Source organism: Scleropages formosus, chromosome 9 (assembly GCF_900964775.1).
Source record: "Scleropages formosus chromosome 9, fSclFor1.1, whole genome shotgun sequence".
Classification (NCBI taxonomy): Eukaryota; Metazoa; Chordata; class Actinopteri; order Osteoglossiformes; family Osteoglossidae; genus Scleropages; species Scleropages formosus.
In genome coordinates, this window is record NC_041814.1 from 30,144,457 (window position 1) to 30,288,635 (window position 144,179).

Consider the following 144,179-nt stretch of genomic DNA (forward strand, 5'->3'; position numbering starts at 1 on the left):
GTACATTTGTTGACTTGATTATAAGATATAGGGAAGTTTTTTTTTTTTTTTTTGAAAAAAGATTTAACCTATTAAATACTGTACTTTATGGATTCTTCATGAAGCATCTTTTCAGAGCAACTATTAGACTTAATATTAGTCAGGAAAAGTAAGTATAAAGCTGACAACATTGGTCCACTTAATGCAAAAATAACTGTTTGCTGTAATATAACACCAGGGTGTGCGGTGGCACGGTGGGCTTAGCTGGGTCCCGCTCTCTGGTTCTCTGGTGGGTATGGAGTTTGAGTCTTGCTTGGGGTGCCCTACGACGGACTGGCATCTTGTCCTGGGTGTTTCCCCTTCCCCTATGTTGCTGGGTTAGGCTCCAGTTTGCCAGGACCCCGCTCAGGACAAAGACTTTTAGACAGTGTGTGTAATCACTCTACATAAAGTTCATTGGAATTTGTTTTGGAGAAAAGTGCCTGCTAAATAAATAAATGTAATGTGAATGTAATATAGTAACTTCCAGCAAGTACACTTACACACAGAAGCACATGATTGAACTCATCCATCCATCCTTTCTCATTAAACACTTGCCTTAGTCAGGGAGGTTCACAGAATATCTAGATGCAAGTCTGAGGGGGTAAAGCCTGAACGGGATGCCAGACCATCCCAGAGTAGCCACACGCTCACCAATTCACACACTATGGGCATCTTAGCATCACCAACCCAAATGAATTGCATTTCCTTGCACTGTGGGAGGAAACTGGAACACCTGGATGAAACATGGGGAGAACATACAACTCCACAAAGACTGACCCATATTTGAAACTACATCCAAGCAGACCAGGATCTGAGAAGTAGCAGTGTGACTAGTTGTGCTAGTGTGCTGCCCTCAGTTCAGTTCACTTTTATACAGCACTCCTCACTAGAGTGACACAGAGAATAAAGTTCCAGAAGATATAACACAAAGACCCAAAAGATGTGGGTATTATGATAAAAGATAGTTTGTTATTAGATGCGCCAACTGGCAACAGGTGAAAGAAAAAAAAATCCACAAGATTCAAATCTGCTGCTTGGGATTTTTGTTCACATGAGCAAGATCTCCAACAGAAGAGATACTTGACACCCATCCTGCCCGTAATGTGATCACAGAAATGTGACATGTTTGCTAGTATGCATTTCTGAAGGCTTGATGGACAAGTAGAACTGTGTATCATCAGTATAAGAGCAGAAATTAATATTGTTCATTGGACAGTATTACCTCATGGTAGCTTGTGTAAGTTGTAAAAATTTGTTTTGGCACAGAACCCCAAGGTATTTTGTACCCAAAGACGGAGAGGAGGTTTCATTCAGATATGGACATTGAATTCAGTGTAAGACTTGAATTACTTCTGCACAGTGCGAGGAAAGATGAGACACATCTCTAATCTGTGCAACAAGTTGCCTGCTATGATCGAGTTAATGATGCAATGATGAATAAAGTCACATTTCTTTCCACCTCACTCACCATTACTCCACCTCATAGAGGAATTTGTCACCTCATAAAGGTGAAAAGCTTGTGACCATCATCCACATGTCCAAATGTCCCTGTCGGATGTAATGAACGGTAGATGCCTGGACATAGTATTTGCGGTAGATTTCCAGGGATGGAGCAGGTGTGCCTGTGCGATTTTTTTTTCCCAGGCGTATTTCAAAAGAAGACATAAGGTGTGATCAAGATGAGAATTTGTAGCCAGCTGTACCAGTGGGGTTCACTGGCATTGCTAGATATCTGTATGTTTATCTTTCATTTGATATGCTATTGGTCCTATATGAGTGTATGCTTGCGTAGTTGTAGCCCCCTGCTACATGTGTTCACATGTTGCCTTATTGCTGTGTTTTTGTTTAAATTATTATTGGTGTGGAATAGTTTTATATTAATATGACAAGAGCTGCAGTTTGGTCAACTGTTGGTTTTTTTTTCTTTCATGTTTGAGTACACACACATTGTCTGAAGCTGCTTATCCCAAGTAGGGTCGCTGTGAGCCGGAGCCTAACCCCTCAACACAGGGCTGGAGGGGGAGGGAACACACCCAGGATGGGACACCCGTCTGTCACAAAGCACCCCAAGCAGGACTCAAACCCCAGACCCACCAGAGAGCAGGACCTGGCCAAATCAGAATCAGCTTTATTAGCCAAGTATACCTGAGTATACAAGGAATTTGTTTCCAGTTTAGAGCAAACTTACATTGCACATTCACACATACAGACTACATAAGCAGATACTGAACTAGACATACACTAATACAAACATGATTACCAATAATGCAGCAGACAAGAACATAGTATAATGCAGACACAACATAAAACCACACAGGCATAACACAACTAAATGACCAAGCATAGGAAAAGTACGCATTGACCTGTATCATAAAGTGACATTATAATGCAGTGATTGCCAGTTATTCAGAGAACATATTGCACATGGGTATGATGTTACTCAAAGATATAAGAAACATATTGCACATGGATATGATATTGCACAAAGATATAAGGAAACATATTGCACAAAAGATGTAAGAGCATACTGCACATGGGTGTAATGAACAGGTAGGGTACGGTACTAGTAAAAAGTCCAATGATGACTGAGGTTATAGGAGGGTATTTAGAATCTTTATGGCTGCTGGGAAAAAGCTGTTTTGGTGTCCGGTAGTTCTTGTTTTAATTAATCTGTATCACCTGGCCGAGGGAAGTAGGGTAAACAGACACTGAACAGGGTGTGAGGGATCCCTTACAATTTTCTCAGCCCGTTTCCTGACACGGGACATGTATAGGTCCTGGAGGGAAGGCAGGTTGGTCCCAATGATGCACTCTGCTGACTTAACCAGTCTGTGAAGGCGGCGCTTGTCCAATTGGGTGGCAGAGCCGAACCAGATAGTGATTGATGAACACAGTACGGATTCAGTGGTGGTCTTGTAAGATCGACACAGCAGTTCCTTGGGCAGGTTGTGCTTTCTTAGTTGGCAGAGAAAGTACATCCTCTGCTGGGCTTTCTCGGTTATGGTCGTGGTGTTCTTCTCCCACTTCAAGTCTTTACAGATGGTAGTGCCAAAGAACTTGAAGGAATCAGTGCTGTACACAGTACAATCTTGGATAGTGAGTGGTGGCAGGGGAGAAGGTACTTTCTTAAAGTCGATTGTCATCTCTACTGTCTTACTGGTATTAAGTTCCAGGTTGTTGTGTCTGCACCACAAGGAAAGCCGGTCCACCTCCCGTCTGCATGCAGACTCATCGCAGTCCTGGACGAGTCCTGTGACTGTAGTGTCATCAGCGAATTTCAGGATCTTAACTGATGAGTCCGCGGAGGTGCAGCCATTTGTGTATATTGAAATGAGCAGAGGGGAGAGCACACATCCCTGGGGGGCACCGGTGCTGAGTGTGCAAATGCTAGATGTGAATATCCCCAGCTCACCTGCTGCTCTCTGTTGGTGAGGAAGCTTGTGATCCAGTTGCAGATGGATGTTGGCACAGAGAGCTGACTGAGTTTGTAGTGAAGGATGCCTGGAATGATGGTATTAAAGGCCGAAATGAAGTCCACAAAGAGGATTCGTGCGTATGTCTTTGTTGAGTCAAGGTGCTCCAGGATGTAGTGCAGCTCCATGTTCATAGCATCTTCCACAGCCCTATTTGATCTGTAGGCAAACTGGAAGGGATCCAGCAGTGAGCCTGTGATGACCTTCAGCTATGCTAGCACCAGCCTCTCAAAGCACTTCATTGCTACAGAGGTAAGGGCCACTGGTCTGAAGTCATTCAGTCTCGAGATGCAGGTGTTTTTGGGAACAGGTATTATGGTGGAGCGCTTGAAGCACGATGGGACCATGCTTAGCTCCAACGATCTATTGAAGATCTGTGTAAAGATGAGGGCAAGCTGGCCTGCACAGGTTTCAGGCAGGAGGGAGACACCTGATCAGGGTCGGGGGCCTTCCTCGTCTTTAATCTTTTGAACAGACGCCTTACATCATCTTCACTGATCGACAAAGTTGGATGGGAGGAATGGTGGCTGGGTGGAGGCTGGGGGAGAGGTGTTGATGTCTGGATAATGGGCCCCTCAAACCTGCAGTAGAAAGTGTTCAGATCTTCAGCCAATTGTTGGGTGTTGTCTGAGTGGGGGGACGGTGCTTTGAAGTTGGTGAGGACGTGTAGGCCTCTCCACGCTGACACCGGATCGTTAGCTGAGAACGTTTGTTTCAGCTTCTCGGAATAGCGTCGTTTAGCAGTTTTGATCTCTTTAGTTAGCATGTTTCTGGCTTTGTTGTATAATGACCTGTCTCCACTCCAATAAGCTGCCTCTTTGTCCTTCCATACCTGTCTCAATTTAACAGTAAACCATGGTTTGTAGTTGTTGAATTTCCTGCGAGTGGTGGTCGGGATGCATGTATCTTCACAAAAACTCATGTAAGAAGGAACAACACCAGTGAGTTCGTCCAGGTTGTCAGCTGCTGCTTCAAATACACTCCAATCGGCGCAATCGAAGCCGTCCTGCAGAACCAACTTGGCTTCATCTGTCCATTTCTTCACAGCAGTCATTGTGGGTTTGGCAGATGTAAGTTTGTTTGTATGTGGGAATTAGGTGAACCAGACAGTGGTGAGAGTAGCTGAGTGAAGCATGGGGAACAGAGTGGTAGGCGTCCTTTAAGACCATGTAGCAGTGGTCCAGAGTGTTCTTCCCTCTTGTTGGGCACTTAATGTGCTGCCTGAATTTTGAGAGTTCAACATTTAGTTTTGCTCTGTTAAAGTCACCCAAAATGATGAGGAGTGAGTCCGGGTGGTTCTGCTCCATGCCTTGAATGTGGCTGCAAAACAGATCAAGCGATTCACTCACACAGGCTTGTGGTGGAATGTAGACATTAATCAGAATGAACGATGAAAACTCCCGAGGTGAATAGAAGAGTTTGCAGTTTATGAATAGTGCTTCCAGAGAGGGCTCACTCACTGTTTTTAAAACTGAACCATAGTGCACCAATCCTCGTTTATGTAATAGCAAACTCCACCGCCTTTGGACTTTCCTGTTTGAGCAGATATGCAATCTGCAATTTGTACATTACATTAGGAGAAAGAGAATCATAGTTGCAGACATGTGATCCTTAAGTCAACTTAATAAAGTAAAAGTAAACTTTTTTACTTTCCACTTGATGCACCAATGTTCATCGCTGAAGTAGGTGCACAAAACTCAGGATAGACTAATCCTGATCACCTTCCTATTTTTTTTTTTATTTTAATAAAGGTACACAAACCTTTACATATAATACATGAGTAGCGGTGTGTAAAGGCTTATCTGGGTATGATCATAAAGTTACAGTGCATGAACATTTACACCATACATGAGCTGGAGAGGTCTTGGGTGTAATGGGTCCGGAAAAGATGAGTTTTCTGACCCTTATTGAATGTAGACAGCACTTCAGCAGTTCTGAGTGTGAGGGGGAGGTCGTTCCACCACAACGGAGCCAGAACCGAGAACCTCCATGTTGTACGATGTGGTGTTTGGTGGCTAGCAAACAAATTATAGATGCATGTGAAGGATGCATTTGCACAGAGTTTTCCAAGCTGTGATCTAAGCATGGGAGGTCTAATCTCACAAGAACAGTACAGCCATACAATACTATTCGTTAACTGGGCCTCTCAGCACCCTAGTCACTCATACTCCTCAAATTCATGAGCTACAGTAGATGCATCCTAAGTTTAAATTTTTGTAGACACCACTAATTCACCTCCTGTGCGAAGGGGTTTTCTGAGGCACAGAGACAATCGTAAGAACAAATAAAAATTTAGAATTGAGTGGGTGGGCTACATATTTTTCTAGAGTATATACAAATTTTTGTGGTAGAACATTGTAATTACTGCAGTTTTTTTTTTTAGTGAATGTTGAATTTTTTTTTTTTTTTTTTTTGGCAAAATACAAAGAATAAAGTATATTGTGCATGTTAAAGCATTTTTCTTTGCAGTAACTGTGGCATATATTTTAATACTTGCATGTGTTCTCGACTTTTGCCCTACCTGCAGGTGCTGTTCCCAGGTACATCTATAAAAGGATCCTTGGTGGACATGACTGTATCCCAAACCAAACAAGCTACCATATTTCTATTTGTGATAATCCATGTACCAGTGGAGATCATGTAAAATGCGGAGGGACTCTGATTCGTGAAAAGTGGGTTCTAACAGCTGCCTCTTGTGATGGACCGTAAGTATGTTTTGGGGAGCTTGGGGTGCTGGTTTGACAAAGTTCAATTTATATATCTGCAATTAGAATTTATCTTTTCCAGTTTGCAGTTTTCTGGAGTTTCCAAAAACGAGGTACAATAAACTTAAAAAGTTGTTTTAATTAAAGTTCTCACCAGATGTTCTCCGTTATGGATTCATATGCTTGCACATCTCTCCAGTGTGCCTTTATATTGCTCGATCTGCCTTATCTCCTTGTGCCAGACACAAAGACCTTCCAAGGTCTTCTTGCCTGAATCCCAATAAACTGGAATTTTACCAGTAGCAGAAACCCTATGTTGCAGAATCTTCTGTAGCAGGCATAAGAGACACAAATAAAACACATACCTGAATGAATATTCATGAATACTATATAGCGAACAGTATAAAAAAACAATGACAAACACAGAGTAAACATAAAAGTAACACATAATAAATCATAACATAATATACACACACACATTTTCGGAACCGCTTCTCCCATACGGGGTCACGGGGAACCGGAGCCTACCCGGCAACACGGGGCGTAAGGACACACCCAGGACGGGACGCCAGTCCGTCGCAAGGCACCCCAAGCGGGACTCGAACCCCAAGACCCACTGGAGAGCAGGACCCGGTCCAACCCACTGCGCCACCGCGCCCCCCTCAATTAAAAAGTATTTTCAATAAACTCCTAATAATCAATAGTAAAATATGTGTTTATAGGGAAAATAGATACACTCCAACACTTCTATTATGCACTGGTTAGCAACAGCTCCTCACTGTCCAACCCTGCCTGCCTCAAGGGCATAATGGGAACCAGTAGCCATCACATAAGGGACTGTGAACAATGACTTTGAAAAGCAGCAGGTTGGGGACTCAAGAGAGAGCTGGGAAGTTATGAGATTCTGCCAGCTGGGCACTAGTTTTCTCTTTTCTTGTTTTCTGTGTGTTACATTTCATTTCCTGGCTCATGTGTCCCCCCAGAAAGGGCCATGTTCCCTGTCTTAGTTTTATGGGTTCTGGGCAGTAAAAGCCTGTGAAGGGATAAAGCCCCCTGTCCACTGCCCTTGTCAATTCTTTCAGCAATATCAAAAGTTACATAAAATCTTTTTAAATAATGCATTTTATGAATCCCATTCTGGCTCTTATCAGTTAAAGAAGCTACTCAAATCCAGTATAAAACAGCATGAAGATGTTTTAAAATATTGACCTGTCAATTCTGGGGGAGAAGGGGGCATGGTGGTGCAGTGGGTTGGACCAGGTCCTGCTCTCCAGTGGGTCTGGGGGTTGAGTCCCACTTGGGGTGCCTTGCGGTGGACTGGTGTCCCTTCCTGGGTGTGTCCCCTCCCCCTCTGGCCTTATGCCCTGTGTTACTGGGTAGGCTCTAGTTCCCTGTGACCCTGTATAGGACAAGTGGTTCTGAAAATGTGTGTGTGTGAAACCAAAGGGTGAACCAAACCCTAATTCTTCAGATGTGAAGTCACACTAAATCATGCTGACTAACAGAAGCTGAAACAATCTCTTTGTGTTGAAAAAAACACATTTTGTCACTCCTGATATGAACCTGCCAGTATGTCACAAAATTGGTAATACAAATTCCTATTTCAATAATAGACAAGGGACATGTGCGACAGTTCTGTTGTCAACAATCTGTTGTCCTTAATGATTTTCCAGTTTAGAGTCATTTAAGTTGTTAACTCTGTCTTTCTCTTGCAGAAACATACAAGTTATTAGAAGTAGTCAGAATCTTGGACGTATAGAATCACAACGCATAGCACAACGTATCAGACTCAACTTCGGAGGTCAGAATGGTGATCATGATATTATGCTGCTGAAGATGGAAGGTAAAATTGATGGCAGAACACCTGTTAGAGAACCAAATGATGGAGAATGCAAAAATCTACTAGCAGGAAAAGTTCATGATTTTGATGTTGCTGGCTTTGGAATTCGTGGATACACTGATGGAGGTAAAAATGTAGAATAATAATGTAGAAACAAACAAACAAACGTTATAAAGATCTCAATAAAAGTTCTGTTACTGATTGATCTCCCTTTTCCCCTGCACATGGTGTAGATCGTCCAGTCAGTACAAAAAGTCTGCTGTGTGTCAATATCGAGAAGACTGATTGTAATCAAGAATGGAAAATTGATAATGGAAGATTCTGTGCTGGAGGAAAAGGCAAAGGCACCAGAACTGTAAGAATAACATTTATTACTGAAGGATGATCACTGTAACGGTCCCAACATTGTCTTGTAAGGAATCATATTTATGGTTATGGATTGATCTTGTAACAACAAACAAATTGCATCTTAAATCAACAAAGCCAAATTATAATGAAGCTGAATTCAGTTTTATGAAGACGAATAAATTACGTTCATGAATTTCGGATTTAAAAATTTAACACAGACTTCCAGCTGTTCCAACACCTCTCATTTAGGTACAATAAAAATCAGGGTCCAGCACAAACATATGTAGCATAGACTTTAGAACAGTTGGTAGTGTGGTGGTTAGACTTAGTTCTCCACAACTGAAGGTTGCCGCTTTGAATCTCACTTCTGGCTGTAATACTCTTAAGTACTGTACTCATCCCAAATTGCCCAGCTGTACAAAGCGGTAAATTAAAATGTAAGTTTCCTTTAAGAAAAGTGTCAGCTAAATCAATAAATGTAAACTTGTTGTAGGAAGGACAGCTTTGATTGCAGCTAGAGAAATGAAGACACTGGGATAGTCCAGGAGAACATAATGCTCCCGAAAGAGGATGTTATAAAAGCATTAATATTTGAGAAGATGATAATATGAGATTTCAGCCAGAAAGGATGTATCAAATTTTCGTTTTTTCAGCCCCAACTGTGATTTGGCCAGGACTAGTAAAGTAATAGCAAACACACACTTTCTGAACCGCTTGTCCCATATGGGGTCACAGAGCCTAACCCAACAACTCAGGGCACCAGTCTGTCACAAGGCACCCCAAGAAGGACTTCACTCCAAGACCCACCACAGAGCAGGACCCAGTCCAACCCACTGCACCACTGCACCACCACACCTCCTCTTAATAGCAAATACACACACACACACATTTTCAGAACCGCTTGTCCCAGACGGGGTCACGGGGAACCGGAGCCTACCCGGCAACACAGGGCGTAAGGCCGGAGGGGGAGGGGACACACCCAGGACGGGACGCCAGACCGTCGCAAGGTACCCCAAGCAGGACTCGAACCCCAGACCCACCGGACAGCAGGACTGTGGCCCAACCCACTGCGCCACCGCACCCCCCTAATAGCAAATAATTGATGTTAAATAATTTTCAGAATTACTACTGTTTGTGTTACTTTCTCTTTTTCAGGGGGACTTGGGAGGAGGACTGATTAAAAATGGAGTTGTGTATGGAGTAACTGAGAGAGGACACATTCCAGACGAGAAAAACAAAGCTGGAATTATACCTGGAGTTTACATAAATGTCTGTCACTTCCATGCTGGGATAAACCAACACGCTGCAGTAATTAATGCAGCTTAATTTAAAGCTAGTAGACATGTGCCCAGTGTCCTCTGTCCTGCACCTGACCTGCATCTGGGACCTAAACATTAAAGAGATCCTAGGTCTCCATAATGAGCATCAACCCTGTGTCTTCTGATCATTTTGTGTGTTGGTGCAGGTGTAAGTGAAGAGTGCACGCATATACACATACATGCACATACACAGACAATAAGACAGACACACAACGACACAGACTCAGGCAAACACACTAATAGACACACACACACAAAGAAATCACAATTATGGCAAAACTGGTGTTCTACCTAAACAAAATAAAGAGGCTGTTGGCTGATGCTTTTTTCCTTGTTTTTCCATCTCAGAGGTCGTTCAATACACTGATGACCTTCAAAATTAACGGCTCATGATTCGCTGATTTAGCCTTGGAGTTTTTTTGGAACATGATTTGCACCAGTGAGATGAAGTCGGAAATGTATCTGACAGGTCGTTTACACATAAGAACCCACTATTCCATTTAGCTGAAAACTATGATGTGTGTGTGTGTGTGTGTGTGTGTGTGTGTGTGTGTGTGTGTGTGTGTGTGTGTGTGTGTGTACGCCTTTTAGCCATTTAACCGTAGTTGTGCAATAAAAGTACCAGGTTACACAGGTGCTCTGTATTCTAAAACTTTCTACAGCAGGCCATAGAGTTGTAGACAAAGCATATAAAGAGCACACCAGAAAAAATATGTAAAGGTGAATTTACGTTTCCATTTATTCATTTAGCAGACCGTTTTCTCCAAAGTGACGTACAACTCAGGAAAAGTACAATTTATGTATCATATTAAGAGAAAGAGACATAGATGCAGACATGTGACTCAAGCAAACCCAGTTTGTTACCCACCACTTGCTGAACCAAGGTTCATCGTTTGAGTAGGTGCATAAAATAACAGGATAGACAAATCATGATACCCTCCTACCAATTTTTTTTTTTTTTTAATATTATAAGATACACAAGCAAGGAAAAACGATTCCGGATTAGTGGCTGAATAAAGGCTTTATCTGGTGATGCTCATGAAGTTATGGTGCATGAACATTTACACCATACATGAGCTGGAGAGGTCTTGGGCAAAATCGGTCCAGAAAAGATGAGTTTTCAGACCCTTCTTGAACGTAGACAGAATTTCTGCAGTTCTGAGTGAGAGGGGAATGTCGTTCCACCACAACAGAGCCAGAACCAAGAACCTCCATGCTTTACCTTTTGTGCACAGGACCACCAAGCAAGCAGAAGTAGCCAAGCAAAGGGGTCTAGCTGGGGTGTAGCAATTGATCAAGCCCTGTAAATAGCTGGGAGCAGTTCCATTGATGCATTTGTAGACATTAACAGGGGTCTTGAATTTGATTCAGGCAGCCCCCCCCCCACACAGAGTCTGAACCCCTTGTCTCATACAGGGTCGCAGGGAGCCAGAGCCTAACCCAGCAACACAGGGCACAAGGCTGGAGTGGGAGGGGACACCAGTCTATTGGAAGGCACCCTAAGCAGGACTTGAACCCCAGACCCAATGGAGAGGAGGACCCAGTCCAACCCACTGTGCCACAATGTGCCAAGAGAAAAACAGACTCACATCAATCGTTGCTTCCAGAGTCTTAGCCAAGGATGTAGGCAAGATGAGTGAGTTGTTCAGTTTAATCGATAGATTGTGACACAAGGACGGGCCAGCTGGGAGGTAAAGAACCTCTGTTTTGGAGAGGTTGAGTTAGAGGTGGTGATCAGACATCCACAAAGAGGTGTCCGACAGGCAGGCAGCAATGCATGCGGAGATGTCTGACGCACCAGGCGGAAAGGAGAGGAAGAGCTGAGTGTCATCAGCATGGCAATGGTATTTGAATCTATGGGAGGCTATGACCAGACAGAGGGAGGAGGTGTAGATTGAGAAAAGAAAAGTACCCAATACCGAGCCCCGCAGGACACTGGTTAAGAGAGGCAGAGGAGAAGAACGAGATCTCCGCCAGACCACTTGATAGGATCTGTCAGATAGGTAGGACTCAGACCATCTTAGTGCCACACTTTTGATCCTAAGTCGGTTAAGAGAGGAGAGAAGAATCTGGTGGTTGACTGTGTCGAATGCCGCAGACAGATCGAGGAGTATGAGGACCGAGGAGAGGGAGGCGGCTCTAGTGGCTTGGAGAGCATCAGACACCGCCAGAAGGGCCGTCTCAGTGGAGTGACCAACTTTGAAACCAGACTGATAACCATCGAGGAGATGGTTCCGGGTGAGGAAATCAGACAGTTGATCCCAGGCCACCCGCTCTAGGGTTTTAAACAGGAAGGAGAGGAGAGAGACTGGTCTGTAATTTTCAATCAGAGTAGGATACAGGGAGGGTTTTTTTAACAGAGGTGAAATTAGAGCGGTTTTGAAGGCAACTGGGAAACAGCCGGAGGAGAGCGAGGAGTTGATGATAATAGAGATGAAGGAGGAGAATTGCGGGGAAATGTTCTGAAGGAGTAATGATGGGATCGGGTCAAGCGAGCAGGTGGTGGCTCTGAATGAATTCCATATGCTCAATAATATAATGAAGAATAATCAAAGAATACTTGAGAGTAAAAGTAAATCATACTAATCAAAATGAAACAGTAACATAATAAAGAGTGACTAGTAATACTAATTTTGGAAAATAAAGCAAACTCCAACATGGGTTCTAACAAGCCGTGTTCCTCCTTTATTTCAATAACTGGAGATCCTAATAAATGCCAAAAGGTGCAGTGTTATTCAGCTGGTAAGATGTCTCTTTCCGACACGTTTCCTTCCGCCATGGTTCAGAATGTCGGGATCCGTGGTGCCAATGGATCAAGTGACCTCCAGGGGGCCTCAGGAAGCAAGAGATTACAGACAGGAGGGACACATCAGTGCAGAGTCCTGCTTAGGGTGCCTTGCGATGGATTGGCATCCCGTCCTGAGTGTGTTTCCTCCCCCTCCAGCCTTGTGCCCTGTGTTGCCAGGTTAGGCTCCGGCTCCCCGCGACCCTGCCCAGGACAAGCTGTTTCAGTCAGTGTGTGTGTGTGTGTGTGTGTGTGTGTGTGTGTGTGTGTGTGTGTGTGTGGGACACATCAGGAAATACTGCTTTTTTGGCCTGAGGAAAACACTTTTTTCTCTAGAACAGGGTAAAGCCCTGATGCCTCACACACTACAGGGACAGCGCTCACTATACTGTCCTTCACTGATCCCTCAGTTACTACACACAGTGATGTAAATTAGAGTAACTATTTACAGTACAATCCCTGCTCCAACCCCTAGCAGAGCCCTTGAGTAGCAATCGTTGCAAAATTTACATTTATTCACTTAAATGACACTTTTCTGCAAGGCAATGTCAAGTTACCACAGCTATTTACCCATTTCTACAACTGGGTAAGTTTCACTGGAGGAACTCAGAATAAACATCATGCTAAAGGGTACTCTGTGTGTGTGTGTGTGTGTGTGTGTGTGTGTGTGTGTGTGTGTGTGTGTGTGTGTGTGTGTGTGTTACGACTCATGTTAAAAACATGTAAGTTACAGATATTTTAAGGCCAGTGTGGTAATACACACGGTTCAGATTGCAATGTTAATACCCCACTGTTCTAATTTTACCTCCTCATGTCAATTTTTCAGTGGCTTCTATTGAGTTCATCACCAGTTCATGGAATCAGTTAAAAGTGCATCACTTCCAGTAGAGGGCAGAAGGGGTGTGGAGTGAAACCCATCTCACAGCAACCACTCCTGGTTTTGTAAGAGAGGACACATAAGTGGTTTACCACTGTTTTCCTCCATGTGTGTCAGAAGGGTGGAACCATGCAAACTCCACACACTCTCAGGTAGCTTCAACCCACATCTACCAAGTAGCTCAGGAGCAGCGAGGCACCAGAGCTACCTGCTGTGCCTCTGCAATCTCGTGCAGACTGGTGACGCACTCTGATCAAGTGTGAAAACAGATTAAAAGAAACATCTGTTTGGTTCCCCAGAAGTTTCTTTTATCCAAAGTTCATACTAATAAAAATGTGAGACTATTTAACCAGCTGGATCTTTCACATTAAAACAAGCATGAACAATAATGACCAATAAAACAATAAAATAAAATAATTTAAATTTGCTTCTCTGTTAATATCTTTTCCATTAAGGTTGTGGTAGAGTCTGTCGTTGTGGGGATATTTTCTTGATTCTATGATCGCTGTGGAAGTTTGGGGTTTTCCTGGACTCTGCAGTGATTGAATCCAAATTTATTCCATTGGGACTAGAGTGGGACTCTAACCAATCCAGAGTTGTCTGGACCTGGATGGTTGGGGACCTTCGGGTAAAGTGCACTGGGGTGAAATATAGGAATTTCTCCCATATGATTGGGCTTTTTTTGTACAGGAAATATCTCCTGGTGCAGATATTTATACTGTGGTATAGGATTTGGCTGGAACTGCATGCACCTCACTTTTGGTTTATCTCTTTTTGTTTATTTATTACTCACGCTCCCGATACCACTGGAGCATTTCCATATAGGTTGCATTCGTTGTTGAGTGTTTGTCATATTTTTTAATCTTTATTCTGTACCAGGTCATGCTGCTGATCTTGTTCAAGTTTTTGCAAGGCATTTAAGTAAAACATCAACGGTCCTGCAGGTTAGGGTGCTGACATTATATTATCTGACACAACTCAAGCATATTATTAAAGTGTAGAGTGATACTTTCAACCTGCTTATGTCTTAGGAAAACGATAGGAAGTTGTTGATCGCACAGCCCACCCCAGCCAAGCTGCCTGTCTCTATGGCTTGTATGTACTTTGACAGCAATAGCACTCAACTGGACCTGCTGCCTGCCAAAGGAGGCCATGATATTTTTACAGGAAGGTGACAGAGCGGAATCAGCACCCAGTGCAAGTTCATGGCTCCCGGTGTCAGTGTGAGATTGGCAGTAGGTGGTTGGGTTAGGAACACAGCGGAGTTTCGCAGCGATCACCGAGACGTCTCTGAGGACAGACATTGTGCTGCTGTCTGATGCCTCCAGGCAGTCCGTCGTGTTGAAGCTTTGAGTCCCATGGGAAGAACACGGTCTCTCCACCGGGGAAGAAATAGGGGATGAAATCAGCCCCAGCTGTGGCTGCTTTGCCCCCGTCTCCGCCCCCTCCTCGGGCGGCCTCAGCGTGCTACAGTTACCCAATGTCTATACCATCATTTTTCATACTGCATACTCATTTTCATACTGGGCCCCTGTTTTGACTGTACAATATTTGACTTGTCTGGAATATCTGGAACGTGTTGTCCAGTGTTTGGCACTTTTCTGTCTTCTGTGCCCCAGGTCATGAACATAAAAATGCATTCAACGCAGCTGACTACAGCATGAACAGCCTTTGTTGGATATATTCAAATAATATTGAATTATCTTTGAAACCTAGTGCTGGAGGGAAATCAGTATTTGTAGAGTGTTAGATACGTGCTACATATTTTTCATGTTCACCAAAAGAGCAGTGATCCGAATATTTCATACACAAAAAATACGATACGTATAAAAAATTAAAACTTACAAGCTTATTTCCATTAACAGGTGACCATATTGGCTTCATATGTGTTGTGACATGACTTTGTTTTCAAGAAATGTTTATAGTTTATAACAATGTACATGATAAGCATAAAGTTAAAATGTTAGTATCTAAACTTATTTACAATGTAATATGCAATATAATGCAGCACAGATTGCAATGTTTCCTCCTCTGAATGAAATCTGATTCCCCCAAATAACAAATTTCCACAAAAGTCAGGAGCGCTTAATGTTATATAAGAATTCGATGAACATGAAAGTAGTTGTAGAAATGCCAGCAGTAACTGCTGGGAAATTGAATGTATGTAATTGCTGTGCTTGTCAGTTTTTAATGAAATACATTTATAATTTTATAACTCGAGTTTATTTAATGTAATGATTCAGCTATAAATCAGCAGAAGTTGCATAATGCAGACATACATTACAATGATGAGATCAATAATTTAAAAATATTGTTTCAATAATTAGTACAGATTTGCTCCTGACATTTTATTATGCAACACAGGTGTTCATGTTGATTTTACAAAAAAATGTTTCATACCTTAAAGGGGCCACTGCTTTCCTGGTGTCAGAGGATGTATGCAACTCAACTTTAAAGTGCATAAAACGCACCGTAACGGGGCAACTAGTAGTACAGTGAGCTTTCAGTGAACAGAACAAGGCTGAAACCTGCCTCTTGTTCTATTACCCCTGAACGTGGTACTTACTCTGAGTTGACACGGTAAAGATTACCCTGCTGTATCAATGGAGAGCTGATTGCAAATAGCTTGGTATGTAAATCTAAATGTCTGCAGAAAAGTGTCAGATGTTGACACACTACATCATGACAATGTGCAAGATCATTTTCTTCCACATCAGTGCAGGGAAAATGCAAATATATCTCCAAAGTAGTTTACAGCCCTGCAAAGCATCACTTTGATGTAAGCAGGTAGAAATGGTATTTTTTTACTCCTCGGATGCATGTTGCGTTCACTACTCTACCACTATACTTTCAGATAAGGCTGAGCTTTTAGAAACAATTGGCTCTATGAATGTTGTTATTAGTTATTTCTGGTATGAATTTGTTTTATTGTGCATCATTTGTATTACATGTTTTGTGTTTAAACTGTGTTTGAATTGTGCAAAGGCCGGCTTACTTCAAACAACACAGACGTAAACAACGTTAACAAGTTAAAAGAACGTGGTATTCTGAGCAATAATGTAGTGGGAAATGTACAGAAATATAAATAACACTACATTTTATTTTTGCGACTTTGTTGCAACAATTTATTCAGTGAAAAATTACAGTTTTACCATTTCATCCATCAGTGGTGTTTAGGACATAAATGGTCCAATAGGGTATAAAAACAAGAGTGTATTATTCCTCTGCTTAGGTCAGTTATGAATTTCTGACATCCCTGAAGAAAGAGTAAAACATGAAAGATAAGGAACCGTTGGAGCTGGATACGGAAACAAAGAGGTACACAGCGGAAGGTAAGGAGAGGCTCAGCACCACACAGGGAGGCAATGCAGGTGTATTATATTGATGCTGTTTCAACAACAGGAAGTGCAGTAGCACAGTGGGTTGAATCAGGTCCTGCTTTCCCCTGTTCTGAGGTTCGAGTCCTGCTTGGGGTGTCTTGTGATGGACTGGCATCTTGTCCTGTGTGTGTCCCCTTATGCCCTCTGTTTCTGGGTTAGGCTCCAGCTCCCTGTGACCCTCTGTAAGACAAGCAGTTCAGACTGTGTGTGTCAACAGTGCTAAGGAGGCTATAGGGTCAATTAAGAAGACACAGCTTTCACCCCAGAGGAATTTTCCAGCATTATAATAACAATTTATTATAACAATCTGAAAATATTCAGACATTTCATTTTTTCAGAACCGCTTGTCCCATACGGGGTCACGGGGAACCGGAGCCTACCCGGTAACACAGGGCGTAAGGCCAGAGAGGGAGGGGACACACCCGGGACGGGATGCCAGTCCATCACAAGGCACCCCAAGCGGGACTTAAACCCCAGACCCACCGGAGAGCAGGACTGTGGTTCAACCCACTGCGCCACCGCACCCCCTAATATTCAGACATTTACAAAAATATTTTGTCAAACATTTTTTCCTGGTGTAAACTTACCTTGATCAGGTGAAGCTACAGTGAGTACTTTCCACCCCTCCACTGGCCATTTCACATTAAATGAAAGTTACTCCCATTCCAGAACCACACACACACACAACATATACCAAGCAGGATCGCAGCAAACCAGAGTCTAACCCAGCAACACAGAGCATAAGGCTGGAGGGGGAGAGGACACACCCAGGACGGGACGCCCGTTCATCACAAGACACCCCAACTGAGACTCGAACCTCAGCCCCACCCGAGAGCAGGACCCGGTCCAACTCACTGCACCACCGCGCCCCCACAAAAATGATCAGTAAAGCGATAATTTATGTGGTGGGATGGAAACAGAAAAAATTCACAGACAGGATTTAAGAAAAACTGCATACCTGGAATTTCAATGTCCAAATAAGGTGTTACATGAGATCAAATCAGGCATCTTTAACGTGTTCTTGCGTTATTAATGACAAAACAGAATATTAAAACATTCCACTAGCGTCTTTGCCTAAACACTTTTAAGTAGTTTCTTACAGAAAAAATGAGTCTTTTCACACATCACAGATGAGCTGTAAGCCAAATATTGCATCTACTGATAAAATGTTCATCATCTGAGGGGAAAAGTAGTGTGTCACCCTTTACAGGAGGGACGTTTTAGAAATGCTTTACAGCTCATCTTTCCGGCCAGATCAATCTCACTCCCTTTGGACAAGAACCCTTCGCTGTGTTCCCTGCTGCCACACATTAAATGACAAACTGCTGCAGACAATATGATGCAAACTGTGTGTTTGTTGTGTGTGTGGAGTTTGCATTTTCTCCTCATGTTTGTATGCTCACTGACAATGCATTGAAAATGTAGCATTTACAGTCCATTTCTTTTCATATGTTTCACATGACACCAGAATACCTTAATAATATATCGGAGTACACTGCTATGGAATTTTAATATTTGACATATGATTTGAATATTTAATATACTTATTGTTGTTTTAATTATTGCTTTAAAATCAATCCATTTTCATGAACAGCTTGTCATGGTCAGGGTCATGGTGGTCCGGGGCCTATCCTGGAAGTACTGGGTGCAGGGCTCAGGGAAGATACACCCTGGAAGGTATGCCAGTCCATTGAAGTTAAAAATTCACACACACACACACATTTCCAGAACCGCTCATCCCTTACGGGGTCACGGGGAACCGGAGCCTACCCGGCAACACAGGGCGTAAGGCCGGAGGGGGAAGGGGACACACCCAGGACGGGACGCCAGTCCGTCACAAGGCACCCCAAGCGGGACTCGAACCCCAGACCCACCGGAGAGTAGGACTGCGGTCCAACCCACTGCGCCACCGCACCCCTCAAGTTAAAAATTCATTGTTCATATTGTTGAAATTGTTTGGTTTGGGTTCCTTTAAGGAAAATTTTTGATTGTCTTTAACAGTTCATACAATAAGTTTTATGTTACATGAAATCAAGAAATACTTGTACACTGACTAAAGTTTACTTAAATTACATATTGTACATTTTAAACTGACAAACTAGTACAGTTAATAGCTTTATGTACTCAGTATATTCATATTTATCAGTTATACCTGTACGTTGCACATAAAGCACAATATTGTCAAGGTCTTCTTTTAATTTAACTAAGAAGATGGGAGATCAGATAAGTGTGTTAAGCGGCAGGAGGGTGTGTGTCAGAGGGTGTATATAAGTGAGTCAGTGTGTAAACCGCTCTGTCTGACAGTTGAACTCCCAGTTCTGTCTAGTCGTTCTGCTGAAAAATCATCATGAAAATCCTTCTCCTTTTCTTCTTCTTCTTGGTTTTGACAGGTGAGTCTTTTATGTAAATGTCATGTTGTTAACAAGACAGGAGAATTAATTACACACAGAGTGCTGCACATGTAAGTATAACTGAAGTTAAAGATTTATTCATTAAGCTGACACCTTCCTCCACATGGGAAAAAAATGTAAAAAGAAACAGATCTATATTTGAATTGAAAACGACTCTGTGATACAGCAAGAAGTGCTGCCACCTTACAGCACCTACTTGATGGTGGTGTGAGAGAACATGGATTCGATCCCTCGCTCAGTCTATGTGGAGTTTGCATGTTTTTTCCCCTGTCCGTGGAGGTTTCTTCTGGGTGCTCTGGTTTCCTCCCACAGTCCAAAGACACGTAGTTCAGGTGGATTGGTGGCTCTAAATTGGCCGTACTGTGTGAATGGGTGAGTGGCCGTCCTGCAACGGGCTGCTGTCCCACCCTGGGTGTATTCAGCCTTGTGTCCAGCGATTCTGGGAGAGGCTCTTGTTCACTGTGACCCTGCTCAGGAAAAGCGGTTGTTGAAATTGAATGGATGGATGGATGCATTTATCAATCATTTCTGCCATATTTGCAGGTGTGTTGCCCAGGGAGGTGTATAAAAGGATCCTTGGGGGACATGACTGTGGTCTACAGGACGTGCTCTACCATGTTTCTATTTGTAGATCTCCATGTACTCACAGAAGGCACATAATATGCGGTGGGACTCTGATTCGCCCCCAATGGGTTCTGACAGCAGCTCATTGTAATGAACCGTAAGTTTGTGTTGGGAACCTTGTGTCTCATTGGGCTGAGTTACTTTGAAATATTAAACCTTCACACAATAAGGCTCTTACTGTAAAGTACAGCTGGGAATTAATTTTGTAATAACATCTTTATACATGTTCTCTCAACAATGTAAAAAAGTAACATTATTAATTCATATTTACTCAAAGAAATTGTGAAATTTTAGCGTGTTCACTAAGATTTAGAATCTTTGCTTTATTGTGGTGATAATTTTTGAGTCACTGATACATCATGTAGACGCTGCTATTTATGTGCTTAATACTTTACAAAAGAAGAGCCAAAGTACATTAATACAATCTGTAGTATCATCAGTTTGGCACAGTGGTGCAGGGAGTAGTAGTGTGGTTGTAGGTTCGAATCATGCTCAGTCTGTGTGTAGTTTGTATGTTCAACCCCATGTCTGTGTGTCTTACCTCTAACAGCCCAAAGACATGAAGATCAATTGAATTTCTGACATTTGAGAGTCTGTGTGCATGTATGCGTGTGTGGCTACCCTGTGATTGATTGGTGTCCTGTCCAGGTTGTAGCCCCCTCAGTTTCAATCCAGTGCTTATGGGATAGGCTCTGGATAATCAGGACAAGCTTTTACTGAAACTGTAGGGATAGATGTCCTGTAATTATATAATTAATAATTAGTGTGGGAGTGACACAGTGAGAGTGTGTGTTCCACTGATGTATGGATGAGTGACCCAGTGTAAGTAGTGTATCTAGCGGTGAAAGTCACTGCGGTGAATAAGGTGTGTGGGCTGGTAACACTACATAGAGATCATTGGAAGTTGCTTTGGACAAAAGTGTCTGCTAAGTGAATAAATGTAAATGTTAATAAATAGTGTCTCTTGGGCAACAAAAATCACGTAAATGTGCCTTATCAATCAGAGCAGTTTCCCAAATCCAGTATAAAAGAGCAAGGACAATTTATTTATCTCTGCATGTCCTTTGTGTTGGTGGTGAAACCAGCAGGTGAATGAAACGTTAATTCTTCACACTATATGGTGTTGAGTAAGAGGAGCCAAAATGGTCTCATCGGGCTGAAACACACATTTTATCACTCCTAGTGTGAACTGTTGTGTATGTCCTTATTGCTTTAATTAGGTAGAGTATGAATAAAACAAAAGAATACTCACACATGTGGACGGTGATCGAAGCACCAGCTGTTTACCTTGAAACTCTTACACACTTGTCACATACGACGTATCACAGCTACACACCCTAACATATAACATGAGCTCAGTTACAGTAAACGTGTCCAGTGGATCGGACAATAGAAATCATTATACTGACCTCAGTACGGTGGAATACCTGTGAAGGGCGACTACAGACATGATCCCAAAAGTCCCATTTCAGTTCTGAAGGACAGAGGGACTTCATTCCACCACAATGGAGCCAAAATCGAGAAGAAACACACTTTACATTTGGCGTAGAGATTATTTTTTATTAAAATTGTGGTGCAGTGGGGGGGCGTGGTGGCACAGTGGGTTGGACCGGGTCCTGCTCTCCGGTGGGTCTGGGGTTCGAGTCCCACTTGGGGTGCCTTGCGATGGATGGGCGTCCCATCCTGGGTGTGTCCCCTCCCCCTCCGGCCTTACGCCCTGTGTTACCGGGTTAGGCTCCGGTTCCCCGCGACCCCATATGGGACAAGCGGTTTGGAAAATGTGTGTGTGTGGTGCAGTGGAACAGAGGGGTGTGGAGGGCCATCATGGGTAAATAAAGTGGATGCTTTGAATATCAAATGTCTTTAAATGCATTCAAGGTCAAAATGATGAAGACTCACATAAACAGTTATAAATAACTGTCTCTCTCTCTCTTTCTCTGTCCCTCAGAGACATCAGAGTCGTTAGTGATACTCATCATGTTCAAAATATTGCAAACAGCCATGACATACAAGAACCTTTTCCACACCATTTATATCAACCAAACATTCGTTACCATGATATTATGCTGCTGAAGCTGAGAAGTCCAATTAGCGACAAACCAACTGCTGAATTACCTACTGCTAGACGCTGTCGGAAACTGGTACCAACACAACCAAAGTTGGTAAAAGGAGAGCTTCTGCAGTTTCTTGTTGCCGGTCTTGGAATTTATGGGTATGATCAGAACACTAGAAAAGGTAATACTGGAAAACAAATGAACAAAAAAAAACAAAAGAACACAAAGACTGGTCAATTATTGATTTATCTCCCCTTTCTTCAGCACTCATGCCAGACAAACTGCAGTGTGTTACAATCCCACAGAGTCTCTGTGCTCCAACATGGAATATTGATCCTGCATACCAAAATAATGTGTTTTGTGCTGGAGCACCAGGACGGGACACCCGATGTGTAAGTATAACATTTATTACTGAGGTATTATTACTGTACTGGTCCCAGTTTTGGTGTGAGAAGAAAATGAAGAAATCTGCATTTCACATTTGGAATTTCTGTGGATTGACAGTTTGATAACATGAAATTATGACAGTTTTATGGAGATGATTAAATAGCCTTTCACCGATGAGCCAAACCAGAAAATCACCTGCCTAATATTGTGTAGGTCCCCCTCATGCTACCAAAACAGCTCTGACTCGTCAAGGCATTGACTCCACAAGACCTGAAGGTGTCCTGTGAAAGCTGGCACTAAGACATCAGCAGCAGATCCTTTAAGTCTTGTAAGTTGTGAGATGGGGCCTCCATGGATCGGACTTGTTTTTCCAGCACATCCCACAGATGCTCAATCACATTGAGATCTGGGGATTTGAGGCCAAGTCAACACCTTGAACTCTTTGTCATGTTTCTCAAACCACACACACACATTTTCAGAACCGCTTGTCCCATACGGGGTCACAGGGAACCGGAGCCTACCCGGTAACACAGGGCATAAGGCCAGAGGGGGAGGGGACACACCCAGGACAGGACACCAGTCCATCACAAGGCACCCCAAGCAGGACTCGAACCCCAGACCCACCCAAGAGCAGGACCATGGTTCAACCCACTACACCATTTCTCAAACCATTCCTGAACAATTTTTGCAGTGTGGCAGGGCCATTGCCACCAGGGAATACCGCTGCAATAAAGGGGTGTATGTGCTCTGCAACAATCTTTATGTAAGTGGTACATGTCAAAGTAACATCCACATGAACGCCAGGACCCAAGGTTTCCCAGCAGAACATTGGCCAGAGCATCACACTGCCTCTGCCGGCTTGTCTTTTTCCCATAGTGCATCCTGCTGCCATCTCTTCCCCAGGTAAACGACACACGCACCCAGCCGTCCACATGATCTGAAAGAGAACCTGATTCATCAAACCAGGCCACCTTCTTGCATTGTTTCATGGTCCAGTTCTGATGCTCATGTGCTCATTGAAGGTGCTTTCGGTGGTGGATAGGTCGTCAGCGTGGGCAGTCTGACCGGTTTGTGGCTACAGAGCCAAATATGCAGCAAGCTGCGATGCATTGTGTGTCCTGACACCTTTCTATCATGGCCAGCATTAACGTTCTCAGCAATTTGTGCTACAGTAGCTCTTCTGTGGTATCACACCAGATGGACTAGCCTTCACTCCCCACAAGCATCAATTAGCCTTGGGCGTCCATGACCTTGTCGCCGGTTCACCGGTTGTCCTTACTTGGACCACTTTTGGTAGGTACTAACTATTGCATACTGGGAACAGCCCACAAGACCTGTTGTTTTGGAGATGCTCTGACCCAGTTGTCTAGCTGTCACAATTTGGCCCTTGTCAAAGTCACTCAGATCCTTACGTTTGCCCATTTTTCCTGCTTCCAACACATCAAATTCAAGAAGTGACTGTTTACTTGCTGCCTAATATATCCCACCCCTTGACAGGTGCCATGGTAACGAGAATCAATGTTACTCACTTCTCCTGTCAGTGGTTTTATGCTCTGGCTGATCGGTGTATATAGTGTGTAATATATTGTAGGAAGTTTAGTTGTGGGTGCAGATGGGAAAATTGAGAAACTGGGAGAGACTTAATGATGTCACAACCAGGCCTGCACCTCAACCAGTAGCACCTGACTTTAGTTGAAACACTTGGCTACAAAACCCACCACTCGACCACGTTCCAGATGTGGAATCTCCTTGAGACAACTGTCCCCTCTACTCCTACGGTACACACCAAATCCCATGTCCTGTTCTTCTTCGTCCGCTGGATTCTGACCATTCCCTTTGCCTCCTGACTTTGACTACGGATCTTCGCTCCTACTCTGACCGCCAATTCACAACGAGAACTTGTTTGATTCCTCAGTTCTAAATAAACGATCCTGCAATTGGGCCCAGTCTTCCTCACGTCCTCTAGTCTGCATGACACATGACACAGAGTGTACTAGAATGGAAGGCAGTAGCAAGAGAAAAGACTATTAATGTGAAATGGATAAGATTACAATAAAACATCTCAACCAGAGTGAACATGAAAATATCAGTCAAATCTGGGAATGATCCTTGGCAACTCAAATAATAGCCAATAATTTATGATAATTACTTGCAGAATAACTGTAATTTGTGTCTCTAACTTGTCTTTTTCAGGGGGACTCTGGAGGAGGCCTGGTTATAAAAAATACTGTTTATGGAATAGTTCGGAGTGGATGTGATACTGACATAACTGGAAATACACCTGGAATTTACATAAATGTCTGTGAATTTCGGACCTGGATAAAGAGCCATACTGGTTCAGTTACTGCGGGTTAGTTAGCCTATATAGCCTATATAGTGTGTAATATATTGTAGGAAGTGCAGCTGTGGGTGCATATGGGGAAATGAAGACACTGGGAGAGACTCTATGACACAGAATCTATCTACTGGAATGGAAGGCAGTAGCAAGAGATAAGAGTATTAATGTGAACTAGATAATATTACAATGGAAAATCTCAACCAGAGTGAACATGAAAATATCAGACCAATCTGGGAATGATCCTCGGCTAGTTAAATAACAGCAAATAATTCATGATAATTACTTGCATAATAACTGCATTTTGTGTCTTTCACTTGTCTTTTTCAGGGCAACTCTGGAGGAGGCCTGGTTAGAAATAATGCTGTTTATGGAATAGTTCAGAGCGGGTGTGATGATGACAACTGGAATTTACACTAATGTCTGTGATTTCGTACCGGGATAAACAACGAAATGAGTTCAGTTGCTGCTGGTTAGTTTAAAAGTATCAGTCCTGAGTCTCTCGATTGACCTCTATCCAAGAATAAACATTAAAGAGATCCAAGATCTCCATAATGAGCATCAACTCTGTGTCTTTGGCATATTTTATAATACAGTAGAATACCTCTATTTCCTTTTGTTTTCATTTGTTTCACTCTGTTTTCACAAACCAGTCACTCACACTCATACACACAGAATCATATACAATAACGGACGAGGAGACATACACGCAAATACAGACACACACACACACAGCATTGTTTCAAATCCAGTTCAGTGTGTGTGGAGTTCACATGTTCTCACTAGGTTTCTTCACACTGTCCATGCGCTTCATGTTAACAGGTGACTCTAAAGTGCACCTGCTGTGTGTTTGTGAGGCTACCCCGTCCAGCCTGTACCCTACTTAGGCTGGCACTCTGTCCTTCGAGGATAGGCTCCAGACCCAGTCGTGTCTGTGAAGTAATTGAGAGTGTCTGTGAAAAAAGATCCCACAGAATTATGACACATTTCCTTCTTCTAGTGACACTTTTCCAACTCAGAGTAAACAGATGTACACTAACAACAGGTGGCATCTGGGTTATAGCTGCTGTCTGTGGACTCGGAGATTGCGGGATAAAACCCCACCTCCAACTGTAGTTCCCTTGATCAAGGCACTTACTCTAAACTTCTCCACTTACAGTAACCCTGATATTTGAACGAGTGTCAGGAGCTTAACATTACAAGCACTTTGGATGTCAGCTAAATGAATTGATTCAGCCTAGAGCTACTGACACGGTTATCAGCGCTCGGCTTGTTTGTGTGGCACCACCATGTTGCAGGTTCACATCACACAGGTCACTTGTGCTAAAGGTCCCAGGTGTGCACAGTGAGTGTATAAGTGTGTGTATGAAAGAGAGATTGTTACAGTTGTGAGGAAACATCTTTGAAAACATTACAATGTAGTTCTATTAATAAACATTCCACATTAGAAAAGAAACATGGTAATAAAAAGTCATCTAGATACTATTAACAAAATTTAAATATTCAAAATGAACTGTCTCACAAGGTAAGAAGTCAAATGACACCATAGTGTAAAAATTCTTGAAGGACACATCTTACTGCAGTAATATATTGTAATACTACCTGCTGTTGTACAAGAACAATAATTGTAACATAACACTGTAAGTTGCTTTGGAGAAAGTGTTAGCTAAATGAATAAATGTAAATTACTATGATTTACACCCCTGATTCTATTTTCCTACTTAGTGTAACCAGTACAACTTGGGCTTCGCTTATTTTTATACCTGCACTACTTGTGTGTTTCTACTACACACACAATTTCCTCTAAAACAACACATGGATTTGATCATTACACACCTATTATGTCACATCATAAACACTGATTCTCATCAAATAACTGTTTTGTGGTAAATATACAGTATATGTGTATAATCTGCATTAGCAATGATGTAAGAATTCAAGTGGTAATGAAGGAGCCGAGTTAAACAATGTAGATGGAGAATAACAGAGGTCGGACTTAACAGTAGACCATTAAGGTGTAAGAGTTGCAGCTTCAACGTTTAAACGAGCTGAGCACAAAAGCCCCTTTGCTCAGATCACCCAGATACTATACAAATACATTTTTAGCTGATGCTTTTCTCCTAAACAACTTCCAGTGCTCATGGATTTGGGATGAAAATACTGGTTTTACACAAAAGTATAAAAAAACATGCTGTCCAAATCCTAATTTGATCTTTATATACTGTATACATTTTAGATCCTTGTATTACTAATTTTCCTTATAGTGCTAAATTATAATATCTTTTGCCTGACATTTAGTCTTTGATGTGGTATATTGTTTTATATGAAAAAGCACGCAGTTAGGCCTGTGAGCACAAGGGTCACAGAGTAGAACAGTCAACCTTTGTTAAAGTTTAAAATAAACTAACTAGTATGAACTAACTAATCTTGTAATAGAACCAGTAGCATACAACACTACACAGATCAGCAAGTAGATGGACTGGCCCTCATGTTCTTGAGAGCTGCTCTGCGATGAAGTACCCACGTGAACCATGACGGACTACCTCAATAAATTCTACATCTGCTGAAATAAGACCTTCAGGTCTATGCCTTGCTTCTACAGCCTCCACCATCGCGTTCTTCCCGACTATGGTCTCCAACACGGATAAGTGGATAAAGTGAGCCAGCGTGTATGCGAAACAATCACTTCCTTCAGAATTACTGACACATCCATTCACTGAAGCAACAGGCAACTCTGAGCAAACAGTTGTATGATATCCTGGTTTGAGTTGCCACCTATGGACTCAGAGGTTGCAGGTTCCAGTCTCATGTCATGTTGAAGTTGCCTTAACTGCTCTGAATTGTTCAACTTAAAATTATTCTAATCATTTATAAAGCAGAATAAGTTGCTTTGGGCAAAAATGTCAGCCAACTGTAACAAAGGGTTTAGTGTTTAGACGAACAGAATCCCGTGTCCAAAGAATGGAGGAGCCAAGGATGTATTTCTGTCCCTTCTGCAACTAACATGGAAGGGAATGGTGCCTAGGAAGCGCGGTCAACAGGACTGTAGCTGCAGACTTGGGGTGCTCCAGATGAGTTGATTTTCAGTCTCAGTAAGTGGGTTTTTGGGTGTAGGTCACTCCTGTGGTTAATTTACTTCTGGAGACCCCCTACCCTCACTTTACAACTATTAACATTGACCCCTCAATGTAAGACACCCCCTTCTATTATTATTGTGTTAATTACGTCAGTAGAAACTGAGCAGTCAGAGGCTGATGACGATGACGAAGAAGAATATATATGAGGGAAAATATCATTAAGACAGAGTGGATGAAGAGGGGAACTTGAAGCTACGGAATGTAACATCATGTCTCCCAAGGACGTCCTAGAGACCTTCTCGATGATTTTAAGCACACTGCTCTGAAATGCCACTGGGTTGAGAAAGAATGGGCCCCCCAGTTTATCCCTTCCTCACCAGCAAAGCTCTGATGGCTCCCAGTCCACTCAGTACAGCAGCCGCAAATAAAAAAAACGACCCTCAGCACCACGGTCAAGGAGATTGTTTCATTGCCAAAGGGCACAAAGCTAAGGGCCCTTCCGTAGGAGGAAAACTACTTATCTTCACTCAACAGCTGTACAATGTTGTTACATGATGGGACCATTCTGGTGGTAAAGGCACTGGCTTCTCCTTGAAGATGGACTCTTTTGGAAACTCCTAGAGGAGCAAACAGCATTTTATGTTTATGGATGGACACCTCTAACCTCTTACCATTTCATGAGTACAGTATTTGTTTTATTTTTACCATAGATTTTTGAATGAGACCTTTACCATGACATATTTTTCATTTTAAATTTTATTTTATCTTTTATTTGAGCATTATTTTAGACATCCTCAGGTTTTCAGTACACTTCCTGAGTTAATTGAATACTGAGATATTGCACCAGCTCCATTGATGTTAGGTGTATGCAGCATTTACATTTATTCTGATTTTTCTTTGTTTGTGTGCGTGTGGGGGTGGGTGTGGGTGGGTGCGTGTGTGTATATCTTCTTCCTCTTTCTGAAGACACAGGCTGAAGAAACTGAGCAAGGAAGAGAGCCTCTGTATATAGGGAGTTGCCGTCTCTTACACATACATACATATACACACTCATGGCTCTTATTTTCTTCCTCCTGATCTTCTTTGCTGAGTTGTCAGGTAAGACACACCCTATGGAGTATGAGTCTGTTAGAATAAATGAATGAAAGTCATCAATTGTTCATGATGATAAAAATTCAGGAAAATGTGTAAGACAAAATGTCCTATATAAAGATTTTTTTATATTTTAATTTTTCTTTCATGAACATGATTGATGCTGTTTGCTGTCTCGTGTCAATCTACTGTTAGTCAAACTCATTACTTCTACATTCTTTGGCTATTGGCATTCAATTTAACATTCCTCAGTGATATTAACTTACAGTGGTGCCTAATTACTTAACGGATTACGCTAACTTGTCATTGTTTTTTAATAATTAATAATACTTTCACTATTAAAATAATTTTCATTGGTATATTATTTAAACTTCTAAATAACAAATCAGCAATTGTATATGACAAAGAAGTTATATTCTGCCTTTTGATGTGAATTTATGCGTAAGAATAGAAATTCATATTGACCATGTAAATTTTATCATGATTCTTTAATTTTGATTTTAACTCAACAGAAACCACAGAGGCATAGTTAAATATAAAAATGTAATGCACCCTGGTGTTCCCCTTGAATGAACTAAAAGAGCCTGTGATACAGAGTCTGACTAGGCTCTAAACCAATAGTAGCTCACTTTGGCCTTTGGCTCAACACTGATGTCAAGTTTTCTTGCCACTTCCTTCTGGATAACTGTTGAGAGAAAAAAGTTCCACCCCCACTTCCTCCTTTCATGTACATCTCATGCACACAATTTCAGCTATAGATATCTACAGATTTTTTTTGAATCATGTTGTTTAAATGTTTAAATGTAAATGTTGGTATTAGGTGACTACTTATATCAAATGATGAAAAACAGCCCCAGAGCACGATTCCTCCACCACCAAACTTTACAGTTGGCACAATGACTGCAGGCAAGTAGCGTTCTCCTGGCGCCCACGAAACCAAGATTCGTCCATGAGACTACGAGATAGAGAAGTGTGATTCATGACTCTAGAAAATGCATTTCCACTACTCCGCAGTCTAACAATGGTATGCTTTACATCACTCAAGTTTACACTTGGTATTTTGCACGTGGTGATTTAAGGCTTGTGTGCTGCTGATTAGCAACAGAAACCCAGTTCATGAAGAAATTAAGTTATTGTGCTGTCATTCCTTCCAGAGGCTGTTTGGAACTCAGTAGAGCAACTCAGCAGTGTATGAGATGTACGTCGCTTTAGAGAAATGAATACGTAAAAATGTAACTGTAAACTGAGAACAGACGATTTTTACGTGCAACACGCATCAGCACTCTGCGTTCTCATTCTGTAAATCTACAGTATGTAGCGTACTGCTTCATGGTTGAACTGTTGTCACTTTTAGATATTTCTAGTTCAGAATAACAGAACTAAGGGCTGACCGGGGCTGGACTAGCAGGGCAGAAATTTGATGAATTGATTTTTTGGAAAGGTGGCATTCTTTGACAGGGCACCTTTGAAAGTTTCTGAGCTCTTTTGTATGACCCAGTCTACTGCAAATTTGAATTTACATTTACACTTACAACACTGAAATAGCCAAACCCATTAATTAGAAAGTGTCCACATATTTCTTGGTATGTAATTTACGTACACAGCACTTTTCTGAATAGGTACCCCCCAAGTATATAATATTACTTATAAATTTACAAGTGTGTAATTGATTGTATTTTATAAATACTTAGGCACTGGGTCCTCACCTGCAAAATTATGATAATAATATTTGATTGCAATGATACTGCAACCTCAGTGTTCACAACATAAGGACACCAGTATATAGTAAGTTTTGAACCTTATTGTGTGTGATTTTAGGGTTAACATGGGTTGTTAAGTATCAACAGCAATTCAGACTTACAAGTGATGTCATGTATATAACTGAACTTAACAAGAATATAAACATATTGGTCTTGCAGAAAACAACAGCATGGAAATGTTCAGATACTTGAGGGCACAGAGTGGAGAATCTGTCACGGTCCCTTGTTTCTATGATCTGGAATATAAACACCATGTGAAATATTGGTGTAAAGGGTTTACACGGTCATCTTGCACTGTCATGGCACGTAGCGACTCAACACAAGCTGAAGGGAAAATGTCAGTCACCGATGACCCTGCCCACTTAGTCATCCTTGTGACCATGAGGGACTTACAGGTGAAAGACACTGACTGGTACTGGTGTGGTGCAGAGATCAGTGGTGCTGTGGATGACTCTGCGTGTCTGTACTTGAACGTTGTTTCCGGTAAGATGATGATCCATTTTTATGACTTCATGACAAACATATCTGATTTCTTGAAACCCCAGTCAACATAATTTAAATTGGTTTCACAAATAACTTCCCTTCTTCATTAATGCACTGCTCCTACAGGTGTTCAGAGTGTGTGGGTTGAAAACTGGCTGCCAGCAGAGAGAGGAGGATCTGTCACCATCCCATGTCACTATAATCAGATATATAAACACCATGTAAAATACTGGTGTAAAGGATTTAGATGGAAATCCTGTAGTACCATGGTACGCACCGACTCACCACAGAGTAAAGGTGACGTGTCCATCACTGATGACCCAAACCAGCTGGTCTTCACTGTGACCATGAGGAACCTACAGGACAAGGACTCTGACACTTACTGGTGTGCTGTGGAGATTGGTAGAGGGTCAGATGATGGTGTGTACCTGCAACTTCTAGTGAAAGATCATAAGGTACCATTACTTTTCCAGAGTAAACAGGGTAATTCCAATAGAGTAAGTTCTGGTAAGTGGTCAGACTTTTATTAAACTCTATTCTATTCTATTCTATTCAACAAAAAGTAACATTACTTTAGAATCAGGCGCTAACCCTGATTCTATTATTCTATTCTTATTCTATTCTATGCTTTACAATTTATTTCTCCTAAATCCAAGTGCAAAGAAACTTTTTTACTTTTACAAATCAAAATTCAAAAATATTTCAGCGTGTAATTAATTTTTAAATTGTAACTTGCGTCACCTGCTCCCTCAACTACAGCACAGCGAGTTTTGACTATATCTACAAGCCCTCCATCATTATCTACACCACAAGTAACAATTGAAACTCTTCCATTCACTCCCTTAAGCTCTGCTGTCACTAAAGAGAATTCCAACACCAGAAACATGCTGAGGTAAGATTATTCCTGTAAATGATTTCAGAGTTTTCTGTGTTGCTGAACATAAAACCATGCAATATACAGTATAAATTAAGTGGTTTCAATAAGGGTGGTATGGTGATGCAGTGGTGAGTGCCGCTGGTTTGAATCCAGCTCAGTCTGCGTGGAGTTTGTCTACTCTTCCTGTGTCTGTGTGGGTTTCCTCTGGGTGTCCTGGGACCGGTGACGCTAAGCTGCCCACAGTGTGCATTTTGGTGAATGTGCGCGGAAAAGTAATGCTGAACATTTTACCTTCTCCAGTAGTTGGCAGACTGCGGAGATATTCTCCCATACTGCTGTTTGTCTGGTCTACTTCATCTGCACCATCGCCGCAATACTGAAGGCATGGAACTATTGGAGTAAGATAATGTCATATATCAGTTATTATTCTGAGCCTGTGTCTCACTGCACTGTAGTGACTGGTGTAACGAGTGTGTCCTGTTTTCCCCGTCGTGTTTCAGTGACTTCTGCGAAATCTAACAGTCATGCAGAAAATGTGAGAGGCACATCTGTAGACGATGCAGTTGGACATCTGGACAAACCTGTCCAAGGCAGTGTCCTCACTCGGACTGTGAGACTGGGACCTCAAACTGAACAATGGACCAGTGGTCAAGTAGGGTTGAAGATGGACAGAAACAAGAGTCAAAATGACTATGTAAAGCATTCTTTCTGGAGTCACAGCCCCAGTTTAACAGTCAAGAGTCAGGGTGCCCATCCAGCAGAAGGACAAGAGTAACAGTACAAAGGTCAAAGGTCACACAGGCAATCCAACAAAGAGCTGCCATGCCAAAGAAGGACTCATTCCATTTTTCATTCTCATTCTGGTGTTGCCAGAGGGAGAAGGTCAGATCAGAACCCATTCATCAGAATCTATGTTGCTGGTTGCATTGAGATATTAATCCTTGGAGTGGAGAACTTCAGTCCATCATAAACAGTCTTTTGCATCCGACTGCCAGAAGGCTTCATAACATCTGCAATATTGGTCATTAAAGCACATAAAATGAATGATCATCAGTCTCATTGAACTGTATACAGTTTATTGATATTTTGTAAATCTGTGGTCACATCTGGATGGCCACAGGAAATGAAGTTCTCTTCAGCACAGCACAAGGGTTAAATAACAAAGTCAGTTAAAGTGATGAAAACTGTTGATAATTTACTCTGAGAACTTTTTTCTCTAAATAAATTTTCAAACACCAAACACAACTCTTTATTGCGCTACAGCTCCCCTTTGCCATCAGCTAGAGACCGCCCATGAGCATTAGCTTTCCAGTAGCTACTGTCCGCTGTGACTCGGAGTGCAAAAAATAAAGTCTTATGTGTGCTTCATGATTTCTGAAAAACGTCTGAACTGCCAAGTCATGTTATTAATAGCTACATAATTAATTAGTAACCCAGGCACAACATTCAGGCACATTGTTACTGCTAAAGCAGAAAATATTGAATTCACAGGCAAGACATGTGGTCCTTGTGTGTCTGTGTGTGCATGTATGTGTCTTCCTCTTTCTGTCGCTGTATGCATGTGGGTGTCTCAGGTTGGGGTTAGGGTTAAGGTTAGGGTTAGGGTTAGTGTTACGGTTACGGTTACAGTTTGGGTTAGGGGTTAGGGTTAGTGTTAGGGTTAGTGTTAGCGTTGGGGTTAGGGTTAAGGCTAGGGCTTAAGGCTACAATTGATTTAATCCTTGACCTAACCCTCACCCTCACCTTAACTGTAACCATAAGTGTGTGTTTATGAGTGTGTGAAAATGATGCTGCTGCACTGTGTGTGAGCAGATAGCAGAGATAAGGAAATAGAGAAGGAAAAACCCTCAGAAAGTGAGTTTCAATGTATTTGGGTCAGAGAAACACACACACACACAGGTCACAATGACTGCTTTATGATCCTGACCCATCATGTGTTCATATGCTTTATAGAGCATGAATTATTACAATTTTTTAAAGCAAAGATACATAGAGAACCAAACTGACACATGTAAACACTGATAAGAAGGGTCCTATACCTTGCAGTTAACTCTACTTAGTGTCTGTCTCAACTGAGCTCAGCACTACACTTCCCAAAACTCATAGTAGGACCAGGAAGCCACACCCCTGTAGCACACATAACCACTTTGAGAGAAACGAAAGTAGACGACTTGAGTGTGCAGTAAAATGGCAGAAACAGGATTTCACTTAGATCTTGATCAGTTCAGCTGTCCAGTCTGTCTGGACCTACTGAGGGATCCTGTCACTATTCCCTGTGGACACAGCTACTGTATGGACTGTCTAAAGATTTGCTGGGATCAGCAGGATGACAATGGCATTTACAGCTGTCCTCAGTGCAGAGACACTTTGATTCCAAGACCTGTTTTTGGGAAAAAACACCATCTTTTTCAATATGGTGGAGAAACTGAAGAAGACGGGAGTCCCGTCTACTCCTCCTACTCACGCTGGACCTGGAGACGTAGTGTGTGACGTGTGTACTGGCAAGAAGAACAAAGCTGTCAAGTCCTGCCTGGTGTGTCTGGCTTCGTATTGTGACACCGATCTCCAGCTTCATGATAAACTGCACAGGGGGAAGCAACATGAACTGGTTGATCCCACAGGACAACTGCAGGACAAGGTCTGTTCCCATCATGACAAAGTGCTGGAGGTCTTCTGTCGTACTGATGAGCAGTGTGTCTGTCTGCTGTGTGTGATGGATCAACACAGAGGACATGATACAGTGTCAGCTGCTGCAGGAAGGACTGAGAATAAGGCAAGAACTGTTCAAGTTTTTCAGGGCTGATCAAAACCAATACACAAGTACTGTTACAAAATAATAATTTCTTAAAAACCTTTTCTGAAAATCTTGCAAATTTTAATAATAGAAAAAAGGTAGGGCGAGCGCCGTCGGGTCAGACGTGACTCACTGTAACTGCTTGGGTGCTTCTCTTGGTAAAGGAGGGAATAGATGGTTTGCTCTTGCCTCCTTCTCTACATGTATTTGGGTTTCAAACATGCAAAGTCCAGACACTCTGAGCCACATCTGAATTTACCCTCAAACATACCAAACAAGTACCGTGGAGTACCAGCATTACCCACTACTCCACCATAGCACCCACTTACTTTGATTCTAATTATGCTTCTGAAATCCTCAACTTCAACCAATGTTGAGATTCAGTACACAATTTTGATTTATTTTGATAAATATACCTCTATGCCACTGATAAATCTGGTGATCCAGTGCAATCAAACATTCCCAAGACTTATGAAACAAATACATACCAGAGCACAGGCTGCTACTGTAGGCAATAGCTGCTTAGACATCTTCTACGAACTTACATTACTTAGTCCAATGGGTTTGATCGTTGGCTAGTCTGGCATGTTTTATTGAGCATAGGACAAAAAAAGCAAGGATTTTCTGATGTTCCAATGCAAAATAAACCATTTATCTCCAGCAGAGGAGCAACAACTGAAGGTAATGTTTTTAGGGTAGATGTGGAGTTCATGCACATTGAGGAGGACATCATTTGACACAGATAGCAATGCATATGTAAAAGGTAGGTGGATATGTAGGAAATTCTGTATATCACTGAGGTTACCTAAGCAACACAGGTACACACTATGAGAGGTGAGTGATGATAATATCACAGAACAGAAGTGCATTTCTTTACAAATATATATAAGTAAAATGGAAAAAGCTCAAGGAAAAAAATACACACAATTTCTCAAAAGTTATACATAGCTAATGGAGTAAATGTAACTCCTTACCAATTATCTGTGGCTAAATCCAGTCTATGGTTTTGCAGAAGAGGGATCAGGACATGTTTGCACCCACATGCAAACTTCTGCATGTGCATTTATTTAGGTGACACTTTTCTCCGAAGGAACTTAGAATGTTAAGCTGCTAACAATGATTTACCCATTTATACAGCTGGGGAAGGAGGTGCGGTGGCATGGTGGCACAGTGGGTTGGACTACAGTCCTGCTCTCCGGTGGGTCTGGGGGTCGAGTCCTGCTTGGGGTGCCTTGCGACAGACTGGCGTCCCGTCCTGGGTGTGTCCCCTCCCCCTCCGGCCTTAAGCCCTGTGTTACTGGGTAGGCTCCGGTTCCCTGTCACCCCGTATGGGACAAGCGGTTCTGAAAATGTGTGTGTGTGCAGCTGGGGAATTTCACTCAGGCAGTTCAGGGTGAGCACCTTGCTCAAGGGTATTGTAACCAGTGGTGGGATTCAAATCTACAACCTTTGGGTCAAAAGGCAGCAGCTCAAACCACTATGTTTTCAGTTGTCCCAATGTAGGTATGTAATACAGCAAGGCTTTTTCACTAGGAAAAAAAAATTAAACATTACTGAACTGTGTTGAGGGGGGTACGGTGGCGCAGTGGGTTGGACCGGGTCCTGCTCTCCGGTGGGTCTGGGGTTTGAGTCCCTCTTGGGGTGCCTTGCGACGGACTGGCGTCCTGTCCTGGGTGTGTCCCCTCCCCCTCTGGCCCTATGCCGTGTTGTCGGGTAGGCTCCGGTTCCCTGCGACCCCTGTATGGGACACGCGGTTCCGAAAGTGTGTGTGTGTGTGTGAACTGTGTTGTTCAAGACTACTGAAATAAGGAAGAAATACTCAGTACATAATTTTTCTCAGCAGAGACACCTGGAGGCGACACAGAGGGAAACTTATCAGAGGATCCAGCAGAGAGAGATGGAAGTGCAGGAGCTGAGACAGGCTGCGGACTCACTCACAGTGAGTATGGAGCAGAGGAGAAGACAACAGCTGGCTGCTGGAAGAGCCATTTGAGGGCTCAGTCAGGGCTCTCCTCCAGTCACACAGTGAGGAGACCACAGTTGGACCACTTTCCAGTGCTGTGGCTCTCGATCGCACTGAGTCACACTGTGGAGAATTAACAGTCTCCTTCCTCTCTGTGTGTTTCTAACAGCGCTCTGCACAGGCAGCAGTGGAGGACACCGACAGCATCTTCACCCAGATGATCCGCTCCCTTGAGAAAAGGTGCTCTGAGCTCAAAGATGTGATCAGAGCTCAGGAAAAGGCTGCACTGAGTCAGGCTGAAGGTCTCCTGGAGCGACTGGAGCAGGAGATTGCTGAGCTGAGGAGGAGACACTCTGAGCTGGAGCAGCTTTCACACACAGAGGATCACATCCATTTCCTACAGGTAACATTTGTTAGCTTTCAGATTACCTGCCAAATCTGCCATGATCATTATCAGTTTTATTGTTTGGTGTCCATATTTACAATTTCACTAATTTTTTTTTTTCAGTGGTATTGGAAATACCTAACTATCTCTTTTTTGTTAGAGGTACCAATCTCTCTGTTTCCCTCCTGGACCTGTAGATGTGTCCAGCACTATGGACAACCCACATTACTCCTATGGGAACACACACACACACACACACACACACACACACACACACACACACACACTTTCAGAACCGCTTGTCCCATACAGGGTCACAGGGAACCAGAGGCTAACCCGGCAACTCAGGGCGTAAGGCTGGAGGGGGAGGGGATACACCCAGGACAGGACGCCAGTCCGTCGCAAGGCACCCCAAGTGGGACTCGAACCCCAGACCCACCGGAGAGCAGGACTGCGGTCCAACCCACTGCACCACTGCACCACCACACCTCCTATGAGAACATCATTTCTAATATGAAAAAACAAGGGGATGAATTTGAAGCTTTAGTCATCAAAACATCACTGACAGGTTTGTGCGCTGATTTTATTTTCCTTAGTTTTTCTTCTAAGCTTTTAATGCTTATAGCATTGATTGATTTTGCTGTATGTGTCTAATACGTCTTCATTTTATTTCTGTTATTCCACATTTTTACAGCACTATATTTTTTTTCATTTTTTTTACCATCATGTTTTTATCTGAGGGGGATGCAGTGGCGCGGTGGGTTGGACCACGGTCCTGCTTTCCAGTGGGTCTGGGGTTCGAATCCCGCTTGGGGTGCCTTGTGGCGGACTGGCGTCCCGTCCTGGGTGTGTCCCCTTCCCCCTCCGGCCTTACGCCCTGTGTTGCTGGGTAGGCTCCGGTTCCCCGTGACCCCGTAAGGGACAAGCGGTTCTGAAAATGTGTGTGTGTGTGTGTGTTTTTATCTTACTTTATTTATTTCATTATTTATTTTATTATTTATTCTATCCTATTTTCATCATTATATATTCTTCATACTTCAGCAGTGTGCTTCCAATTTCTACTTTATTTGTATTGCCTTGTTTAGATTATCTCTTCTATCAGTCTGTATTATGGAGCATTTCACTGCACGTTGTACTAAGTATGGTTGTGTATGTAACAAATAAAACTTGAAACTTGAACTTGAAACTTAATTCTGCTTTGTTGTTGTGTTTACAGCAAAACAAGTTTCCCACATCGTATCGCCTGCGAGCACAGAAGATTTTTTCCTAAGTGGGTCTTTTAATGCACAGTTGCAGCTTGTCAAAATTATGAATGCAAATGCCATCAGCAATAATTTCATGTATATTTGCATCTGCACAGTAAAAAACGTCCATATTCTGCCAGCTGCAGGATCCACCTCATGTGAGTTTTTTGCACCCAGCTGATAATAAAAAGAATTAAAACTCCAGAGGAGTTTAATTTTAAATCTCTAAATACCATTCACTGATAATCTCTCATTTTCTAGTGAAAACCGTACCTGTGATGCTACAATCGGAGCCTCGGACCAGAGCAGACTTTTTATGCTGTAAGCCTATTCATACACAGAGATAATCCTCACTCACAATCTCAAATACAAAAGGATCAAAAAATACACACACACACACACACACACACACACACACACACACACACACACACACACACACACACATTTTCAGAACCACTTGTCCCATACAGGGTCACGGGGAACCGGAGCCTACCCGGCAACACAGGGCATGAGGGGGAGGGGACACACCCAGGACAGGACGCCAGTCCGTCGCAAGGCACCCCAAGCAGGACTCGAACCCCAGACCCACTGGAGAGCAGGACTGCAGTCCAACCCACTGCGCCACCGCACCCCTCTCAGAAAAAAACATAAAAACCTAAAAATCTATAAAAACATATCAAGTGGAAAGCTGATAAATTTGTTTAGAAAAGTAAAAAAAAAAAAAAAACTGTAGTAGTTAAAAAAAAAAATAAAAGAAATACAGAAAAATCTCAGGTATAACGTAGTTTTTTACCTCTGTTTTTTTTTTTTTTTTGGTTTTTTTTTTTTTTTAACCATAGATGTGCATTATATACGATTAAATGAACATCACATTACCAAAACATGGCAGCAGGGTAGAAACAACAAAACTTGCATTTATGGTATCATTATTTCTAAAAATAATCTATTTAAGTATTAATATGTTTCAATTTAATCTGAATATTTTCTTAATTTTAAACAGATGTAGTCCTTCTTGGGCTGTAAAATTAAAGTCAAGACATAACATGTTGTTGTTTGTTAGCATAGATACTTGTATAAATTAAAGCAGGCTTCTTATATATAATAAAACAGTTAATAAAATGGTCCTGAAGTAAACCTCCTCATCAAACATAGATATTTAGACTTTTAAATTACAGCAAGACTTGATGACAGGCACACATTATATTCTAGATTTTATGGAAATTGAAAATGAAAATACTATGAATAATTTTCATTATGTTTTATCAGATGCCTGTCGGCTGACATTGGACCTTAACGCTGCACATAAACGCCTGTCTTTCTCTGAGAGGAACACGGTGGTGACTTTTAGGAGAGAGCCCCAGCCATATCCTGCTCACCCAGAGAGGTTTGAGCGTTGGGAACAAGTTCTGTGCCAAGACCGTCTGTCTGGATGCTCTTACTGGGAGGCTGAGTGGAGTGGGAGGGGTTGTCATATAGCAGTCATGTAAAAGCATTAGAAGGAAAGGACTCATTGATGAATGTTGCTTTGGCTGCATCAGCAAGTCCTGGAGTCTGTTCTGCTCTCCATCGAGGTACGTCTTCTTACACAACAATGCAAAGACTCCAGTGTCTGGTCCCAGTTCCTCCACAATAGGAGTTTACCTGGATCACAGCGCAGGAACTCTGTCCTTCTACAGTGTCTCTAGGGAAATGACCCTCCTCCACAGAGTCCGGACTACCTTCACCGAACCCCTCTATCCTGGGTTTTATGTTTACGGAGAACAAACTACAGTTAAACTGTGTCTGGCTTAAGAGAACTGAATACAGACTGACGTCCATTCTTATGAAAGGCTTGGTTGTGTTTCATAAATAAGGGTTTGAGTTATATGAGAGGGGGTAGTGCAAACATACTTAAGCACAGTTTGTGCTCTTGGTGTTCTCAGTGGATAAATGTTTCTGTTTTTCCATCAGCTGGATGAAATAAATGTGAAGTTGGAATAGAAAAATGTCTGTACCGGAATTTGTGCTCTTTTCTGATGATGGAGCTTAATACATGCAGCTAAAGGAAGAGAGAAATGAGGAGGGCAGAATCATGACGAAAACCATACAGATATGAAAGAATGTTTACAGTTACGGGTGTAAGGACACAGAGATTTAAACGCTTCAGCAAGACGGTTTAAGAGGATTGTGAGTACAAAGGTAACAAGAGAAACCAGCCGTGAATCACTTTCAGTGCTGGGCAGTTCTATTAAAGATGTTACTCCTGTTTTTTAAGTTTAAAAATCTTTTTTTTGTGGAATACAGTACTGCATGTTTTAAGCTATTACATATTTTAAGAGATAGATTGTGCTTATGGGTGTTGCATGTTCAGATGGGAAACTTTATTTTCTTTCTTATACTGCCCATCAGTTAATATTTTCAAAGGAAAGAGAGAGTCCAAGAGAACAAGGTGTCCTTTAAAATTCCACCGCTTGGTGGTTCTGACCTGTTTTATAGCAGCATTTTCTCCACAGATTCAGGGCTCTGGATTTTCCCCAGCCCACTGTTACCATGCGTCTGCATAGGAAAAGAGTCAGTTGCACTATAATGAAAGTGTTGGGAACAGAATACTTACTGTTGATTTAAAATAAGCAGATCACTGTTAATATGCATACATGGGCTATGGCAGGCTCAGCAGAGATAACTTTAGGGACATGATTCTTCAACCGTTTCAGAAATTTAATCCTTCGGATGGCCTAACAGCTGATCGCAAGTCTGATTTTTCAGTTCATGGTTACTCCTTTTGGGTTATAATGAGCACCATTGTAAAAAGTCTGTGATTTCCACCGATACTGGTTGCTTCTCAATTCAACAGTAACCTGGCAGAAGTGTAGACGAAGTTGCTGGAACTTTACATCAAAACTTTTCACTGATCTCTACTACTAAGTGCATGTGGGATTGTCAGTGTTGAACAGCAGAGTAACCCATTTTAAAAAGTATTGCTGCTTCTACGTTTAACTCAGACAAAAAAGATCTAATGCCTTCCTGTTAGACCTACCATGCAGCGAGCATCACCAAACTCAATAATGTGAATTAGCTAGTGTGGCTGATTTCAGCTTGTACATACACTACAGAATTAATAACTCAAATCTGATTCTCCCAACTTTAGTTCAAGTTAGTTCAGGTACTACTGCTCACTGAAACACATTCAAATTGACATTTTACTCCATACATTTTACATCTCTTTGGTTTTGAACTTTTTCTGCTTAGCAGCTCAAAGTTTCCATTATGGGGTCTTGTAAAGACATGATACTCTTCTTCAATCTTCCGAAGAACATCTAAAATACTATATACAAATTTTCACTTTATTTTTCTGCTGTCTTTTATGGCTGGAACTGGAAATACAACTGACTCATGCTGCAGAGCTGTGATCAGACCAGACCAAGAGAGAACTCTCCCCCCCAGTTGTTCATTCTAATGGGCAGTTGATACAGTTTCTTCTATGAATCATTTAGACTGTTTGTTTAGATCATCCTCAGACTTTTCATAAGACATCAATAACTATGACAAAGAGCATTATAACTGTTTTTGGTTGATGTTTAGAACACTGAAAATAAATAATTCCGCTATTAGACTGTTTGTCTTAGGATTTTAATATCCCAGCCTTTAGGTTTAGAAGAAAACAACACAAAGATTATATACTTAATTTTTACTAATATCAGTGCTCACAGATGCTTGACTTACAGTACCATTTTCAGTTGCTAGGTAAAATAGAATTTGCTGTGGATTTAACCTGGGTGTCGCCACTCACAGGATGTACAAAGCTGTCCCTCAGTCAGCTGATACAACAGTAGAATGGTCAGTGGGTTTGACCTCTGTGTGGTTGCTCATATGATGTGAAAAGCTGTGCAACAAATCATGTCACCAAAAAGGTGGGTTTAACCTCTGTGTGGTTGCTGTTGGGTAAACCCACAACTACCTTAAATGAGCTCTTTTCCCTCATCATTGCTTGCAGGCACCTACCTCTTTGCCCTAAGTAAGGAGACCAGTTTTGAATCAGGACCAGAGAGAGGCATTCTGAGTACATGGCAGGGAGTTGGGTTTGATCCCATCTTTTGCTTTCAAATAGAGTCTATGTGTTCAGTGGTGTTGGCCTCGGAATAAAGTGCTAATAGTGTACCCAGTATTGGTTGATAACGAAGATAAATAGTTTCAAAAGTGCTGCCAGATGATCTGTTGTCCAGTTGTGTCTACAATGTATTATATTACACTATATATATATATATATATATAGTGTAATATATATATATTTTTTTTTTTTTGTCCAGTCTTTGAGTTCTGTTGCCTGGCAAGCAGCCTACATGTCTGCAAGACATACGACAGTCACCTTATCAAAGAGCAGACAATGAGGACGGTTAGTATGACAAGAGTGCATTCTTGGTGGCCAAAGGTATGAAGACCACAAAGCATCTAAGCTGGAAAACATTTGGCTTTTAAGCTTGTTTGTAATCTATTGGCTTCATACTGGGAGATTCAGAAACATGTTAATTCTATTTTGCACCGGAGGAAGTGCAGAATTGGCATTTTGATAAGCAGTTATCTTCCAGCGATAATGTTTCCTTCCTAACTTGTATTTCATCAGTGTTCGTGAATCATTCAGTTAAACACAACTTACAGTCTGAAAGAACCAGTCTAGTAATTCCTAATCTAACTAATTTAAATGTTTAAATATTTGTCTTTTGGGAACTTTTACAATTAATTGCAGCTTAATTTGCACCACGAAAGAAAATATAAAAAGCATTGTTAAATACTGTATTTGGCTGCTCGTTACTCAAAAGTGCTTTAGGACGGTTTTCTCTGTGTGACTCTGTGTTCCTGGGTTTGTATGGGAGTTTAGACATGGGACTCTTTTCTTCATTACTAAATATTATTTTTTGCATGCAATAGTCGTTTCATTTTTTGCCTTCCCAAAACACCATTTATAAACCTGAAAACTGTACAGTAGTTTCCTGCTTCCTTCATCTTTCCAGGCTTTTCTTTTTTAGCGTTCTTCTCTCTTCTTTTTATGTAGTCTGAAGCCCACTGGTTTAAACCTTCAAATGTATCCTTGCAAGAAACACCGTACTTCATTTTATTTACATTGGCATTTACCTTTATTCATTTAGCAGATGCTTGTCTCCAAAGCGACACACATCTGAGAAACATACAATGAATTCATTACATGTGCATTTGTGTGCATTATAATACATTACTTTGCATAACAAGTGTGTGACATTTCTCCAGTATTAAAATATTCTATAAATAATTCAATTGTTGTTTATCTAAGAATGTAAGATGCCTTCGATAATGTTGCTAGATGATAAATTTTAGAATTAATGAAAACCTCACATTAGCTTTTTCGGCAACAAAACCACAAATATTTTAACCAGTGAAAAAGAAAACTAAACGTACTGGTTTGCTGATGTTTTAAATAAGCTTGTTTCCTGGAAAACTCTGAAAGGTCTCAGAAGAAGTTCAGCAATGCTCCCTCCACACGGAACTGTCAGATTAGCTCAGGATGTTGCTTTGCTGATCTTTACTTTGATATGTTCACTTGCAACAGTCCTGAACATCATCACGTTTGCGGCATTCAGCTCTGTGAATCAGAATTTTATTTTTTTCATAACATTCCCTCTGGGGTATTGGGTTGCACAATGTTAAGATCTGTTGCTCTGCACTTATGGGACCCAGGTTCAAATCCCTCTTCTGCAGCAGCAATTTACCTTAAATTACCCCAGTAATAGTCACCATACTGGTGCGGTGAGTTGAACCGAGACCTGCTTTCTGGTGGGTCTGGGGTTCGAGTCCTGCTTGGGGTGCCTTGCGGTGGACTGGCGTCCCATCCTGGGTGTGTCCCCTCCCCCTCTGGCCTTACGCCCTGTGTTGCCGGGTAGGCTCCGGTTCCCCGCGACCCTGTATGGGACGAGCGGTTCGGAAAATGTGTGTGTGTGTGTGTGTGTGTGTGTGTAGTCACCATACTGGGTAAAAGGGTGAGTGAATTTAAGATGCTTTTTAGAAACATGTCAAATAAGTGCAAACTCATTGCTGCAGCATACTTGGTCTATTCAGGTCCACAAGACTCTGCAGTTTGGAAGAACTTTCATCTGGTCTGAGAGACAATATCAGCTAAGAAAATCTCTACAATCGATATCATGAATCCTACTTGTGCGCATGTGTGTGTGTATAAAAAAAGTCACAGTCACTGCTGCAGATGAGCGTGGAGGACAAGAACTTTTTCACTCTGATCCACCTGCTGAAACAGGTAAGAACAACTCCACTGAGGCTCTTTCCTGATTATCTAAACCCAAATGTAAATGTAACTGTTCACATAAAAACACAGAAATGTGGAGAAAAGTTTCAAAACACGTCCACCACATTTTTGAAGATCAGATATTTATTGGGTCTCGCTGGAGGTTTGCATGTGTAGAAGTGCTGACCTCAACGCAACTGGTCCTTCAAACACTAGTGCAGTAAATCAAGTGTCAGTGTGTTGACAACTTGTGACCTTCAGAGAAGGTAAAACCATAATCCATCTGAGGTGTCTTCATTGAGCGTCTCATAACAGTCAATATTGGTTTTAACTCTGGGAAAAGGAAGCTTCCAGCAGCTCATTTTTCCAATAGATAATACAGATTCATAGGGAGTGCGGTGGCACAGCGGGTTTGGCCTGGGCCTGCTCTCTGGTAGGTAAGGGGTTCGGGTCCAGCTTGGGGTGCCTTGCAACGGACCGTGTGTGTGTGTGTAATATAGATTGAACTGAAGATTCTGGAACTGAACTTCCATTATTAATGTGTTGACAAAGATTAAACAAAACATATGAAGTTTCATGACTTTTGAGAGATGCTTTTCTCTAATGACATAGAGCTCAGAGTACAGAAAACTACAGATACACATAATTATCAAAGCATTTATTATGTCTATTATTATATTTACTATATTTGTAAATATCAAGATAGTTCTCTTTTTAAATTTTTTTTTAATGTATTTTCCTGCAATGTATCCAAAGACTATTTGATGTTACTGCAGCACACAGCACGTTTCTCATAAAACGAGGGAAAAAAACTGCACTTGGAGAGCTGCTCGTCGACTTAAAATAGGCAAAAACGTTTCCACTTGATGCATTTACAGCTAAAGTACTATGAATCCTCATCAGAAAAATGAAAATGATTATATTAAAAGGTTTTGTTAAAAATGTGAGTACAGTCTTTCTCCAGAATTGTTGCACTTGAAGGGGGCTGGGGGAGGGGGTTCTCTGTGTGTGACGAAGTGACTCTGTTCTCCTGTGTTTGTAGGACTTTAGACAAGTAAGACATGAAGAGTGTTTTTGTTTCCTTCTCTCATTTATGCTACTTTTACTTTTTAACAGCACTGCAGTTAATAATCAGTCATGCTGAAAACCGTGGCCGTGCTCCTGCTCTCAACCTGTTTTCTTGTAAATGAAGTTCTGCAAGACGGTAAGCTCTCAGTTTACCCTGTCATCCAGTTGTCCTGTATGAAATATGAAATATCACCATCAGTTCCATCCTGTGTGACGTGTCTTTTCTTACAGTTTGTTTTCCTCATGCTGTGATGGACCTCGTGTTTCTGGTGGATGGCTCTGAAAGTGTTAGACCAGAGGCCTTCAGTGAGATAAAATCTTTCCTCTGTGATTCTGTGGATTTTTTCCATGTTGGCTGGCACCAGGTGAGAATAGGACTGACTCAGTACAGTTCAAGTGTACATGCTGAATTCAAGCTTGGAACTTTTAACAGTAAAAATGAAATTAGGAGGGAAATCTTAATGATGAAGCAGCTGCTGGGTGGCACTCTCACTGGACAGAGTCTGGAGTTCCTGCTGACCCACCAGTTCACAGAGGCAGGAGGCAGCAGGGCCAGTGGGGGGGTCCCTCAGGTTGTAGTGCTCATCACAGATGGTGAACCTCAAGATAATGTTATTGACCCAGCCGAGGTGCTGAAGAGACACGGCATCACACTGTACTGCATCGGGATGATGGACTACAGTTCATTTCAGGAAATTCAGAGTATTGCCAGTAACAAAGAGTACACGTCTATCCTGCCTGAGTTCTCTGACCTTCAGACCATCACCAAGAACATCAGCCAGACTCTGTGTGAATTAGCAGAGGACCCAAAACTGCAGGGGTACCGAGGTGAGCTCACCCGTCTGTTAGTGACTGGGACAGTCTGAAATCCATACACAGAGCTTGATGTACACTATATTAATTTCTTGCTAAGACTTATACACAGAGAGATAAACTAGAATTACGTGTGTGTGTGTATATATGTATGTACAATATGTATGATACTATCATTACAATGTCATGAACATCGTATGATACAGATTATGACATTATCATATACACATATCTGAGAAACTCATGAATCAAAATGTAATTATCGTTGGCTTTAATAGGAAATTTTTTTACAAATGAACCTGTAAGCCAAAAAACTGACCTCCGTTTATACTGAACTATCACCTAATTGAAATCGACACAGTTATTTCTATAATTTACATAAATTATTGTAACACAGCATAATCAGGAAGTTTACCTTCATTACTTACTCTATAGTACTGAATGGCTTTCGACCTGTGCTTGTTCAGCTCTTCAGAGCTATTCGTAGCCGTACACTCATCAAAAACTTACTAACAAAAGACACAAACAACCTGATGCTCAGTATTTATATATTAATTCAAACTGTCATGCATACAACAGAAACAAAGCAAATCAATGAAAATAATGCAAATGTGCCTTGATTATTGAAAGCATGAAATGTGAATCTAACAAACAAGGGCTAATAAAAGCTGAGAATTCATTGCGAGTCAAACTTGGACAGTGAAGAAGACTGCATGGTGGTGCAGTTCTCATGTGGCGCAGCTGCTGGGAGGCCCATGAAATCAAAACTATATCCTCATAAAAACAAAGAAAGGTAAAAACTTGTAACCCCCAGCAGAATTAGTAAATTAAACTCCTTGAAAAGCTGAAATCTGGAACCAAGAATGAGCTCATTCCTGGATATAGACATAAGCATCATAAATAAAAGTTAGAAATGTTGACGTTAGCTGCACAATGACAGGTAGCCATTAAGGTAACAACCAAGTAAAATGTAGCAAATGAACTCACTGAAATACCAAATACAAATAATTACAGTCACAAATAAAAAAAATTAGTCATTATTGTCATGGAAGTGTTTCCAAAACAGTGTTGTCCACCACACTGCCTCAGAGAACTTCCCAACCCATTGACTTTGTAAAAAATGCACACGTACACACACACCAGGTGAAACCACTTGCCTCAGATGGGGTCCCAGGGAGCCAGAGCCTAACCTGGCAACACAGGGCAAGGGGACACACCCAGGACGGGATGGGATGCAGGCCATCGCAAGGCACCCAAAGCGGGACTCAAACTCCAGACCCACTGGAGAGCGGGACCCAGTCCAACCCACTGCGCCATTGCGTCACCACCCCCTCCTGTAAAAAATAATGGAATTGAAATGCAAGGAAATCCACAAAATCAATTCAGACGCCAAACAAAATTTTCTAAGCATTTTCGGTAAATACTGCATGTCCGTAATACTGTAATGATTCCAGACTCCTTCCAGGCCAACTAATATACAACACATGTCACAGTCTGTCAACAGGGAGCATCAGCAGACATCGTCTTTCTGGTGGATGGCTCATATTCCATTAGTCCTACTGAGTTCACATGGATCAAGGAGTTCCTTCATGTCCTGGTGAACCGGTTCTACACAAGTCTGGCTGAGGTTCGATTTGGGCTGCTTCAGTACAGTAACAGAATAGAGACAGAATTTCAGTTCAACACCTACAATTATAACAAAGCAATCCAGTGGCACATCTGGAACATGAAGCAGATCAACGGCACCAAGACAATGACTGGACAGGGTCTGGACTTCCTGCTGAAGCACCAGTTCAGTAAGACTGCAGGAAGCAGGATCAGTGAGGGGGTACCTCAGATTGGGGTGGTCATCACTGGTCACCGCTCCACCGACACAGTGAAAGAGAAGGCCGAGGAGCTGAAGAAGAAAGGAATCAAACTCTATGCCATTGGTGGAAGGGATGCATCTATGGAGGAGCTGAGGGAGATTGTCAGCAAACCAGAGAACATGTACTTTGTGTCCAACTTCTCCAACCTACATGACATCACTGAGAACATCATCCAGTCTCTGTGTGATACAGCAGAGGAGGGAAGGAACCTGATTGTCCATCTTCCTCCAGGTAAAAGTAGAGCTGGGCTCAACATTGTCCATAAATCACCAAGCAATCTTCCCTGTGCTGGAGATTTTTTATATGGTACTGCATGATTAGCTGTCATCACTCACCTTCTGACAGTAATAAACACTGAACTCATACTGGGTATGAATGGATTCTCTTGCAGATCCCTATAGTCTTACGGCAGACAGCCAGATAACTGTACAGAGAGGACGGTCCCTCGATATCCACTGTCATTATGATGAAGAATATAGAGATCATGTGAAATACTGGTGCAGGATGATAACTCAGTCATCATGCACAACCATAGTGAGCACTGACACTCCAGAGAGAAGAGGCCAAGTGTCAATCACTGATGACTCTGCCAAACATGTGGTCCATGTGACCATGAGTGACCTGCAGACGATGGACTCTGATGTTTACTGGTGTGGAGTGGAAACAAATAATACAGAAATCTATATGGCATCTCTGAACCTGATAGTTACTGCAGGTAAGACATGTTTACTATTACAGAGTCATCGTTAGATAGGAATGGTTCTATTTAGCTAAGAGAACATCTAGGTACAGAATTAAAAATCACCCTACAATTAACTCTTCTGTGTTCAGGTGCTGCTGGACTGTCCATGTTTAACAACATGTTGACTGGTAAGACAGGGGAAAATGTGAGTGTCCAGAGTTTCTACAGTGAAGGAAACAGAGACCAGGAGAAGAAATGGTGCAGGAGAGGGGACTGGAGCTCCTGTTTGATAGCAGGGGGAAACAGGACGTCCCAGGACAGAGTTCAGCTGGACATCGATGACAGACGCCGTATTTTCACTGTGACAGTGAGGGGACTGGAGAGTAATGACATGGGCTGGTACTGGATCACTGCTGGAGACCAACTCCTCCCAGTGCATATCGGTGTGAGATCTGGAAATAAAAGTAAAAGGCGACTCCAAAATAAAAAAGGTATTTTTTTTCACCACTAAACAGATTTAAAAATCAAAGGATTTTGCTTCCTGTTCTTGGATTTAAAATCCTCTGATTAATTATCAACACAAGGGGTGCGGTGGCACAGTGGGTTGGACCGGGTCCTGCTCTCCAGTGGGTCTGGAGTTTGAGTCCCGCTTGGGGTGCCTTGCGACGGACTGGCGTCCCGTCCTGGGTGTGTCCCCTCCCCCTCCGGCCTTCTGCCCTGTGTTGCCGGGTAGGCTCCGGTTCCCCGTGACCCCGTATGGGACGAGCGGTTCAGAAAGTGTGTGTGTGTAATTATCAACACATATTAGTGTGGGGTCTGGAAACACAGGTACGACCTGACACCAAACTGAAATATTTTTAAATGTATAAAGTGATATAACAATGAAATCTTTATGAATTCTTGAAAAGCCTTTTTCTGAACTATTTCTGGCCCTTGAGCAAGGTACTTACCCTGAATTGCTCCAGTAAAATTACCCAGCTGTATAAATGGGTAAATAATTGTAACCTTAACATTGTAAGTTGCTGTGGAGAAAAGCGTCAGCTAAATGAATAAATGTAATGTAAATATACATCTTACTGAAGACTACTGAGTATTTTGGGAATTGCTGTGTGTCAGTAATCTGTCGTCATCTTTTTTATTCATTTCCATATCAGACAGAAATAAACCGTTTTGTTTTCCTCTGAAGCTGACTCTCCGAAGGTCTGAGACACAAAGGTAATAACCCTCAATTTCAACCTAAATTACTGTAGTCTCAACGTAAAGCATAGAAACACATGATATGTAGGATTTAAACATTGTACCTGAGTGACTTTCATTACTTCACTTAATCACGACTGTCCATGTACCCAATACACAGTCTGAGTCCTTCCACTGTAGAAGAAGCTCTTCATCTTCTGCTGCACATTGCTACTGTTCTGCTCTTCATCATCTGCACTGTTGTAGCTGCATCAAAGATCTGCAACTACAGTGAGTAGAAAGGTCAAGTAAAGACAGTTGCATTGTTGTACGTTATCAGTGTGAAATGACTTCAGCTGACTAAATTCAAAGTCTATGAATCGAAGAAATGAAACCCAATAAAAAAATAAATAACTGTAAGGGATTCCTTCTCCTTCAACAGGGTGTTGGCCTTTTGGAGCACAAGATGGAGTTGAGATGAACAAGAGTCCACCAGTGTCAGTGAAGGTCAGTCAGCGCTGGGAAGAGGATTCACTGGATATTCAAGTCCCCTTCATATAACAGTAATCATCTAAGAATCATGAGCAAATCTCTGGGTTTTTATAGGGGAAAATCATAAAATCAAAGTCTTGAATCACTTGCATTTTGGCTCGTTTATACCGAAGTCTGAATAACCTCTGATTAATATAATGATAACTCTCTAGATGATTTACAGGAGTCATCAGATGAATGACTGCATATAACGATTTCTTTAAGAGAGGATGGCATGGAAGACAAACACAAATATTAATGTCTTTGTACTGTGGGAGAAAACATCAACTCCTCACAGAATGAGTCCGATTCAGATCTGCAGGAAACCAGCAAAAGTGCTGTGAGGCAACAGCTCTGCCCGCTGCACAAACGTGCCACTATGCTGCTTCAACTTTTTAACAACATTTTGTTTTGATACTTTGATTCTTTTATTTCTCAGTTTATGCATCCTGTTTGCCTACTTATTAGAAGTATCAATTATGTAGGAAAACCTTTTTTTATATAAGGTAATATAAGATACTTAATTGTCATTGTATTTTGTATTTCATTTTAATTGTATTTCAGTTGTATTTCATTCTATTTCAGTTTTGTATTTTTGTGTCTAAATCTATGACTTTAACATGCAAGATTGTTCGAGCCACTTTTTTTTGTTTTCAGTTTTGTTCTGCGTAGTACACAGTCCAAATTCTTTCCTGACAATATGGATCCAAAGCCACAAAATAAGAACTGATACTTGTACTATACAGGAAATGCTATGGAATATGGAGTCATTAAATTCTTTTCTTTCTGGTGAACATTTAATTACATGGATTGAATCTTTGATGTTGTATTAAAGCGTAATTTTTTAATAATGTGGGATTTTGACAAGGGTCTGAATGCTATAGATTTGATTCTTGCTTCAGTTGATTTAGTTTATGTAAGAGCTGGTGGCCAAATTTGTTTGGAAAAAATAAAGAAAAAAAATAATAAAGTGCTAGTATTAGTTTTCTTTACTGCATTAAAGAGAACCAGAACTTCTCTGGGCTTTGAGCTGGCTTTTCAAAACCTATATAACTCCACCTGAATTTCAGCCGCCCCTCTCTATCTAGAGTACTTATTTCCTTACTTATTTCCTAGGCGTCACACGTCTGCTTCGCAAGGAGCACAATGTGAGACCGTTACTCTGCTAAAATATGGTTCCTAAGTACGGAAAATGATCACGCTCGGTATCCAGAGGCATCGAGTCCGAAAATGCACAAACACTGTGGAGCACAAACGTATTTCCAGAAGAGCCTGAACACCAGTCTAGTTTAACAGACAGTATTGGACAGCTGTTATTTAGTGTTCAGAAAAATAAAATCAAGTTTATATAAATAATAATGATAATTACAGCGCACATATAGTGCACCACTACAAGCAATGGATGTCAAAATTGTAATAATTGTATCTCATTTCGGAGAGTCACCAAAACAAATAAATGACAATAATACCACATCTACCGCAAAAAAGTTAGAGCATGTTGCTCTTCAGGGGGACACTGTTCACTAATAAAATAAAAAGTAGGCCCAAATGAAATAGGTCTCTCTCTCTCACACACACATCTGGCTTGACAGAAATAATTTAAATTTCCTGATAGCTGAAAAAAAACTAAAAAGACACATGTAACATTTTCACACGAATTTGTCACAGTTTTGTACAGCATGGGGTTAATTATTACCCTATAATGTTTCTATAACTCATACTTCGCTAGTGTGTGTGTGTCTGTGTGTATTTACACCTCTATCATATGATACTGTATGTCAAATGACGAATGTTTATCTCATGCGGCGCAACGCAACTATACAGCCAAATCCTTATTTTTGCCTTGACTTTCATTGGATGAAGTAACTTAATCCCTAATTTCTATTGGTCAATTTACTCTGCTATAAAAGCTTTGTCCCCGCCTCCTGCTAGCAAGATAGCGTGATCTAGCTGCGAAGTGTCCCAACTCCTGCGGGATCGCCTAGTCTTCAGTATGTTAAAGTTAGTTTTTTCTTTTATTTACGCTTGTTTTCCTTAAGAGTTTATACCGACGGCATTCTAAGGGTATTTATTTGTGAATTTCCCAGTGGTGGCCTTCAGACTTAAATAAGTTTTATTAGTTACACTAATTTTGCCTCCGGACGTCGTCGGTCGTTCGTGTGTCTGAGGTGAATTTTCTCTCTGTCGGTGTCAGGCAGGGTTTTCCAGAAGTTAATGTTCGTTTTTAATTTTGTTATCATTAAAAGCCCTTTAAACAAACACAGAGTGAAAGGGAATCCAATAAGCAGACCGATAGTGGCACTTGTTGTCGATGGGTTCTGTCCTGATCATAATTCCTCACTAACGCGGCTAACCGCGTTTTTATTTTTATTTTATTTTTAAACCACACTACATTTGGTCGAAAGAAAAGAGAGAAAAAAGAGAGAAGGGGAAAGGAAGTCATTCAGTAGCACAGGGCTGGTACTTCACTGAGTAAAAATCATGAATCATGGTAAATAAGAGCGTAAAGGCTGGTAAGCGGGTAGTGTAATGGTTACATTTGCTGCGTTTGGTTCGAAATAGTGTAGGTTCGAATCCCACCTCCCAGTACTGTCCTGTGTAGGGCTACTTGCTTAATGGCTCTAAGTTACCCAGCTTGGATAAATAATTTGTATCTTAGTCACTGTGGAGGTAAACAGTAATGTACCCTGCTGAAGCACTTAATGTGGAGTTTAACTTATTTTTAGCATCTTTTATTAACAACAATAAATTATGCTAAAAATAAAACCCTGTGTATTAAGTACTTACATTTTTGCAACTATTTTTGTACATTTACTTTTTCTTCTTATCCGTATGTGTGTATGCGAGTTGTAAAATTGTCTAACAGACATTCACAGGCCAACATCCGTTTAATGAAGAACCTAATAAAGGGTTTATTAAGTTGGTTTTCTGCGTTAATGTTTACTATCGGTTTTGTTTGTATCAGGTGTGTAGCCTCAGAGTAATAAATTGTACACTTGTTGCACTTGCTTGTGTATAATGTTCCTGTTAAAAGTCAGAACCTTCAGCTTCTGTAGCATAAAATATGTTGAGTTTGTGATGCGGAGCAGAGAACCTCATATGTGAGTTGATCTTGTATGACTGAATATTGTGTGTGTGACTGACGCCTGTGAATGTGTGGCATCCTCTGACTCAGCACCCAGCCCATGACCCCGTGACCTGCGTTGCCAGGAAGCGAGGTGGACCATGGCCGCCGCAGAGGCCGTTGGGACGAACCAGCTCCTGAGGATCATCCGAGACCTGCAGGGTATGGCGCCACTGTGTGCTGTCGGCGTGTGTGCGCATGCGTGTGTACGTGCCCAGTGTGTATGCATGTGTCAGCGCCAGAAAGGCTCATTATTCGTCGGCGAAGGGAGGCGAGACGGGTGCTGGACCCTGGGACGTGAACGTGCACACTGGACCGCTCCAGCAGCACCGTGAACATGCAGCGAGAGACAGAGACCCCGTGGGGGCCCCACCCGACCCGTGTGTCCTTCCAGTTGTTGGTGTGGCTCAAAGGCATGTTGTCGACACCCTGCTCTTCTCGCGCATCACCACGGCACATGGCTTGTGTCCCCTTGTGCTGTCCTCTGATCTCCTGCTGTTTGCCATTTTCAGGTTGATGTGTTCTAACTTCCAGCTGTGATTTTGTTTTGTTGTTGTCTCCTTTTGGACATCGTCTGTCTTTAATCGTCTGTTCTGAGCTTGTTTTCTCTCACTTTTCAGCTGCAACCCTTTGATTTATGTTCATTTTCGGTTGTACGCGTTGTTGTTTTCAGCTTCAGCCTTCCTTCAGCTCCCTGCTTTTTCAGCAGCTGTGGATCGTGGTAACAAAGCTTTTATGAGCTGTTTTGCGTTTTCACCTTGTCGTCCTCTATGATTTTCAGCTACGTCATCAATGGGACTTTCAGCTTCTTAAATACCTCTCACTGAGCTTCATCTGCACTGGATTTTTCCTTCATTATCATTTTCTGAAAACTTCATGTGTGATTGATGTCTCATTTGTGAAGTGAGGAACATTTCCACTCAGATTTTTCACATTCTTCTCCAGCTTTATTCCTTTTGTCACTTTCGTACTTTACACTCATCTGCATGTTTTTCTTAGCTTCAGAAATCTTTCTGTTGCACGTATTTTTCCTCACTTTTGTAGACTGACCCTAACACCATGTCTTATTCTCAACTTCATACATTTTTCTTTGCTTTATAAGTTATTCTCAGCTTATTAAATTTATCTCTGCTTCATACGTTATTTTTAATTTAGTTCAGATTTTCTCCACTTGATATATTCAGCTTCATGTATTTTTTCCTAAGGTCCATGCAGTTTTCTTCTTGCTTCATACATAATTTTCAACTTCAACATTACTGTTCTTACCCTTATGAAAATGTTTCTCTGAATCACAGTGCTTATCCTCTGCTTAATGATGTGTAGCTTTCCAGCTGTTTTCCACTTGTTTCACCTGTCATTTTCTGTAATCTCTGCAGCTTGTAAATTCAGTTTTGTGTATCATTGTGATTTACTAATATATATTTTTCATATCGGGTGGCGCAGTGGCGCAGTGGGTTGGACCACGGTCCTGCTCTCCAGTGGGTCTGGGGTTCGAGTCCCGCTTGGGGTGCCTTGCGACGGACTGGCGTCCCGTCCTGGGTGTGTCCCCTCCCCCTCCGGCCTTACGCCCTGTGTTACCGGGTAGGCTCCGGTCCCCCGTGACCCCGTATGGGACAAGCGGTTCTGAAAATGTGTGTGTGTGTGTGTGTGTGTGTGTGTGTGTGTGTGTATTTTTCATATCCTGTAGTTTTCACTTTTTGTATCATGCTGCATGTTGTCACCCTGAAATATGGGACTAATACAGCAGACAAAGCACTGTGAAATGTTTGTAAATAGGCTGTAATGAGCGGATTGGAGAGGCAAGGACGGATTGGATCCTGTCGATTTTAATGTTGCTTGTGAACTGAAGTGGCAACGCGAGTCAGATGGGTCACACAGGAATTCTGCTAATGCACTGTGCTTCCCTCGCAGCAGAAAAGAGCGTGTTCGAGCGCTGTTTCTGTCATGGCATCGCTGAAGGACACCGAACAGAGCCATGGCACTGTACCCTCTTTCTCCACTACCTGTGTGGCCTCTTTCTCCACCTTTGTGTGTGTGTGTCTTTGTGCACACAGGTACTTGTGCATCTCTGTATTTGCATGTGCCTGTGTGTACAGTGTGGGCAGACGTGTGTGTGTGTACTCTTTATGTTATGTGAATGTAACTGAAATGTGCATGTTTGCATGGTGAGTTTTCATGTGCTGATGTGTAGACATGTCTTTGTAGGTGTGTACCTGTGTATGCATGCATGTTGGGAGGTCAGTTATGTAGCCTAAATGCTGCATTTGTATATTCAGTTGTTTGTTTTTTTTTTTTTTTCCCTGCCCACGTGTAGTTGTGTATTTGCGTTTGTGAAGATGCTGAATTTGTTCTCAGGAAGTTACTTTTGCATGTCATTCATGTATTTGTATGTATGCTTATGAATTTGTGGTATTAGTATTTCTGTAGAAAAATGTCTTTTCTTTTTTATATCTGTACTTGTTCATCAGTATGCTATATTTGTAAATGTGCAGAGACATGTCTCCCTTGGCAGAGCTGTGAGTGTGTCTGAGTGTGTGTGTGTAACTTCCCTTCCTGTCCTGCAGAGGCCGTGGCAGAGCTGACCAGAGAGTACAGAGAGAACGGTGAACCCATCACAGATGACAGCGCCAACCTGCACCGCTTCTCCTACAAGCTGGAGTACCTGCTGCAGGTCAGCTGGGTGCGCTGTCTGTCCCCTCTCTCGCATCAGGGGCACAGGAGATACAAGGATACCATGTTTATAAGCACACTTACAGCTTCAAGAGTAACTTTTTATCTTGAACCTGAGGAGCACAGAGTCTCACTCTCTGCATCAATTCAGTCCTCTTTGGCAGAAGGCAGTTCTTGGCTCATGATCTGAATATCAGTAAAACCTTTCATTAAAAATAATTATTAAATAACTGAATAATGCTAATAATCTCATAGAACACAACCTGTGATCTTCACTGCCACTGTGGAGATATTAGATAGTTTTAAATAAAAACAGTGGAAGTGGAATTTATTGGTGTGTTGCTCTTTAGGGAACACTGATTAAAGAATTTTTTTTTTTTCTTTTTCAGTTTGATCAGAAGGAGAAAACTACATTTCTTGGTACTAGAAAAGACTACTGGGATTACTTCAGTGACTGCTTGGCCAAGGTCAAGGGTGCGAATGATGGGATCCGCTTCGTCAAGTCCATCCCAGAGGTGAACAAGATGAACGAGTTTTATTGATATATAAAATAAACTGGAATGAAGTCTGTTTATGTATTTATGAATTAGATTTTTGTTTATGTATTTACCAGTGCTAAAGTAGACTGGCTCCTCATTTTATGAACACATCTAGGACTGAAAGGCTGCACACAACTTGTTTTCTTCATAACTCCAAAGTCACTTTCACTCCTAAGTCACATTCGGGAGTATTTAACAAAAATGTCCCAAATGTGACTTATTTACAGGTTTGAACGTCTGTAAAAATCTGGGTTTACAGTATTAATTAAAAATTTTCTTAGGAAAACTTGGAGCTGCTTTATAATTAAACCACCTTTTAATGACTGATTCTTGTCCAGTTTTCCTCATCTTTCCTCTTCTTTATGCCACTTTCAGTTTCCTTATTATTTGCACTTTGCTCTCCATGGTAACAGCATCCCTGTTTTTACGGGGGCTCTTAGTATCACCAGAACCCAGAACAGTTTCATACCTCTGTTTGGGTGTGTTTACTGCCATCTGTTGGCTTGGTGGATAAACACAGCTCATGTTTGCTTCTCAACTAAAAAAATAGAAATGTTTTGGGATGACAAGAATCATGGACAAGCTCAAGATTTTTTTTTGGGGGGGGGGTTGTGTCTTTGTAATTAATTTGTAACTAAACCCAAGGAGCCAGTACACTAAATAAATTGTATAATATACTCCGCAAAGCCAGTTATCAGAGTGGTTTTTCATGTACTGTATTCACTTCTTCCCTGAATTTGCATCTAACATTTATTATTTTATGATACAAATAGGTCAGGTGAAATGTAATTTATTCTCAGGTAGAATGGTCTGACAGGGAATTGTCTGTATCCAGAAATTTGTAATTGATTTATGCGTGGGCATGTATGTTATTAAATGCTTGATGGTATTTTGTGTGTCATTTGGTCCATGAGATTGTTGTGGGATTTTATTTCCAAAGATACACATTGATTTCTTTGCTATTTTCTGTCTTTGAAAGGTCATATTTTTCTAAGTGAAAACACATTTTTTGTAACTGAACAAATCATACAGAGGAGAGTTCAGCAGGAAGTCAACTACTGATACTAACATCTTTCTGAATCCGAACCAGGGTTAGTACTCCAAATACCTTCAGACCCAGGTCTCAATATCCCAGATACCATGGGCCTTTAACCAGAGGTAATAGTCCTACTGATAGTGCCACAGACACCACAGTCTTTCAACGCCAAGTCTAGTAGTTTTACAAACACTGTGGTCCTCCAGAACTGGGTGTGATAGTCCTACAGATACTGTGGTCCTTCAGAAACTGTATCTCCACGGTGCCCTTCATAATGTCTCCTTATTTCATGGTGCAGCTGAAGACATCCCTGGGCAAAGGCAGAGCTTTCATCCGCTACTCCCTGGTGCACCAACGACTGGCAGACACCCTGCAGCAGTGCTTGATAAACCAGAAGGTCACCAGGTGAACACAGTAACAGTTGTGTATGTATGTATGTATGTATGTGTGGTGGCTGGACAAAGAAAAATAAATATCTAACTTATCAAGGAGGTAATAGGAGTAGGGCCACCCTTTGCCTTCAGAACAGCTTCAGTCCTTCTCGGAATGCTGCCAAACATGACCTCAACTGTGTGAAGTGGGATACTGGACCTTAAATCCCACAGTTCTTTGAAGGATGAAGGAGGTGGAAATCTACTCTGCCCTGTGTGTTCCAGAAGTTTCCCTAAAGGTTCAGTGATGTTTGGATCTGGTGACTGAGGAGGATATGGAAGGTTTTTAACTTTGTTCTGGTGTTCATGAAATCACTCTTGAATTTGTTTGGCAGTCTGTAGAAGACCATTGTCATCCTGTAATGTGGGAACATTATGAGGGAACAGTTTGCACCACAGGGTGCACTTGGTCCTGTAAAATGGCCTTATATTCCTTTGCCGTTACAAGACCCTGCAGAACAGTCATTGGACCTAGTGACTCATGAGGTGGAGCCCACACCATTATTGTTCCCCCACCATGCTCAGCTGACATTGTGGGTTGAAAGCATCCTTTAGCTTCGTATAAATGTAAACTCTTTCTGATGTGGGAAATGAGGTAAAAGACAATTTTGCAGACCATATTTCTTTCCTCCATTGCTCAGGGGTCAAGGTTTTCCATTCCTTACACCAGGTTACATGTCTTTTTGCGTTGGCATTTAACACAAACAGATTCTGAATGGCAGTTTTACCATAAATCCTGAATTTCTGAAGTTCACAACATAACGGTTTTTGTTGAGACTCAGTTACAGAGCAGCTGACTCAATTCTCTGGTAATTTTTGAGCCTGTACTTTTGTGGCATTGAGCAAATACCCTGTGAAGTGTCTGTCTATTCTTGTCGGTCTAAATTATGGCTGCTCTTTGCCGATGCAGATTTTCCATGTTTGGCATTATTTTTGAGAGCACTACTATTGACATTGTAAATAATTTTGCAGTTTTTGTAACTGGTGCATCTGTAATTTAGGCATTGACTATTTGGTCTCTTCGGAGGTATTTGTAACCTCTTGTTTGAAAACATTTTACAGTGCTAATTCTAAGACCTGATTTATAGTTAACACACACTGCTGACTGCCAGTCAGCCTACTATGACTCACCTTTACATATGCATTTGTGCCTTAGTTCCTAAAGTCAAACTCCTTTTCATGTGGTGTTTCCATTATTTTGTCCACATGCCCTAAGTTTGTCTACCTGTGTGTATCTATCTGTGTACACATCCCTTTTCTTACCCCAGTATTGTTTCTTAATTTTCAGTGACTGGTACTACACGCGCAGCCCTCTCCTAAAGCCACATCTAAGCGTGGACATCATAAATCATTTATACGAACTCAACGATGTGCAGTTTGACATTGCATCTCGAGGTCACGACCTGGACTCTGCCTGGCCAACCTTTGCCAGGTAGCCTAGCAGCCCCTTTGTTTGCTTTCACAGTGGAAACACCAGCAAATACCTACTATCACCAAATATACTACAGTCACACTCTGTTATATTTACATTTATCGAAAGCAGATGCTTTTCTCCAAAGTGACGTAGATCTCGCAGAAAAATAGAATGAGTACATTACATCAATAGTAAGAGATAATCCTTTGTACTCAAAGGACCTGTGTTCAAATCCCTGCTTCAGTTGTAGTACGCTTCAGCAAGATATTTACCTAGAATTAATAGAGCAAAAATTGCCCAGCTATACAAATGGGTAAATAATTCTAAGTACCTTAACACTGAAAGTCACTTTGAAGAAAACAGCTAATTTCACAGCTAAATTAATAATAAAAATGCAGTTTTCATTGGCAGTCCATGGTTTTATGATATTAATATTTCAAACAGGTGCTAGTACCTAAGTGAGGGTATTATTTGAGAGACTGGAGTATAATGTTCATTTATATATGCAAGCAAATGTGTAAAAAGTGAGATGTATTTTTGTGGAGAACCACTGAATGTAAATAACAAAGATACAAAGATGTGCTGTTGGGTAAAAAAGGGGTAGTGTAATAAAGTGAACATCAAAGATTGTCAAGGTGGACAAGAAGAGCTCTGCTAATAAAAGTTGGCAGAGAGCATCTCAGAGAGAGAAGGGCTAATGCAACTGGTGTCCCTTCAGCACCATCGTGAGCAAGTCAACAAGCCCAAAATGCAGGAGCCTTTAATAAAGGCTACCCAGGAAAATAAGGGAAGTTGAAGTTTGAGTAATTGCAAATGCAGTACGTGCCTGATGTGAGCTGCTTTTTGGGACTCAGAAATGACTATGTGGTACAGTGATGTGACTGTGCGTTGGTGATTCTTTTTAGACAGGTCGACATTCATTAAATGAATGTGTCTTGTTCACCAGGAGGAGTCTAGGGACTCCCGGTTCGCCCCTTCACCTGTGGAGACCACCCAGCCGTAGCTCTAGCATCAACAGCCTGGTCAGCTCCTACTCACAGGTAAACACCCTCCCCTCAGGTGCCTATACTGGTCACCTGATCATCTGTGTGCTCTGAAGCATCTAATGGGATGAAAAGTTTCATTCAGGATGAGTCATTCCACCAGCTTCAGAAATACTGTACCTTTTATCATTAAACTGTGAGGTTTTAAGCACAGTTTTCATTTGTTTTATTTAAAAACTGTTCAAGAAAACAAATTATCATTATTAAACAAAGCATTCAACTTTTCAGAATCTCTTTTTTTACATATAAATATTGAGATATTTGCTTTTTAACGCTGGTGAAAACACACACACACACACACACACATATTGTATGAACCACTTTTCCCATACGGGGTTGTGGGGAACCGGAGCCGAACCCGGCAACTCAGGGAGTAAGGCTGGAGGGGGAGGGGACACACCCATGATGGGACGCCAGTCCGTCGCAAGGCACCCCAAACGGGACTCGAACCCCAGCTGGTGAAAACAGTCCATTAATATTTTGCAACCTTCTTGGTTAAATTGTAGTTTTTCAGTATTCCTTGTCATAGCCACCAGAGGGCAGTGGTCCACACAGGGAAGAGCAGTGAATCTCTTGTCTGTACGTACAGCTGTATATGTGTAACAACCAAGTTACGGCAGAAATTCTTCCTTTAATTGCTGAGTTAAGTCAGTCAGTGTTTCATGTTGATACTAAAAGTTTATTGCTGATTCTCACTGGTGGACAAATAATAATAATATGCTGCAGAGTTAGAGGAAAAGTATAATGGGGACTCTATTCCTACCATCATCTACAGCACATACAGGAGTTCCCCTCCAGCCCAGACCTGGCCCCCGGGCTGCTGGATGAGTCGGGGGAGTTGAGAGAGCCAGGCGAGCGGGTCTCCGCAGCCGAAGACCTACGGTTGGAACTGGACCAGTCGGAGCTGAGGCAGCAGCAGCTGTTAGCACGGGCCAGTGAGCTGGGTGAGGAGGCTTCTGAGCTGCGGACTGTGGTGGGGGAGCTCCAGGCACAGCTGGATGCTTCTTTGGCCATCCAGGCTGGGGCCCATGAGCAGAAGCAGGAACTGGAAGCCCTAAGGTCGGTCGAGCTGGAGCTACGAACCCGGCTGGCCTCTACCGAGAGGAAGAACGAGGAGCTTTTGGCCCGGCTTGGGGAGGCGCTGGATGAAAAGGGCCAGCAGGCCGCAAGCCACTTTGACTCAGCCCAAAAGATCCACGACCTGTTGGACGAGCTCAGTGAGGTGGAGCGGGAGAAGCTGGAGGCAGTGCGGGAGGTCGAGGGGAAGAAACGGGAGGTGGAACGCCTTGCAGAGGATCTGAGGGTGAAGGAGGAAGCTCTGGAGAAGGAGCGCACTAAGGCCCTCGCAAAGGCTAAGGAGCTGCGTGAGGTCATGGAGAGTATGCAGGGGGAACTGGAAAACAAGGAGAAGGAGTCCAGTGACCTACAGAGGAAGCTGGAGGACCTGCAGTACTCCCTGAAGGCAGAAAATAAGAAGGTGGATGAAGTGAGCAGGAGAGCCCAGGAAGAAAAGGGGGAACTCCAACAGAAGTTGGACAGCTTGAAAGTCTCTCTAGAAGGGCAGCTTGCAACCCTTACCGAGCAGCTGAGGGCTAAGGATGAGCAACTCACTGCTAGCCGTGAGGAGGTGGAGCTCATGGAGAAGCAGGTGGTGCAGCTCACCGGTGAGAAGAAGGGCTTGGCTGGCATAGTGGCAGAGCTGGAGAGCAAAGTAAAGGACCAGACCAAGAAGACAGAGGAGTACAAGATGCAGTGCACCACCTTGATGGAGCTGAACAGCAAGCTGCTGCAGACAGTGAAGAAGAATGAGGAGACCAAGCGGGAACTTATGGAGACCAAAGCGACCATGGAGGGAGAGTTTGCTGCCCTTCAGGCCTCCGAGAAGCAGCTGAGAAGCCAGATTGAGGATGGCGCGGTTGCTGTGGATGAGAGGGAGAGGAGGCTCAGGGAGGAGAACCGGCAGTTGGATGAGAGCATCCGCAAGGCCACTGCTGCGAAGGAGATGTCTGAGGGCACTGTGAGGGAGCTGGAGCAGGAGAATCGGGACCTGAAGGAGGAGCGACAGGTGGCTGAAGGAGCACTTTCCGCTGCACGAGAGGAGCTACAGGTCGTTACCAGTCAGATTGCTGAACTGGAGACTCGCCTGGCCACCACCCTTGAGGGTGAAGCAAGCCTCCATCAAAAGCTGCAGAAAACAGCTGCGCTGCTAGAGGATAGGGAGGGGCAGTGTCGCCAGCTGGAGGGGAGGCTGAAGGAACTGTCCGAAGAGAAGGCGGACTTGACGTCTTGCCTGGCGCTGGCCAAGAGCCAGCTGGAGCTGAGCACCGGCGAGGTCTCAAGGCTGCAGGCGGAGCTGCTGGATGTGCGAACTGAGCTGCGGTGCACCGCTGAGGCCAAACACAAGATCCAAGCCCGACTTGAGTCGACTGAGGTTTCCCGGGAAGAGCTTGCAGCGCAGATAGAGTGGCTGAAGGCCCAGGAGGAGGAGCTCCGTCAGCAGCACGCCTCAGCAGGGGAGTCGCTGACCAACGACAGGGATCAAGAGGCTCAGGCACGGGCCAAGCTGGCTGCAGAGCTCGCGTCCACCAAGGAAGAGCTCTTGGCCATCAAGGCGCTACACGAGAGCCTCGCCGTGGAGAGGGCCGAAACCCGGGAAGGCCTCCACCGGGCCAACACCGAGATGGCTGAGCTGGGAGTCACTGTGTGCCGCTTGACCTCAGAGAACCAAGAGGCGGAGCGCAGGCGAGAGATGGAGGAGCGGGAAGCAGAGCGTCTGAGCGCTGGCATGGCAGCTCTCCGGTTGGAGAACGCCTCGCTGCAGGAGGAGCTCGGCGAACTACAGAACCTTCCGCAAACCATCCAGGAGCTGAAGGAGCGGCTGGAGCAGGCTGAGGCCCAGGCCAAGAGCATCCAGGAAGCCACACAGGAGAAGATAGAGACCATCAAGTTCCAGATGTCCAGCGAGGCCTTGAAGCATCAGAATGAGCTCAAGGTAAGGAAGCCGACGTAGCCAGCAGAAAGTAGAACACACTCATCTCCCGTAACTTGGTCTCCCAACACACAGCTTTCATTATTAGTACCACTTAAGTAAGGGCACCAATATGGCCGACACAAAATGAATTGTAGCCTAGTCAGTCAAAAAGATGCTGAGAAAAAGTGCTGTTTGTCAGAATGGTATCAAAACATTTCTAACTCTCTCTTTATTAACCATGGTGCTGTTTTTTAGGAAGCAAACAAACCTATTTGTAAAAGGCCGTGTGTATTTTTTCCTAACTGTGATGAAGTGAGCACCATGAATCATTTCACACATGATTTTACAAAAGCAGCACAGGCAGGATATGTGTGCAGTTTTGTAACGGGACACCATTAGGGCCTTTACCTTCCACTCAACGGACTCGGTTTGATTCCCTACTCCTGCCCTAGTACCACTGTCGAAGGTACTTGCTTTGAATTGACATGAGAAAGTTATAATGCTGTGAAAATTAGTAAATAATAGCAAATAGCTTGGTGTACACACCTGATATAAGTCAATGGTACCTGAATATATAGTGACTGAATTAAAAAAGCTGCTTTTACTGATTTTTTTGTCTTCTCTTTGGGTCAGCCTGATTGTAATGTCCTGATTGTGAACCACAGAAGCATGCTGGTATTTCTCTTCCATGAGCTGCGACCTCTCTGCAGGGAATCAGCGAGGAGTTGGGGAATCTGGAAGGTCAGCTGGCGGCAGAGCGACAGAGTGTGACGGACCTGACGGCCAGAGTGTCCGAGCTGAAGGTCAGCGATTTGGAGCCAATTTATTAGTGCTAGTCGAGATATAGAATCTAGAGAATGGATTGTGGGAAATTTAGCACCACAGCAAGTTATAGAGTTCCTGGACAGACCCTATGCTGGGTGGCTCCACTCACAACACTGTAATCCTGGGTAATTGGCAGTGAATAATTTGTCAGAGGGGGGTGCGGTGGCGCAGTGGGTTGGACCACAGTCCTGCTCTCCGGTGGGTCTGGGGTTCAAGTCCCGCTTGGGGTGCCTTGCGGCGGACTGGCGTCCCGTCCTGGGTGTGTCCCCTTCCCCCTCCGGCCTTACGCCCTGTGTTACCGGGTAGGCTCTGGTCCCCCGTGACCCCGTATGGGACAAGCGGTTCTGAAAATGTGTGTGTGTGTGTGTAATTTGTCAGAAAAAACCGACAGGGAAACACGCAGTACAGGTGGTCCCCAACTTACAATAGGGTTACGTTCCTCGAAACCCATTGTAAGTCTAAAATGCATTTAATACAGCTAACCTACTAAACATCATAGCCTAGCATACGTGCGGTATCCATTACAGGCTTGCCGCCTTCATGCTGGGCAGTTATCCTGGGTTTCTCCTCAAGAGTAATTGCCCTCCTCTTCTTAGTCTCACCAGTAGCAGGAGACACAGATGGGCATTTTTTGTGACATCATGGATGCACAAAACACAACATAGATACGGGGGGTATCTGTATAGCGACCGCATGACAGACTGGGAGATGCGGATCGCTGCAGCTGCTCAGCATCACAAGAGAGTATCGCACCGCATATCGCTTGCCTGGGGAAAAAAAAACAAAATTCGAAGTACAGTTTCTACTGAATGTCTATCACCAGCTCACCATTGTATAGTCAAAAAAATCGTAAGTCGAACCATCGTAAATCAGGGACTACCTGTATTAATTTACTGAGCTTAATTCAAAATACACATGGAAAATGTTATTGTCCTATGAGAACAAAAACATTGTCGGCTCAACGATCACCTTGCTGTCGATGCTATAAACGATAATTATTTCTGAAAGCCAAAGCAAATAAAATAACACCTGTGTAAACATTCTGTGTATTTATCTGAAAGGGAACAGAAACAAGCATGTAAAAGTAATATTCGTCAACTCGTGGCAAAAATAGAAGTTTATAGTCATTTTCCAATACACAGGTGTAGAGCAGAAGCAAAATGTGCTTTTCACACGTTCCCATAGCGTAACACCGGGTAGAAACAACATACAGCAAACGTACATCACACGTAATGTAATCATTCGAAAGCAAACGGTAACAAATACAAATAAACAACTGGACAGCAGCTTTGCTTTGGGTAGTTGGCAGTGTCTGCATTTACAGCAGCTTTTTCCAAGTAAAAACTGTTCACAAACTGTTGTCATATCGACTTTTCTTATTAAAGTGTAACATTTCAGGTGTAATTCATCCTGTGTAAGGCTGTCCTTTGAATACATAATGAGTAATAATGGTAATAAAATATGCACCAACTCTGTGCTTGTTCTGAAACATTTGTGATCTTGTTTAAGCGCAGGTGCTAGTTTTTGCTTCAGTGCTGATATCAGTGCAGGATTTCGTATCCTTAGGTCACTACAGGAGGTGGTGGAGAAGGAGAAAGCGAGGGGTGTTTCGGTACTTCTCCCAGTCACGTCTCTCACCATGTCTCTGTGGCGTCTCATCACTTTCTGCCTCAGCACAGATGAAGGCACAGTGTGATCGGAGCAAGTCAACGATCTCACACGAATTGGTCTGAAAGTCTTCTTTTTCTGCAAGCACGAGGTTATGACACACATTCATTTCCACACCATTGCAGGCTGTAAACAGCGAGCACTCGCAGGTCATCGAGGAGAAAATCCTGCGTGTCGCTGAGTGTGAGGTTGCGATGCAGCGCAGTGGAGATGAGCTACAACAGCTCAAAGGAAACCTGACCAGGTGAGATGGCGGTGGAACATTTTGCCTCATTTATTCATTCATTCACTGAAAGCTGAAACATGGAGAGGGGGGGTTGCCTGCTCTCTGTTGGGTCTGGGGTTCAAGTCCTGCCTGGGGTGCCCTGCGATGGACTGGCGTCTCATTCTGGGTGTGTCCCCTCCCCCTCCAGCCTTGCGCCCTGTGCTGCCAGGTTAGGCTCCGGCTTGCCGTAATCCAGCTTGGAATAAGCAGTTTCAGACTGTGTGTGTGTGAAACGTTGAGCTGATGATCTTTATGACAACAAAAAACATGCTATGTTGGGGCAGCAAATATTTGTCAAAGTCATCATGTTGCAGTCAGGTGACTGATTCAAATCCCTGCTTCTGCTGCAGTAACCTTTGAACAAGGTGCTTACCTTCGCTTATTCTAGTGAAAATTACTAAATGTACAAATGGGTAAATCATTGTATGTTGTGTAGTATACAAGCCTTGGACAAAGGTATCAGATAAATGAATAATTTACATTTATTCATTTAGCAGACGCTTTTGTCCAAAATGACGTACATCTCAGCGAAAGTACAATTTATGCATTACATTGAGAGAAGGAGACATAGCAGAGCATAGACATAATTCTAAGTATAAAATTATTCTTATTGTTGTTGGAATCCCACTCTTGCTGTAGTACCTTTGATCAGGGTACTTAACCTGAATTTTGGCGCAGTAATTGTAAATTTTTATAAATGAAGTAACGTAGTTTATAGACATGACATTGTAAGTTGCCTTGGAAAGCACTTAGGGTTAGGGGTCATTTCAATGTGCCATTTATTATAAGGAAGTAGTCCTCTTGACAAAATGGAACATCAGAAAGGACATGGTGTTGCCAGCCACCACGGCATAAATGCATGATCAGTTTGTGCATTAAGTCACTTTTGGAAGAATTACTTCCATAATTGTTATATGTTACGAGTTGTGTGGATGGGAAGCACATGTAATCGGCGACTTTTCACAACGCAACATCAGTGAGGGAGGGAGCAGCACTCATTCTCCCGAAAGCACGCAGTGCACGTCAGCCGTCTCTTCCCTTTTACTCCTTTCCCCACCACTCCATTTAAATTCCACTAACCCAACAGCTAGTTGCATTCTGTACTGAGTACATCATCAAAGTGTGTTAGTGGATGTAAGCAGCTTGAAAAAATATCACTGGAAATAAGTAAATACAAGAAAATATTTGTCATATATTCCTGTTTATTGAGTAATTGACTAAGGTTATTGAAACAACTTGAATATCACTTAATATCACTCTTAACCCTCACAAAACGGACCTGGGTACAATGAAAATGTGCCGTCACATCTTATGAGCATACATACCCATTTTTCTTACCTCAGGCTTATTATGCAGCACAGCAGTATTTTTTCCCCTTTCTTCACTGTTGAAAAAGGTGCACCAGAGGGTATTATCATGCATGCAGTCAGGGCCAAATACATAATTCTCAACGGCACAACTCTCATCCAGGGCTATTTATTCAGAGCAATTACTGAACACAGCAACAGTAAAATAAACGTGGAATAAACACTCGGAGAACATTTAAGAAAATTATAGAACAAAATAATTCATGTGACTATGCACAGAAATGTAATTGTGTTTGATGCAAGACGATATGGGAGAACAACATTTTGTTACGTCTCCTCATCAGGATGGAAGGGGAGCTCGTTGAGGCCCGGAGCAGCTGCGAGGACCTCAGGCAGACACTCAGCAAAACTTTGGAGGAAAAGTGCAGCCTGGAGGTGAAGATGTCGGCCGAGATCGAAGAGCTTCGCACGACCAAGATGAACCTGGAGGAACGACTCATAGAACTCATCCGGTATTCCTCAAGCCCAGCCCAACACACACTCATGTTGGAAATATTGTCCCAACTGTCCTCACCACACTTAGTCAAGGTTCCCTCATGTAACACACATCCACTAGTGAAAAATTAAAAGTAAGGAAACAAGGAACAAGGAAAGCAGAGGATATAATACAATGAATAACGTAAGGTACAGGTGGTCCCCGGCTTAGGACAGGATTCCACCACAGTAATTCTCAAACTTCCTCATACTGTCTTATGTGAGACATAAGGATATTTTGGAGAGGGCAGCAATCAGGAAAGGCACTTAGTCTTTTTTCCCATACAGTTTGTTACCAAAGGTCTTCAGCTTGAGGATATCGCCCAATCGTGAACTTACCCTCTATGTCCGTAGGCCTATTGCACAACTTCCCGAATCCATAGCACAGTCCAGTTCCGTTGGATTAATGCTATGGTAAATATTTAATGTTTAATGTTGACATACTTCCTGGTTGTGTTTTTGCGCTCTTTTTCAGAAGGCTCACACACTCACTTTTTTCAACATTTTGTCTTGTTTACTGGGTCAGGCCTGCACTTATGCACTTATGTTCTATGAAATTAAAATAATAATATAATAATAACTAAAATTAATATAATAATAATTATAAATGTAGATTTACACACACACTTTCTGAACCGCTTGTCCAATACGGGGTCACGGGGAACCGGAGCCTACCTGGCAACACAGAGCGTAGGGCCGGAGGGGACACACCGAGGACGGGACACCAGTCCGTCGCAAGGCACCCCAGGCGGGACGCGAACCCCAGACCTACAGGAGAGCAGGACCCGGTCCAACCCACTGCGCCACCGCACCCCCTTAAATGTAGATTTACTTTACATTTATTCATTTATTTAGCAGACACTTTTCCCCAAAGCAACTTCCAATGAAATCTGTGTAGTGTTATCAGCCCACACACCTTATTCACCAAGGTGACTTACACTGCTAGATACACTACTTACAATGGGTATATATAGATACGTAGATATGTAAATATATATGTAGATAGCTATGTAAATAATAGTAGTAGGGTGGCAGAATGGTGACAAAGTGTAAAGCACATAGGCATGTTCACCCCCTGTTCATGTGCATTTCCTCCAAGTGATTGTTGTTTCCTACCACAGTTGAAATAAGTGTTTCTGAACTGCCGTGTGTGTGTGTGAGAGAGAGAGAGAGAGAGACGCTGAGAGTGTGGTTGCACTTCGAAGGTCTGGTGTCCTGTGTACCAAGGTCTATCCTGCCTCACACCACCTAATCCCACACACACACACACACACACACACACACACACACACACACACACACACACACACACACACACACACAGAGTCTGAAGCCGCTTGTCCTAAGTGGGGTCGTGGCTGCCTGGAGTCTAACCTGGCAACACAGGACGCAAGGCTGGAGGGTAAGGGGACACACCCAGGACAGGATGCCAGTCCATCGCAAGGCACCCCAAGCAGGACTTGAACCCCAGACCCACCAGAAAGCAGGCCTGGCCTAACCCACTGTGCCACCTCATCGCTGCGTTAGAAAAACTCTGATTGATTAATTGATGATTTGATTGATTGATTGATTGATTGAACAAACAAACTACCAGTTGACTCGCGCATTGTTTCATCCTTTTGCTTGGGAAAATAAACCAAAAGCAGTTTATATACCTTTCCACTTCACCCATCTAAATTCAAGAATGCAGTAAGAAAACTATAATGCAGCCCCCTTGGACGACAAAATCCTCAACCTTTTACCTTCCCTGTCATCACTCCACTGCCTGCTGCCCATAGGGCTTCTTGCTCAGCTGGGTTCTGATTGGTCCTACTGCCTAATAATGCACCAGGAGATGTTTTGCTGCCCAGTTTGTGACCTGAATGCCCACCCTGACACGGCAGGGACAAGGACACCCTGTGGCAGAAGTCAGATGCGCTCGAGTTCCAGCAGAAGCTCAGGGCCGAGGAGCAGTGGTGGCTCGTGGACAAGGAGGCGAGTCACTGCCTGGGTTGTAGGAGCGCCTTTACCTGGTGGCTGCGCAGACACCACTGCAGGTGGGTGCAAAGGGCGAAAGCCCCTGCCATTGCTCAGAGTCAGGAGCTCATACACTAGTTTACGTGTGTGTGTGTCTGTGTGTGTTTCTTAAGCTTGCTTTGAGTGAGTTATCCTCACAATCATCACTGTGAACAGGTTCAAGGGCTACACATATGAAAATAAGAGTAAGTGATGACATACTGAATCTTAAATGTCTATATTGAAGAATTATTCTTTATTTTATTTAGGTGCAATGTGTATTCATGTGTTGTAACTATATTTCCACCTATATTTACAGAATTTATAATATTTATGGTAGGTATAATATTTACTAATAATTTAAGTAGAAATTCTTATAGACCGCATCACCCCAGCTCTGTGTAATTGTTGTGTTATTGCTGTTCGGTACTCTCAAATGCTTTAATTTATTATAATGCTGGAGGAAAGTGCTAGATGAGTTGTAGTGTTTATTCTGTGAGCAGTTTGGACAAGTTTACCTTGAACAGCGTTTGTCCAAGGTACCTTACCTTGGTTTATCGATTTTCCATTGTTATCGATGTTCGCGCTCAGCTCCCCCGAAGCGACACAGATTTACGTTGGGGAAAAAAACAGTGATGGAAAAAAACTGATGGTTGTCTTTCCTGCCCCCGGTGGCGAGTCCAGGTTATGCGGCCGTATCTTCTGCTACTACTGCAGCAACAACTTTGTGTTGACAAAGCACAGCGGGAAGAAGGAACGCTCCTGTAGAGAGTGCTACTCGCAGCACAGTGCTGTCGTGGAGCGCCTCACACAAGCTGAGCTGGGTCCCAACCGGGACGAGGCCCCTGCTATCCCCTGCCCCGCCTCTGCTCTGAGCCCTGCCCCTTACACACCACTGCCCAGAGTTACAGGTGAGATGGCTGTCCTCCTATAGCAGGACTAACCTCCAGCAAAAGAGTTGCAGTGCAAAGAATAGCAGTGCAATTTTTCTTGTTCTGTAAAAACTTAAAAATAACTTCCTCTTGACACAAAGAAAACATTCCTGATGCCAGAATGCCCCTTACGGCTTGTTTGTTTCTCCTGCAGTGACAGACCCAGGAGATAGGTCGGATGACAGCGCTTTTGACATCATCACAGAGGAAGAGCTCAACGGGATGTGTGACAGTGACTCAGCAGCATCGCAGCAGACCAGCGGCGCCGAGATGTGAGCGATTCCCGAGTACTCCATTCAGTTGCTGTCTCTGTGGGACTGTCAATACACCACATTAGTCCATTGTTTTCTAAACGTTCACCACAGTCGTTCACCACAGTGACATGTGGCATAGCGTGTTTAAACCTGTTCGTGTTCCTGCATGGGCCCTGCTGTTCTACCTTTAACTTGTACTTTTTTAATTTCTCAATTATTTTTGAGGATCTTTTTGATCGGTAAATAATTTTTTTTTTTTTTTCCCGGCTCTGGAAAATACTTTCATTCAAGTGTGTTTTGGAAAATGTGCTTCAAAAACGAATGAATTGCTTGACTGGCAGTTTGTTTTAGGAATGGGTCAATGACCCCACCACTGTCACACACACCTTTTTAGTTGACTTCTTATTGAGAGGACTTCACTCTCACTTTGTTGTAATAAATTATTCATAATCCCAGCGCAGAGAGTGCAAAGTAGATGGGGGGTGTATTCACAAAACAAATAGTATTTGCATTTTTAATTCTGAATTTTATTTGCAACTCCTCACATCTGTTTTTAGGGGTTGAATTTTCCACTGGGGACACTTTCACAAAATCACCGTAATGTGTTTATACAGATTGGCACACAGTAATACATTTAAGTCCTGAGGTGTCATCAGGAACTGGCCCATCTCTGTGGCCCTTCCTACACGGAACAAATAACCTATTGCTGCTGTTCCATTCCTTGGGAATCGAACCTTCAGCCATCCAGTCAGTTCCAGAGTTCCAATCCCATAATCAGTGCACCATACGTCTCTGATCACAGTCACAGGCAACCAGATGGAAACCTTGTTTGGTGTTGTAGCTCTTCATAGTTCCTAATAGTAATAATAATATTTTAAGATAGCATAGTATTATTTTTGTTGTCTTTATGTTTTTATAACTGGCAATTGTTTTGAAGTTTCACAGTATGAAAAACAGTAACTCCTGTATATTGAGGATTATATGAATACGGGGTTATCCATCTGAATATATGATTTCTGTCAATACAAACCTGTGCAGTTGAATTTAACAGTCATTCCACAGCATAGTCATTCCTTAACCATTAGCTGTTGCCTTTTTTTCAAACAGTGGTGAAGAATACAGCCTTTCTGCTGAAATGCATTTGGGTTTTATTGAAAAACTGCAGTAATGCTTGAGCATGTATGTAGTTTCAAGGGTTAATGCGCAACGTGAGTCCATGTGAAATTTGCAGGAGCGGAATTTTTGGGTGACACTCCAGGGTATCAGGAACACTGTTTCATAGCCCTGAATGTGAATTTTCGTTTCCAGAAGTGGCAGCGGAAGCACGGAAGATGCAGCTCCTGATGACTCTGAGGAGCTAACCCCAGCCTTACAGGACACAGAGATCCACTTGCTGAAATCTGGCGAGCTCACGTGAGTCTGATAGCAGGAGCTTGTAGACACTGGTGTGCCGGTGTAACGTAAAACAACATCGTGTGATACGTACTGTAAAGTAAAATTAATGTACATGAACTAAATACCTATATTCTAATCAGATTTTTTATTACGGTAATACAGCGGAAACCACACTTGTCTGCTAACCACACAGCTGGGGGACATGTTTCATCTTATACTGATACAAATGCAATTTAAGTTAAACTCTTGGGTGATTGCAATATAGTCTTTCAGTATAAATTTGACTAAACAATTAATAATTAGTTAAAATACACATCAGAGTTGCAAAATTAATTTAAAAAGGAATCTAAATCATAGCACATTATTTTAAAATAGCTACCTTTTACATTAATTTTGCAACTCTGATGTGTATTTTAATGTGTCATTTCATGAAGGTATCCTGCAACGTTTCAAGGCAGGAGAAGGAGGCTCATGTAGTGGCTCTGATGTGTCTCCAACACACCTTGTGTTTTTCTCCACATCGTAAAGAAGCTCAGATTTCCAGTGATAATTTTCCTGTCTCTCATAATTAGAAAGGAAAGCTTCTAAGAACACTTGTAAGTCACATTTAAAGTACTATTTTAATTTCACTGTAAATGCAAAGTATCAAAGATGAGGGCATTATAAACTGGGATAGGGGTTTGCTGGAATTAAAATGCTGTTATTAAAGTTGTAAATTTCATGTGAATATTTGGGTGAAGGGAAACAAAAGTGAACATTTTTAATATAATATAATCTTTCAAACGCTTTATAAATATTTGTGCGAGGAAGTTGTGCACCCATTCCCCGCAGTCGATTACACCTGTGACCGCTGCATTGTAGCACACAGGGGTTCGAGAGGGTCGGACAATGAGCCCGTCAAGCACTGAGGGTTTTACACAATAGCGTGCTCAGCCGAGCAATAATATCATTTAGAAATAAATAAATAAAAACATACAGAATAAACATAGTAGCTAAAGTCTTTGGTGGTTCTCCCTCACGGCTCCGCCAAGATGGAATAACAAACTAAATGAGAAAAAGGTGAACAAACAATGCAATCAATGAGGAATAAGAAAGATGAGAATAAAGCCAAATAAAGAGCTTTTCAGCCTGTTGTGCTGTTGCGATTCTCTGTGTCGTTCACACATTTTCAGCGCATTCTGCACTTTTGTAATTGGAGCCTCTGTTCCTCGCTGGATTAGTCTAGTGCCTCAGCAAAAACACAAATTAGTAGTGTGCTCAGGTGCACAGTCCATGGGCAAGAATAATGTATACAGGGGTCCTCAACTTAACATGGGGTAGGTTGCAAACTCCCTCACAGCCACATACAGTTTGAGGCTGCTTATCCCAAGTGGGGTCATGGCAAGCCAGGGCCTGGCCCGGCAGCGCAGGGCGGGGACAGCCAGGGCGGGCCGCCAATCCGCTGCCGGGCACCCCAAGCAGGATTCGAACCCCAGACCTGCCAGGGAGCGGGACCCGGCCAAGCCTGCTGCGCCACCGTGTTCCCCCCATAACCAAAAGGATGTATAAAAAAAAAAAAAAAAAAAAAAAAAAGAATTATGTGCTTTACCTATGTTGTATAATAGGACTTTGTTTTATTTTTAATCAATTTCACACATTGTTCATGTTAAAATAATACTCATAGACAGTAGTAATGTAAGTACAGGACAACATTATAATTTTTAATACTGCACAACTAGTTTTCTAATTTGTGTTTTCTTTGCTTTTTCTTTTTAGTACCACCACACCACCAATGTTTTGGCTTGGTAGCCGTTGTAAATAAAATGTATCCTAGTCTAGTCTAAATAAAAAAATTTTGTATGCAAGATAGAGTCACTGCTAGACTCCCAAACACTGACTGAGGCCCAAACAGTAAGAAATACTGAGCCTTGTGGCGGTGCAGCCAGTCGATGTTATCGATAAGCACAGCAGATGGGACAGTCGTCTTTAGATGTTAAGACCAAACGTTGGAACTGAAAAAATATTGAATGAGTTTGATGGAACAGCTGTCATCCCATATGTCATAAGGCAAGGACTGTCCATAGATACCATGCCAATGTTGCAATATCACTATGTTCGATATGTTCTCCCTGACAGGCTTGCAGTGCCTCTGGGCATTGAGGAGGTGGTGCAATTTGGTGACAGTTCACGGGAGCTCTCCATCAGGTCCAGCTGCTATAGTACCGTGCCCATCACAGTGCCCGAGGCGGGCCCCACTATCAGCTGGGTCTTCTCCTCCGAGCCCAAGAGCGTGTCCTTCAGCGTGGTGTACAGCGAGGCAGCCGACGCCCCCGTGGAGCAGTCCAAGGTGTCAGAGCACCCTACCCTGCTTAGTTCCCCGCACTAACGTGACGCCCAGCACTGCAGCGAAGGGAGCACAATGGTGCTGATCACGAATCGCTTGGGCATCATAGTCTTGTTTGCTAGGATCAAAACAGAATCTCTGGTCAAATTTAAATGTGATTCTTCTTCAAATGAAGCTCCTCCAGATTGCCTCTGCTCGTGACAGACGGGCTGATTTTTTGCAAATGCGTCAGAACTTGCAGCCAGTCCGGTGAGGTCATGCGGAGGCTGCAGAACATTGTTTCCGTGCCCCATCATGTCAGGACGTTGATTCCCATGTGTCCAAGTAGTGCTGACGTCAGACTCACCTCAGTGTGAAATTGTGAGGGGAGTAAATCCAAAAAATGAGAAAAAAAATCATGTCTTGATAGAGGAATGTTTTTTGTCTCTGAAACTGTAAATCCTGGATGAAGGTTAAACAACAGCAGGGTTTTACTTCTTTCCCAGGAAGTAAAATATTTTTAATCAGTGTTTTGTGCTTTGTATGCTATTGTGACAAACAATGGAGCTTTTAGGTATAATTAAATGGCTGGAATTTCAGAGTTATCAATAGTAGTCTTCAGTAATAAATATAAAGCATAGTTTGACAATATAGCAATTAATAAATTTTTTAAAAAAGGGTTTTTTTACTATTTTTTTCAGCTAACTCCGATGGTTGTGTGTTTTCTAAAAAGCTTTGTTTTAAAAGCAGGGTCATTATTATCATCACAGTCCACTTCTGCAGAGAGAAGTGTGCTTTACCATGAACCCAGCCTGACTCTGGAAAAAGCCTGTGACCCCTGTATCAGACACATTTCCTGTCAAGTGCTGGAGCCTAACTCCTTCCCTCCTTTCGTCGACAGGTTCTGATCCCCCTGACTCGCTGCAGTTCCCACCAGGAGACGATTCAAGGGCAGCTGAAGGTCCGCAACCCAGGGGTCTACACACTCATCTTCGATAACTCTTTCTCCAGGTGTGCTTCCCATCGCTGGGACTTGTCCGCTGCCACTAAAGAGCAGTTACTAAGCTGTTACTGGGACAGCAGGTGGCGTAATGTTTGGGCATTAATGTTGTTTTCCAATTAAAGGACTTAGATTTACATCCGTACTGCAGTACGTTAAAAATTGAAATAGAAAAATTCCCCAGCTGTACAGTTGAGTAAATAATTGTAAGTAGCTTAGTGTACAAACATAATGTTCTAAGTCACTGTAGACAGGTAAGAGTAATAATAATAGCAGAATTACAGCTCAGAAAGTCATAGGGCCATTGTTGTCTCTTGAGAATTATTTATAACGTGTTTACTTTGAATTGGGGGCAGCTAATAGCGTAGTGGTTAGAGTCGGTGCCTTCGGGTCTGTAGATCGCAGCTTCAAATTCTACCTGCTACTGCAGTACAGTACTCTTCAGCAAGACACCTACCCTGAAATGCCCAGCTGTATAAATGGATAAATAATGGTAGGTCTCTGTAGGTTGCTTCACATTGTAAGTGGCCTTAGAGAAAAGCATCAGCTAAAAGAAAAAATGTGGCAATCCAGTATGCATAATAAACTAGTTGTACATATTCAGTTGTTTGATCATTTTTGTTTCGTTCCAGTCCATTTCACACTTGCTCATGCTGTTTTGACACAGTTGCCACAGTATCAGGGTTTGAAGACCCAGCCATAATGTTGCAGAAGGGCTCTGACCCCTTTGTGATGGCCGTATCTCAGGTGTCGTTGAGGCAGAACATAACCCTGTTCACTGTTGATAGTGTCACACCTTCCACATATGCATTTTGACACGGTCTCGAGATTCATAATATCTCACTACTAATAGGTCAGGACAAGCAGGTGATCCAAAATGCCACTTTCTGAGAAATGCTGATCTTAACACCCAGCATGACTCCAATACATTTTGACAGCTACGGTTTTATTGTTATATATCTGGATATTTTCTTGAAGCAATTTAGGATAAGTAATGCAAAGAATTGCCCCACTGGGGCTTGAACCTAATTCTTCACCAGCCTGTTGCCTCAGTCACTACATTTCCCTCTGCCCCAGTAATGAATTAGGTGCCAAAGCTGGAAGCTCCTGTTATTGGCTGTAATGAAGTGGCTTTTCTGGGCAATTGAGTACAGTGGTTATTCCATAGCTATGATTTGACATTGTTTGACATTGATGAGTCCCTTGTGAGAGACTCTGTAAAAAGTGAAGAGGATAAAGGTTTCTGAGTTCAGTCTGTTTCTCAGTGTATTATATAAGTGGATGGTTTATTTTATGTTTACATTCTAGTGAAGTCATGGTTAATGATGTTTAACGACAGAGGTGGTAGTACAGTGTAGAAATATGCTTTGTACTTGTGTATTCCCACTTCTGTGATACTAGTTAGAACCTGAATTGACTGATTTATCAATGCTTTCATTTTTAGGGGTGTTTTTTTCCCTTATGTATCTTTTGTCAAAACATTTAGTTATGCTTTTCTTTTTTTCATGCTTGTTTTTATAGGTTCATCTCAAAGAAGGTCCTTTACCATCTGGCGGTTGAGAAGCCCGTCATTTACGATGGAAGTGATTTTCCATAGGAAGGTTGGACCCTTCCCCTCCTTGCGTCTCTCTTCAGTTCTGTTCCTGGGTGCTGGAGCTCCTTCATTTGCCCATTAGGTTGTGTTGTACAAACCATATTGTGGGATGATGTGTTTTGCTTTGCACTTGTCACTGTAGCATATCATTTTTAGGTGTTACAAGAATCATCCTCCTATTTTATTTAGTAGAAAAATGTAAGAAGCTGTAAAAATGTGTTTTTTTTTTTTTTTTTTTTTTGAGATAGGCTTGTCCTGCCCTAAACTGTACCATGTTTCTTTAAAACATATTTTTGCAGGCACAATTAAGATAAATAATCTCCAGATGCACAAAATAGCAGATGAATGATGAAATGCTATACAAAAGCAGTGAAAACAACTAAATATTAACAGTTAAAATTTTAAGTAAGTTGTCTGAAGGGCACTCAAAATGTTTAATATTCACATCTCAAATATTCTACTTGCACAGAATATCCCATTACTACAATGGTCAGTTGCTTAGAAGAATCATCACAGCTATGGAAAAGGATATATTTCCACAGTGTGTGGTTATTAAGCCCAAGTATGTGGGCTTAATATTTGATCAGATTTTGCCCTTTAGGATGGTTCTCTTTTTTGTTTTGAAGACATGAATAATTGTTATAGCCCAGGATTTTTGGAAAACAGTGATCAGAACTCACAAACGCTTAGGTCTCAACTCTTAGCTCCGTGGCCTAGTGTTTGAGATCCAAACTCTGATCCTGCATCAGCGGAAGCCTTTCCAAGTCTTCAAAGCTGAAATTGATCTTTACAAGACCAAAATGACACTTCCAAAGATATTAGGCCAAGAACACACCGATATCAGCAACAAGAAAATGCTGTGATCTCAGCAGTGAAGGGATGATTGAGGCCTGGTGGAAGAACAAGGAAACACAAGTTATCAAGTTTAACACTGTACTGTCCAAAGTCGATTTTATACACGCGCAAACCCACTATATATGGGTGCACCACAAAAACTTTCTCCTTATCAAGGTGACTCTTAATTTGCAAATCTGTTACTAAATATGCCAAAATTAGATTTTTACAAAATACTTTATGCTAAATATTTTGTACAGACATAAAATATATTTTACTTAATGGATTGTATTTTATAAGAATTTCCACTATGATAATAGTGGCAGGATATTTATTCATTTTTTGCAATAAGCTTTAAGGCATGCTTTGCAGGGACTGACATTTGAGAACAGCAGCTTGAGAATGAAAAATGTCAGAAAGGGTAGCAATGCACACTTGTGGTTTCTAGGTATGAGTTCTGCAGTGCAGTCAAAGCCCTCAGCTGAGGTTGTGCATGTGAAAGTACCACGGTATTTAAATGCATGCTGTCAGCAACATTTGTTAAGAGCTGTAAGGTTAGAGACATTCAGCAGATGCCTCCTGACAGCAAGCATTCAGGATACATTAGTAGGCTTTCCAGAGTCCATACCTATAGGATGAAAGATCTGTGCACTCCAGCGCTTTTAAAATTATATGATTTTTGTTTTTTTTTCACCAAGCACTTCTTTGCAGAAAATGCCAAACAACAGTACGTTAAAAGCGACTGAATGGAGGCTCACAATTAGGTAATAAGCAGCATTTTTAGAGTTGTGAAAGGGTTGCTTCATTGTACCCTGTTTGGTGAATTCCACTTCAGTTCCGACTAAAACGTTTCATGTTTTTAAAAGAAACATAATTATCGTAATTGCAGCATTATTTCATTGATGTCATACAACTCAGAAGTAAAGGTGTTCCTTTCAGTTCCAAGATGAGCTATTTCAAAATGGACCTCGTGAGAGAGGAAAATAAACCCGCATTTAATTTAGCTCAGCAGAGCCGTTTATGCAGTTCAGAAAGGTAAGAGAAACAAAAAGTGATTTCATTAGCCAACTTTCTGTGTAAAATAGGCTAGTTGCATTGTCAGAAGAGCTGGCATTTTTTCTTGATGTTCTCCTAGCTATGTTTTAGTGCTCACTAAGGGGCCAGCGGAGCTCGTGCCTGAAATCATGTAGCCTGCTTAGCAATGATTCACTTCATTCGTTACCTCAAGAAAGTGATGAATGTCTGTTAATATCAGGTCTATAACACAACATTTTTCCTTAAAAAATCTTACCAGCTTTAAATTTCACTTTGACAAATTTCATGTGGACGTTATCAGTCATTCACATTTTGGTCGTTAATCTGTTTTTGCCAAAAAAATTGTGATCCGAGATGCAGTATTTACTAGGTGTGACAAATCTGGTGGAGCTTCTTTTTTCCTCTTTTAACAAACCCATTGCAGAAGAGTAGTAGCGGAAGATACACACAGGTACCTGCCAATTGAAAAATTTGCACAAAAAAGGAAGACAGTGTCTTTATGCACCTGTCTGTGGCATTAACTGTTCAGTGGAATGTGTGGTTATTAGGCAGACGCTTTTGTCCAAGGCAATTTGAAGTACAGTGCTGCAATTTAGCACAGGAGCAACTCTATGAAGAGCACAGTAACAGCTGTGATTGTGTGAGTAGCGTTTCCAGTATGTAGTCCTCAGGTATTGTGTGACGAGCTCTCTTTTCATGAGGCGCCTAAAAGCGGAAATTATGTGATGAAGAAGCTTCAGCTGAGCATGATCTGTATTAGTCCTTGTGGAGAGCAGAGGTGCAGCAAGTATTTGAGCTACAGCTCCAGCTGTAGTACTCTTGGGCAAGGACCCTATCTTGAATTGCTTGGTAAAAATTACCCAGCTGTGTAAATGGGTAAATCGAGAAGTAGCTGAGTGTACAGAGGTCACATTGTAAGTCGCCTTGGAGAAAAGCATCTGATAAGCAAACACATATTAATATTAGCTCCATGAAGCAGAAGGCAGGTTTATGGAGCAAGCGGAGGATGAGCCGAGCCAAGTAGACGGATGTACAGTTGAGCAGCACAGTTAGGACGCTCCAAACATTTGGGAGCATCCAGAGTGATTCCGTAGCTACGCTGCCTACAGAATTCAGCACTGTCTCCCGTGGGTTCTGCACACACTACATTGAGAAATGTGCTTTGACAGATACATTGAAACTGCAGGGTGAATGAGGGCCCACTGAGCCGCCTTCACATCTAATCACACTTTGAATTCTTCCAACTCAGGTGCGTTAGGTAAATATCCAAAGTAGCACATGAAATAGCTTGTTTCTGAGGTCATAATGTGTTCAGACTCCTTCAAGAAAACTCTGGAAATGCAGCCTGGAGCTCAGAGATTGAGAAGTGGAGCTCTGCTCATATTACATTCTTTTATCTACTCAACTGTGTGATTTATGCGAGCAAAAAGGAATACCTTGCTACACAGCACATGTTGGACTTTGAGCCTCCACTGGGACATTTTCATCTGTGTGCCCATTTCATATTTGACGTACCCAGTAAATGCTAATTCAAAGCCTGTTTTCTGCACATACCCAATAATTAACTACTCACTCAGTTCCCATTATGACATTAATATAGTAAATATTCCAGTGAGCCCATATAATGATTGGAGATGTCCAGTGGAAATACCAGTTTCTTATCCAAGCGCTTGAAAAGTATGTGCAGAAACTCACGAATCTGGGAAGATAACTAATGTCCCCCCATCTCTGTACCTCTGTAGTTGTATTGATCTAAGGATCTTATTACATGCTGTCACTGTTCTTTTTAATATGGTAAATGTTATCATTGATTACTGTTGTTTTGTAAACAGAAAAGAATTTAAACAACTGGGAAATGGTACAAATTGAATGATGAATCATAACATGTTCCAGTGATATGAAGCTACCAGTTGAATTGTGCTTTAAGGGGATGTCTTTATAACTAATTTTCATGAAACTTGTGATGGGCTGCCATCCCATCCAGGGTGTACCCTTCCTTGAGCCCGGTGCTTCCAGAATGCGCTCCAGACCACCATGACCAGGAATTGGACATGTGTTTCGTTAAATGAGTGACTGAATGACTGATTATATGAGCTGCAGTTCTGTGTGCGATTCGGTGGTCTTTAGTACTATTTATATGGTCCATGTGATGGAAGGATGTGCAACATTATTAATTTTTTTGGACGGATCCAGCTTTGTTGGTCACGTAATACTCAGACCAGGGTGTGATCAGGTCATTATTAGAGGGGGACAGAAAACAGCTTTCAGGACTGGGCTTTATTGGATGCATTTGATAATATGTTGGACGTCTTCATCAAAACACTGGACGCCCAGTGACCGCCCAAAGATGACCGTTTAGAGCGGCTGCGCTCACTGTGCTCTCACTACACACACACAACGGGAAACCAAACTTGCTTCAATTAGGACTGCAGATAATTTGCAGAACCGGCACTGGTGCTTGTTGGGGTGGAGCACAGGAAATCAACACCCACATGATGTCAATCAACATTTTTAACCCGAGTTGTTTTTACAGAATGAGTTATGTGTTATTTGTGGCAAAATGCAATATACAGTATATATGACTATGCAAAGAAGGGAGTTCAGGAAAAAAAAATGTGGAATTCTTATTAGAAATAAATCTGTTTGCCTGCAGGATGAAAGAAGCAATTAAAGTGCCCAAGTCATCATACGGTCATATTTGTTAGAGCCAAATAGCTTTTCCAGTTATGAAAATGATGATGTTCTTGTGTTTTAGAGGAGCGTGAAATAAGAACATGGCCTGGTGTGTCCGTGTTTCTATATTGAGGGTGGAAGGAATCGCCTCTAACTGTTCACCTGCCTCTGTCAGCAGTCTGCTTTGCACAATCATTTCTATGCAGTATCTCCACAATATTGGTGCGATTTAATGTATATTTCCTGCAAAATGTTTTATTTCAAATAGCCACCGGTTCTTTTTCCAGACCTATTCAAAGGGCAAATAAAGCATAATTTGTACGACTAAATAAAATCTCCTCAGACTTGTCAAACTTTTATATCCAAGACAAGTTTTTTTTTTTTCCTTCTTCTTCTTTTCTTTCTTTTCTGAGAACTGGTGCGATGCTCAGGTCTTGGGGGGGTCTTACCCTGTACTCCATCGCACCAAATCATAGAACCTGTCTTCATGTTTACAATTTTTAATAAGTGTGATAAACACAAGTGGAAAATGAAAGAAGGTAAGACAAGGACGGGGTTGACCTTAAGGGCTGGAGGTAGAAGTGAGAAGGGCCCAATCACTAATGTCGACCAGTATGAACTAGTGTATTACCAGTGTATTCTTGTGTTGTTGCACTACAGCCGCTTACAGGCTCCGAAGCTCCATCTGGGAAAAGTCCATATAAAGCGAAGTGAAGTGAATAAAGAATTAGGGAGGAGAACTGAAAGCTGCCTGGAGTGGCTCCTTCCACAGGCTCCCCAATGGGTCTTTCACCCTATTTTACTGTGTTTTGTGGAGACTTAGTGCAACTGTAACGTAGCGCATTTCTTCATGAAATAAAGTTTTGTAGTAATAGTGTTGAGTGTTATTGTTATTTGTTGCAGAAGTAGTAACTTGCCTATATTGTTTTGACCAACAGCACGCATGGCAGCATTTGCTTTTTTTTTTTTTCCCCCCGAAAACAGGTGTGTTTTATTTTAATGTGACGGGACATCGCGTTACGATTGTGGTTTAAGCAGCAATTCTGTCATTTCTGCACATTTTGTCCGCTAAACATCGCTGTTTCTCTCACAATAAGTGTGGACACCGGTGTGACCTCCCCGCGCGACAAATTACTCTGTTTTAACCCCATTTCGGTCCACGGTGGGGTGAAGAAAGCGCGGGATTGTCTCCTCATCCAGTCCTCCTCCTCCTCCTACTGTTTTTCCCTCTCGCAGAAGTGTTTGATGATCTGAGGAGCGCTTCACAGTAGAAGTGAGGAGAACATCGAGAAGAGAAGAGGCGAGGCTCGATCTCCACTCCGCCGGGACTCGTGTCCACTGTGAAGATCAAGATGTTCATCATCTCCACCTTCGGGTTCGTTTGCGCGGCGTGGATCGCATCTCCTGTAAGTACATCTCCGAAGTCCGCTTTTTTCTTTCTTCTTTCCTTCTGTATTTGTTCATCTCTCAGGAATCCTCTTCGCGTTTACTGTGGTAAACACAGTACACCTATCGATTCATTTTTTTCAGCGGGACAATGAATAACGCTCATGTGCGCGTCGTTGCCCTCCTTCTTCGGAGCTGTTACACCTGGCTGGATAGAAACACGGAAAACTAAACGGGCAGCAGGTGGCGCAGTGATTAGAGCCAATCGTGTCTTGCAACTGAGACTCCACATAGATGCGAATCCTGTGGTAAATCAGTGTAAGCAGCGTAACAGTGAGCCGCGAAATGAATAAATAAGTGTGAAACAGAGAGCAACTGAAACTAGAACTTTTCCCTCTGCAGTGCATTACTACACACACACACACACACACACACACACGGCACTGCTTGAACTGATCAATAAACGAATGAAATCTGACCGATCAATAGAGGAATGACCTCCCTGCTCGAACCCGGTGCCCTAATCGCACCTGTGGCCGTGTTTAATGGAAGTGTGAATCAGAATCAGAACGAGCTTTATTGCCAAGTATGTTCACACATACAAGGAATTTGTCCTGGTGACAGAAACTTCCACAGCACAGATAGAATGACAGTGACAAGACACAGATGAGAAGATAGAATATGTGAATAAAGGATAAAAAAATATAAAGTACCCAATATACAAAAATAGTCCCTAGACATTGTATGTATGCACAGGTATGTTCTATACAAATGCAAGGGAATGTAAGTAAGATATATAATGTGATAAATAGATATAATTATAAATAGTGTTGTGTATTGCACTGGTTTACTCTCTAGGGGGGATTTAGCTGTTCATGAGGTAGATGGCCTGAGGAAAGAAAGTTTTCTTGTGCCTGGCTGTCCTGGTGCTCAGTGCTCTCTAGTGCCGGCCAGATGGCAAAGGTTCGAAGAGGAAGTGGCCTGGATGCGAGGGGTCTACAATGATTTTGCTAGCCCTTTTACTGACTCTGGACGAGTGCAGTTCTCTGAGAGCTGGGGGGGGGGGGGGTGTGCCGATGATTCTTCTAGTCCGAACTATCTGCTGTAATCTTCTGATGTCTGATTTCGTAGCTGAGCAGAACCAGACAGTTATAGAGGTGCAGAGGACAGACTGGATGACTGCAGAGTAGAATTGCAGCAGTAGCTCCTGTGGCAGATTGAACTTCCTCAGCTGGCGAAGGAAGTACAACCTCTGCTGGGTCTTCTTCACAATGGAGTCTATGTGGGGCTCCCACTTCAGGTCCTGTGAGATGGTGGTGCCCAGGAACCTAAATGACTCCACTGTTGCCACAGTGCTGTTCATGATGGTGAGTGGGGATAGTGCTGAGGTGTTTCTCCTAAAGTCTACGATCATCTCCACTGTTTTGAGCGTGTTCAGCTCCAGGTTGTTATGACTGCACCAGACAGCCAGCTCTTGGACCTCCTGTCTATAAGCACACTCGTCACCATCCCGGATGAGGCCGACGAGTGTGGTGTCGTCTGCGAACTTCAGGAGTTTGACAGAGGGGTCTTTAGCGGTGCAGTCGTTGGTGTACAGGGAGAAGAGCAGTGGGGAGAGCACACATCCCTGGGGGGCTCCAGTACTGATTGTGCGAGTTTTGGATGAGAATTTTCCCAGCCTCACTATCTGCTGCCTGTCCATCAGGAAGTTAGTGATCCACCGACAGATGGAGGTGGGCACAGAGAGTTGGGTTAATTTGGACAGGAGGAGGTGTGGGATGATGGTGTTGAAGTCCGAGCTGAAGTCCACAAACGGGATCCTCACAGAAGTCCCTGGTTTGTCCAGATGCTGCAGGATGTCGTGCAGTCCCATGTTGACTGCATCATCCACAGACCTGTTTGCTCGATAAGCAAACTGCAGGGGGTCCAGCAAGGGTCCAGTGATGTCTTTCAGGTAGTCCAACACCAGTTTTTCAAGTGACTTCATGACCACAGACGTTAAGGCGACAGGTCTGTAGTCATCAAGTCCTGTGATTTTGGGTTTCTTTGGGATGGGGATGATGGTGGAGCATTTGAAGCAGGAAGGAACTTCGCACAGCTCCAGTGATCTGTTGAAGATCTTTGTGAAGATAGGGGCCAGCTGGTCAGCACAGGTTTTTAGGCAGGATGGTGAGACACCGTCTGGAAATATTAATAGCTACTAATAATGGAGGAGTCATGATGAGGGGACGATGACATGTGTCCTGGATACATACAGTATATCTCTGTCCTTCCATTGATCTGCACCGGTTCAATGGACCAGCAGAAGGATGAATTAAATCCTCAGTCAGCATCACTCATCACTCTTCATCTCTCTAGATCCTCTCGACCCACTTGAAATCAGCATCTTGTGTTCAGATGAACCTTCTTGTCTCTTCCACTTAAGGATTCATGTCGGATACATCTATTCTCTCTGTTATAACCGCCCCCCCCCCCCCCCCCATAAGTTCTGCTAATGAAGTTGTTCATTGATAAACTCCTGGACCACTACATTAAAAGGCTGATTTCGATCTCTCTGAAACAGAACTTGTTCAGAGGAAAAGCTCATTATGATTTTAGTGGACTTTGGGCATTTGTGTGTTGGTGCATCACTTCCTTTCATCTGTAAAGATGGAAGAGAATAAATTGGTGTTTAATGCAAATGAAGGTTTATGAATGTAAATTGAAATCCTGAATGAAAGGTTTACATTAGACATAATTTTAATTGTGCATTTATTCAATAAAGAGCAGAAGCTCATTAACTAGTACCAGTGACTGCTGGGGGTCCCCCAAGAGCGGCTCCTGACACACAGACACACACACTCTAGCTGTACACACAGGTCTGTCTTACCCATGGGATATTCATAAAGTACTCGCAGGGTTTTTACGAGATACTCACTTTGTGGGCATTCATGGGAGAGTCAAAGAAATTCAAAGGAAGTTCATGGCATATTCTTCAGGTTGTTGTTGTTCTTAAATGCCGTCAGGTCAGTGTTGGCTCCTGTTGACCGCATGTTGACCACAGAGTGCTTCCAGAATGTTCTGTCCTCCACTTGTGTCCTTAGTGTTGAAAGGCTTATATCTGTTGTCAGTGCCGTTGAGTCCATCCATTGGGTTTATGTTCATCCTCTTCTTCTTTCTCCTCCAACTGCCTTTGAGGGGATCTGATCTTCTCGTGACACGTCCAAAGGACGACAACTTCACTCAATCATTTGAGCCTTAAGAAGAGTTTTGCTTTGATTTCATCCAGCAGCCATTTCTCTGACTTCCTCTTCATCCAGGGTGTCTTTAAAAGCCTCCTGGACAGTCCAAGAGTCCATGAGTTTCCAGTCCAAGTTTTACACCTGTATAGCGTTATGGAAGATGCCAGTGTATCATTAATTTTCTTATTTTTTAATCTTATGTTATTCATTGAATATTCATAAAATACTCATTGGTTGGTGTCACAACTAGCTAGGTTTGGGGGGTAAAATATGAAGGAGTTATACACTAATATTTGGGGAGCTTTGCATGAACACTGGGAGGGAGGGTATCCATCCCTTGTTACACATGTGCATATATTACATTTATTACATGTATGACATTAAAATGATACTCATAGGACACTCATTGTGGTCATGGCATGTAAGACCAGGTCCTGCATGTGTAGGAGGGAGGCCAGCATTCTGAATGTTTCAGTCATAAAAAAATGCTTCCTTAAAATAATTATTGAACTTATTACTTTGAATGTGTTTATTAAAACAATAATTAACAGAAAGTTAAATGGTTTAATAAAGACCACAAGTGAGATTCTTACTTCACACATGTGCTGCCGGAACTATTTTCCAGCAATTTTCAGGCAGGATGCGTGTGGAGCCGAGCTCCCGTCACCCCCGCTCCCCCAGCGTGTTATGCAAATTTCTGGAAGAGTAGGTGGGGTGATTTCGAGGCAACTCTCAGAGCAAAAATAGAGCATATTATCATTTTCCATCTTAACAAAAAAACCTGGCATCTTTGCAGGGAAGCATTTATAACTGCGGTCAAAGAAGGTGCAGAATATTATGGCTTTTATTACTGTTATTTTTGGTACCAGTGTCTCATACACTTCAGGGTAAATGACTAGAAAGATGCAGGCATTAAATTTCAAAACTTTTTCAAATTGATCAGCTTTGCAGAATGGGGGAAACCGCTGGGTGTTTACTGCTTTCGCAGAGTCTGAGTCCTTCCCCGTGTGTGAATTCACAAAAAAAAAAAAAAAAACTGTTGTGTTTCTCAACTTCTCTAATTCAGGTGAAATTATGAGCCAGCTGTGAAAATATTTGTTTTTGTTTTGTTATGTTATCCTTTTGTGCATCTTTCTGTGCCCTGTCGCCGTGGCAACTGCACCACAAATACCGCATACGGAACGAAGCGGCTGGGCCCCTCTTCCGTTTAAAGCCCCTAATGGGGTTTTAATTACCATTTAGAGGAGCGTCTTACACTCATCTCTCGTCGTCCCCCCATCAAAGTACCTTTTTAGGAGTAGAGCTTTAAGTGTGTAAGTGTGATGCTCGAAGTGGATGCAAAAACGATACCGGCTGGCGTCCATCCGCCGCATTTGGCTTGATCCTGCAGCCTCTCGACGGTTCATCACAGCTCTACAATGGCATATTTTTCAGTTAGAGTTTCATAGCACAAACCTTGTTGGAACAATAAAAATTGAACCCAGAGCTTTTCAGGCATTTATTTGGTATGCAGAGCTGTTCTGCAGTGCATTTCCAACTCTTTCAAAACGCCACATGAGGAGAATTGTGTTTGTTACCTGTTTAGTGGTGCAAGAAATGGCATAGGGTCAGTGTTTCCTTAATCCAACATAGTTCAAAATAATACCTGTCTTATTAATGTGTGGATAGATTGTATCAGAAAAGGTGACGAAGCACAGGGCCGTGAAGGATAAAAAGCAAACGTGATTCCGTTTTCTGCAGAGGAGCCGCTATCAGAATGAATTTAATTAGAATGAAGTTTGTCCAGACGGGGGGAGGCGTTACCGCGCAAAACAGCGAGAAAAAAACAGCCTTACCTGCAATGTAAAGGTTATTAACTCTTCTGTTTTCAATAATCATATACCCCTGCAGGATCATGGGATTGTGACAAGACGAGAGATTCATAAAAAACACATATTCTGAGAGGGTCACAGTGATGCAGAAATGAGAGATTCGTAATAAACATACTGTGTATGTCCGTAGGGTCATTGTGGTGCAGAGATTTATCATAAACATACAATAAAGCAGGTTTATAGTGATACAGAGACCAGGGGTGTATGAGACATATCCTAGAAGCATCACAGTGATACTGGATTTACGGGATTATTGACATTATATTCCAATAGAGTCACAGTGATACGGAAATGAGAGATTTATGATGGACATGTATCCTGCCAGGGTGACAGTGGTCCGGAGACCACGGATCGGTAATAATTGTATTTCCTTTTAGGGTCATGAGTACTGAGACATGGACAGGGCACTTTCATGTGTAAAAGTCATGGTAATTATGCCATGAATGCACATGATCATCAGAACCCCAAACCCAGTTGATCACCTGCACACAGACTGGGCTTTGAGCTGGATGCGGAGGTGCGGTGGGGCACTGACACTGCGATACCCTGGGGCTACAGCAAGCAAAGAGAAACATCAACAGCAGATCTCTAAAGCCAGGTCACAACATTTTCACGTACATTTCCTCAGTGTGTAATAGGTTGATTTTGTTTGCATCCGTTCGCTTTCGCTTGGATTCATCTCACTGTGCCACAATGAAAAAGTCATCCGCTGCTCCTCACGTGTGTAAACTGCTAGACGCCTTGAGTCAGCGCATCCTTTTTGTGTCCCAGGCAAAGCAGGAGCGGCCTAATTATAGTGCCATTCTAGCGGTGGAGCTACACATTAACAGTTATTGCACATGAAATGCATCCACTACAAAAAAAAAAAAAAAAAAAACTGTTTCCACAACATCTTGAGAAGACAACAGGCGAAATTTCAAAATAATTATATAGGGGAGGATATTATTAAAACTAGCAAAAAGTTACCCCATAATTGAAAATCAACAGTAATTACCGAGAAATTGACTTGTGTAAATGTGTGGCTCAGAAGAACACATTATTTGGGGAGTCTTGCTTGTCCAAGGAATTTCGACAGGAGTCTTTGGCTGAGCGTGGAATCACGTTCACATTTCCTCTGTAAGGCTGTAGAGTCCAGCCTTAACTAAGGGCGCCGAAGGCGTCCAGCACAGGATAACAGCAGGTGTTTCCAATCCCAACACAAAACTTCACGACGTTCTTTCACGACGGAAACGAGAGAAACTCGTCTTTTGAGAGCCAAGTCTACTGCTGTGGTTCCTCGGGTCCCAACCCTGAATTGCAAGTTTGGAAATGCTGAGTGTTCAGCTCTGTTGGGGCAAATCAAAACTGTATTTTACTGGACTGTATTTGCATTACAATTATTTGAACACATATAATGTGTGAAATTAATAAAAAATAACCCAGCCTTATGATACCATGTAGTATTCATGTATGTTAACAGTGTATGTGTCTTTATTGTTTATATAATACAGTATAAGGGGATATGCAATATACAATAAAAAAGCCAGGACTTGGGTGGCTTTGTGTGACTTTGCATGACTTTACGACAAGGAATGAAACCCCATCGTAAGTCGAGGACCACCTGTAATAACTTATCAATTATTTACAAAGTACCTAAACTAATAGGATGTCATAGAACTCCTGATCATAATGTTATAATTAATCAAAAATAAAGTAAAAATTAGTAATAATATGAAAAATAATAAGCATAAGTTTAATACACATAGTAAATGTGAAAATATCAGTGCAGCCAACTGGATATGAAGGTACCACAGGTTGGTCAAGAACTCAGTCAATGTTACTGATGTAATGACAACTCTTATGTCCTCTAGATTAACTTTTTGAGTACAATTTCGTATTCGTAGAGGGAGGGAGGTCAGTTTAAGGTAAGCTGGATGATGGGGGTTGGATGGTTTCACTTTAGGGTGAGGGGTTTTGAGAACAAAAGAAGCGGAAAGTTACTAGGCGAAAAGGCGGGAAAACATTGAACACAGCTGTTGTAACGTCCTGTAATGGATTATGTATGAGCTTAAAGACTGATAAAGACTGATCGGGGAGACACCCGTCTTGGGCGCTCCCATCGGCCGATGTTGTGAAAGTCTTTGTTTGAGTGTGTTTCTTTCAGTGTCACCTATGGCTGAAACGGGAAAGGGAAGAATTTCTTTCACACTTTTCACTCATCCTTCTTCAACTTGGCTTCTTAGTTGCTAACTGGGTGGTGTCGAGCAGACGAGACCATGCGGTGGAGGGTCACCACGCTGGCATCACCGGGCTCATGGCACCTGCTAATTAAGCTGTCAGTTGCCAGTTGGCATCAAGAGGATCAGTTCCCTCCAAAAGTAGGACTAAGTCTTTTTTTATGAACTTAGGACAGCTCCACAGCTAGGAGGACATGTAGATCTGTGCTCATACTAAAGAGACAAAAAATTCTGCATGATCTAAAATTATTATTCTCATACCAAGGGGTTAATATTACAGTTCAGTCAAAAGTTTGAGTACATCTATTGGAAAGTAGCGTTCTTTTTAACTGATCCTAACTTAACCCCTACATCCAGGTCATCAATTTGAGCTGTCCTTCACTTTCCTTCTTCACCAGATGGTTCTTGTACAACTCTGAGGTGTGTTTTCAGTTGTTATGTTGCTGAAGAATGCAGGGCTGACCAACCTGAAGGAATGACATGCTTCTGAAATATTCTACGATAGCTGTGCTCATCGAGATTGCCATATATTTGCCGAGGCATTTGCTCTGTGACCAGCAATGCAGCCCCCATACCATCACACTGCCACCTCCATGCTGGACTGTTGGAAGCGCACAGTCACCCTCTCGACATCGTACAAGTGCTTAGCAAATGAACCCAAATATTTTACAGTCTAATTCATCCGTCCATGAGACTAACTTCTACTCCTCCTTCTAGTCGTATCAGTGTCAGTGTGTGTGTGTGTTTTCTCTGTCCCGGGAAAATCTGGTTTAAAGCAGGTGTACACAAACTATCATTTCTCTTCCTTTATTTGAGATGTAGACATGCAAACAGTAATTATTTACCAAATCAACACTGTTACACTGTATTTGATTTTTTGCAAAATTCATGTCAATACTGTCTAGGATGGTGGGCAAGTTATTATTCTGAAAATTAAATTTATTTTATTTTTATTTTAAAATTAAACGTTGGCTTGCTTTTCTCCTATCTTATATATTGCTCCAGAAGTAAACACTCCAAAGACACGAATGGATTTTGTTGGAAATGGTCTTTTTCAGACAATTCTCGATTCTTCAGAGACTCAAATTATGAGGCAGAGTAGAGCTATAAAGAGGTTTTATTGCTGTTCTGCAGATTTTCGCCGTGTGTGATCCATGCGATCCATGACTGACGTGTGCAAACAGCTGCGCCGATATTACTGTGCCCATGCGCCTCGTACATCTCAGCACATCCCCGTTCCACCGGAAACTTATCTTCTTGTACTCAAAACAAGAACCATCCATCCATCACAGTTTTTGTGGAAAATTACCTGTGACAGAGGTGCTTTGTGTTCTAGAACTTTCTACAGCAAGCACTTCACAGCAGTATACCAGTAAAAATAAAGCAGTGTGAAACATATAAGATTAGAAAATAAAAGACATGAATGATATAACAAAAATAAATAACAGGTAAATAAGAGTACATAATAAAGAGTAGATGATAACAATAATACCCACCATAAGAGTTTAAATGACACTCGAAAGGTGGCGTCTCAGTGCTGTAAGGCTGATCCATTGTGGTTCGTTGGAAACTTGAACCCATGGTCACCCCAAGATGCTCATATTTTCACATACATTTTCAACCTATTACCAATAAAATTTAAATTCTTTGTTGCCATGGCAACCACAACAAATGTTTTCTGTTAGGTTACGGATGCTGAAAATGCAAAAAACTATCACTTCCGAAAGCTCTCTTTCTCCAAACTCCACATCGGATTCTTTGATGGCAGAGATTTTATACTTTCTCTCAAGTTTTGAGTACAGTTCTCACTGAACTGTAGTGTTCTGCATGAATACAGAAGTGGCCCTACTTTAAATCTTCATACTGTAAATGGACCATAATTGTTTTGTGAGCTCAAGCGCCAGTATTTCTTCAAGCGCAATTGGTGGTGCTCAAGGAGTTCCTTTCAGCCAAACTCTGCACACTTTTCTGTGCTTTTCATTTGTGTGCATTTTGCTGCTGCGCCAAGATAAAAAAGTTCTCTTGACTTTTGATGTCTGATTATTATTGCCCAATTATGAAAGCGTATTATTATTCTGCATGCTTATTTTATATCCTAGCAACAGCATCTATGTTCAGAATTCTATCTGGAAAGTTTCAAACAATAACCCCTTTAGGGTGGAAATAATTCCGCACTGAAAGCACTGAAATATGGAATTCAGCTGTGAAATACTGACAGGCTTGAAGAGTAATGCTGGTTGTGTAACTTGTCCTTGTCTCACACTGTCCCTGCCAGGCAAGATCAGGTCTTTTTACACATTCTTTATTGGGCTGAAGCTCCATTTTACTGAATTATTCATATTTTGAATGAATTAACATTAAAACATTAATGAATTATACTTTTTTAGCCAAATGTCACTATTTTGTATCCTCAGTTTGTGGTAAGTAGGCTGTATGTAGGTGTTTTTCTTCTAGTGTACCTCCATGGTATATGCTTTCCGATTTCAGATTTTACACACTTTACATTTATTTAGCAGACGTTTTTCTCCAAAACAACTTCCAATGAACTCCATGCAGTGTTACTATCAGCCCACACACCTTATTCACTGCAGCGACTTACACTGCTAGATACACTACTTACAGTGGGTCACTCATCCATACATCAGTGGAACACACACTCTCTGTCACTCACACACTGCGGGTGAACCTGAACTGCATGTCTTTGGACTGTGGGAGGAAACCAGAGCACCTGGAGGAATCCCACGCAGACACGGGGAGGACATGCAAACTCCGCAAAGATTGAGCGGAGAACAAATCCATGTCCTCTCGCACCACCCAGGCACTGCGAGACAGCGGCGCTACTTGCTGTGCCACTGTGCCGACCCACTGTGCTGACCCGTCACTCTCACAGTACTACGTTTTACACAGACTTCACTACCGGTTTTATGGCTCCAAGATATGGGATGAATTTCTGTGCTTTTAAGAGGTCTCCTTTTGCGAGGCTTTTCCGTACCTGGCACCACTGATGTTGTGCTTGACTGCATTCCACACTCTCCACCGCTGTGAGCCTATTTCCACCTAATTACACTTTTACCTTTGCGTTTTGTTACTAAACCTCACAGCAGTGCCCTCGCTTTACCGCGTTTCCAGTGCACACCCAGATCACGTATTGTTTCCAAGGTTCCCCGGTGCACTCAGATACGGCCACGTCCAATTTTATTCCGCACATTAACATCGAGGCACGAAATGCTCCCCTGTCAATTGCAGTCGGCCGTAATGGGCTTCAAATGACGGCTCGTCTGATTGATGGGAGCCGATCGCGGCGGATGTGTGAGCTCTCCGGCGGCACTCGGGAGTCGCTCCGGCCCAGCAGAAGCTCAGGGCAGGAGATTGTTCTAGACTGGGGTCAGAGCGACATTTGGAAACCCTCCCCCATGGCACTTGTGTAATGTGTAAATAAATGAGAAGCGTCACTGGCAACAGAGAGCATCCAGACTGATCGGTGTCCAAATGTAGCTACGAAGACATGTAAATAGCTTTTGTTCAGTTAGACTGTTTAAATGAGAACATTTTATGATTTTACAAATCCAGGGCGAAACACTGATCTTCAAGGACTGGAACCCTGATCCCTTTTCCCTAAAGAAGGTTTCCTTCACCACTGCATCACCTAGTGGTTGCACAGATCTGTCCACCTCTCGTAACTAAATCAAGGGCTGTGGTTGATTTTTACTCTTGAACAAGTCACCGTGGAAACGACAACGGGACCCTTGGCCATAATGAGCAACCTAGTGTGGTTTTGTTATTGACAAAAATTGTGGTAAAAATGAACTGACTGAACCTGAGTCGACTCACACTAGGTATATAATTGGTTAATTATTAATGGAGCAGCATCTTCATACAGGTCTGTTTCCGGGAGCAGCTGATACTGTAGTGATTAAAGTTCCTGCTTTTGGACCCAAAGATCGCAGGTTCAAATCCCACCTCCAGCTGTCGTACCCTCGAGCAAGGTACGTACTCTAAATTGCTCCAGTAAAAAACAAATAGATTACCCAACTGTATAAAGAGTAAGTTTTTGTAACCTTAACACTGTAAGTCGCTTTAGAGAAAAGCATCACCTAAATGAATAAATGTGATGTTTCTGTTCTCTGTCTACGGATGGGATCCTAAGACCTTTTGGTGATGCTCAGCCCTTGGGCAAGAAGTTCATCACACGCATGTAGTTTTGTTATCCCGTGATGCACCTCTCTGTTTCTGAAAACTTATAACGCCTGTCTGCTGGGAATTTTAGTAAATAGTTATTGGAATAAAATATTGTAAATCATTTGAAGTGACCTTCATCAGGCAGATACAAATCGCTTCTCTCTGGAGTTAAAAACAGTGTCTTTCATCACAATCCAGTACATTTTTTAGTGATAAAAACAAGTTAAAATAAGAATGCGCAGATAAAGCGAAAGGTATATTGCAGAACAGTGGCCCTGTAATGAGAAAATGGATTTTAAAAAGCACCGATGCAGATAAAGGTTAAGCTCCTTCATTGGGCAATGATTTCTTTCTCGCTGCCCAGAATAAGAAACGTCTTTCTTTGGAAGGAAAACATTACCAAAACTACAGTGGAAGAAATAAATTAATAAATTTGATCAATAAATAAAGTTAATAATAAATTAAATTAAATAAGCTTAAAAGCTGTTGTAAAGAGCATCCCGCAGCTTTTAAATATTCCATCAAGGCTTTCTCAGCTCTGCCAAAATTCGAGTTCACTCCTCCAGAGATGTTCAGCATGAGACATTCCATTTTTTTTATGCTAATTTGTTCTCTTTTCCCTCTGTGCTCCCCAGGTGTTGTCGACTCTTCATCCGGAATGTGAATATATCTTCCAGCTGGAGAAGGATGGCGAGCGGTGCCTTCAGGAGATTGCCGACTACAAGTACAACTCCTCCGCAGGTATGGGAGGAAGGAGCTCATGAACACTACGGTCCGTGAGGATCAGACATCGTCGTTCAATAAGCCTTCATAAATATTGGCTTGTGTCATAAATATCGACACGTGTTTGAATTCCCGTTGACCTTCCGATCCCCTGCCATCCTCTTCCCTGAAGGCTGCCTACCCTTGTGGGACTCTGTGGTCTGCTGGCCAACAGCCGCGGTTGGCGAAACGGTCACTGTGGCCTGTCCAGCGATCTTCTCTCTCTTCCGGAACAACACAGGTGCCAAACGCCCCCAAATGCACCACCGGTTGCTTTTCCTGGGCTGACAGGTAGAACAGCGGTTGCCACAGTAATTAGCATGGCTGTGAAAACGGCAATTAGTGTATCTTTTAGTGCAGTTGTTAAGTAGCTCGGCTCATGGCCACAGCATATCCAGGTTAGTAGATTTACATTATATTTATTTGTTAGACACTTTTCTCCAAAGTGCTGTACAATTCGGAGTAAACAGAGGTGGATTAGAAATGAAAAGCTGAGATGCACTAATAAAGCAGCTCTCATAGGAGTTTGCAAATACACACATGATCAGAGCAAATGGTGTTGGACTCATTTGTGGAACTGTCAGGAGATCAGGAGAGAAGTTGCTCTCAAAGAGATGCGTTTGAGGCCCTTTTAGAATGCAGGAGGGATTCAGCAGCTCTGAGAGACACAGGGAGCTCATTCCACCACATCAGGATGAAAAGTGAGAGTTATTGGCCTTTCAATATTGGACTCCTGATGAGATGGAGCTCAGTGGTCAGTAGTCCAGGTGAGATACCACCATGCTCTGGACCACTAGGTGAGGTGCTCTCATATTTAACACAAGGAATGTATGAAGTAGAAGGCTAATGCAGCGGTTCCCTTACCTCTCTTAGGAGACTTAAACCGTTGCTTTAATTTCATATCTTGCACCACCTGCACACATGACTCAGCTAATCAAGTTATCATCATCCCTTAATTAGTTCATCCCATAATGTTCATAAAAGGAATGAACACATTGAAGGAATTTGGCTGGGGACCCCAAAAGAGAAATTTAGGACAAAAATTATTTTAGTGACAATATTTACATCACACACATTTTCTGAACTGCTTGTCCCATTTGGGGTTGTGGGGAGCCAGAGCCTAGCCTGGCAACACAAGGCGTAAGGCTGGAGGGGGAGGGGACACACCCAGGGCGGGACGCCAGTCCATCCCAAGGCACCCCAAGTGGGACTCGAACCCCAGACCCACCGGAGAACAGGACCCGTTCCAACCCACTGTGCCACCACACCTCCTTAATATTTACATCAAACCTGCATAAATAATGCATTATGTAGATTATTCTGTTAGGAATATATTCAAGGTAATACATTTACTCTCACATGTCTAACACCATGGAATATGTGTGACTTAATACATCTTCATGTTTGGCATTCATTTTATTTTGGGGGAAAAAAATGTGCCATGAGTGTTTAGTTAATTACAGCCTCATGTCTCTTAATTTTTATGTCATAGCTTTTGTAACTAGGAGCAGAAATACTTGATTGTTTCAGTGAAATCCAGGATTATTGAAACAGGCAGAAACATGAGCGTGAAACGCAGATTCCCGACTCAGGGGCTGCCAGGGCATCCGGCCAGGGAAGTGGTCTGAGCCGTATCTTTGCGTTGCAGGATGAGTTGGGAATGTGGATTTCATGGAAATCCAATGTAATTCTTCATCAACTTACTCTGGTGGGTCCAACAACAGGACAAGATAAAATCTTTAGGAAATTATATCATGCTAGGGGCTCCGCTGGGTCACACTTTCAGTTCCTTGTGCAGCTGTTTGTTCTGCACCCGTTTTCACCCCCCGCCCCCCCCCCCATCTCCATCGTTTTGCATATTGCCCGAGAAATATAAATTCCTTTTAGTTCAGGAAAAGCAGAAGACATTCTTTGGAAAGATACTTTTTATTTGCCTTTTAAAATAAATACATTTCATTAGCGGAATTAAAAAGTGACTGCATAATTGCCTTGAATGATTGCATGGCAAGGGATCCATTAAAATTTATTTTGTTCTGTCTATTTTGTTGTAAGTGTAGTTCAAATAAAGTTGCATAACAATTTTAATGCCTTTGTAAAGTGATAAGTTTCATAGGTGACGTACACAATTATGTGAACAGAGAAACAAATTCAAGGAGCTGGAAAAAAGCCGATATACACAGCAGCACAATGGGAGAATTTTACATCATATAAAATGTTTACACAGTATATTACAAAAAAAAGAGTACTCTTTTCCATATATGTACATGTAGTCACCTTTCCTAGAGCATAATACCAGAACACACACACACTTTCTGAACCGCTTGTCCCATACGGGGTTGCGGGGAACCAGAGCCTACCTGGCAACACAGGGCATAAGGCCGGAGGGGGGAGGGGACACACCCAGGACGGGATGCCAGTCCATCACAAGGCACCCCAAGGAGGACTCAAACCCCAGACCCACAGGAGAGTAGGACCCGGTCCAACCCACTGCGCCACTACACCCCCCAACCAGAAAACATTTGGGACATATTTAGTTTATTATCATTATTATTGCATCATACCCCCTCATTACTGTTATGCTGCTTTTTTTGCAGACTTCATTGCCTCCCCAGAAGACCAATAAAACACTGATTCCATTTCCAGTCCTTGGGGGGAAGCAAAGCTTATTCCACACATATTTCTGGCTTACAGAAATGATAATTCTATCTTTGTCTGCACAGCTAATAGCCCAAAGAAATTACTCAAAATAAAGTACTATGATATTGGAGAACATTATGCACTCATTTGAATCTCTGGAAACATCCATGTATTTGTATCAGTGGCTCCAGACTGTTCAGCTGCAAATTATAATGGCTTCAGCTTGTACACGTGGCCACTGATGAGTTCCTGCTGCCGAAGACGCACCTCTGCAGTGCCTCTACCGTCAGTCTGATGTCCTCATATGGTGAAATCACTTGGGCTCAGACACTTCCACCATGGCCCAAGATGCTCGACCACTCAAAGCGCTATGCTGAAAGAAAGGTCACAGCTGAGATCTTCTTTGTGACCCAGAAACCACTAATGCATCTGTTGAAGGAAGAAGTGACCAAAACTGGACAGGCACCCCTGAGATATTTGAACGTCGTTGGTTCACTTCCTCAAAAGAGAGCGGAGCTGTTACTGCGGTATGAACTGGAGGAGTGCACGTCAGTTCCACATTCTGCATCACAGTGGTTCTTGTGGATCGGCAACTCGGCATTGAAATTATTCTGGGAAGAACACATTTACATTTAGACACTTTTCTCCAAAGCTAAGTTCAGCTCAGAGTAAACAAAAGGGCATCGAGAACAGACAGAGGGCTTTGATACAGACACAGGATCACTGAAACTCAGCTTGTTTGTTTCTTTATAGCGCTGTTGTCATCGTGCAAATATTCCAGTAGCTACCTGTTGGAGTGACATACAAATAGGGAAATAGGGAGATAAAATGCGGCAGATGGTGAAAGACTAACTTCTGAAGGTTTCTGGAGCTTGGGAAAAGATACCGAGCTCTTGGCAGAGGGAAGGAGTAGCAGGGCGGTAGAGGATTCCAGCCTTGGAAAGGTTGCGTTGCTGGAGTTGAGTGGTCATCCAAGTAAATATATGAGAGAGACAAGCTGCAACGCGTGACGATATATCTGTGTCGGTCGGGAGAAAAGAAAACCATCTGCAAATAATGATTTGCATCGTAAACAATGAGACAAAGCAGATTCCTTCTGCGACACGATGTCCTCCTGTGTCCTTTCTTTCCGTTTCAGGGCTTAATTACAATGACATCCATACACCTGATGTTCATTCTCCCTTCTGTTTCATCGCACCCCTACAGAAGAATCTGTGATTCTTGTTAAACAGGCTCTCCTGCCTCTCTGCTTCACTCTTGGCTCCCAGACAGCAGGAAGGATTTCATCAGCGAAGCTATATTAGCATAAGTGGCACCCAGCTGTCTAATTAACACGTCTACAGCTAAGTTCCTACAATCACCCCCCCCTACAATTCGTCAGTGTTGGCAGATTGTGTGTCTCAGCAGGTCGAGCAGAACTATACATAAATCATGACCTTTTCTCTTGAAAACATGTTGTGTTTAAGTGCAGCTGAAAAAACTTGTTTTGGTGGGAAAAGCAAGCGGATGGACAACTGTCTCTACATCTCACCTGACTCTTTGAATGGCACTTACCTGTGCAACAGCCTAACAGGGAGCCTTGAACTGCTGGTGATGGAATGATCCAACCAGCAGAAACAGGTGATGGAGAATCTCAAGGTTTATTCTGGTAAAGGCAGAAGAAAGTGCTTTACATAAACCTTCGTACCAGTAGAGGCAGGGCCGGATTATTGTCTGCAATGTTGTCTGCAATGTTTCGCTGTTTCCAGGACAGATCCTCCTCAACTAGCGATGGGGTTACGTTCCGATAAACCCTTTGTAAGTTGAAAAATCATAAATGGAAAAAGAATAGAGTACCGCACCTACCGAACATCAGAGCCTAGCCTACCTTAAACGTGCTCAGAACACTTACCATGACCTACAGCTGGGCAAATTTTTTTTGGGGTACATATAACTATTTACGTTACATTGCAGGAGTGGCTCTGTAAAAGATTGATCCAAGCAAGATCATGAACAGTTATACGTCATATAAACTTAGTAGATCATGGTCAAAGTGAGTCCAGAACAGATGAGTTTTAAGACCCTTTTTCAAATGTGGACAGAGATTCAGCAGTTCTGAGTGAGAGTGGGAGGTCGTTCCACCACAACGGAACCATAACCGAGAACATCCATGCTTTACCTTTCATGCATCAGACTATCAAGGGGGCAGATGTGGAAGAGGGTAGCAGTCTGATTGGCGTGTAGCAAATGATCAAGTCTTGTAGATATCTGGGATCAGTTCCATTGATGCTTTTATAGACAATAACCAGGGTCTTCAATTTGATCCGGGCAGCTATAGGAAGCCAGCACAGAGAAATGAGTAGAGGAGATACATGGGAACACTTCGGCAAGTCAAACACAACTCGTGCAGCAGCAGTGTTCTGTATCAGCTGCAGAGGTTTGATGGCAGTAGCAGGAAGGCCACACAGGAGAGAGTTGCAGTAATAAAAAATATTGTACTTATTGTCAGTGTTTTTATTGCCTTGTTTGCATTTGTCATTTTTAGTCTGTGAGAGACGTTCAAGCAAGAATCACTCTATGTGATGTATACCCTTACTACTGAACTTGAGTTCACTTGTCTTGGCCTCCTCACCAGCACAGGATGGACAGGACTGTATATTTGAAAGCATTTACAAGCAGAGGCTGGAATGGAGAATTCCACTGAAACTTCACACCAGTAGAGGCAGTAGATGGAGAGTCTCAAGGTTTGTTCAGATAAGGGCAGAACATAGAGTTTTGTTTGGACCTTCAAGAAGCAAAATCTGGAAATCAAGAATCTCCAGGATTACTCATATAGAGGCGTAAGGTGGAACTTTGTGCAGACAATGGGAACCTTCAGCTCAGTGCCGGCATGGTTGGGTGGCTGAGATGAAGGAAGGACGGGATGCCTTACACTGACCTTCAAACTATGGGGATGGAGAGTCACTAATGTGGAACTGTTGAGTAGCAGTGACAGATATTACCATACACCAATTCACCTGGGTGAAAGTCACCTTGAGAAATTAGTTTTTTTATTTTTTTGAAGGAGAATAATGTTGGAAAGGTTTCTCACAGGAGGAACGTTACAGCAGAAGTTGAATTTACACGTTGTGAATGTTCTGATAGGAAGGGAATCATCCATGATGGGATTTTAATGAAAAGGGATCACTGCATTTACACACTTTGACAATTTGACACTGGCTTTAGATAAAACTTGTAATATTTTGCGAGCTATATTTGCAGGAAGTGTTATTTAACTTTGATGAATGATCTGTGCTACAGATCACCGTCGAATCTCATCCCACGGCAGTGTTAGTCTCTGTTGACGTGACCCTGTCTTTAGGCACCGTGAGCCGCAACTGCACCAGCGATGGGTGGAGCGAACCAACCCCGCCTTACCACATCGCCTGCAGTGTGGAGGACGACATACCAGAGGTGAGAGGACTTGTGGGAAATCTCCGCCCTTCCACCAGCACCTTTCACAATGTTCCTGATAGGCGCCGCTGATAGAAAGCACCAAGAAATCACATTGCGATAACAGATGTAGTCGTGAATGTGATAGTCTCTTCCATCTCTGTAACCAGAGGCACTTTGAACATGCCGAAATGCTGGCTTGGCTCAAATGGAAGCTTAATCTTAATTTGATTTCCTAATGAGAAGGTCAGGACTCTGACTGTGACGGGGGAACGAAAAAGACACCTCCAAATGGCTAACAAGGGCTGACTTTAATCAGAGTGATGACATTTTGGAAAAAAAATCCTGTAAATTTGCCTCTGGAAATGTAATTTGTTGGTATTTCTCTGGAAAGTGCAATTTAAGTGTTATTTTACTTATTTCTTCTTTTTCTTCTTCCTCATTATTATTATTAAAATTGACTGTAGGAGTGGTATTTTTCCACTGTGAGAACAGTTTATACCATCGGCTATGCCAGCTCCCTGGTCTCTCTCAGCATCGCTGTGGGCATCCTGCTGCATTTCAGGTGAGGGGGGCGGGGCCACGGAGAAAGGTGTGTCCCTCACCCCTTTCGACATACATCTCACATGTAATAGAGATGTTGCTTTGACTGCAGCTACACTGACGGTGCAGTAACAGTCCTCCCGCCGCTTAAAACCTGCATGTGACTTTTTTACTGTAACAGAGAAGTTCTTAGGAGGCCTTAGAAATAAGTAAAACAAATACACAGCAGCAGGTGGCGCAGTTACAGGTGTCACCAGTTTTCAACCTTCTCTATGTCACTAACCACTGTGAGACTTTGATGTAAGATGAACCCCTAGTATTCCATATACAAATTGTACAATGTCCATAAATAAATTCAGAGAAAATGTTTCACTTCATTTATTACTGAAGCTTTACTCATCTTCAAACAGAAAGATACCAAAGATAGTAACAGTATTGTAATATTGCCGTATTAGATTAAACTTTTACTCATTTATTTTCAGAGCAAGCGTGCAGTTTAAAGAAATCCACAAGCTTATCCTCACGCCCCAGGTTAAGAACCTCGGCAACAGATTAGATAGATAGATAGATAGATAGATAGATAGACAGATAGAGAGCCTTGTCTGTGCAATTTCACAGACTATTAATATGTCTGATGTTGCAATGAGTTTCAAAATAAATTCAGCAGGAGACTAATAAGTCTTGTAAGCGCAACTAGCTGTTCAATTTAGGTATTTAATTTAGTTTTGCTAACTGGAGACAGGTATGACAACCAGTCAAGAGTTCTCCACAGGTCTCTTGTGGCGAAGTAATGCGCAGTAAATTACATTTGCAATGTCTGCGGTGCTGTATTTTATTCTGTGTGTCATGTTTTTATGGAGAAAGAGTGGTCCATGGAGGAGGAGACTGAGATCTATGAGACAAGTTCTGCTCCTGTAGTTCAGTTTACTCACCCAGACACCTCCCCTCCCAGGCAGGGGCGATGATGCGCTCAGGTGGTGCCTGGTGCTGAACGTGAACAGGCTTGGGAGGACTACGGCTGCCTAGCAGACGGGTCACCTTTGTGGATGCCATGTCCCTCTTGATTCCTGTCATCTAAGAAGCCAGCAGCCAAAAGAAAAGCACCAACATCAAAATCAAAAGTAAAGCTGGGCTTCGGTGCGGATGCTGCAGCACACGGACCCCCGGGAGTGCTGCCGAGTGTCTTCAGCTGGCCGACCCATAATGACATCAAATGAGTGAAGTAATGAAATGGGACTGCTTCCCCCAATGGGTGCATCAATTGGTATAGATTACTGTATTGTTAGGAAAAGGGCAGACAGCACTGTGGAGCCCAAAACATAATTATTATATTGATGTAGCCTCCATTACGGCTCTATGCTTAGTTTTCACACCTTTGCCCGAAGTGGATGTTTATGTCTGGTACTGGAAGTCCAGTCTGATGGGATTTAATCCACTCGTGTGCCGGGCATCCTGTTTCTGATGTTCTGGCATGACTATTATTATTATTACCTGGGTGCTCCCATGTACTGGACACATGTCCAGATCTCTAACCAAATCACCGCCTGCTGCCCAAGGGCAACAAAAAAATTGGCACAGAAGAGAGTCCTCAGAAGCCCTTCATCCTTCTCCGTTTCTGCTGCTCCGTGTGTGTACCATCTCTGTGGTGTCGAAGCAGCAGACGTGACTAATTTAGTGTTCGTGATCCTTGTGCATCCAAGCACGGCTGCAGAGAGCAGGTCAGACTGGTAACTGAGGAGCTCAAGTAGAAGATCTCAACCCGCACCTGCCCCCGGCTATGAAGGCCGCACCACTTCGCTCCTTCAGGAGTCCTCTTTTAGCTCCTGCTTCTTTTCGCCATCATTCTAATTTTCCATCATTGTTTCCTCTGCTTTTAACACCTTGCAGATCAATGAGCTGATTCAGAAGAAAACTCCAGTCAATATGCACGGTTACTGCTACTTAACGGAAGTGTGGTACAAGATGGACTAGAATTAGATGCCAAGAAAATATCAGTTTTTGAAAAATTTTTTATTAAATTATTCTCAGAGTACCGGTGTGTTTGATGCTACCGTTGTGCTTTGATTCGTATTAGAAATACGAACATTATGTTCATGTGTTCATAGGAGGCTTCGCTGCGCTCGCAATTACATCCACATCCAACTGTTCCTCACCTTCATCCTGAGAGCCGCTGCAGTGTTTGTGAAGGACCGTGCCCTGTTCAACAGCACAGACACGGAACACTGCTCCCTGTCCACTGTAAGTCCACACGCAGCATTACACAACCCATATGGCATCGCACAGAATTAGTAAAGACATCACTGCTGAAGGCTGCGTTTAGCACAAAGTACAACTCATCAGTATACAGTATATAATACAGAACACCACTGATAAATTGTACTCTGGAGTGTGTATGTAGTCACTGCAGATTTCTGTGTGTATATCTAACAAAATATCATTTGAGAGTAAATAGCAATCGTTGCTCATGGTTTTACATTTACATACATACATACATACATACATAGTAACTGTGGAGGAAGACTGAGCTACTACAGTAAAAATTGCAGCGCTTTATAAATGGACGTATAGTTGTACGCACCTTACAAAGGATGAATATGTTATTATTTGTTGTTTAATATCATGACAGCTGTAACTCACACGTACACACATTGGCTAAAGCCACTCATCCCGGGCGGGGTCGCGGTGAGCCGAAGCCTAACTTGGCAACACAGGATACAAGGCTGGAGGGGGAGGGGACACACCCAGGACGGGGCACCAGTCCGTCACAAGGCACCCCAACTGAGACTCGAACCTCAGCCCCACCAGAGAGCAGGACCCCAGCAAACCCGCTGCGCCACTGCGCCACTCACAGTTGTTACTTTGTGGTATATTTCTCATGTTAGATTTCTTGAAAATAAAAGCACGTGAGAAAAATGAGCGTAACTACCCATGTATGCAACTTTCTATAAGTCAGTGCATTGTGACTCAAACACTGCACATGTGAACAATGTTCTGGAGGATCATCAATAAAATATTACTATTTGCAGAAAATTTTTCATCTAAGTACATTGAGAGAAGAAACTGGCACTAAATTGATCCCATTAACAATGTTGACATACCATTATGATAAACAGAGAGAAGAGCGTGCATTAACTGTGATGTTTACAGTGACGGAAGTGCGGAAACTCAGATGCACTCCGAGTGGAGAGAATGTTTTCTTCATTTCATAACATTCTGTGTAACTGGTGGGAAATATTCATTACTAAGGCAAACCTTTTACTATTTTATATTAGTGATCCTTCTACCCACGTAATGAATTTCTCCTCATTCAGGTATTTACTTTCACAAATGATAAACACTGCTTAAATACTGCTTCCTTTGCCAGAGATAAAAAGCATAATTTTGGCAAAACATTTGGTAGATATGGCTTCTTGACATGAATTTTAAAAAGTTTGTGTGCGTGTGTGTGTGTGTGTGTGTGTGTGTGTGTGTGTGTGTGTGTGTGTGTGTGTCACATTTGTATGAAAGATAAGTGCTCACTCAATATGAATGCATATTTTAAATTAATGACTCCACTCCATCAGTGATTCCCACGATGCTTACAAATACCAGTCTCCAAAAAGATGAAGGAAACACCCTTCAGGAAGACTGTGCTTACAGTACCGGTGTTTCACAGCATTCTGCATTTTAATTTTTGATTAAACCATAAATAACTTAATTATTTGATTAAAGCCTAATTGTGTGCTTATTTCAGGAGGAACTACTGATTGTGTGATGTCGTGTATCATCAGACATTATAAGAATGTCTGTCAAATGAAACTGCTTTAAAAGTAAGAGCTAACTAATGCACCCTTTCATTAATTGCTCAACTGCTTAGAGTGATGCATTGTTCTGAACTGGGTTTTAAAGTGATTTAAGATACGGTGAAGCTTCCAAAGAAACCAGATGTAAGGGAACAAATGTGGTTGTTTTCCCTGGAAGACCACACTGTCCAGATGTTCCTTCAGCTTTGTTCCTCTAGAGACATATTGTCAGTACAGCTACTTCACCCTGGAAATGCAGTATCTCTGTATCTGCAGAACCTCTCTACCCTTGGTCCCTTAGGGTCATAGATCATGTACACCTACTCTACCCAGGTCCTATTAGGTCACAATATCTGTAGACCTACTCCACACTGGTCCCTTTGGGTCACAGTGTATGTAGAACTATTCTACCCTGGATCTGTAGGGTCACAGTGTGTCTGGACCTACTCTACCTTGGTCCCACAGGATCACAGTGTCTGTAGACCAACTCTACACTGGTTCCGTAGGGCCACAGTGTATGCAGAACTACTCCACTGTAGCTCTGTAGGGTCAGAGTGTGCATAGACCTACTCTACCCTGGTCCCGTAAGGTCATGTTGCATCTAGAACTACTCTGCTCTGGTCTCACAGAGTCACAGTGTGTGAAGAAGTAAAACACCCCCAAAGGACCATGGTGTCTGCAGGGCTCATTACCCTGTCACTCTACTCCTAGGTGACCTGTAAGGCCTCAGTGGTGCTCTGCCACTACTGCGTCATGGCCAACTTTTTCTGGCTCTTGGTGGAGGCGCTGTACCTCAACTCCTTGCTGATGTGGGCACGACATGGGGGAAACCGGCTCCTATGGTGGTTTGCGCTCCTTGGCTGGGGTAAGCAAAGCAAAGAACATTATTATTTGTTGATTTTTTTACAGTCTAGTCACCAGTTTTGTTCATAACATTGTCCGCTGGCAGACCAGGACATTTATGTCCACAGTTGCAGGTAAATATCTTGCTCAAAATAACAGCTTTCCCTGGAACTGGACTCACAAAAAATTGGCCAAAAACAGGAGATCACCAGCTGCCTGACTTGCGGCATCTGGTTGGGGGGACATGGGACTCTGAGTCACCTCACCTGCAGTCACCCGAGAAGGTCGCGGCCCCCACTTTTGCACCGAGATGTGCTGAAATCCTGGTGTACCTGCTGTGGATGCAGTCCCCGATTGCTCTTGGGTGCAGAGTTTTGCTGGGCTCTCGGCTCGATTTGTTGATTCCTTCGCCAAGTCAGTCTATTGAAACAGGTTCCACAGATTGGTGCAAGACGTGTGCGGTTGTACCTCTCGATCCTTTGGGGATTTGAAAGGTCCTACATTATCGCGCTGTTTCCGAGTGCTCTTCAACTGAACACGCATCTAAATCCTCCCGACTGATAATGTAATTCCAAGTCACGTACAAAATGCTGGAAGATTTAATTATTTTATGGACCCAGGGGGTCACATAAACACATGTGAGCATTCCAAAGTCATTATTTTTTTAATAGCCTGAATAATACAGTCTATGAGTGGATTGAACGTTGCAAAAAATATAATTTGGACACCTTGTCGATGTTCCCAGTGGGCTTATTGGCTTAATTACATGTTTGATAGTTTTACATTTATTTGGCGTCTGCCTTTTCGTCTTTTAATTTTCTTTGTCAGTTTAATTTTTTTTCTAATTTGATGTTGCAGCATACGAAAAAATTCCCTTGTTGTTTAGGCACTATGTTTCACTCCATTGCCATGAACAACCCGTCAGCATCGTTTAGACTCCAGTTTTTGTGACCCCCCCCCCACCGTCCTTTTGATTCCTCTGTGGCCACACTTAGTGTGACTTATGCTTTTTTATCAGCGTCATTATTTCCCTACATAAGCTCATCTCTTTTACACATTACCAGTTTATATAGGTGGATTTTTAGTAGAAATCATTCGGCTATGTTTGTGAAATGTTGCAACCATCCATACCACGGTATTACCATTTTTTACCCAGCTATAGAGTAAAGTTCAGCTGACAAGCCAATGAGCTGGAAAACTGCAAAGAATCAGGTTTCAGCCCCATTCCTTACCGAAGTTCCATTATCAGCTGTCAAGCAGTGATGTACATCAAAAGTAATATGCTTAACTTAGTTTTAAGTCTTTCGGAGAAGTATAAAACTTTTTAAGAGGTGTGTGTTGAGATTAGTGTCCTTCCCTCAGATGGGATTCTTGATCACTGCAGTGTTAAACATGTTAAGCGAAATCGCTTCCTGCCAACCGTCGCCTTACTGCTCCGAGATGTGTCTCATCCCCAGGGGATCTCCCAAGTTATTACCTCCTCCACTTATCCAGTCCATGTCAAAGGTCAATGGAGGTGTCCTTTCGTTGGCAATCCTGCCTGGAAACAGTGTCCTGTTCCTCCTCTTTGTGTCCACAGGTGTTCCTGCCATTTTCATGCTCATGTGGATCATGTCCAGGGTCTACTTTGAGGATACGGAGTAAGCACAGTCACGTTGCATCTTGCGCTTTGAACATCATCTGCACCTGCAGTACACTTGAGATATGCTGGGATATCTCTTCCTTCAACCTTTCCTTTTGGCCTCTGGTGCAATGGGAAAATAGTTATCCCTCACATATTTGACCATCGCCGAGAATCTGCCCTTTGCTTTTGCCAAACCTTGTTCACATAAACCCCTCAGTCCTCACAGCTTTGACACCTACACATTTCATTACATCCTCAGCTCTTTTAATCATCAAACTCAGCCAGAGAACATGGCAAGCAGGACTGTCCTTTTGTCAACAGCCCAAGTGTTAATATTAAATTCTTATGTATTTTTGTGTTGAAGTAATTGAAATGTGACACAGTGTCTACAGGCTGCTGCGTACCATCCATGCAGCAGGTAATAGTGGCTAAAGACAGTTTTGTATGGATGAAAGTGACAACAAGTCAATAATAATAATAATAATAATAATATTAATACCTCTGAAGCTCCCTTCACCAAAAAAAATCAGACACTCTTCATTCTTTCATTTCTCATTGTCCGACATTAAAAAAAATATGATTTCCTGTTGACATTTACGCTGGCACAATTTCTGAAAGAAAAACATGATTGTAAGACGGTCATCGTTTCTGTATCTACTGTCCTCCTGGAACGCACAGGATCAGACATGTATGTTGCGACATTTTCTCTGCTCCATTAAATCAAGCACAAACCAGCCAGTTTGTTTCATTCATATCTAAGTTTATTGACAACATTTCCTGCGACCAAACGCCATGTGGATGCTTGGCACGGTGTTCAATTTTCATGCTTGATGAGCTTCAAAATTTTGTCCTGTGTTTCAGGTGTTGGGACATTAATGAAAACTCACCGTACTGGTGGATCATTAAGGGACCAATAGCAGTGTCCATTTGTGTAAGTACATTTCATGAGCAGAGAATGATGTACGTACACTCAAATGTATACGTGATTCATTATTGCCATAAGTATGTGCTTACAATGTAGTTTGTGTGCATGCAAATAAGAGAAGGTCCACATAACTTCTTGCTGGTGTCCAGTAATGGGCCCTGTAGTTTCTACCTCAAACCAAACTATAATAACCCTCCAGTGAACTTTTTATAACCTTGTCATCAATATATGATACACCGGTAAAAGATTCGTAATCCACCTCAAGTTTATGGGATATCGGTCTCTTACAACCTCTGATCCTAACAAACCAGGACTAAAGATTAAGGGAAATCTGTCTGCAATGAACCTGTTCTAACCCTGTAAACTTAAGGAATCAGACCTGTGAAACGGTGCTAAACACAAGTCTCCAGCCTGGCTTCAATCTAATGTACACAGGTGAACTTCGTCCTCTTTGTAAACATCATCCGAATTCTGGGGCAGAAGCTGAATCCTCGGCTGACGCAGTTCAACAACTCCGCCCAGTACAGGTAAACTTTGACTGCCTGAACTACCTAAAGTATCTCCCTCCGTACAGATACTCATTATGTCTCTAGAAATACTTAAAACCCTCAACATATGGGTTAATACTAACTACCAGAGTGTGTACAAACTCCTCGTAAAACCGGTACAGACTGGGAACGTAGGTAAATAGAGGCTTCCCTCCCATAATGAGTGTAATTTGCTGCTGATGATCTGGTCGTAAGGAGAACTGTCGTGAAAACATCCCTTCATTACCATCCCTTTCAGTCGGAAGAGTGGGAAATCTTTCCGGAGCCACAGAAAGTTTGCACATTTTTTTCATTAAACATGCAAAACTCCTGGCACCCAGAAAATTCCATTCAAAACCATATCCAGATATCAGAACTGCTTTGGGCAACTTTAAATCGAGGCTCAAAACTCACATGTTGCGCATTTGTGTGGCCCTTTTTACACCTTTTACTTTCATCATTTATCTTAATGTTATTTCCTCTTTTTATTTTGTTGTACAGCACAGTCTGTGTGGAGTTTGTACACTAAGAGCAATTTAAACCACCAGTTCACCTGAAACACATCTTTGGACTGTGGGGAGAAACCAGAGCACCTGCGGGGAACCCACGTAAACACGAGAAGAACATACAAACTCGACACGAACTGAGCGGGAATCGAACCCACGTCCAGTCAAATCGTCCAGATGCTGTGAGGCAGTAATGCTACTCCCTGCCTCACCCGGACCTGAAACATCGATTTTCGTAAATCATTTCTCGCGAGAGCCGACACCTCATCATGTAGACTTCAGGGTACAAATCATAACTCAGAATTTACTTCAAAGGAGCCATTGTCATATGTGGGAAAGACATACTTCTGATGTCTATCCATAAAAGCAGCCCTGTAATTCCTGACATTACAGGTAAATTTACTCTGCCTGTCAGGTAAATACTGACTAACGCCTGGCAGTTACCACTTTTGGTGTGAAATATACAGGCTAACGGTGTACAGGTGAGTCCTCCAGCTGAGGTTCTGTAAGGTCACACTGCTCCACCTCACGATGAAAGTCGGTGTAAAACAGTATAAGTGTACTATGTTACTCTTCATTGAAGCAAATCCCCAGTAATACCACGTTTCCACTCTGTGAGTATATAGAGATGGTACTTTTACACATTGTGGTAAGATCTTACCAATAAGGGCTTCTGATCTGAGAACATCTTGAGTAATGTTGCTGTTAGGTGCCATCAAGTCGTTACCGAATCATGACGACTCTATGGATAGTTGTCCTGAAAAGCGTCCTCTCGTCCGCCAACTGGCTAAGACTTCGGGATCTTGAGTCCAAACCACCCGTAAATGATCCTTTCCATTCCTGACCACAAAGTCACTCCTCTCTGACACGGCGAGCTCTGCATCAGCAGCATCTTCATCTCGAGATGATCCACGAGGCTTGAGGGAGGGCTCTAGAGCCGTTACCCCTAGAGGAGAAAAATTCACCTGCTGTCTCTATCCACCGACTAAATTGGATTCATGTCACTTAATCAAACTTCTCAGGCTCGGCTCCCGAGAAACAATCACCTTTAATCCTGGCATTTTTGATCAAAATACAGCTTCTCCAAATCGTATCGAATGAGTCTCATTTCGGCTTCTCCGTGCTGCAAACGACACGAGATTTCCACTCATGCCTGCGGTAATCGCAAAATATCTTCATTTCTCTCAAACTTTTCTTCTGCTTTTTCTTATTGCTCCAAGGGCCCTTTGGAAGTAGCACCTGAGCAGCGAGAGAGCGAACGGTGAATTAAATACAAGATTGAGCTCATTGAACTCTTTTTTATTTCTTTATCCAACGTCTTTGTCCAAAGTGGCCATGGACAATCATTTACCCATTTGTGCAGCGGGGTATTTTCCACTGCAACCCTTCAGGGTACGTTCTTCGCTCAAGGGTGCTGCAGTCGTGAAGATATTCAAAGCGATACCTCAGCTCAGAAGACAGCAGTCCGAACCAGTACTATAATCTAGAATGGGGGCAGCAGGTGGTGTTGTGCTCTGGGCCATTTTCATCTTGCATATGATGGACTTGGGTTTGAATTCCTTCTCTCGCTGTTGTGTCCAAGAGCAAGGTACTTACCCTGGATTGAATCTGAAACAAATGACCAGGTCGTGTAAATGGGTAAATAATCAAGTATCTTGTTGTATGAACTTGAACTTGAAGAAAAGGGTCAGATCAGCTAATTAATTCTCTAAGTTGAAAAGTATAATTAGATTTATGATATACTTTAAAATACATAAGGAGCACAGATGAAACTGAAAAATGCAAGACTTTCAAATTTCAGACTTTTGTTCAGTATGAACCATGGACCATTTTTTTGACTGCTGGTTCATTGTTACGGTCGAAAGGAAAATGTTTTATTGAAAGAAGAAATGGAGAGAATAACCTCTGTTCGAGTCCAGGAGGGCTTTGTCAATGGCAGGTTTCTTTCAGAGCACCTCTTCAAAATTATTTCTGAGCACATGTCCTCCTCATACCTTCTTTTACCTCCTGTTACCTACATACACCCCAGTGTGTGCTCACTCATCCAGGTGCAGAGAACCCTGGTGGTCTCAGTGACTTCACTGACACCTTCAGCATAAGCTCTACATTGACATTCAATCTGACCTCTCACACGCAGACAGGCATTTTAGGGTCACGCCTTCTCCCTAAGTGAGACCTCACACAGGCTGGAAATACGTAAGCAGAAATATCACAAATCACATGAACCGGAGGGAATTGAGGCACAAGGGAGCTCTTATTTGGTCTGTTTCCGCAGTCCCCCATCCACCGCGGTGAGGGCTGTATCATCTGTGGTTACAGGAAGGAACATAATATTTTTTGACGTGGGCAGCCTGCTCCAGGTCCAGTTTACCGCAAGAGAACAACAGCGCTGATGACCGGGTTTCTCCTGGGAATCAGGCAGAAGAGCCGTGGCTGTGATGCTACTGCAGAGGTTATTTCAGTGCTTTTAGCCCCAGATCACGCTGAACAAGTGGCTGAATTGCTGTGCTGCACACACACATGTGCACAAAAACACCCTGATCCTAACCCTGAACACCCTGAACACCCCATCTGACTGCTCATTTCACTTGTCATCTGGCTCGTTAGAGAAGAATATTTTTTCCAACATTTAAATTCCCCATGTGTTTTTGAAGCACCCTAACTCACCCCTGTCTCTCACTATGGCCCAACCCCCATCCCCCAAGACGTCTGACCAAGTCCACTCTTCTGCTCATCCCTCTCTTTGGGACCCACTATATGGTGTTCAACTTCCTGCCGGACTCCGAACATGTTGGCATGCGGCTGTGCATCGAGCTCTGCCTGGGGTCCTTCCAGGTAAGTGTTGCTCCAGGGAACCACAGGTCTGTATTAGCTGCTGTAAACCACTCAATTTCCCCCCGGGGATCTATCTATCTATCTATCTATCTATCTTTACTTTTTTCTTTACTTTAGCAACAGTGCACAGTTTTAGAAAAGATGTTCACAATAAACACCATGTGCTCAGTGTATCCCTATTTTGTTTATTTTTGAGAGGAACTAGTTGATTAAAACAAAAAATAGGAATTACCCGAGATCAGTGAGAGTGTAAATGTAAGTGATTCACATTGTGCTGAAATCACAGGTTCATAGTTATGTAGGTGTTTTACCGTGTTCTAGCGATATTTGGGGAAAATTCTCTGGGGTTTTGAGAAGGGCTGGGAACACATTATTATTAGTTTTCCCATTTAAAATAACGAGAAAAAGACTTCGTGTCCGAAATTTTGACATCCACATCGGATTAACTTTTCACACCGAGGGATGTCTGTATGTGTTTTTTACTTTGTCATTTGAGTCCCTTATTGCCCTCTATCCCTTCCACTTCCATGAAGAAGGGCTTTGAAGAAGTTATGGCCCAAGCTGAGACAAGCAGCACTCTGGGCAGACCTCAGATTTCCTACACCTACTTTTTCTGGGGCTAAAACCACAAGATCCTTCCTGGGGTGAGAAATGAGAGCCTTTGGGCCATTTCAGCACCTAAGAAAAAGTATGTTTTCAGCAGGGGGTGGAGCAAGAGTTATCAGCTGAGCTTGTGATGCTCAGATTCACCCCAGTACCATGCATCAGCCAAATATATTTCATATTTAGACATTTTTTGGCACATGGCCAAATAGAAGGACGCAACAGAGACAAAGTAAACGAAGATTCGACATGGATCAGATCCCGCTAGTATGTTCTCCCGGGAAGCAAGCTCCAGCTGTCGTCACGGCAACAAAAATCTGTCTTGTGTCGTCAGCGGTTGCGTGTATGAATATAATGCTCCAGTTGATTAGCGGCTTCCATCTACTGATAGCTCTGTTTGCTTGACCTTGTCTGGACACATGGACCTACTCGGTGACCCGCTGCTGCGGGACAGATGGGCTCTTGGCAGCCAGCCAGCTGTCTATGTCTCTGTGCCAGTACAGGTGGGCAGGTTGAGTCATGGCAAGAAACACAAGTTGTCTGTTTCTCCACCTTCATCAGAACGTGTTCCTCGTTCACAACCACTGCTGTTCGGCTTGAGGAGATCAACGTACATTTACATGTGCATTTATTCATTCTTACAGCTAAGAGTAAGTAAAGTGCATTTCAAAACAGTTGAACAGTTACAGATGCAGCCATACGGCTGTCAAACCACAGTCGAATATCATGATTTACTCGAGCAGCTACATGTAGAATAGATAGGAAATAAAAAGGTGATGGTGACAGGTGATGCAATGCAATTTTATGGAGCTGTCAGGAGATCAGGATTGAAGTGGGTTTGAAAGAGATCAATTTGAGACCCTTCTTGAATGCTGGGAAGGATTCAGCAGCTCCGAGGGACTGAGGGGTTTTATTCCACCATATTGTAGTAAATACTGAGAACCTACAGGTTACTGATTTCTGTCCCCTTGAGAGCTGCACCACCAAGCAGTCGGAGGTGGAGGACCTCAGTTATCCTACTGGAGAGTAGAGAATGGTGAGATCTCTTAAAGGTCTCCTGTTGGTTCTGGGCTGCAGCTCCTTGGACCATCTTGTAGACACAGGAAGAATACACACATTTTTCATGAAACTTGCATTTGATCCAAAGTGTATGAGTTTAATTTCCTAAGAGTCACAACTGCGGTACTGATGAGCCGCTGCGTACAATTGGTTTTTCAGTGTAAAAACAACCACGGTATTATTTCTACACATACGAGTGAACATTTTTATTGTGCCTGATGTGTCAGAAAGTTTTACGTCATGATTTTTCATTGTTTGCCAGCTGCCGATTGCAGTGTTGCCGGTTAAGTGAGTTGTTCTCACCTTCAGAAGTGCTGTGATATGTTCTGTTGAATGAGGACTGTTAATAATCGAATAAACCCAGGGACAAAATAAAATGGAAACTGAAAGTTGCAGACCTTCAGGTGCAGGTAGGGATTTACTTCCCACCCTCCATTACCGAAAAGATGGAGTCTAAATATCTTGGTTATTCATTTGTTCATTATTTTTTATTGCAGGGCCTTATTGTAGCCATCCTGTACTGCTTTCTCAACAAAGAGGTCAGTAGCTCTGTGTCACGTCTCTCCTTTTATTTCCTTTACAAAATCATGGTTTTAAACAACTGAAACAATGTTTGTGCAGTCGCCTTTCCCATGAAGATTTTTTCAAGGTTTCGGAGCAAAGTAAAAGTGTGGTATAGCACAGACACAGACCCTTACACACACTAACTCTTACTGTTAGCTTCCAGGTTATAACTGAGTCCTTATGATTTCCATTTTCTTATGAAATGTTATGAAAGAGAAATGGAGGCTCCAGACTCGGGTACTTGAATGAGGTGCAGATAAAACGGGTGCTCTGGTTCCCCCACAGGTTCAAACGGAGATCCACATGAGGTGGTTGCGGTGGCACGAGAACAGCTATGGGGCGGTGCCGGCTGGGGTCAAGTGTAGCCAAATGGACACGCCTTTCTGACACACCCACCAACACACTCCGCCCACAACCAGGAGTGACGACACTTACGCCCCTTTCAGATACACCCACTATCAAGCTCCGCCCTCTGAAAAAGACAATCAAATGGACAGTCCTTGTTCACTTGCCCACACCCAGGGTCAAGGGCCTGGTCATTTTCCTTTTAAAGCTGTCATTCGCTTTTGCCTGCGGATTCTTCCAGGATCACCTCGGATGACCGGCTGCGGAAGGGTGCCGAGGCCACAAAGCCCCCCCGGCTCCCGAGCCACGTAGACACACTGCGCTCACATCATTACTTATCCGGTTAGCAAACAAGCTGTCCATTTGAATAAGTTTGTTGGCTGTTCCAGTGAAACCTTTCCGCTCCTGTGCTTCGCCAAGGGTACGAGAGAAGGGACTCTCCCTGGATGTGGGCCTGCAGCCTGTCAATCTGTGCTGCCTGGCAGCCCTCAAGCATCATGAGTGCTTCTCCCTAAGCATGTCCATCAATGCCATGGACAGGTGCAGCCACCCAGAGATCCGGTGTGAGCCTATCTCCAGTTCGAGGGGATTCCTGGGAGCATCCTGTGCTGGATCTGAGCCAAGGATCACAAGGATCCAGAGGGTATTTCATGCTTCTGTAGAAGACATCTCACAGGGATGCAGATGGTATTTCTTACTTGTGTAGACATAGAAGACACCTTGCAAGGATCACAAGGATCCAGAGCGGATTTCAGAGATCTCTTGAAGGCTTGCTGAACAAACATGGTGAGAAGACATCTCATATCACATCCAGTGCATGTTTTGCAGGTGCCTCACATGTGCTTTCCCCCAGTAGACATGGTCCAGACTGTGTGTGACACGTCACCTGTATTTCTCATGTGTGTTGGTGTGAAGCAGTGTCATGAAATAAACTATGTACAGAATTTCAGTTTGTTTTCTGTTACATCACAGAGCACAGTATGTATACTGGTTTTACAAAGGCACAGTAATATTTTTTTTTTTTTTTTTTTTAGTATATAGAGAAAAAACATTTAATCAAAAAATCTTGCATTTAGATATAACTATTTTCTCAATGTTCAGGGGATACTTTTATACTTTAGAGGAACTTCCAGTTTTTCCTACTTACAGAGCTAGATGTTTTTAAGCGACTGTGTCTCATGACTTCTTGGCTGTGGATTTGGACATGGGTTCAAATGCGACTCAGTCTGTGAAGGTTTGCAAGTTTTTCCCACGTTCACACAGGGATCCTCTGTTTGCTCTGATTTCCTCCCACAGCCCAAAGACGTGTGTTTTACGTGTGTAGGTCACTCTACGTTACACTGGACAAACAGTTTATTTCCTATGATGTGGGCATTGAATGTTTTTACTGGAACAATTCAACAAATTTTGTACCTAGTTCAACAAATTTTGTGCCAAGTCCTCTGCTGGGATGTGATCCAACAACTTACTGTTTAGGAACAGAATGTGATTAGATAAAGAACAGGGGAACGTGTCCTCTGGGCAGGAGAAAAAAATGACTGAGATCCGAGAGCAGAAATACTATTGAATTATTAATTTATTCATTTTTTACAGCCATTGAAAATCTTTTCAAATAATTAAAACTGCAACAAAATTAAAACATGTTGACAGAGCCACATGTGTGGTCCTGTATTACTGCAGGGGTTCAGTGAAGGGGACCCAGTCATGACTCTGTAAACACACTTGCAGGCTTTTTGTCACACTGCAGCCACTCGCTGGTACCTCTGGGCCTTTGGGTTTCCACCAAGTGGTCAATATGTTTCCACCAAGTGGTCAATATGTTTTCACCACGTGGGCAACATGGTCATCATGGAATGTTTATTTGCTGCCATCTAGTGGCCAAGCAGTGCATTGCAGGGTCGTGCAGCTCCACCCAGCTTAGGGTCAAGTTACCCTCACTGTACATGCAATGTACAGTCCTGACATGTTGACTGTAAATAAATACAGTCCAATCTGCAAAGGTACTGTGTTCCTGGAAAACCTTTCATGAGGTAGGTAATAGCGCTGAAAGAGCTGAAGGAGTTGCAGGCACACAGATATACAGTTTTGCAGCATGTAAAGCAATTATTGAAGGGAAAGTGCGCTGTTACGTTGTGTTAATTATGACAATTAACGTTAACTACTGAAGTAACTGTGTTCATTTCAGTGGGATTTGGTGACATTTTAGCATAAATCAGTTTTGGGATTTGGAACTCGTAAACATGTTTAGCATTCAAACTAATTACGTTGTCAGTTGATGACAATTCACCTTTAGAAAATTTGTATAAAAATAAAATAAAGTATTAATAATTGGCTGTGGGTTCTGACATGGATTCAAACCCATTCTGTGCAGTTTCATCATTATTATTATTATTATTATTATTATTATTAGTATCAATAAGACTTTGTCATGTCTGTAATATTCTACTAAACTGAGCAATTCTGGCAAATAGTATATATGGCCTTTTGACTTTATAACCTAATTCCAGTCATACAGATTCTTTTTCAGTTATTTTTGGCATTTATTTCTTTTCATACACATGCCCATCTCATTTTGTCATGGGTTTTTTTTAAGCTTTCTCTTATTTTTGTAAAAATACATTGTCCTCATTCTACTATTCTTGCACATGACTGGTACATCCAGCAGGGGGCTCTGAAATATTAATATTGTATCTTAGACTTCATACACAAATGTTACAACTAATCACACAAAAAATTTATTGAAATTACTTCAGTATTGTAGCTACCACTACATTTATGTTCGAAATATAATTGTTTCCAGTAATGCTATTGTGGAAATGTCTTGGACCGTTTGTGTGTGTGTGCGTGTCAGAGAGCGAGGATCGATACATATTTTTGCGGATGAATTAATTGATCCAATCATCCGCTGTTTTGGAAGCACGTCTTAGCTTCTATCTTCAAACGATTAAGGAGATGACCTCGTTTTTGTGTTTAGAGACGAGATCCTAACCCTAAGGTATGTCCTTTACGTGTGACACCACCCACAGGTACGTTGTTTCAAAATCCTCGATCCTCATTCTTTTTTTCCCCTCCCTCTTCAAGTACACACACAGACACACATGCACTGCGAACCGGAGCCCAACCCTAACCCTCTCCATGACATTTTCCCTTATCCTTTGTGATCTCCAGTCAGGGGAAGAGGATACAGTTCAAAAAGCACAAAAATGACTCTTTGGCAGCTGAGTCTACTTTATTGTGAGGATGGAGACATCCAGCAGTCCCCCATAACGAAGTGATGTCTTACCAGATACGTGTAGTAATAAGTAAGAATTTGTAGCAGTGTTTTCCTTACAGACACGGCCAAAAGTATTGGTACCCTTCCGCTTTTTTTAAAAAACAACTTTGGTATGATTATTTTCCATTTTCTGAACGCCCTTGGAGTCGGTTTGGAGATTTAACAGTCATTATTATAAAACAGGGCTGATTATACTGTATGTGGAAACTTTCACTTCCATCTCCTTAACAGTGAAGAACTCAATGGCCCTGTCCAAACACTGTGAGCTGTGCCTTTGTGCGTTCACTGTGTTTCTCAGGGTTGTGCTGCTCTAAATGCCTTCGCTGAAAGATGTATTTAGAGTGCACAGAATTAGGTGAACTCGCGATCCAGTAACAGCACGACATGACACTCGGACACAAAGGCAACCCCACCGATGGAAAGTCAAAGCCCTGCCAATTAAAAGTTTGTCAGTGACAAAGCAGACCTCATTAATATTCTGCATACCAATTAAGCTGCATGTCTAGCACAGTTTCCAATTTGTTCTTATAGCAATGGTCTTATTTTTGAATCTTGAGATATTATTTTCAAGTTCATAGAAAGTGAGGTTAACAACTTAGTTTATGAAAGCAAATTTTCTGTGATTGATAATAATGCATTAACAATTAATTTTTTTATTATTCCTAAACTTTTTTAGTAATTTTTCTATTTGAAGCAGAATTAATTCATATTCTCACTATTTTTATTAATAGTTTTTTTTTCAGATTTCTTCAAAAAGGGACAACTTTCTCACTCCAGTCTGTGGTGTGTCTGGAAAATGGGTTTAGGGAATCAAGTTGTTTTTCGCGTTCTACGCGATTTCCAATGAATACCTTTCGGTTTCACCGCAGCACCTGTTCACCTTTACAAAATAGACATGTGTGGTAAACTGCGAGAACGATGATTTACTCCATAGTGTAGAAAAAAAGACAGAATTTCCCAAAACAGATTTTACGAGCCTATAAAAAAGATGTGGCAGGTCAATTCCAGTTCTGCTGAAACATACTCTCTTTGTCTGTTTTTACACAAAACAGTGCCAGCATTGAAGTCTGCACTTCTCCACATGCAGCATATTAGGCCAGAAGTGAACAGCCCCCAACTTTCAGTAATCTCTCAAAATAAGCAGTTTGTGGTGGTGCAGTGGGTTGGACCACAGTCCTGCTCTCTAGTGGGTCTGGGGTTCGAATCCCGCTTGGGGTGCCTTGCGATGGACTGGCCTCCCGTCCTGGGTGTGTCCCCTCCCCCTCCGGCCTTACACCCTGTGTTACCGGGTTGGCTCCGTGACCCCGTAAGGGACAAGCGGTTCTGAAAATGTGTGTGTTAAACAGGAACCATTGGTGGATGTGGGTCACCTGATGGGATCCCAGCTAGGAACCTCAAAGGATACTGCTCTAAACTTGGATCATTTCTCTGAGGAAAAATATTAAAAACCGTATAACCTGAATATCTCAGCAACATTTAAATTCAAGTTTACACACATATACAATAGTTTTAATTTAGCTACAGTGTTTCAGCGATGTACAGTAGCTCTTTGTTCTCGATTGCTGTTGTATTTGTCCTTCCTGTCAATGTGAACCCTAAAAAACTGAATTCCCTTTCACCTCCAGTGACTATTAGTACCAAGCCAGAGGGGTCCGTAGTCTCTGTCTGTCTGCTGGCTTCATTTCACCTCCCACTTCGCAATACTTTTCACATTTATTATCGCCATGGCAACAATTTGGCACGTTTCTGCATAAGCATCAAGAAGATGTGAAAGAAGCCAAAGGAGAACTTCACTGACACACAGAATCCACGTTTATTTTTTTGTCTCAGGAGTGCTGTACACTTTGGAAATAAACAAAAGAGCAGACTGAATGAGGTCAAACATAATCAAATGTCCTCGAAGGTTGATTTAATTGAGTGCTGAATGGTATGACCAAGTAGCTTTGTTACCATCTCCTGTACTTCACTGTAGCAGATGCAGATGTTTGAGCTGAAGGCTTTTTTCCATGAGAACCGCTCCTTAACAACTTGCCACTTACCATTTTTGCAAACTGGAACTGTGAATACTGTGTTGTCTGAGTTCAGGACCTCTTTCTCACCTGACTGAATGAAGACATGTCTCCACTTATTCAGAGTGAAGGTTTATTTTGAGAACTGGAATTACTGTGCATCTCCTGCTTATGAATAACACCTCCAGATCATGACTGACTTGTAGTTGTATTAATGTGTGTTTGCAAGATAGATTCTTCACCCTGGACAATGAAGACACGTATCTTCAATTTGGAAATGGGTCACAGATTGTGATAAACCTGTGCTTTCATTTCAAAACCTATTTACTGAAATCATTGTGCGTTGTTAAGTGACCTGTTTTCTGTGTTTAGTAGACAGAAGCACCAAAGTAGAACTGGAGTTTTGGAACTGCTTTGCTTCAGTTTATTTCTACAGTGTCCACAGTGTCCTTCTGCGGTTATTAACATTTAATGTCTTCATGGGATGAACTGGTCAGCAGTTTGAGGAGACAATGTATTTTTTGGTTTATGCTCATGTTAATTAGTGCACACACACACGCGCACACACACACACACACACACACACACACACACACGCAGGCAGGCTGGCTGAAGCCGCTTGTCCCAAGCAGGGTCGCGGCAAGCCAGAGCCTAACCGGTAACACAGGGTGCAAAGCTGGAGGGGGAGGGTACACACCCAGGACGGGATGCCAGGCCATCGCAAGGCACTCCAAGCGGGACTCAAACCCCAGACCTAGCGGACAGCAGGACTCGGTCAAGCCCGCTGCACCACTGCATCCCCCCATTTTAATTAGCCTTAATTTGAATATTGCTTAACATAAAAATTAAAGTCATTCAAAATATTTTTATTTTTTATAGCAATACCAGGGGCATGGTGGCGCAGTGGGTTGGACCGGGTCCTGCTCTCCGGTGGGCTCTCCCCTCCAGCCTTACGCCCTGAGTTGCCGAGTTAGGCTCCTGTTCCCTGTGACCCTGTATGGGACAAGCAGTTCAGAAAGTGTGTGTATTATAGCAATATCCTACTTTTACAGAGCATGACCTGTAGATAATGTAGAGATGTCTACATTACGAACTGGTTGATTGTGACTTGTAAAAGTGACTTTAGAGTAACAAACAAAATGAGTTATGAACAGATATCAGGTCCCAGTTGTGTCTCTAAATTGAGAAGCCAGTGTACTGTGTTCCCATTTCCATTGGTGAAGACAGTCACAAAACTGCATACGTTTATCAAAAATTGCAAATGATAGCAGATTACATGCTGAAATAAACATTTCATAACTATAACTCTGAATCAGGCAAATAACTTCATTATTAAATTAAAAAAAATAAAAGGAAATCATTGCTCAAGTCCGAGCAATTCCAAATTTCCTGCACATTTGTTCGTATGTGAATTTGCATTTGTATTACATTGTCATTTAGCAGTAAAATTTCCCATCATCTCATACATCGTTTTTACAATGGTAAGTTAAAAAAGTGTCCACAATATTGATTGTGTCCTTCTATCCAGTCTGAATAATCGCTTGTCCTGAGCAGGGTCTCGGTGAACCAGAACCTGTCCTGGAAGCTCAGGGGTACGCCCTGCATGTGACACCAGTAATAAAACTTAATTATTTTAATAGAATGAGGTGTGAGATTTTCACTTAACGCCATACCATCATAGTTATTGATCTTTACAGAACATTAAAAATAACCGAAAAAATATTACAACAGATTCTGGGTGCTCCAAAATCAAGTGAAATTATGTACAAATAAAGTATAAATAGAAGAGCACTTAGCGTGTCGATGTGTTTATTGCAATACGAGATTATAACACAGACGTGTTCTGGTGTGTAGATTTGTAGAACACTGAGAAAACATGTAAAGACTCACATGTTTTAGGGAACAAGCAACGTTACATAACTCCAGTGAGCTCAAGCATCCACGTTATGATGTCATATTGCAATGAACACATCTACGCTGTGAATGCTGTGCTGCGTGTATTTTATTCCAGCTGCTATCCATACAACCAGCTTATGTAGAGATCACATCAGTTTCCGCAGTGTCCTGCTCACAGTAGCGCATCACACCACGCACAGGTGAGCTCCAGTCATGCAATGTGTATTTAATGCTCTCCAAAGACCGGTGACTCCCACACGCCACCCCCCTCCACTCGGAAGAAAGAGCTGCGGTGTCAGTTTCAGCGCAATCCCTCCCCGGGGCAGTAAAGTGGCTGCTGAGCTTCCACTCCATTTCATTTGTGGTTGAAATATTGTCCCCCATAGGTGGAAACCACTCCAGTGGTTACATCCTTTGGGAAGGTAAGGACCCCCATAAGACAGGATCTTCTGAAGCCCCCCTCCTCATAATGGGGTCAATAAAGACCTGAAATGGGTGCCACATGCTCCTCTTATCTTCTCAAACTCCATCTCCATAGGGGGGCAGTAAGAACGTAACAGGGAAATAAATGGTGTTTCAACCTTAGCCTCTCAAACCCTTTCATCATCATTGTGCCGGAAAGTTCCGGACCATGAATGGAGGGCCACATGATTGTCTTGCCACCTTCCTGGGCTTTTCCCTGCTGTGTCACATTTGGTTCCCCGCCTGCAGCAGAACTGCATGCTGGGAAATAATGGCACCCATTAAGACTCAGGGTGAAGGTCACCATCTTCCCGAGTCAGTAATTATAACCAAATGTCTATTTTTAGTCCAAGCACCAAGCTTGGCTGGTAGCAGGAACTTCTCAGCAGACTCAAACTGGCAGTTTCACCATCAGCCTGTGAATCCAAACAGAAATAGACACACACATATGTGTGTGTGATATATGTATGTATAAATATGTATAAATATATGTATAAATATTATTCTTTTGGAAGGGGGTGCAGTGGCGCAGTGGGTTGGACCACAGTCCTGCTTTCCGGTGGGTCTGGGGTTTGAGTCCCGCTTGGGGTGCCTTGCGATGGACTGGCGTCCCGTCCTGGGTGTGTCCCCTCCCCCTCCGGCCTTACGCCCTGTGTGTCACCGGGTAGGCTCCGGTTCCCTGCGACCCCGTATGGGACAAGCGGTTCTGAAAATGTGTGTGTGTGTGTATTATTCTTTTGTATATATATATATATATATATATTTCATGGAATGTGGAATAAAGGCTGATATGACCATATTTTGCATATGACCATCATTTGCATACAGAAGTGTCGTGAATTCATGAGATCCACCAGTAGGGGAAGCAGAGCTGTGTCTCGTGGTCTTCCGGTTGTCCTCAGGCCACGTGGACAACAACGTGGGAAACCCAGGTGCCGTGGTTTGACAGTTCACATGCCACACTTGACCGTGGTTTGCTGGGACGCAGCGATGTGTCCATTCGCCAAAGTGAAAGGAATGAGGTCAGAATGTTGGGTGTTACCAAAGTGGTGCCACTGGAAGCCCAAACGTGCTCTTGAGCAAGCGCCTGCCACTCTGGGAACATCCTGTTCTGTTGTGGTGGATGATGGAGAGAAGCAAAGATCTGCCTGAGGTTGCCATGGTGATTTCCGATTTGAAATGTGGGACAGAGATGTTGGGGATGAATGAGTGCAAATCATGTCTCGAGTAAAAACGGCAGCCAATGAAACAAATGGCTCTTTTTAGCACCTTTCAGTCGCAGTTCTGTGAAATGAGACAATAATTTATCGAGGCTTTGATGGAGATCAGTTGTGGTTCTGGAGCCCATCTCCTGGGATCCACGTCACATGTTTAAAATCCTTTATAGATGACACATTTTCTCCTTTTTTTGAATCTCTTCTCCCTCTCGTTATTTATCTTACTCCGGTATCTCCCAGCTTCTGCTCTGTCACGTTTACCGTGGGTTTTCACTGATCCTACTTTAAATGCAGCTTGTTCAAGAAGAACGCAAATTTCTGGTAACCAGTATTGTTTACATAGATAGATAGATAGATAGATAGATAGATTTCTCACTTCATGGGGGTCTGATTTGTGCATGTGTGTGTTATGTAGGTGGTCCTCAGTTCACGGTATACAACATATGCGACAAACAAACATTCAAGTTACAACGGCTGTTCCTATCGATCGTTATCGTATTGTTTTAGAATCCCGATATTTGGTCGTGATGTCTAATGACAACCGCTCCATCTCCTGTACGATAACATCGATAGGCCGCGCAGCCACAACTCATCATATTTCTTGGGGGAGGTGGGAAGGGTAATCTGACATACGTAACTTTTGACTTACGTAAGGGGTTAAAGAACGGTCTATTTGCGTAAATTGAGCGGTGTCTGTATTTATTTGATTTTGTTCATTTGATAAATATGAAAAATTAGGGATTTATGAACGTTGTGTCACGCGGAACATGGGGAGCCAGGATGGCTGAACCCAAGTACAGCGTTGTTCGTCTGAAGTTGAGGGAAGAGGCAAGTTCTCAAAACCAGGGACAGGCGAAGGGTCGGTCGATCGGCGAACAGGACAGGAACGAGGATCCGTGGACGTGGTCGGAAAACGAAGCAAAGAGTCAAAAAACCGGAGATCGTGAATAGAGTAAGAGTGTGTGTAGTAATGCGAGGAAGGGCGGTTGTCCCAAACGAGATTCCGCAACGGCACGGGAGCTGAAGAGGGTCTTTATAGGGTGAGCGATTACTCAGGAGCAGAGTCAGGTGTTGTCGCTTGTGTTGTGGCCGTGGACGTGACACATTGCTATTGCGAAACAAAGCCCTATTATATAATGTCGCGTTTGCAAGTTATTCTAATGGTTCATTTAACACAGTACAAGGGGGTCTGCGGCTTACGACAAAGTCGATTTATGACAAGGTCGTCGGAACGAAACCCCGTTGACCACCCGTACCTCCATAGCGTGCCACTCCCCCCAGGCAGTGCTCTCAGCGAAGCCACGTGCACCGGGACTCCTTTCCTGAAAGGCACTAACAGACGTGTCCATTGTAGGTAAATGTGGACACCACAGTTGAGAGGAGTCAAACACTGGATGAAAACAAACGATTCCCCCAAGGTCACGGCTGGCTGCCGCCTGACAGAGCCGTCAAACCGTTTACCCTCTCGCTGTGCTTCCTCTCAAAAGAGGCCATTCATGGAGGGCGCTGCAGTTTGCATTGAGTGTGTGTGTGTGCGTGGGGCTCGATGGGAAAATGATGACACCCCTCACCCCCCATCATACGACTGCTTTCTCTGTGCCTAATGGCTTGTGGGTGCTCCGGGGTACGGCCGATTAGACGTAATCACAGTCCAGACACTGAAATTGGTGGAAGCCAGAGAGGAGCAGCCGAGAATGGCAGTCTTGCATGGGGGCAACACGGGCCTCTGGGTAAAGTCTCTCACAGCAGAGGGCTGAGGAGAGACTAGGGGTGTGGGTGTGTGTGATGGGATGCCAGAAGCAGGACAGACATCTGTTTTTCATTCTGTGAAAGGAAATAGTCACAGCCCCCTTCCCGATACACCTGTGGATGTGGTGAGGGGGGGTGTTGCACGTGCACACACATTCCAAGACTCAACACTGACCAACATGGGCAAGAAACGACATCCTGCTGTTACCATAGCGATGAACTGTTTGCGACCCCGACCCGGTGCCCATGGTGCGCTCCAAGGGGATGGGATCGCTGCTCAAAATGCCATCGCTGGTCTATGTCAACAAGGGCGGTTGGCACACAGGGGTTCCATTGCTCGCCCTGCGCCGACCTTCCCTTGGAAGCTAAATATTTACTCAGTGCTCCATAAACATGGTGGGGAGCCACGTGCTGGGAGAGAGCAACCGCCAGAGGCCCTCTAGAACTTTCTGGCTCCTCCTCTCAAGCTCACCATCACACCACCCCTCTCCAGGCACTGCAAAGGCACATCCATCCAACTCTTATGTTCACATTCATTCCTTAGCCAATGAGTTCCTCCAAAGCAACTTACACAGTTACTTTTGTACATTAAGCTCTTACACCGATTTACCCATTTATACAGGTAGGTCATTTTTACCACACCAATGCAGGGTGAGTACCTTGCTTAAGGGTACTGCAGCAGGAGGTGGGATTCTAACCCTGCTCCTCCATGTGGAAGTAGACAGCTCTCACCATCATGCATGCAGAAAACAACAGTAGTTGAATATTTTCATCAACTTTTTCCTCTTTTATAATAATTGTTCCATCTTCAAAGGAGTTTTTAACAGCTATTTATGTGAATTTATTATTTATTGCAAACCTTTTACAATTATTACATTTATTATTCCTGCATTGCTTAGTTCCACCCTAATGACTGATAATAAGCGATACTCGTGCTGATGATGATGGTGAAGTTCACGATGACGATGAAGATGATGACGCGTGTAGCTATTCTTGGCCGTGTTCTGTAGTCCAGCACGGGTACAACTGATACTCCAGGCCCTAAGTGTCCCACTTTGGGTTATTGTTGGAAAGAAGACTAATTCCATTGAGAGCCACGGCTGCTTCTGCAGCTGTTAGTACCCTACTTCCAACCCCCATCCAGCTGCAAATAGGACTTCCAGTCAAGGGCTCATCCGTCCTCATCAGATTGGGATGATGAAGAATGAAGAACGGGGGTAGCCGATACCGTAGACTTCAGAGCTGTTGCCTTTGGACCAGAAGGTTGCAGGTTTGAATCCCCCCTCCAGCTGTAGTGTTCTTCAGTAAGGTATTTAGCCCAAATTGCTCCACTAAATATTACTCAGGTGTATAACAGATGAAAGTAAGGAGAAAAGCATCAGTAAATGTACAAAACTGTGGAATCTGACAAAGTGTATCAATTTCCATTATAATTCTGCTGATGCTTTTCTCCAAAACGACTGGCAATGATTTTACACTAAGCCACTTACACCGATTTCCCCATTTTTACCTTATCAGGTCAGGGGAAGCACACTCAGCCATCAGTTAAAAGGGTTTTGTACAATAAAAAAAAACCTCTGCAATGGCTTATAAGAATATAAAGCCCTTTTCCTTACAATGGACTTCTTGAAGAGCACAAAGACATTTTAAATTTCACTTACACATATTCATGTCACTGTTGTTCTCTGGAGAAACTAACAACGTTAAGCTACTTACAGTGATTTACATAAACATTTGTTAGTATTACTATAGTTACTATAGAGCACCTCGAATGACGTGGTGTCTCTGTACTGTACAGAGTAAAAGACATAGGCAGTGATCACATGAACTTTTTTCTGTACAGCAGTAACATCCATGACCTGAATACATCTCACAATGTCTCCATACAAGTAGGACCCTGGATCATGGTATTTAATAAGGAGTTTTTGATAAACAGTTATTGATAGTGAATGCATGGAAATGTGACATCAAAAGACAAAGTAAAAATAGTAGTTTGTTATAAAAAAAAAGACAAGATTGGCACCTGCTATATTTTACCATAACAAGAAATTGGGATTTTGATCAGCTCACAGTCACATTTTTCCTGACAGGATGATTTCTCTGAATTACTTAGATTTTTTCATTTAGCTGATGCTTTTTTTTCTAAAGTCACTTAAAATTATCTACCTCTTTATACAGCTGGGTAATTTTTGCTGGATAAATTTCAGGGAAGTACCTTAGCATTACAGCTAAGGGTGAAACTCGATCCTGCAACCTTTGCTTACAGAGACAGATGTGCTAACTGCTACACTAGATGCTGCCTGTTAAATTAATCCCACTATGTGAGGAATGGATGTATCCCGATCAAGGGTTCTCCAGCAGGGGGTAAGATTGAAACCCTGGTTCTTTGACTATGTCACGTTTCAACCCCCTATGATGTCAGCCGGCAAATCGTGAGCAGTGGTTGAGGGGTTGAGGGATTGAGGGATTGGGGGATTGGGGGGGCACAGAATGGCTCTTAGCAGAATCCACTTTAGTCACTCCACAGACAATTTTATGTCATTGGTGACCTTTCATTTGCAAATACTCTTGTTCCAAGTCTTCAGGTGCTTCATTTGTTCAGTTGATCAGTTGACACATTTGGATCCACCAAACCTGCATCTGTTTCTTGAGAGATTTGAGCCTGGGGGTTCTGATGGCTACAAAGCAAGCAAGGAAGAAAATGTCACAAAATGTCACTATGAACACCATGAACTGCGTCACTGTGAATTCAGAGTCACGGTGAGTTCCTTCAGGCATCGAGAGGGTATCGATTTGCACTGAGATCATTTTGTTAAAGAGGACTGATGGCTTCAAGAGACGCCAGTAAGTCCACATTAGTTATGTCACTGCCTGTGAACCTCAGTTGCCTTTTTCTTATTTATATACAGGTAAATGTATCTGTGAATGTGTGTGTGTGTGTGTGTGTGTGTGCGTGCGCACGTGTGTGTTTGTGATTAGTATCTGCAGTGTGTTCGTGCAGCGTTGAATTCATTTCCGCGCCCCCAGGTCCTCCCCCTCCCATTCCGGAGGCACCGTCTATGATGAATAATGCAGCCCATCATTAGTTCTTCTTCTCCCCAGCTTCTCCTCCCTCTTCCTGTCTCCCATCAGACCCCCCGTGATCACTGGCCTCACTACCTTTCTGCAGGCATCATCAGCTCTCCCCTCTCACTGCATTTTCCTCCTACACCCATTCCTCCTTCCTTGAACCCAGTTTGTCACTCTTCATCCTCTATTCCCCACCATTCCTGGACACCCTGACTCTGTCCATCACTCTCAGATGTCCCACCCTTTTAATTCTTGACATTGAGTCACTGCCTCCTGGTTCTTCTGCCCCCCAGTATACCTTTCCTTCACCTTCAGTCCTTCACTCTCCCTCTTTTCCCTGGCTTGCTCTACCCCCTCTGTTCTGCTTTCCATCTATCACTGTTCCCTCTACCTAATCTCAATCTTTCCAGCTGGTTGTTCTACAGTGGTGCAAAACATCCTGCCCACCTGCTCTCCTGCTGGCCAGTCACCCAGCGGCATCATGTTAATGACTAAGCTGGGGTTCTTCAGTGGGCGGCTCATGATTTTCCCGCTTTAGCCCCCCCATAATTGCACAGCAGAAGGGCAGATTTCCATTTGCACATTCTGGTGGGCTTTGACCAATGTCTCCACTGAAAGGAAATAAAAATACAGGCTGAAATGTGGAAGTGAGCTTGTGACACTGAATGATGAGATGGGATTTTGTACTTGTAGCTGGGTGGTACAAGTTGTGCGCTTGGAGTAGCATCATAGGTGGAGTCAATCTCTAGGGGCTGTGCAACCGAGGCAGGTTAGACGAGGCTTTTTTACATTTCCTTCTTCGTCCAAATAATGCTGAACGCATACCCCACCTCTCTGCTGAAGTATCCCTCTATAGCAACAGCTGAGTTATATATAACCCACTTGAGAATGTAAAATAATGAAAAATGTGTGAAATAGATTTGAAAAGCAAATAAATAAATATGCAAATAAGCAAGGCAGCATTTGTCACTCTGAAATCATTCTTTTGAGAATTATAAAGTAATATAAGCTGACCACACCTGGAAAAATGAGCAGTTATGAGTTAAGAGTAAATATGATTGCTGTGAGAAATGTGTTATAGGTCTCATAGGTTTTGGTTGTTCCGCATGCTCTAAACCATGCTCCTGGCCTTCTACAAATCAATCACAATCCTGTCCAGTGTGAAGCCACATTTCTATGTGAATGTATCACTGCAGCATGAGTCACACTGCAGCAGTTCCACAGTATATATTTTGCCATTACGCTCTGTCACTGCTCAGCATCTCAGCAATGGCACAGTTTTGTGGGGATTGAGCACTATCAAAAATTTATTTTTGTGCTTAATAAAAACACAGATTTATTTGTCAAATATTTTGTGCAGTCAGGTCATCCACCCCATGTGCTGGGCTGTTGACTGTGGAGGATTTAATTTCCAGACTGTTCCTCCTAAAATGGGATTTCCAGGATTTTAAACTGCAGGCATTCACGTGACCATACAGATGATGTAATGGGGATGCTGACCCTATTGGGCATTTAAGCAGCTGTTGGAGGGTAATCTCTAAGCAGAGGAGTGACTGGATTGCCCTTAGACTGCCCCCACCCTCCCAGTGACACTTATGAAGATTAAATGTCCATCACAACCCAAGAAAGGCGATAGTTCGCTTGATGATTCTACTCAGCAACAAAAGTGCAGCCAGTCTTTCCAAGCACCAGCTAAACTTCACACAAACATAAATAGGCTTCAATCTGCTCCATCATGCTTCCAGCCAAAATCAGCACGAGATTCGCATGACCTAAGAGACAGAGGTGAAATGAGAATAAATCTTTGACAGGTATTAAACAGGTATTGAATTGTAAAAACATTGAGTGGCCATCCATCCATCCATCCATCCATCCATCCATCCATCCATCCATCCATCCATCCATCCATCCATCCATCCATCCATCCATCCATCCATCCATCCATCCATCCATCCATCCATCCATCCATCCATCCATCCATCCATCCATCCCCACTTCTCTGGTGTTGGGTCAAGGTGTTAAGTAGCATATGCTGGAAGCACAGGGTGTGAGCCAGGGAATTCCATGAATTCCCACAATGGTAGTCCATCACAGTGAAATAAGTGACTGATTAACTTATAAATACACACCATACAGCCAAATAAGGGTCATCAGTTTGCTTGAAACACATAGTCCTTAGACTATGTGAGGAAGCAGGAGGACCTCAAGGAAACTGTAAAAGTGCTAAGAATAGGGAGAGCTGGTAGTGTAGTGGTTTGCCTCTCTTCCTTTAGCCCTAAAAGTTGTGGGTTCAATCTCTGGCTGTAGGACACCTAAGCCAGGTACTTATCTTCAGGTTACCTGGCTGTATAAATAGGTAAATGTAAGTAATAATTGTGACCTTAGCATTCCAAGTTGCTTTAGAGAATAGCATTGGCTAAATGAATGAGTGCAAAATCTTGCTGTACTCAATCAGCCAAAGTTTGACATAAATTTCTGCAATAACTGTTAAAATTTGTGAAAATAATGTTGTTTACTCTAAAGAGGGCTCACAGGTTTCTTGAGGTTGATCTTTTAAATTGTAAGTTCAGCTTGCAGCTTTCCTTGGGGATTGAGTGGTCTATGAGCACCAAGAGGTGTGACCAGGATGTACTTATGCCTGCAGGACATAAGTTATGAGGATATAAAAGATTATCATTATTTGCTAAGCTGTTTCTAATGAGGTGCATAACTTAAATGATTCTGAAGCAATCAGCTTATGATGAATACTTTGCCTGATGCTTAAATGCTTAGCCTCTACATCCATGTCATTAACCACAGTTTTGCACAAGGTAGAAAACCTCTACTCAGGCGTTGAGAGCAGAACTCAGGGAAGGGGGGGCGGTTGTCTGAGAAAGCAAGAGACTTCCAAATATTTTTTCCATTGTAACACAGGGAAACATTATTGTCAGGAAACTTCAGACCTTGAGAGATCCAAGGATGATAGTTTCTTGTCACTTTTTGAAGGATGCTGCCCATAATTTGCACAGAACAAAAAGGCTGAATCTCTAAAACTATTTTTTTATCCAGTGTTGTACTTTTAGCCTTAATCAGAGGGCAACTGATTTAAAGCTCTGGGAAAAAAAATATACCGTTGGGTGCAGCAGTCCATTGGGCCTGTTAGCCTAAGAACTGATAGTTCTCTGGACTTCTACCTGCTATCTGACATGCTGCAGACCTCCTCTTGTCTTGTCCCCCAAGTCTAAGTATCAGGTTAATAGTTAATTGAGTAAATAATCATTTATCCTACCCTATGTCAGGTAAACACTAGTTAACATCATTGTTTACTCAGTGAATAATTGCAGATGACTAAATTTTGAAGCTGGTTACATTGTTTTACTGGTAATTAATTTCAAACAGTTCACTGGTAGTTACAACAAGTAGGGGTCCAAGATCTCCAAAGCAGTAGTTCCTATGAAATGTAAAAATACAGTACTTCTATGTGTTTAAGAGGGATCATTAGAGAGTCATTATCTTTGGTCATCTTGAGCTGATGAGCACAAAAAAGCATGTTCGTTTTTTTCTCATTTGCCCCAGCATCTAATTCTCCCTTGCTCATACTCACAATCAGGGACTAAACGCGGTAAGTGGGGTCCTCAAAGCCCCTAAAATCTTATATATTCAATCTATTTAAGATCAGACATACCGTGTAATACTGTTGCCCTACTTATTAAGCTGAAGGTGTACTAGCTCCCATGAGTACTGACATAGGTGGGTTTATCTACCTGTTAGACCTGAAGACATTAACCTGTCTCCCAGTTAATTTGCCAAGCACTGAGACGAACCCTAACCCTTTAACTGGACTGCAAGTGGATCCTAATTTTGATGTTCAGTTGTAAGCCTCGCAGAGCTTGGACCCTAGGTTGTTAGGACAGCAAGGGAAATATTTTTTGGGATCTTAAGTGAGGTGTTACTTAGGGTGTAAGTGAGATGTTGGCCTTTCAAGTAGTCCAAACAACTAGGCCTAAGAGTTCTACGCTTCCCTTGGGGTCGTACTTGAGTGAAGTCTGGTTAGAAACCTTTCAGAGTATGCAGTCATCACGGCAAAGCGGACTGTTTCTGGGCCCTCGGGCACAGTGAGCTGATAGCCGATATTTTTTATGCTTATTCAGCTGTGCTTAACCATGTGCCATGCTTCAGTGACTTGGCAAAAACCAATAAAGAGGCAGCTAGTCTTCCAGCTGTTCGGAAACGGGCCTCACTCATGCAGATTTTATGAAAAGAAGAGCCGCTGCTCTCCTAAGCCGGATGAAATTTGATTGATTAAAAATTCAACTAATTGATTGAAAATCCTTAATTAGTGGCTTGTATTGATGGCATGGCATTGCTATGGGGACGGGAATCGGGCAGCACACAAAAAAGAAAACATGAAATCATCTGCAGGCCTTGAATCTTAATTAGACTTGACAGCAATTACCCAGTTACCATTGCTCATCCCATCTGTGCTGCATCTATCCATCATCACCCTCAGCAACCCTCTATGCTCCAGCCATTTCTCTATTTGTCCACTTCATCCTTTATCCAAATATAGCACGAGACAAACATGTTGTCTATTGTAGCTATTCAAGCTCACAGTTTTATCAGAACAGACTTTGCGATTTTTTGAAGGAGCAATTATGATTATGTGTCCATGGTTGGACAGCAAATGCTTGCTCTGTCCTAAGTGGACACCGAATGAAGACCACACATTTAGTAAACTCCATGCTAAGTGATAATTGGATGCAGAACGAAAGCCAGAATTAGGGTGCTGGCTAATTGCTAGCAGTCAACACAATGAGAGCCATATTTAGGGACTTAGCTTGATGCTAAGTGGATACAGAATGGGTGCCGCATTTAGAGTCCAGGCTCAATGGTAACTGGACAAAGTGCGAGCCATTCTCCTCAGTCTCCAAACTAATTGCCAGTTGCCCATAGAATTGGAGCCGTATTTAGTATCCAAGCTAAATGCTGACTGGACTCAGACCAGAAGCCATCGTTAGCATCCATGTTGCTAGCGCTGGTTTCCAAAAAAAGCAGACACCAGGAAATACAAAAAGGCTGCAAGGCAGTACAGCTGGCATTTGCTCATTAGATTTCACCACGTCAGTCTTGGATACTGAGCAACCTAAAAAAAAATGCAGAATTTTTGAATGAATGTTTGCTTTTATTTCCTCATGTTCACATTTTGCGCAGGGCGGCAAACACTCGTGCGTCATGTGGCTTTTCTTACTGCTTTGGGGAGAAGCGCACAGCCATTATTCAGTTTTTGCTGATTAGATTTCGCCATGATAACCTAATATATTCCGGTGTTTAGCCTGTGAAAATGAATCAGATATTAATGTTGGGTGTTGGACGTGGGAGGAAGTACAAGAGGGGAGGACGAACTGCCGAGAGATCCATCACACGGTAACCAAGGTTACCAGAGCCGTACACCCCGTTCTCCCAAAACAGACCCAGTAGCTGTAGGTACATCTTTGTGAGCTACACATAACCACAAATTTCTGTGCAATTGTTTGACATGACATACTAGAGGTATTCTTCTTGCTGTTTGCTTTTTAAAATATCTTATTAGAAATATCTCTAATTGAGTCATTCACCATAGAAATGTCAGATTTTTTTTAGATAAACATTTTTAAAGGGATCAATATTCCTCCCAGGGTGGGGATGGGGGGTAAATCCCAGTTGATGATCATCCCCGCAGGAGGAAGAGATGAGTTAAGTGGAGATGAGCTTGTCTCTCTCTGAAATCCAAGAAGGTCAATGATAACCACTGTCTGTTTTTGACCTTCTGCTGCGACGCTGTTCTTCTTCACTCTCTGATCAAAACCCTTCGGTGTCACTTGCAGATCCCTCCACCTTCGATGTTCTTCCACATTCTCTCTTGTCTAACGCACTGCCTGCAATTCCCCAAGCTCTCTTCCACAGCCTTGTGAAGGCTCCCTGTTTGCACATTTTCACATCTCTCTCGATTTCATTTCACCCAACGTGAACTTGATGGAGGCCAACATGATGAAGGATCTTCTTGGCAGCACTGGCTTGCATCAGGACCACAGAAGGTGCGGCTGTTTTTGTTGATTTTAGAGGCTTGCTGGACAAAAGCCCATCCCATCACTTGCATCCGTCCTCACTGTAACTTCATTGAATCATCTCACTTCCCTCTTCATTTCCCTCTTTGGCCCTCAAAGTCACGGAGCAGGCACTCTTTGGTACAACTAGTCTCTGTGGGGACTATGAGCAGCTTCTGCCTGGGATCACTAGAATGGTTAACAGCACTTTTGTTGGTAAAACTGGTGTCATCAATCCATTCAGTTCTGATGCATATTAAGTCTGAGGTTCACATTCTTCATCTCCTGTGGTGTCTTCCTATGAGATATATATATATATATATATATATATGTATGTATGTATGTATGTATGTATATGGGACAGCTACCTTTAGACCCAGAGGTCACAGGTTCAATTCCCACCACTGGCTGTAGTACCCTTGAGTAACGTACTTACACTAAGTCGCTCCAGTAAAATTGCCTAGATGTATAAATGGGTAAATAGCTGTAGGTACCTTAACATTGTAAGTTGCTTAGAAGAAAAGCATCAGATAAATGAATAAATATACAACAGTGAAGAAAATTGAATGCATAAATTAGGACACTTTCAATAGTGAATGTCATTGTATCCATCTCCAAACAATCAGAAGAGTCTCTCAGCAAATGCTGGTGTCTCATATATACTTTATTACAGTATCTTAAAGTGTATTTATAGTTATGGGCAGAGATGGTAACAATGTGATGTACACAGAGGGAATGTAAGATATAATTAGCCGTCATTATCATTATTAACCTTTATTTAGCTAATGGCTTCATCCGATGTTCCAGTATTAGCTTTGTGCTCTAAGCTACAGTGCTTATAATGATTCACCCATTCATACAGTTGGGTCACTTTTACAGCATCAATTTAGGGAAAGTACCCTGATCAAGGGTAGTACAGCAGGATTCCAACACATTGCATTGGAAACTGAAAAACAGTAGAGTTCTGTGATGATAAACATGAGCTGAGGTGTGTGAAAATACACAGATACGTACTGTACGTCCACAGTAGTCCCTCGCTGCCAAAATCACTCCTGCTGTGTGAGTTTCTCGCAAAGCTCCCCAAGAGGCCAGAACCTTCATATCGCAGTGTGCATCCATCCTGCTGCAGATGAAAGCATAACCGAGGAATTAACATTTCAAAAAAGTTTAAGTCTTTATTTTCCAGCCCCGTGTTAAAGCGAACTTTGCGGTATTTTTGATACGAAAATGTTACCTTCAGAAGGGCTATAGTTGTTTAAAAAAGAGTGAACAGTACCATGTCGAACTGTGTTTTGCTCACATGGTGTTGAAGTTATTTTTTTAAGTGGAAAAACAAAACTAGCTGATACATTCTTAGTTCAGTTATGATAAATGAATGTATTAGTGACCACAGCTCATATTAGCATTCTTAGTTGTAAATGATCAGTGTTGCAAATGATCTTTTTCTGACAATTTGGGTTTGTTCAGAGTCTCAGTAACGAGGCACAAAAAAATTAAATTATTACATCACTGACATGTGGACCCGCATGTCTCTCCACTGTCTCTCTATACTCCCCAAAACTCTCCTTTCTACTTCCATGCAAAATTAGCACCATCCAAGGTATCCTTCCAGTGATAGGAATGTACCAGTTACAGAGGTGCTGTCGTCTACAATATCCACAGCAGGCGGGTAAAGTATAATGAGGTAAAACAGTAAAAAACTTAAATGGATACCATATGTGAATAATATACACACAGTCTGAAACCATGAACCAGAGCCTAACCTGGCAACACAGGGCACAAGGCTGGAGGAGACACACCCAGGACACGATGCCAGTCCATCACAAGAGACCCCAAACAGGACTTGAACCCCAGATCCACCAGAGAGCAGGACCGGGTCAAACCCGCTGCGCCCCCTATATGAATACTACAATAAAGGATAATCTGAAAATAACGACAAATAACGTAATAAAGAGTACATAATGTTGGAGTCATTTATGGAGCTGTCAGAAGATCGGGGAGAGGTGAGTTTGAAATAGATGGGTTATGACATCTTCATTCAGAAGAGAGGAGGTGCTGGGGTGCTTTTGGGCTTCTGTGGACTCCTTACGCAGTCATGTAGATGCTTCTGGAAACTTTTTATAGTTCTCCTCTTCGAAACTTCCCCTGAAAAGATCAGTGAAGTATCACATTTTCCTCTGTATCCATATTGACTTGCTACTGAGGGCTACAGCATGTTGCTCACGAGCCCCCACCAAGAGATTCAGCCTAAGGGTCTCCAGGGGTCACCTGACATCCTGCCACCAAGTTCGCAGTTAAAACCACTCTCTCGCAGGCACACGGCAATTTCCTCACAGCTGCTACCATCCCTAAATAGTTGCATAGCAATTTAGTGATGTCAAAGACGGTGATTATGAGCAGGAGACAGACATTATTCCGGGAATGGAGAGGACACCATCCCGCACGCCCACGTGCCTACACAGCCACATCGAAGCCCAACACTCCTGTACACCACACCAGTGTTCCAGTCACTCGCCAAAAGCTGGAGTAAGACACTCGCTTGCTGTGTTAGTCGAGTGTTTGAATGCGACGTGAACCAAGTAGCGAAATGTGTGCATCACTAGGAAGGGCTGAGTCTCCAACACCAGCAGACAGTGACTCACACCCCTCACAGCTCTTCACACTTACACACTTTCATTACGCATGATGTGCACCCAGCAGCCAGAGGTCCAAAGTCAAAGGGGGGGTGGGGGGGGGGTTCCTGCTTTCAGACTTTTGAGAAAACTCCTCGGTTTGCCACTCAGTGGTGTAAATATAAGTCAGTCATTTCAAACCAGTCACTCATTTTCCACTTTTCCTTTAATTTTCCTCGTTTCCGGGGTCTTTATATGAGCAGCAGTCATCTGTAGGGTCGGTCATTTCTTCGTTGTTACCTGTCTGTGTACCGGACACCTGTTGTTTGAAATATGAAATCGGGCGGTTTATAGAGTTATTGTAATGCGGCGGAAGCCTTACGCAACCCGCGCTCTCATCAATACACGATGAGGGCCTTTTGTCACCATGGCAACAGCCTCCCTCAGAGACTTTAAACGAAACGGGTCATTGGCACCGATGAAGGACCTGTGCGGGGAGTCTGACGAAGCCGAGGATGGCGAGACGAGATGGGAGTCTATTGCGGAGTGGGGCTCGGTGCTGAGAGCCTGTTCAACAGGCTAATGAGGCGATTAGCCAGGCAGCGACACCTTAGGCTTCGTGGAGTCAAGCGCAGGCCGAGCATGGTGGGTTCGAACAATTACGAAGAGCTCAACGAGACAGATCGGAGCTGCTGAGTCCGGATCTTAGTCTGCATGAGAATCTTCACATTTGGACTCCACCCCACATCCACCTGCACTTCCGCATGTTTTAATGATGAGAATATTTCTCTTTGTTCCACTGCTTTGTTTTCGTACAAGGTCAAAGTTTATGTGGTTTCCCCAAGGTGTTCTGGTTTCCTCCCACAGTCCAAAGATATGTGTCTCAGATGTATTGCTGAATTGCCTGCAGTGTGTGTGTGTGAGACTGCACTGTAATGGTCTGGTACCCTGCCTCACACCCTGTACTTCAAGGATAGGCTCCAGACCACCACGACTTTGAGTTGAATTAGAGATTAATGAAAAAATGTACCCAGCTTCTCAATTACCCAACAGATGATCATAATTCAGACTCCGCTTGTCAGTTTTCTAAGTACCTTGAAACATGAACAAAGTACGAGGAAGCGGAGTGTGACTGCAGACTCCACAGGCTTTTGTGGAAACGGGAGATGGAAGCGCAGGTTCACCAAGCAGACGGACTGCGGGACTGAAGGGCTTTTCGCTAAAAGGTAAGTCGAGGAAAGTGGCGCCTCGAGGGCCGTCTCCAGCAGAACTCCGCACGGCCGACCAGACGGACGACTTGAGGCCGAGCAGAAAATACGATGAATGATGCACTGCTCTGCGTTTCCACAAAGGTCAACTCACCCGTGTTTTTCTTCTTTCTTTTTTCTTTCTAATGAATTAGTAACGACTGGTAGTGTGTTCGGAAGCAGCTACAAACTAATAAAATCAAAAATGAAGAGGACGGACCGAAGAGGTGCGCAACAGATGACATATTCTCTTTTTTCCATAAGAGGCACCAGACCCAGCTGTCCATGGCAGTTCTGGCCCGTCTCTTCATATACGGTAAAACAGGAGCAGACGAGGGACATGAATTTTCCAGCGTTAATGAAAATTATGAATAATATCACTGATACATGAACATGCCACTGAGACAATTTGTGAGATGTTCTGCCCTCCAGACATGCTGCTCCACTTCTTACGACTTTATTAATTATTATGAACTATTATTTAGGTGATGCCTTCCTCCCAACTGATATTTAATGTTGGTTTGTACACTAACCTGCTTATAATTATTCACTTACTTTTTTACTCAATTTTGCACATTATTCATAGGTGCACTGTGGAAGTTTGTACATCAATCTATTGATTATTATTAGTTATAATTTATTAGTAATTTATTTAAGTTACATTTTTCTCCAGAGTGATTTACGATGATTTTAAGCAGCTGGGTAATTCTTTACCTTTTTTCAAGGTAAACAGGGTACTACAATGGTTGCAGGTGAATGCTTTCACCGCTAAACAGTTTCACAAAGTGTAAATGTTTATCCAGTTCAAGTCCACCAGTTCCAGGTCACAATTTACCATGGTACAGAGCCCATGTTGTGGTAAAACAACAGAGCACATTGTATTTATTTTATATTCTTTTTTTAATCATTTTTAAAATGTTTTTAGCTGTAGAACTGGAATAACCTGCTGTTTTTACTTCCACTGGTAAAATCAGACCAATAAGTGTCCATTTAGCAGCTAAACTGACCTAAAATGTGCTGGAGGGGCACCGGTGGGGAAGGCATCCGGACACATGTTCCATCGAGAGCTCACATCCGGCCGCTCACACATTCACTCACTGAAACACTTTTCTACTGAGTTTTGAACCTCTCCGAGGCCCACCTCAGGGGCAGAGGCACGTTGGCTGGTTTCCATGGTAACGCAGAGATGTTTGCCCAAAGCCCTTGACAGAAAGCACTCAGGCCTCTCCATTGCGATCGTTATGATGACAGATGTCAGCGACGTGTCCCCGGAATCACGGTCTTCACTGTGGCGGCCGCATGTTTGACTGAAGATCCATCTGTTTGCTCGAAAGCGCCCGACATCTCGACCGGAGGCCACTGCTTCTTTGCTCGTGACTCCTTCTCTCTCATGAGGGATTCAAAATGGGCTGAACAAGACACATGAAATAACTTTATTTCAGTCCATTTTACTGTGTTTCAGTGATTTGTGGAAGTTTCTAGAAGCACAAAAATAAATAGTAATGTCAAAAGTGTGTGTTTCAAGCTTTTGTGGGAAGAATGATGCTGTATGCTTCACTATCAAAATTAAGAACATACTATATTTTCACGAAAGGATGAGTCACATGATCACAAAAACGGTTTCTCAGGAAACATCAGCTCCCCTCTGATGTTTAATTTTTAATCAAAACGATTGTCTATCTATCTATCTATCTATCTAAATGCAGATTGCTTGTGGATGAAAGAGCATCTGCTGAGCAAACGAGCCAGAGCTCCTTGGCTGCTGGACTCAGTTACTCAGCTGGGGGGACTTACAAAGGGGGTGTGGGGTGCTGTGGGGTGCTGTGGGCCGCTTTGAGAGCATGCCCACTCGATAGCTCGGCAGGAAACCCTGGACCATCACCCAAGCCAAGGAGCCCGCTGAGTTCTCCGAGATTCGGCCCCCTTCTCAGAATCGGCATCAGAGCCGCCATGGAAACAGGCACTGAGGTCCATCACACAGCAGTAGCCTTCAGGAACTCCTAGAGGAGACAAAGAGCAACATACATTCGATGAGTCAATCTAATCTTACTCCTCTCATCCATCCAAATGTGACTGATATATTTTTACATTCAGCCAGGACAAAATGGACATTCAGTACTAAAAATACTTCTGTTGACTAGGGGTTATCTTGAAAGTTAAGGTGAGGATTCGGGATAGAATTAGGATTAATTTTAGGGTTAGGGTTAGGACTGGGATTAGGGTTGGGGTTAGGGTTAAGATTAAGGTTTGGGTTAGAGATTTGATCAGGGATAGGATTGGGGTTGCGGTTGGGATTAGGATTAGTATTAGTATTAGGGTTAGGGTTTTGATGAGGGATAGGATTAGGGTTAGGGTTTGGATCAGGATTAAGATATAGATTATGATTAGGGTTTGGGAATAGTCTGAATGAAGAATGTGGGCCCTGACAATAATCCACTGTAATGAACACTGAAAATGGTTCATGCACAGTGTAAAACACATAGAAATAGGGCTGAAAAAGGAGTAATCAATCTACATAACCTCACCAAAAGCATAATTTGAATTATGTTTTAACAAGAAATTATTTTATAAGAAAATATTTTATTAGAAAATTAATATGCAAAAATATATATTGAACACCCACCTCTTCCTGCCTCAGTCACCCACCTGCCAAGGAAAGTGGAAGAGCTCATTGCAGAAGAGCTGGGAGGAGGAAACAGTGGTGTGATTTAGCCTGGGGGGTTCCATAGCTTGCTGGGATGGCAAAGAATCCAGGGTGATGATGAAGGGAGGAGTTTGGGGGGGTGGGGTCAGTGGACGGGGTCCCATCTGTTGCTTTGCTGCTTATTACAACATGCAGGAGATCATTTCAGGATGATGGCATACATCTCATGTTCTGTACAACCAATACAATTAAACAGGACAACAGAACCTACTGGGGTTGAGACCCAGACCCCTGTTAGCTTCTGTATCATTTCCCATATCATATCATTTATCTGGAACAGTCAGTCTCAGTGTCGCATGCTAACTGGTTCTTCATTCTCAACATTTCCCGAAATGATCTCGTAGTCCCGTACTCTCGGACTGGTCAACAGCGAGCGGCTAAAGACTGACCTGGGGAAGATTGGATTGTGCTTGGAACAATGATGCTGCTCTTGGTTTTGTCATGAGGAAACTGAGTAATCAAGACCCCTCTCCCCTGCTCTAAGCCCCCTGTTTTAGCTACCTGTACCTTCAGTTACTGATCATAAATACCTTTGTACTCACAAGCTTTAAATCTGCCTAACCTGTATCTTATATTTTCAGAGACTCTCCTATTGAGTTCTATTTTCTACATTATTTACACACACTGCACTGCAGTCTCTTTAACGAAGCTCTCAACAGCGCATCATAATCCCTCATAATCCATATGCAACACCTGAATGGACATTACGCTTCCACTATTGGTATCCAGCTCTACACGAACACCGTACAGCTGAAGCATTGGCTTGGTAACATATGTATATTGTATGTACCCCAAAGTAACCAGATTAAGTAAAAAATAAAATAACACAAAAAATATGCACAGTTATTAGTGGTTCAAATTCAGATTATTGCAGATACTTTCTGACTGTAATAACTGTATTGTTATACTGGCACTTATTTATTGTGTTTCTCTCAGTCTAAGTTACTATGTGGTTAACGCACCACTGACGTTCCGCTGAATGTGTGTGAAGGAGCATCCACCACGTCACTTTCCTTGTGTGTGCTAAGAGAGATGGCCAGGAAAGACCTGTCTTATCATATTTAACCCGATGTTTTGCATACTATCATATTTCATCCGATCTGATCTTCTCTTTATGGTCCTACACCTCACATGTCTCTGTGTTTGCTGTAGCTGCTCAGCTGAGCGCTCAATCTCTCTTCCTCCTCCCTCTCTCCTTCTGGTTGCCAAACCCCCACCGTGCCTCAGCTTCCCTCCGTTCCGCAGCCCTACATTGAGATCCCCGGGTTGCCATGGTTACACCGCACAGTGCCGTGCCACTCATTCTTCCCCCCTCTATTCAGGAGTGGATCGATTAATGATGCCATCCTGACGGCGGACCACGCTTGAATCTCCAGCTCATTCGCGCTGAGTACAAGCAGCCAGCTGGAGTGGTTGCAAGCCAAAAGAACGCTGGGGAGGGAATGGGGCAACTGACAGCTTAACCCCCACACAGTGGCCTCATCGGTGCTTTTTAATTATTTACATTACACTGGTAACTTGAGTCGCATGCAGTTGTTTTGCAGGTAAACATTTAGTGTGATGCCCTTTGGGTTAA

General features: G+C 42.7%; 4 protein-coding genes, 1 long non-coding RNA gene and 1 pseudogene across 7 annotated transcripts in view; all 6 read left to right on the forward strand.

The window, feature by feature from the left end:
* Positions 1-9,816, forward strand: part of LOC108927478 (trypsin-like) — a 10,765-nt gene extending 949 nt beyond the window's left edge. Inside the window, exons 2-5 of the mRNA XM_018740811.2 lie at positions 6,022-6,199; positions 7,915-8,165; positions 8,273-8,394; positions 9,543-9,816. Coding sequence (XP_018596327.2) covers positions 6,022-6,199; positions 7,915-8,165; positions 8,273-8,394; positions 9,543-9,713 — 722 coding nt within the window. The 3' untranslated portion in view covers positions 9,714-9,816. The remainder of the gene's footprint in view (positions 1-6,021; positions 6,200-7,914; positions 8,166-8,272; positions 8,395-9,542) is intronic.
* A 6,826-nt stretch (positions 9,817-16,642) lies between these two features.
* Positions 16,643-27,220, forward strand: LOC108927470 (kallikrein-14-like). The gene is made up of 7 exons (XM_029254511.1): positions 16,643-16,700; positions 19,703-19,880; positions 21,732-21,924; positions 22,916-22,987; positions 23,101-23,127; positions 24,418-24,574; positions 27,162-27,220. Exons 1-7 carry the CDS (start codon positions 16,643-16,645, stop codon positions 27,218-27,220), a joined length of 744 nt encoding a protein of 247 aa, XP_029110344.1.
* A 4,181-nt stretch (positions 27,221-31,401) lies between these two features.
* LOC108927480 (uncharacterized) lies at positions 31,402-32,220 on the forward strand. The gene is made up of 3 exons (XR_001965596.1): positions 31,402-31,478; positions 31,731-31,863; positions 32,149-32,220. It is a non-coding gene; the product is annotated as an uncharacterized LOC108927480 (long non-coding RNA).
* A 1,815-nt stretch (positions 32,221-34,035) lies between these two features.
* LOC108927468 (E3 ubiquitin-protein ligase TRIM16-like) lies at positions 34,036-40,151 on the forward strand (annotated as a pseudogene).
* A 12,410-nt stretch (positions 40,152-52,561) lies between these two features.
* fyco1a (FYVE and coiled-coil domain autophagy adaptor 1a) lies at positions 52,562-83,242 on the forward strand. Of its 3 annotated transcripts, none has more exons than XM_018740805.2 (18): positions 52,562-52,623; positions 53,798-53,908; positions 56,311-56,417; positions 56,806-56,931; positions 58,290-58,396; positions 59,711-59,854; positions 60,783-60,876; positions 61,655-63,871; positions 64,561-64,653; positions 66,469-66,587; positions 68,260-68,427; positions 70,333-70,485; positions 71,129-71,355; positions 71,531-71,648; positions 72,939-73,043; positions 75,141-75,351; positions 76,229-76,338; positions 77,849-83,242. In XM_018740805.2, the coding sequence occupies exons 2-18, from the start codon at positions 53,848-53,850 to the stop codon at positions 77,922-77,924; spliced, it is 4,236 nt and encodes a 1,411-aa protein (XP_018596321.2). In that variant the 5' UTR covers positions 52,562-52,623; positions 53,798-53,847; the 3' UTR covers positions 77,925-83,242. The 3 variants fall into 3 exon arrangements, with proteins under 3 accessions (XP_018596321.2, XP_018596322.2, XP_018596323.2); XM_018740806.2 differs by having other exon boundaries at positions 52,562-52,613; XM_018740807.2 differs by lacking the exon at positions 52,562-52,623 and adding an exon at positions 52,652-52,790.
* A 539-nt stretch (positions 83,243-83,781) lies between these two features.
* Positions 83,782-116,467, forward strand: ghrhrl (growth hormone releasing hormone receptor, like). The gene is made up of 13 exons (XM_018740812.2): positions 83,782-83,869; positions 95,972-96,077; positions 96,232-96,339; positions 102,076-102,167; positions 102,614-102,711; positions 104,795-104,927; positions 107,183-107,336; positions 108,894-108,954; positions 109,800-109,869; positions 110,299-110,390; positions 113,602-113,731; positions 115,891-115,932; positions 116,243-116,467. Exons 1-13 carry the CDS (start codon positions 83,816-83,818, stop codon positions 116,342-116,344), a joined length of 1,242 nt encoding a protein of 413 aa, XP_018596328.2. The 5' UTR covers positions 83,782-83,815; the 3' UTR covers positions 116,345-116,467.
* Positions 116,468-144,179: the final 27,712 nt, after the last annotated feature.

Excerpts from the sequence above, each read along its gene's own strand:
- fyco1a (XM_018740805.2), top strand. The coding sequence starts at position 53,848 with ATGGCCGCCGCAGAGGCCGTTGGGACGAACCAGCTCCTGAGGATCATC. Across the intron at positions 68,428-70,332 it reads CGACTCATAGAACTCATCCG|GGACAAGGACACCCTGTGGC; the intron begins GTATTCCTCAAG and ends CTGACACGGCAG. Across the intron at positions 70,486-71,128 it reads CTGCGCAGACACCACTGCAG|GTTATGCGGCCGTATCTTCT; the intron begins GTGGGTGCAAAG and ends TGGCGAGTCCAG.
- LOC108927470 (XM_029254511.1), top strand. The coding sequence starts at position 16,643 with ATGAAAGATAAGGAACCGTTGGAGCTGGATACGGAAACAAAGAGGTAC. Across the intron at positions 16,701-19,702 it reads AAAGAGGTACACAGCGGAAG|GTGTGTTGCCCAGGGAGGTG; the intron begins GTAAGGAGAGGC and ends CCATATTTGCAG. Across the intron at positions 21,925-22,915 it reads CTAGACGCTGTCGGAAACTG|TGTGGCAGGGCCATTGCCAC; the intron begins GTACCAACACAA and ends CAATTTTTGCAG.
- ghrhrl (XM_018740812.2), top strand. The coding sequence starts at position 83,816 with ATGTTCATCATCTCCACCTTCGGGTTCGTTTGCGCGGCGTGGATCGCA. Across the intron at positions 102,168-102,613 it reads TGGAGGACGACATACCAGAG|GAGTGGTATTTTTCCACTGT; the intron begins GTGAGAGGACTT and ends AATTGACTGTAG. Across the intron at positions 115,933-116,242 it reads ACTGCTTTCTCAACAAAGAG|GTTCAAACGGAGATCCACAT; the intron begins GTCAGTAGCTCT and ends GTTCCCCCACAG.